The sequence below is a fragment of the Mastigoproctus giganteus genome, chromosome 1 (assembly GCF_048544385.1).
Source record: "Mastigoproctus giganteus isolate SK-2022 chromosome 1, ASM4854438v1, whole genome shotgun sequence".
Classification (NCBI taxonomy): Eukaryota; Metazoa; Arthropoda; class Arachnida; order Uropygi; family Thelyphonidae; genus Mastigoproctus; species Mastigoproctus giganteus.
In genome coordinates, this window is record NC_143575.1 from 224,734,513 (window position 1) to 224,878,691 (window position 144,179).

General features: G+C 36.2%; 1 protein-coding gene across 2 annotated transcripts; it reads right to left on the bottom strand.

Annotated features, from left to right (window-relative positions):
* Positions 1 to 5,372: 5,372 nt before the first annotated feature.
* Positions 5,373 to 110,291, bottom strand: LOC150091553 (cyclic AMP-responsive element-binding protein 3-like protein 2). Of its 2 annotated transcripts, XM_090384544.1 has the most exons (12): positions 110,055 to 110,291; positions 101,705 to 101,990; positions 71,636 to 71,957; positions 64,588 to 64,667; positions 57,466 to 57,549; positions 57,264 to 57,353; positions 51,520 to 51,567; positions 41,509 to 41,567; positions 34,861 to 34,929; positions 25,658 to 25,742; positions 9,489 to 9,597; positions 5,373 to 5,851 (listed from the first exon to the last, which is right to left on the bottom strand). In XM_090384544.1, the coding sequence occupies exons 2-12, from the start codon at positions 101,840 to 101,842 to the stop codon at positions 5,562 to 5,564; spliced, it is 1,374 nt and encodes a 457-aa protein (XP_090240670.1). In that variant the 5' UTR covers positions 101,843 to 101,990; positions 110,055 to 110,291; the 3' UTR covers positions 5,373 to 5,561. The 2 variants fall into 2 exon arrangements, with proteins under 2 accessions (XP_090240670.1, XP_090240676.1); XM_090384550.1 differs by lacking the exon at positions 34,861 to 34,929.
* Between the last annotated feature and the right edge of the window lie 33,888 nt (positions 110,292 to 144,179).

Here is a 144,179-nt window from a genome sequence, read left to right on the forward strand (position 1 = left end):
TTTTTATCAAACCAATTTTTTTGAGAAATTCCATGAATTATGCTACAGTTTCTCAACTAGAGTATACCAAACACTAATTGGGAAATGGCAGCTTGAAACCTGGAGAATGAACTACTTGGCTGTACTGAATCACTTACACTGAAAGGACAGAATTCATGGGATACCTGGTTCCTGGGCAACGCGATACTGTCATCCTTCTTGCTAGTAAACGAACCCCACTGCTTGGCAGATATATAGGTACACTGCCAGAAACTTTTGCTTTTCATCCAGCAAACCAACTGAAGAATACACACAATTACAGACAATACACTAATTCCTCATAGCCTTAGTTGCTTAACATAAAAAAGGTAAAGTGCAGCCATTATCAGCCCACTGCAGGATGGAAGCCTCCTCAACAATTCATGCTGAGGGAAATGGACCATAATCTGCCATGCTGGTCCAGTGCGGGTTGACAGATCGACCGTATTCAGCAGTCAGAGGCTTGAACCTGGTCTACTCAAAGAGCATGTGCTACTGCACTCCTGCTCCTGACCACTCAGCTACGGATGCAATCTAACCACATGATACTGTAATATACAGTAGCTGTTTATGTGTAATTGTTATATGTAATGTGAATATGTAACTATAGTGTTCCACACAGTGAGCTATAGTGTTGTAAATTCCTAACACTTAATCATTATGGGTAAGATTGTATGAAGATTCCCTTCAGATGATTCATTTACTAACAAAAAGGGATCCCCCCCATAAATATATACTATGCCTCCTTTATGATGTGTTCTACTTTTGGAGAACATTTAACCATCATTAATAGAATTAGTATCATTATTATAATGTTAGACTTTTTTCAAAGCAGCAAGAGATTTTAAAAATTGTAAGAGCTTCAAGTTCAGCAACCATATTCATCAAGCTATTACGAGCATAAAATTATGTGATGTCCTCTTCAATCTTACATATTTGTTGTTGTTGGCATTAATACTGTAATCATTTTCACTAATCAGTGCTCTTTATTCACTGATATTTTTGAAATAGGAAATATGCATTCCTGTGGAGTACTAGGAAGGAGTAGTTTTTAATAGTGATGGTGTGCTACCACAGCAAATAAGGCATTAATATATCATTTCTGTAATAGAATGTAATCTTTGATCACCTTGTCTGCTGGATGAAAAACCTGTATTTAGGAATTCAAACCAAGCAACTCTCACCCACACTGGTTATGTATGAATTTTTTTATCAGGGTGTGTTCACAGGCCAGTTTGTTACATGCTGAAAAGCCATACTCCCTCATCCTGAAATATTGCTGTTCTCCCCACCAACAACTGAAGAGATTTAAGAATTCCTCCAGTTTCTAATGGGATTTGAACAGAGAACTCTTCAAATGAGTGACAAGCAGTGAGCCTCTATACTGTTATGGGGGACCTAGAGGCAGAAAAGAAAATCGAATACAAATTGAATTTTTTTCATGTTTATTTCTGATACTTAAATAAGCATTAGGGCAGCTAAGGATAAGTATATATGGTAAAAAAAAAAAAGTTTTCTTTTTTATGAATATGAAATGGTAGACAGAATATATACATTTGCACTGGATAGTGCAAACTTCCTAAATACTTCTTTAGGAAGGTAATGCAGTTTAGCAAGAAAGAACTTTTGTGACAATCATGATACAATCCTGTAGAAATTGAATGCCACAAAAGCTTAGGACTGTAGTCTTCTTCCAAGGTGTCCATATGCCAGTTTAAGTGAAATGGGTGCATATAGGAAGACCAAATTTTCAAATCCCAAAGGCTGGTGGAATAAGTGTTTATTAATTAAGGATTTACTGCCTGACAAATTTATGTTGTCTCATGTAGCAAAAATTTGTCAGGCAATAAATTTAGCCTGGCTAAACATGGGGACAGACATCTTTGCACATATATAAAAGTAAATAATTTGCAAGTTCAATTTTTAATTTGCTTATAAAATTACCTCAAAGGAAATATCAAAAGTTTATACATAGTGAAGAATTGCCTCATGATCTGCATGGTTTAATTTTGGATCACAGAATAACTTACCATTTGGGTAGCACCAAACTCAAGATAGTTGCTAATAAAAAAAGACCTTGGGGTAATTGTACAGTGCAAACAGACTGCTAGAATGTCATGATAGAGGCATCTGTCAATGATATAATACACAGTGACTTTGCAGTAAAGACAAAGATTATCCCATTGTATAAGGTAACAGTACAGCAACATCTCAAATGCTGCATATAGGTTTGAAAATCTCATTTTAGGAAGGACACAGTTCCTTGGAAAGGATGCAGAGAAGAGCAACAAGATTATTTGGAGGACATAAAAGGTAGGGTTCTGTAAATTGCAGTCTGGAAACTAAGCATCTGCACGGTGACTTGAAGTTCATAACACTTTAAAAGGGTTAAGTAAACTAAATGCTGATGACATCTTTATTCCTTCTCAGACAACACACATAATGAGATATAAATTTAACTTTAAAAATGATGGTTGCAGAATAGATGAGCACAAATTTTCAATTAGCCAAAGAGTAACTGATTACTGGAATAAACTTCCACCTTTGAATAAATTTAAAGGTTTGACTATTTCTTTTTTGGCTCATGCTGTATGTGCTTTACTTTCTTTCATTATGTTGATAGTACAAATCCTAACCTGAAGAATTATATGAAATCAAAATTGAAAATAAAACTTTAGGATGAGTAAGCACTTTTTGGCACCAGTTCATGAACATCGTTGAAATTAAGTTAGTGAGTGGGTTAAAACCAAGAAAGAGCCTGTTCAGCTGACTTTTGGATATGTCTTCAAAAACTGTTATGTAATCATCATATAATAGATGACAACATGAAAACAGATTTTAAAATCAGAGGAGACTGCACTTGTCACCTTTGACTTACAGAAGCCAAAATCTCTGGAATTCAGATCCACAAATTTATGAAACTGAATAAGTGATACATACACAGATATAGAAGATGATATTACACCAAAAAATAAGTGATGCCGAGTTTTTTTTTATGAAATTTTCATGATTTTCTTTTTCAAAATTCTTATGATTTTTGTTTTCAAAAATTTTATGAGTTTTCAATAATTAAAAAAAAAAAAGTATTACTGACTTCATTATTGAAACAATTTCTCTAATATTAGGTGACTAAGTCAAAACAAGAGCAGATTAACATTTAAAAGCATTTATGGACAAGGTTTTCATTTTTACAAATTTTCAAAATTTCACAAAGAAACACTCCACAGAGCCCATCACTTGCAGCTAATACTTCAAGCCTTGTGATGAATAATTAAATGGTAAAGCATGTACATTTTGAGACTCTATATATGATTTAATGAACTTGAAGAATATCAGCTACAAATTTAATGAACTTGAAGAATATCAGCTACCGATACATATTTTTTACCTTATGTATAAAGTCATTCCTAGAACTTTCTAGCCATACCTTGCACATCATATAAAGGTAGAAGTTAAATATTTACTTTCAGTGACCAACAAAAAACTAATGTTCACCTCCTTCATTCATTAATACCAACTGCATCATATCTTTTAAGGCAGTGATGAGTAAAATGTGGCATGGGCCACATGCAGCTTGCTATCTTAATGCAATTCACAATCTAATATTAGAAACAAGAAACAAAAAATATTAAAGTAGACGAATAATAATTATATTCCTATAAAAATATTATTAAATAATTATGTCGTATTACTGATAATACAACTAATACAAAAATATAAATTACTCAAAAGTTTCATCTCTGATAAAAAACTAAATAAAAAATATCGTTTATAATGTGTCCTGCAAATATTTTTTTCCTTCCTGATTTAGCCCTCATGCTCACCACTGTTTTAAGGAGTTAATTTTACCAAATAGACTATATGGAACTTATTTAAGCATAATTAAATAACTTATTCAAAAGAAGAAAGATTTATTTGTAGTCAAAAAACAATATGCACGCACGCAAATTTTAAATAATCTAAGAGCAGGGTAATATAATTTTTGTTGCTTTTAAAGTTTAAGATAAAAATAAAATCTTTGCTGAATAATCAGAAAGTTGTTATATTCATCATAAGAAGAATTTGAAAGAAGTAATTTTTAGAAACAATGCATTCACATGCTTAGGCAGTTTTTTATTTATATATTATCTGTGTGTATATATATCATGAAACAGTGCAATGTACTCCACTAAGTTTCCAGTATGCCTTTGGGTAAACAAAACCCACAACATTATAGAAACATTGTATACATTAGTGATAAGGTTGCCTTGATAACAATGACACTTGAAATAAAACGGAATAGCTATTTATGAAATGAACAGGTGAAAAAGTAAACCACTATCAATTTTTAAGATGTGACAATCATGTAAATAAGTTTACAAATTCTAGAATTTAAGTTCAATTTACATTCAAAAAATAAATTCTGCATATACAACATATAAAAATGCATATAATTCAACTCTGTAAATGTGGGAAAATAAGGCTAGAACACAGCAATATTTAAGAGTTGCAATATAATCAATCTAACAACCCCTAAATAACCATTCTTCTTTTCTGTAACAATTTATGAAAACAGCATTGAATACTTACTTTTATATTAACAGTATTTAAAGATAATTTTAAAACTTAACAATTACATGGATCTGATCAAATTGGTAGGAATTTAAATCTGATAACCTTTGTCAAATTTCTCTTTTACAAAAGTAAACTTTTTAAATTTTAGAGTTTTAAAAGCTTTTAAAAAATAAATACATCAATAAAGATCTCATAATATTTGAAACACACAAACAAAAAAATAAAATAAAAATGTGGCTTTATAATAATTTGCTGATTTTGCATTATGAGATTACTTGTATACAGATTTTTAAAAACATATTTAATTCTATATCTTCAGCACTTACAAATATCTTGTAATTGTACACGATTTAAAATCTTTCCAAGAAAAACTTCAGTGTTTACTCAAAAATAGCGTTTCACAAGAATTATAGTTTTCCATTGAACTGATATCTTTAATGCTCATTTTTTGAGTAAAGGTCATAACTTAATTTTACTGAGGTCATAACTCAGTTTTAATCTTGCAGTTTCTACTACTGAATTTGGGGTCATTAACATCTTATCAGTATGTGAAATTGATTAAATAATTTTCTTTGTGAAAAAAATTCAATATGGAGATGAATTTTGATGGTAGGCCAATGAGATTGATTTTCAGGCTAAATTCTACAGTAATATCAAAAATAAATAAAATAAATATATAGCCCACCATCTCTTTGCAATATGAGATATCATGAGGAGCACTCTTGATTCGGTTTCATCAACCACTCCAGTGAAATCCATTTGGAAAAAAAAAAAAAAAAAAAAAAAAAAAAAATGCTCCTTTAACCTGCATGGAAACCCATTGAGATTTATGTTTAAAAGTTCTCATAAACTAACAATTGGAAATTTTGTGAAAGCTATTACATTCTTAATGAGAAAAATTAACAATGGAAAAATATTGCAATTTAATAGCCCATTCTGTTATGCTTAATACTTGCTTTGCACATAAAACAGAGAGAGAGAGAAATGTGTCATATGTCTTGAGGCAACTTAATCACAACTTCCTGCTGATTAACATAATTAGATCCATTATGGCCTCTTTTAAGGGTTTCATGATAGTTAAAACCTTTAATGGTTGCTTCCTTCTTGTACACAGAATAATCAGGAATATCTAGAAGAGGCTTCTTTGGTGGTAGATGAGAGTCTAAATCATCTAGATCAAGTGAAATCCTCTCACTAGATTTTGTTTTCAGGGCTTTGGAATGCTGGGACACTTTCACTCCTTCCATTTCTTTGGAATACAGAAGATTGCGAGAACGACCTAACAAAGATTTCAAAGAAAGTAAATCAATATTCGTGTATAATTACAGAACTGATCACAAAATAAAATTTTCTTGATATGTCATCCCAATATTTAGATATTACTAACATATTAATCTAGTCACAAAAAAAATAAATAAAAGAAGTCTGATAATCAAACTTAGTGAAAAGCCATTCTATATCCAAGGAAAGAAATGTCTTTTTGATAAAATTAATGCACATACACCAAAAGTATCTGCTGAAGCCAAATTTCTGCACGTCTATTTGAAAACTGTCTTTCCTCAAACTGAAATTGAGAAAAGACAGTTGTTGAATAGAGATGTGTGGAAATTTTCCTTTAGCCAGCAGGCAGCTGATTGCTGGAACAAACTTACATCTGTCATTGTGGAAGTTTAAATAAATTCAAGGAAGATGACAAACTTTTGGAGTGAATGGATGGGTGAAATGGGAAGGGTTTTTTTTTGATGCTAAATAAGCTTGCTTTCTTGAATCATTTGTCTCTACTAATGCTAATGCCAAAAAGTAAGCTTAAAAATTCTATATCATATCAGGAGTGATATATATTTTTTTTAATACAGTCTATAAGTATTGTGATCTAGGTCAGATTTGGAATACCTTCAAAGATGCTTAAAAGATTAAAAAGATAATATTTACTTCCATTTGACTGCTTATCACCTCCCCTTAAATGCAGCAGGCTTTTAAGAGGGGGTGATAAGCTTTTGTATTCCTGTAGTATGATGTGAGCCAACAAATCATTACAACAATTGCAGCTTCTGTATTTTTTTTTTTTTTATGAAAACCCCAAACACGAAAGATATCAACCTATAGTACTTAGTACCGTGCATGGGTTGAAGGAAAAGTAGTGGGGGGGGGATGCCGGAAACTTTGCTCTAGAGACTAAACATGGGTTTCACCACTTCAAGCCTCCAATAAGCAAAGTGGTGGTATTTCATCAACCGGTGAAATACCACCCCTTCATCAGGTATGATGAAAATGTTTCAATTTAAAGCATAGTTCTGAGTACACTGATGTTTCATATATGTTAAAACCTGTACTGTATAGAGAAGAAATGCCAATTCCCACTCCATCATGTCTTCCTAAAAACAAAGTGCCATACTTGATAGAATAAGGTGGCCTCAATAACTTGATATTATTGTACTAGTAATGTACTTGTCAAAGTATGCAAACTTTTAGTGTAGCACTTGCAACATGTTGGCTAAAGGAAAAAAAAAAAGAGTAATCTGATTTAGAAACTGCAAACAATTTCCACAATTTTTTCCGTTTGAGAATCAGTGTGTGTGTGTGTGTGTGTGTGTGTGTGTGTGTGTGTGTGCGCGCGCGCGCGAGTGCATGCGTGAGTGCACGCACTTTGAAGTAATTTTCTACATGTATTAGCATTAGTAGAGGCATAAGATGCAAGAAAGTATGCATATATAGCATCAGCCAATAAAAAAAACCTGTCATTTTGTATTGTTTAATGAAGCCTTCCATTTTGCATGGCAACTCCTTTAACAGCTTGTGAGCCCTGAATTTCTCTGCAGATTAAATATGCTGTTTCAACTATGCAGTGAAATTTCTCCTTAATATTATGTTTTGATTTACATTATTCTGTTTAGAGATTTTATTAGTAATTCACTCTTTACATTTTTAAACAACCAGTTTTACACAGGTAACCTTTAAACAGCTGATCTTAGATGAACCAAGAAATAGAAAGAGAGTCAATGCTTATTTCTTGAACTACAGTACATTATTTAGAATAAACAGAACAAAGATAACTACTAATAACTATTCAGCAATAGCACAGAAATGATAACAAAAGGTTACAGTTCCTTCCTTATCAGATATGCAGATCAACCTTGTCATAACTACTGTTTCAATAATATACAAGTTTGATCTTCATTTGGGCACCATGATTGATATTATCAACCAATAGCAGGAAGTTTTTGTGAATTCTGCGCAGCTCTTCAAAAAAAAAATTTTATATATTAAAGTACTCTTCATGTATGGTAAAAAGCACCCCAATTCATCATTAATGATATTTTCATTGGAGATATATAGTCATAAAAATTTCATTAAGGTTCCAATTTGAATTTTAAAAAATGCCTGCTATGTCAATTTTCCATAGAGTTTCGTTTTGCTTTCATTTTCATATGCTGCTTAACTAAAAGTTTACCTTTAAGGCAGTCAGGGAAATAATTTTTGATCTTGTTATCTAATATAGTGCTAGAATTAAGAATAAATTTTTAATATTTCCCATTTTTAAATATTTTTTGCCTTTTTTTCCAAAAAACTTGATTGGAAAAAAATCTGTATACCAATACACTTGCAGGTGCCCACTAGAAGGTTAAATAATACTGGGTCTATTCTTTCTATACATACTTGGATATTTTATTTTGACATAAAATTATAAAAAATGCATCCTTTTCAAGCAGTTTTAATTTTAAGAAATGATGTACTTTTCTCACTTATAAGAAATCTCACATAAAAAACTAAGGTAAACAAAGCCATTTAAAATTTGAGTACATAGTCAAATTGAAGATGACACCAACAAACATGACAAAAAAATAAGACGGCCTTAAATTCAAATAAAATAATCATGCAATCTTTCAAATTAATTTTTTGCTAAAGAACAGATCATCTACTTTAACCTTAATTTCTTTATTCTGTTAGTTTATAGTTTAATTCAAATTAACTACTAATGTTGTATAACATACTTTATACAACACAGTAGTAATAGCCATAGGCTTTTGCTGCAATGAAAAAAAAAAAAAAAAAAAAAAAATAGTAGATAAGAAAATACATTATTTGCTCCTCTCCTCACATAAGTAACTATCAAGTTGACTTTTGAATTTATTCAAACTGTCAGCCTCAACTACCTGTGAAAGAAACCCGTTCCAGCAATAAACAACTTGCTGGCTAAAAGAAAACTGCCTACACCTAGTCTAAACCTCATCCCCTGTAATTTGAATTTATGTCCCCTCTATGGTGCTTGGTTGCCAAGCTCTGTAGCCCACATAATCGGAGTCTTTCCTCTTATGGTCGCTCTTTTGCTGATCACACCATGTGAGTTGCCTGACTTTGGCCCCTTTCGAGAAACTCTTTTTTCAGATGAGGTTTCCATGCCTGAACACAGTATTCCAAATGTGGTCTTACAATTGCCTTAGACAATAGGACTGTGACCTCCATATCTTTACAGAATAATAATGTTCGATAAGTCATCAATAGGATGCTATGGGCTTTCCTCACTGCCTGTTTACACTGTTCAGAAAAAAAACCTTCATATCTGCTCATTGTAACTCCCAGATCACTTTTTTCCTTTACCTTTAATTAAACCCCACAAAGTATATAATTATTTTGGGGTTGCTATTCTTCAAAGGCCTTGCATTTTGCTGAATTAAAACACAGCTGTCACTTTTTAACCATTCTTGCAGCCTGTTCAGGTCATCCTGAAGGAATGCTGCTTGGGATGATCATTAACTACCCTACCAATCTTTGTCATCTGCAAATTTTGATACCATGCCTTCTATCCCTTTGTCAATATATATAAAGTTAACAGTTAAAAACTATTCAAAGCATTAATTTTATTGCCAAAAAAAAAAAATCTATTAAAACTTATTTACTGGAAATATATTTCTTACCTGCTACTGGAGGCATTTTGTTAATGGAAGGTAATGAAAGGTCATTTGATTCTAAAGAATCTGGCCTAAAGCTGGGAATCAGCAAAAGGGCAAAAGACAAAAGAAGTACCTGAAAGAAAATGGAAATGTTTTAAATGCACTTGTAATGCTTCAATTTATTTTTCCAAAAAATCTGACATTTTCATATATTCTAATATTAGTATTAGTAACGGCCGTATGGTGCAAGAAAGCCTATGGCTTATGCTGCACCAGCCAAAAAAAAAAAAAAAAATCCGAACAAAACAATGATAAAAACAAAAATTAAATAAATAAATAATAATAATTAATAAAGAAATAAAAATAATAAAATGAAATTAAAAATTAAATAAAAAGGAAATTAATCCTATCATCCTATGCGCTTCCCTTACCTGAAAGTACTATCCAGATGACCTTTGAATTTCCCCAAACTGTCGGCCTCTACCACCCATGAAGGCAACTTATTCCAGTAATTTATAACTCGCTGGCTAAAATAAAACTTCCTGCAGTCCAATCTAAACATTTCCCCGCGTAACTTGAATTTATGTCCCCTAGTTCTAGCATCATTTATAATCTTGAAAATTTTGTCCTCATTCAGTTTACTGATCCCGCGTAACTTGAATTTATGTCCCCTAGTTCTAGCATCATTTATAATCTTGAAAATTTTGTCCTCATTCAGTTTACTGATGCCTCTCAGAGCCTTAAACACCTCAATCAAATCTCCTCTAAGGTGTCTAGTTTCCAAACTCTGCAACCCACATATTCGAAGTCTTTCTTCATAAGGACGCCCTTTTGCCGATCTCACCAGGCGAGTTACCCTTCTTTGCACCCTTTCAAGAAGCTCGATGTCTTTCTTTAGGTGCGGTCTCCATACTTGAACACAGTATTCCAAGTGTGGTCTAACATAGGCCTTATATAATGGGATTATCACGTCCCTATCTCTACTTTCAAAAGTTCGATAGATCATCGATAGGACACCATGGGCCTTCCTTGCAACCTGTTTACAATGCTCAGAGAATTTCATGTCTGACCGTATCGTAACACCCAAGTCCCTTTCCTCCAGTACTGGGTTTAGTTGAACTCCACCAAGTGAATAAGTTATTTTGGGATTACTGTTTCCCAGGTGTAATACCGTACACTTTGTTGGATTAAAGCACAGCTGCCATTTTTCTGACCATTCTTGAAGTCTATCTAGGTCTCTCTGAAGAAGCTCAGCTTGACAGTGATCATTAACTACTCTACCAATTTTAACATCATCTGCAAATTTAGACATCACGCCCTCTATCCCTTCATCAATGTCGTTTATGAAAATTAAAAACAACAGTGGTCCTAATACTGATCCTTGGGGAACCCCACTTCTTACATCAACCCAATCTGAGGAATAGCCATTTATCACAACCCTCTGCCTCCTGCCCTGAAGCCATCCTTCTATCCATCTAAGGATTTTCCCAGTGATTCCAACCTGTTCCAGCTTATAAAGCAACCGCTCATGTGGGACTGAGTCAAAAGCTTTGCTGAAATCTAAATAAACAATGTCGAAATTATTCCCTAAATCCAGCTCGTGAGTGACCCTTTCGAAATAGCGAACCAGATTTGTTAAACATGATTTTCCCTTTACAAAACCATGCTGAGTATCCTTGAGAATTTCAATTCTATCCAAATGATCCTGAATTCCACCCTTGATCAATGCCTCCATGATTTTCCCTACTACTGAAGTCAGACTGACAGGTCGATAATTTCCCACTTCACTTTTAGAGCCACCCTTATGTATGGGAGATACATTTGCACTTTTCCAATCCAAGGGAATCTCCCCAGAGTCTAGTGATGCTCGCATAACCAGCCTCAGTGGTTCAATGCACTCGCTTGCCGCCTCTCTCAAGATTATAGGGTATATTCCATCAACTCCAGGAGCCTTACTAGTCTGTAGGCTTGAAAGTTTTTTCATTAAATAATCTTGCGAAATTTCAATATCATTAATTACATATTTTTTAACTCTGCTCCCACAATTTCCCATTGCCACAAAAGGCTTTTCATTTGTAAATATCGATGCAAAATAACTGTTGAGTTCATCTGCAACGGCAGCTGGTGTATTTATTACTATCCCCTTTCCCTTACGTAAAGGTCCGATCTGGTTTGTCCTGCTCTTCTTGGCATTTATATATGTGAAGAATTCTTTATCCCCCCTCTTTGCTCTGTTTGCTAGTGATTTCTCATAAACTGCCTTTGCCTGTCGAACCTTTTCTGTGGCTCTATTACACACCACCTTGTAGCTGTTATAGGCTTCAGTACTTTTTATTGCTCTGTAACGTTTCCATGCCACCTTTTTCTGCTCAAGTAATGTGGCAACTTCACTATTCATCCAACTTGGAACCCTTCTCGTGGAGTATTTTTTTAATGGTATATACGCATTCAAGGCATCTGTGATTAATGTTTTAAAAGCGTACCACAGTTCAATTGTATTCATTCTCTGCGCGATATCTACCCAGTTAATAGAGGCCATGTAGTACCTTAAGGCATCGTAATTTCCTTTTCTGAAATTAAAACCCAACAATATGGTTGTGTGTGTGCAAGCACATGCCTAACACATGACATACTGGAAGCAATTTTCATAGTCATACACTTGATCAATTCCTTTATTTCTCATCTCACCCAGCTCCAGCTTAAAGGGGGCTTAAAAGCCATGTTATAAATGTTTCTCTTTTGCTCTAAATGAAACTGTGTAAATGGAATTTTACACTTCCTGCTTTACTTTTTTCAAAATCTACTGTTTATTTCCATGTCTAATCTGCCATCTTCAATAAAGACTTCCTAATTCACAAAATCACAAACTTGTCCTAATTTTGGGTAATTTAGTCTAAACTTAAAATTTTTTTTGTCTCTCCCAATTTTTGTAAATTTTGTTTGTGGACACTAATTTTCACACCAACTTGTTTAAAAGGTTTTATTTAATTTATTCAGAGATAGCTGAAGAATAATGGCAATACTTGAAGAATATTTTCATGAACCATTTAATAAAAGAATGAAAGTTACTTTTACATCACCTACACAGTTTAGTATAGGTGATATAAAAATCTCCCACACTGAACTTTGTAAGCAAATTTATTTATTTTTTTTTATTAAAATATTTTGTGAAAATTACCAAAAAGTAATAACATTAAAGTTCAGCTTTGCCTCATTCCATGTTTAACCCTAAACAATTTTCCAATTCTTCCTTCAATGCTCATTGTAGACCAGACATTTTATATAAACTTTTTATTTCCCTTAAAACATTAACCTTGATGCTATATTTTACTGAAATTTGAAAGAGCAGACATCTAAGTTCTTTGTAGTATGCTTTTTCGTGATAATAAATACTAGCAACAAGGTTAGCTAAAGCTATACATATATATGAAACTTACCTCCTTTACTAACAATATAGAAGCTTTAGCTAATCTTCCTATTAATAGAATTTCTTGAGACTTAAAGCCTTGTCATGCATTAGCTCAATTAGCATTAGCAGAGGCATATGATGCAAGAAAGCAAGCTTATACAGCATCAGCCTAAAAAAACCTCTTCCCATTTCACCCATCCAGTCACACCAAATATTTGTCTAGTTCAGCCTTAAATTTATTTAAGCTATCGACTTCCACAACTAAAGATGGAAGTCTGTTCCAGCAATCAACTACCCACCGGCTAAAGGCAAACCTCCGTGCATCTATTCTATAACTATCTTTTCTCAATCTATGCCCACTCAGGTTCTTAATCTGAGCAAGCAGAAGTATCCCATCAGCATTGAGTCTGCACAACCCATTCAAGGCCTTATACACCTCAATCAGATCACCTTGCGGGTGCCTAGGCTCCAGATGCTGCAACTTGCAGAACTTAAACCTTTCTTTGTAAGCACACCCCCTTTGTTTCTCTCACCAATCTTGTTGCACTTCTCTGTACTCTTTCTAGCGACTCTAGAACTGAATGAACAAATCCTAAATATATTTTTTTGTTAGTTCCCATTACTTTTCTATAATCTGTCTTTGTGTGATTATCTAATCCATGCATCTCCTGTTCAGCATAAAATCCAAATGTTCATCCCCATGGTTACATTCAACAATACCCTCTTCTCTAAAGTACTTGCAGAGATTTTACTTGGAACACTAAGAAGAAAAATTCCTCTGTTTCCACATGCAGCTTTATTTCCCTTCTTATATATTAGTACAATTAATGCTTATTCCAATCTTCTGAAAGTTGGTCACATCATTAAGTTATCCAGTGGTTGCAGCCATTCAAGAAAAATGAACTCTGGTGTTGATGTGATTAACACTTCTTTTAACATTTCTTTTCTAATCTTTAGCAACTACCTTTCCTTTCCCACACTTGATATTTTCTATGACAGAGATAGGTACTTTTTTCCTTCTTTAGCTCCTTTGTTTAACCAATCAGTAATGTATTTACTCCATATATTTCTAGTTATGGTTTTTTTCCCTCTGTTCTAAGAGTTTTAACTGAACACCGAAACATTTTTCCTTTCTTCTTGATACTATTTTTCCATATCTTTCCCAAAATATTGCTTTAGCTTCTTTCACAAATATACTCCCACCTAAAGTTTGGAAAAACATTTCGTTTTTCTTAATTTTCAAAGTGTTTATTAAAATAGGACCAATTTGTTTACCAATTTTTTTATTAAAATATTTTAAGTATAAAAATCAAAACATTTAAATAATATTTAAGAACTTTCTAGAATATTCCAGAAATTGGGAGTATTATTTCAATATTATAGAAGGTGTAAATGATTCTAGAGTGTTTTGCAATAATATAGATTGAGAAGTACGAGCTGTAACTTATAAAATCGAACATTCATCATTCAGAAAGGGCGTTTGGTGTAAGTTTTCTGTGTTTCATGATAAATATGGCAAGAGATAAGAAACTGGGTATTGAAAAAAAAAAAAAGTGCAATTATAATTCTGTATAAAGAAAGTTATTCCGTGAAAAGTGTTGGCAAAAAACTAGGTGTTTCATTTAAAGGAATACAAACTACAATCAGGAAGACTGCATGTAACAACAGAAGCACAAGACCACAACTAAATCCAATTAACAACTTACTGCACCTGAAATCTGAGCTGAGTTCAATAGGAGCAGAGAAACTCCAGTGTCTCCACTGTAAAGCTTTGTCTTAAACAAGCAGGATTTCATGGTTGTGTAGCAGTGCAAAAACCTTTATTTGAGAAATCTTTTTTTATTGCAATAATAATAATAGGAATTAATACATTGCAATATTGCCCTTCAAGGCTACCAGGCCAGAGGTTAACAGCGATAATACAATATCATAATAACTAGAGAACATTGATAAATGAAACGTAAGGAAATACATATGTGGACGCATAAACGGAAGTATACAAAGTATTGATACAAAGGTTGGCAGGGTTGTTAATGACAGTGAAGATAGCACACTACTGCAACAGGATCTAGAAACGTTACATAGATGGGCTGAGAAGTGGCAACTGAAGTTTAATATTGACAAATGCAAAGTACTGCATATGGGTAGCAGTAACCCAAGGGAAACATACCAACTGTGTGGTACTACTCATGGAGGTGGAGAATGAAAAAGACCTACGGATAAATGTACAGTCAGACATGAAGTTCCCTGAGCAGTGCAGACAGGCTGCCAGAGCAAGTCATGGAGTTTTGTCAATGATATATAGGAATTTTGCTAGCAGAAACAAGGAGGTGATTATCAATCTTGAGTACTGCGTACAGGTCTGTAGGCCTCATTTTAGGAAAGATGTAGAGCTGCTAGAATGAGTACAGAGAAGGGCAACAAGATTGGTGAGAGGAACAAAGAGGTTCTCTTACTAGGAGAGGCTTAAATTCTGTAAGTTGCAGCATCTGGAGACTAGGCACCTGCAATGTGATCTGATTGAGGTGTACAAGGCCTTGAATGGTTTGAGCAGGCTCAAGGCTTATTGGGTACTTCCACTTGCTCAGATTAAGAACCTGAGAGGACACAGATTCAAATTGAGAAAAGACGGTTGTAGAATAGATGTGCGGAAGTTTGCCTTTAGCCAGTGGGTAGTTGATTGCTGGAACAAACTTCCATCTGTTAAGGCTGAACTAGACAAACATTTGGAGTGACCGGATGAGTGAAATGGGAAGATTTTTTTTTTTTCTTTTGGCTGATGCTCTATAAGCTTGCTTTCTTGCATCATATGCCTCAACTAATGCTAAAGTACAGCTCAAAACTCAAAGTATAATACAGTTATATACATCACAATATACAAAGAAAATATAGGTAGAAACAAATAATTTTATACAGTAATAAAACAGGCAATGTTCTTTGCACTGAACAGAAGTAGTTAGTTCATTATTACTCACTGTAATACTAACAAGGGAGCAAGCCATCTTTTTCAGAGTGTTGACATTCGAGGTGAGCGGACACGCTTAGTCAGGGCTTCTCAGTTAAGTGGTTTACTTTTGGATAGTGCTTTTAAATATTTGATTTATTTAGATATTGTTGGATTATTTTGTTATAGGTTTTTCTGTAACAGTTTGATTTTAATAATATTATAGATATAATTTTTTAAAGTTAACTTTCATTGATATTTATTTAATTTTATAATGGTAGTTACGAGATCTGCCTTAAACACGTCACAGGGTATCGTGACTCACACGGAAATAGCCGATGGCGATTTACGGGTGAGTAATGATTTAATCAGTTGTGGAACCTGTGGAATGTTTTCCAAGGTCGACCTGGTGACTAACCCTATCTCACCTGGGGATTCTTTTCTTTGTGATCGATGTAAGGAGTGCACCGATCTTAAATTACAATTTGGTGCACTGATGGAACAATTTGAGTCCCTAAAAAAACGGGTGCTTGCCCTCGAGAATAACGCATCTGGGAGCTCGTCAGGGACTCGAGACTCCAGCAATCTACCAAGTGATGCACACCCGATTCGAGCCTCAAAACAGAAAAACCAAGTGCAAACTACTCTGGTTAAAAAGGACATTGTTTTATTAGGAGACTCCATTGTCGGGGAAACGGGGAATATTTTTTGTAATAAGGATAGGTAGAGTAGAACCAGGGTATGTCTGCTGGGAGCAACTATTGATGATGTCACCAACAGATTGTCTGATTTTAAAGGGGGTAAAGAGAATATTATTATTCATGTGGGGACTAAGGATATTAAATGTACACGATCTGACGATTTGTTGGAAAAATACAGGACCATGTTGAGGAAATGTCGCGAGCTAGGCCATAATGTCTACGTGTCTGCAATTCTGCCCAGACACGATAGGAGGGATTATATGTTAAGAGCTTTGTGGATTAACTCAAGACTTGAAGGAATCTGCAAGGCTTTAAGGGGGAAATTTCTATCAGCATGGCCCACACTTGTAGGTAGAAGGAATTTGTTTTGTAGAGACGGGATACACTTAAACAAAGGTGGTGCAAAAGTTTTTGCCAGTATTATTGAGGATACCTTAAAGGTTCAGGGAAACTGCTAGTTAGGGGGGGGGAAGTGGGTAATACTGACACGCGTTTATCTGATAATATTGGTCAAAGTAACTCTTGCACATACCTTAATAGTTCTTATCTGTTACCCCAACTGGACATATTATCTAGATGTTCTGGGGGCAGAAACGTTTCACGTGAGCGGGTAGCTAATATCAGGGAAGAGAGCCTAAAAAACTTCAAGGGTTGTGTTAGGGTTGTTAAATATACAAGAACAGTAAATCTTAATTGTTTATACAGTAATGTTAGAAATGTCGTCAATAAAATGAGCAAATTCGAACTGCTGCTTAAAACAAGTAACGCAGACATAATAGGACTTACAGAGACGTGGTGCCACCCGGAAATTGGGGATGATGAGTATAAGTATGGCTTGTATTTAGGAAGGATAGGGTAGATAGAAGGGGGTGGTGGGGTAATGCTTCTTATCAGAAGCAGCCTGAGTGCGACGATAGTTTTCCCGGATTCAGACATTTCACATGCTAGTATAGAGTCTGTATGGTGTGAGATAGTTGGAAACAAAGGTATAATGCGAGGAGTAATCTAAAGACCAGGTGATTGTGAAGATTATGACAAAAGCCTCTACATGCAAATGGAATGGGCAAGTAAGCGTCAATGCCTTATTATGGGTGATTTCAATTTGCCTCTAATTGATTGGAGTAAATGGGAAGGAAACTCGACATTGAGAACAAAATTTTAAAATCAACTAGATGGCTGTTATTTGTATCAACATGTCAGGGAAAGTACTAGAGAAAAGAATATCCTAGACCTCATCATCATACATGAATCAGATGACATAACAGAGCTGACAGTAGAGGAACCAGTAGCAGGAAGTGATCACGGAGTTCTACGGTGGATGATGACGAGAGAGGTAGCAGAAGTAAAAGGCAAAGGAATGGGTTTTAATTTCAGAAAAGGAAATTACGATGCCTTAAGGTACTACATGGCCTCTATTAACTGGGTAGTTATCGTGCAGAAAATGAATACATTTGAACTGTGGTACGCTTTTAAAAAGTACTGAAGCCTTGACTGCGTATATACCATTAAAAAAATACTCCACGAGAAGGGTTCCAAGTTGGATGAATAGTGAAGTTGCCACATTACTTGAGCAGAAAAAGGTGGCATGGAAACGTTACAGAGCAATAAAAAGTACTGAAGCCTATAACAGCTACAAGGTGATGTGTAATAGATCCACAGAAAAGGTTCGACAGGCAAAGGCAGTTTATGAGAAATCACTAGCAAACAGAGCAAAGAGGGGGAATAAAGAATTCTTCACATATATAAATGCCAAGAAGAGCAGGACAAACCAGATCAGACCTTTACGTAAGGGAAAGGGGATAGTATTAAATACACCAGCTGCCGTTGCAGCAAATATTGCAAGAATATTTGCTGTTGCTATCGAGGCAGCGTTAGGTGGGTCGGAAAACTGCTAGCTTGGGGGGAGACAAAGACATAGATTAACAGTAGCCACTGGCAGAGGTGAAAGAGATTCTTGCACTGCTTCTATTGGAATGAGCAGAAGCCTGAAAAACAAGATGCAGGATATTTCAGAGACTGCTGGAAGTCATTGCGGTACAAGTAAACACATGAGTTGTGTTAGGGTAGCTAAGAATAGAAACAGGTGCATGTATACTTGCGTGTACACCAATGTTAGGAGTTTAGTAAATAAATTTGATGAATTTGAGGTATTGCTCAAAACATCAAAGGCAGATATTGTTGGGATATCAGAGACGTGGTGTCACACAGATATAAGGAATGCAGAACTGGAATTTGGGGAGTACAACGTCTACAGAAAGGATAGACAGGATAGGAAGGGAGGAGGGGTTATGCTATTAGTTAAGAAACACAAAATCCAAGGAAGTGAAGCCAGTCAACATCGATGGACAGGGCAGGGTCGAGTCAGTTTGGTGTGACATAAGCATAGGTAAATCAAAACTGAGAGTAGGAGTGTGCTATAGGCCTAATGACTCTGATGAGTATAATAAGATACTGTACAGGGAAATAGAGTGGGCCAGTAAATCAGAGTGTCTTATAATGGGGGATTTTAATTTCCCAGATATTGACTGGAATTTGTGGGTTGGTCACTCACACACTAGCAAGGCTTTTGTGGATTTATTGGATGATTGTTTTCTACACCAGCATGTTCGAGAGGCAACTAGAGGGAGTAATACTCTTGATCTGATTATCAGTAGTGATTCTTCATGCATTAAGAATCTGCAGATAAAGGAACCACTAGGTGGCAGTGATCACAGTGTGCTGAAGTGGGATTTACTCAAGGAGGTAACTACCCTCAGAGGTAAAGGGAAGGGTTTTTGCTTTCGTAAAGGCGACTATGATGGTCTGAGACAGTATTTCAATTCTATACAGTGGGACCAACTGATGATGTTACCAACAGCAAATTCAAAATGGGAAGCATTCAAGGAACTAATCTTGGAAGCTACCAGGCTTTACATACCAACCAAGAAATATTGTTCAAGGTTCAGGCCTAAATGGTTGTCAGATGAACTAATGAGACATATGGCAGAGAAGAAAAATGCATGGGATACATACAAATTAATGGGTGACATGGAAGCCTATGATAGATATAAGTTGGTCTGTAACCAAGTCACAAAGGAGATTAGGCAGGCAAAGGCAAATTATGAGAAATCCTTGGCAAAGGATGCAAAGAAAAACAGAAAAGAGTTCTTTACCTATTTAAACTCAAGAAGGAAAGGGATGAATCAGATTGGTCCACTGGATGTTGATGGTTCAACAGTTGAGGATCCTGCTCAGGTGGCTAACAATCTAAACAAGTATTTTGCATCTACATTCACACATGAGGAGTTATTCAGGAAGGGGAATGTCGTAGGTGAAGTAAACATTGGCAGTGAGCTAGATGATTTTCTAATAACTGAGAGGAAAGTGGAGGAGATATTGTTGAGGATAAACATAAAAAGGCACCCGGGGTGGATGGGATCTATCCAGTTATATTAAAGTAGGCAGCAAAGGAAGTAAGCAAACCCCTAGCTATAATTATGAGAGCTTCTTTGGACTCAGGGGAGGTACCCATAGACTGGAGATGTGCAAATGTAACCCCAATTCACAAAGGAGGATTAAAGGCTGACACAAGTAATTATAGACCTGTTAGTTTAACTTCGGTTCCAGGAAAATTAATGGAGGCACTGGTTAAAGAAGCACTGCAGGACCATCTAGACAAGAATTCAGTTATAGCTCAGACGCAGCATGGTTTTGTTAAGGGCAGGTCTTGTCTGACCAATTTGATTGGATACTATGATGTAGTCACAAAAGAACTGGATGCAGGGAATAACTTTGATATTATATATTTGGATCTTAGAAAGGCTTTTGATACTGTTGCACATGGAAGACTGCTGCACAAATTGGAGCAGTGTGGCATTGGAGGCAAATTGCTGCTATGGATAAAGGGATGGTTGAGTGGCAGAAGACAGAGAGTGGTAATCAATGGACACTGCTCAACGTGGACTAATGTTATTAGTGGAGTTCCTCAGGGTTCAGTGTTGGGTCCATTGTTGTTTTCTGTATTTATAAATGATATTGATGATCAAGCTTAATGTCCAAGTTTGCAGACGATACAAAGGTTGGCAGGGTTGTTAAGGACACTACTGATGCTATGCTGCTGCAACAGGATCTGGAAAGGTTGAGCAGATGGGCTGAGAGGTGGCGAATGAAGTTTAACATTGACAAATGTAAAGTACTACATATGGGAAACAGTAACCCCAGATCAACGTATCAACTCTGTGGTACTACGATGACAGTGGTAGAGAATGAAAAGGACCTGGGGGTAATTGTGCAGGCAGATATGAAGTTCTCTGAGCAATGCAGACGAGCTGCAAGAGTAGCTCATGGTGTCTTGTCAATGATATACAGGAATTTTTCTAGCAGGGATAGGGATGTGATTATTCCCTTGTATAAGGCATTGGTCAGGCCACACCTTGAGTACTGTATACAGGTCTGGAGGCCTCATTTCAAGAAGGATGTAGAGCTGCTGGAACGAGTACAGAGAAGGGCAACAAGATCAGTGAATGGAACAAAGGGTTGCTCTTACGAAGAAAGGCTTAAGTTTTGCAAATTAGAGTCTGGAGACTAGGCATCGGCGAGGTGATCTGATAGAGGTGTACAAGGCTTTGAATGGCTTGAGCATGCTCAATGACGATGGGATCCTTCCTCTTGCTCAGAATAATCACCTGAGAGGGCATAAATTCAAATTGAGGAAGGACGGATGTCGGATAGATGTGCGGAAATTTGCCTTTAGCCAGCGGGCAGTTGGTTTGTGGAATAGAGTTCCATCACTTGTTGTTGAAGTTGATAGCCTAAACAAATTTAAGGCTCAGCTGGACAGGTATTTCGAACGAACAGAGGGGTGAAATGGGAGTAGTGGTTGTGTTTTTTTTTTTGGCTGATACTGAATAAGCTTGCTTTCTTGCATCATATGCCTCTACTAATGCTAATGCTAACTCAACAGTTATTTTGCATCGATATTTACAAATGAAAAACCTTTTGTGGCAATGGGAAATTGTGGGAGCGGAGTTAAAAAATATGTAATTAATGATATTGAAATTTTGCAAGATTATTTAATGAAAAAACTTTCGAGCCTACAGACCAGTAAGGCTCCTGGAGTTGATGTAATATACCCGATAATCTTAAGGGAGGTGGCAAGCGAGTGCATTGAACCACTGAGGCTAATTATGCGAGCATCACTAGACTCTGGGGAGATTCCCTTGGATTGGAAAAGTGCAAATGTATCTCCCATACATAAGAGTGGCTCTAAAAGTGAAGTTGGAAATTATCGACCTGTCAGTCTGACTTCAGTAGTAGGGAAAATCATGGAGGCAATGATCAAGGGTGGAATTCAGGATCATTTGGATTGAATTGAAATTCTCAAGGATACTCAGCATAGTTTTGTTAAGGGAAAATTATGTTTAACAAATCTGGTTCACTATTTTGAAAGGGTCACTCATGAGCTGGATTTAGGGAATAATTTCGACATTGTTTATTTAGATTTCAGCAAAGCTTTTGACTCAGTCCCACATGAGTGGTTGCTTTATAAGCTGGAACAAGTTGGAATCACTGGGAAAATCCTTAGATGGATAGAAGGATGGCTTCAGGGCAGGAGGTAGAGGGTTGTGATAAATGGCTATTCCTCAGATTGGGTTGATGTAAGAAGTGGGGTTCCCCAAGGATCAGTTTTAGGACCACTGTTGTTTTTAATTTTCATAAACAACATTGATGAAGGGATAGAGGGCGTGATGTCTAAATTTGCAGATGATGTTAAAATTGGTAGAGTAGTTAATGATCACTGTCAAGCTGAGCTTCTTCAGAGAGACCTAGATAGACTTCAGAAATGGTCAGAAAAATGGCAGTTATGCTTTAATCCAACAAAGTGTAAGGTATTACACCTGGGAAACAGTAATCCCAAAATAACTTATTCACTTGGTGGAGTTCAACTAAACCCAGTACTGGAGGAAAGGGACTTGGGTGTTACGATACGGTCAGACATGAAATTCTCTGAGCATTGTAAACAGGTTGCAAGGAAGGCCCATGGTGTCCTATCGATGATCTATCGAACTTTTGCAAGTAGAGAAAGGGACGTGATAATCCCATTATATAAGGCTTATGTTAGACCACACTTGGAATACTGTGTTCAAGTATGGAGACCGCACCTAAAGAAAGACATCGAGCTTTTTGAAAGGGTGCAAAGACGGGTAACTCGCCTGATGAGATCGGCAAAAAGGCGTCCTTATGAAGAAAGACTTCGAATATGTGGGTTGCAGAGTTTGGAAACTAGACACCTTAGAGGAGATTTGATTGAGGTGTTTAAGGCTCTGAGAGGCATCAGTAAAATGAACGAGGATGAAATTTTCAAGATTATAAATGATGCTAGAACTAGGGGACATAAATTCAAGTTACGGGGGGCAAATATTTAGATTGGACTGCAGGCCGTTTCATTTTAGCTAGTGAGTTGTAAATTACTGGAATAAGTTGCCTTCATGGGTGGTAGAGGCCGACAGTTTGGGTAAATTCAAAGTTCAACTGGATAGTACTTTGGGGTAAGGGAAGCGCATAGGATGATAGGTTTAATTTCCTTTTTTTTTTATTAATTATTATTATTTATTTTTTTTTTGTTTTTATCATTGTTTTGTTCGGATTTTTTTTTTTGGCTGGTGCAGCATAAGCCATAGGCTTTCTTGCACCATGCGGCCATTACTAATATTAATCTTCATAGCAGATGGTATTGTTGGCTTGCAGCATTAGGATAAGCTTCAAGGAGAAGGATCAGGGAGAGGGAAGAACAATTCAAGGATGCAGAGTCCATATCCCCTGTCATAAGCAAACATTAAGGTCAGGATCCAAAGACTGGGCACATGAAAGTAGCTGAAAAGGCAGAAACCTATTGGATAGGTGGATACGGCTGAGATGTGGGCACAGAGTTGGAGTAGCTCTGAGGGAAGGCCGAGGGACTCACCAAGAGCACAAGTCCCAGAATGATGGTGCCGAAATCTAGCCAACAATCATTTTAACAGTCATAGTAAGGCATTTTACCCAAATCAGCATGGGGAGCCTGTGAATTTGTATCAAACTGGCCAAACCAAAAGAAATAGTTTGCTTAGGCTAAGAGCCACCAACATTGGACAATTCAAGATTGGAAAAATATACTGGATGGATGAATCCAATTTCAAATTTTTGGATCCCAGCATTGAGAGTGCATATGGACTTATTGCTCAGGGGGCACACTATAAGGTGAGGCAAAGGGTTTATGTGAAATTATCAAGTGAAGGAAAAAATGATGCCACATTGTTGAGTGCCTATAGTCAAGTATACCAATGGTTTTATCATGATCTGGAGTTGCTTCTGTTTTTCTGGAGTGGGTGACATCGTCAGAATTGAAGGAATTTGAAGAAAAGAAGGCTACAAAATCATTCTTGAACATGATGCAATATCCTCTGGACTTCAACTTTGTGGAAGAAATTTTATATTACAACAAGGCAATGACCCAAAGCACAGCTCTAAGCTGTGCAGGGACTTTATAGCAACTGAACAACAGGAGGGTGTATTGCAAATTATGGTGTGACCACCCAATCATCAGACTTAAAACCCAATAGAGCTTTTATGGGATCATCTAGACCAGTTTTATTCAACTGGGGGTATACGTACCCCTGGGGGTACACAGAAGCTTCCCAGGAGGTATGCAAGAGATTAACAAGAAACAAAAATATTTTGGAACAATTGAAACATATTTTTTACTTAACCATATTCTGTAGTAATTACACTATTGCCATTATTAAGCTAAGTGATGATTTGTCAGAATTGATGATTTATCCTATTTTTTAATTAAGCATGTTTTATATTGTAGTAAAATATAGTAGACATACATATATTGGGGTCAAAAATAAAAACGTGGTTCTTCGGGGGTACGCGAACAAAAAAGGTTGAGAAACACTGATCTAGACTGTCAAAGTCTATGAAGTCTGCCCATCTTCACAAAATTTATGGGTGACCTTATAGATCGCTTGGTATAATGTTAGTCAAGATTAAAATGAAAATTAATATTGTTGCTGATGAGTTCATGCAAGCTGCAGTTCCTTATGTGTTGCAACAAGCATGGGTACCTGTGACAGTCATCAATTGCCATACATAGCTTATACAAACCAATGTCTGGTGCACAATCCATGCAGATATGTCTTGCTATTCCTACATTATACTGGGTGGTTAGCTTGGTCACTGCTATGTTATGAGACACATGACACTCAACCATGAGCATTGACCACATGTGGCTGTCCCAAGTGTGATCTTTAATGGGTTGTTTAATTGCTGCTGAGCAAGTATAGTAGGCTCATGACACCACAGAACAGGAGCACTTAACCATGCGGGATGTTGTCGAGATACAGGCACATCTTGTCTCAACTATCATTCCACATTCTAAGTCAGAAAGATCTCGATGCCAATCCATTCTTTTTCGAAGACATTCAAAAACTGATTGCCACACATGTGAACTACACTCTTATATCAACTGTTCCCAACTTCGAGCCTTCACTAGCATCACAGACCAGTCCATTCCTGAACAAGGGGTGCTGCTAATGCAAAACCAACTCAGTGGCAACTAGTGGACATGAGTCTCTTGCTTAAGGACATGATCACACAGAATGGGTATATGAAGAAAGCCTTGACTGACCAGTCTGGTTAATTACTATGATAAGGTCATAAAACAATTAGATACAAGAAACAATATGATGCATGGTTCTGAAGAAGGTTTTTGAAGACCAACAGAAAAATTTGGATTAAGTAAATTTCATAAAATGGGAACTACTTTGAAAAGGACCATCAAAATATGGAGGATTAATAAAAATATGTTGTGAAAAAATAAATTATGATCATTCTTTATTGAACAGCCTGAATGGTTTTTTTTTTTTTTTAGCAGCAATCCCAGTTTTTTGGTAAAAGAAACTGAATATCCCTGCTCTAAATGCCATCAATTAGGAAAGCCTGCAACTGTGAATTGCATTAAAAATGACACCTGATAATGTATTAGTTAATTTGTTATATACTTATATAAGCAGATTAAAAAAAAATATATGTAATTAATCAGCACTTGCTGTAGCTGTCCTATTCAAGAAGATACAATATTTATAAAACTAACAAATACAAAAATATTTATGCTTACCATTGCACATGTACTAGTCTGAACTGACTTGACTGTGGAATTTGTCACTATACTCTGTAATCGCTTTAACTGATCCAACAAAGATCTAAAAAGAAAATAAGCTATTTAAAAAAAAAAATTCAGTATCTATATGTTGCCATTAGTTATCAGATCAGAGAAATCTCAGTTCACTATGTAATATTTTTGTTAATGTCAGTGTCTGAATTATAATTCTTTTCCTTTTATTCCTATCTTCATAATTGAAAAAGCACAAGTCAAACAAGTTGATTTACTCTAAATAAAATTAGTTATGCTTTTATTTCAAACACATATATATATATAAAAAATTATTTCATTAAACTCTAACTTAGCAGTAAATAGGTTCCACTTTGTAATATAAGTAACCACACAGATATAGGCAATGGAGCACCATTATGCACCTACAGCCTAACTCTGTAACACTGTCATTTATTAATATTTTTTGTCAATATTGCTGTTCAGATGAGTACTTTTCTAAGCACTGTAAAAATATATTTATTGAATAAAGTATTATTCGTGGGATGTTATGTAGTCCTTAGCTATTTCTTAAAAACTAAAAACTAAAACAAAACTTCAAATGGTCTTTGCTAATAGGCCAATTCCTTTACTAGCCAACTTATCCACAGTATACTTAAAATATACTGAGGGTTGGCATTATCAGTAAGTCTGATTCTGTGCAAGAAATGTTTTTATTTCAATGGGATGCCACTAGCACCATATGAACCTACTATCAGATCAGTTGAAATGAAGAGTGGTCCTACCTAGGGGGACTTTTTTTGATTTTTGATATTAAAAATAAAAAGCAGGACAACTGCTGAAAAGGTAACATGACAGGTAAGACACCTGGAAGCATATAAAAATCATGAACACATAACTGCCATGTAAACTATTTTAGAAAGTTGTGTTTATCACAGCTGAATCTGTGCAGTGACTTATGTTGCTGTTGTGTTATAAATTCATATCCAATTAAATAATTTTTATAAAATAAAAAAAAAGTACCACTTTCAAAATGTGTAACAAGATATTCTTGAATATTCTATATAAAATGGCACTGTTGGAAAAAAGAGGACTGTTTGGCATCTTGTTTAATCTTTGTTGAGAAAATGGGATGTCTGGTCAATCCCCCCCCCCGACCTTTGTCTCCTGCCTCTGCTAAAGTATAAAAAAAAACAAAAAACTGTGACAATGATATCTAGGATGATTTTTTTGATAGTCATATGCTTCCTCAGAGGATGCTACAATGTAATTTTCATTCCTTTACATCAACTCAGCTTATTAAAAAATCTCTTAACCAAAGTGCACCTCTGCTTTTCTTCTGATATTAATTCTTCCCACACCTTGTGTTTCATTAAGTGAATCTATTCTTGTGAATCTCATCTCTCTACATCACAAACAGGCAGAAAATTGAGAACAAGTTTTTTTGTTTTTTTTATAATTTAAAAATGCACTAAAAATTTTAGTACACTTAAATCATTTAGGAAATGATTGGGGGGGTTTGCAATGTCTCTACAATTTAATTTATTTCACTATTCAGAAAGAATGTGGTTCAAATGTAGTTACATGAAGCTACCCAATCTCTCATACAGCTGATCAAAAACAACAAGAAAAGGTTATTTTTCATCCAGAACAGCATACGCTTAAGGTCTTTTGAGGGATACATCTAAGAATTTTTTCCATTATATGTAATAATGGTTACATGTTGGGCAGACACGTGTATAACCAAGACCCATTAATATCCATAAAAAAATGGACAAATGCTAACTTATTGTCATTTTCTCTTGTAGAGGATCTGTGTCCTCATTTTGAATTAATTTTTAAATCAAAAGATTTGATTTTAATCAAATAAAAATAATATATGAAATAAAATTATGTAAGATATTAAGAAATATTTTAGAAACATTATAGATATTTTAAGTCAGGCATCCTCTTACCTGAGATTTTTTTAAGTTTTTGAGGAATAACTGCATCCAGGTAAAGTATAATTAGAATAGATGGAAATAGTATTGAAAGACCTGCCTAGAGATAGTTGAACCTTGTAAGAGGACAAAGGAATGAAAGCAAGCTTTGACCCTAAATCCATGCATAGCAAATAATTGGATATAAAGGGAGACATATCTGAAGCTTGATGGGGAACTTTTCACTTATACCATCTTCGAAGGGGAAGCGACACATGTCGAAAGCCGTATTTATATGACCCAGGCATGTCTCATTGTAATAATTCAAAAGCTCAGGTTGGGAGGTGTTTAAGTAGGCAAAAGTAGCCTCTTCCCTTCGTCTACTTAATCCCTCCCACTGCTTTTGAAATACTACAATGGACCATGCCTGGGCCATATAAATACGGACTTCAACATGTGTTTGCTTCCCCTTTGAAAATGGTATAAATGAAAAGCCCCATCAAGCTTTGGGTATTTATCTCCCTTTATACCTCCAATTATTCTTCATGCATGAATATAAGGTCAAAGCTTGCTTTCATTCCTTTGTCCTGTTACAAGGTTCACCTTTCTTTAGGCAGGTCTTTCAATACTATTTCCAGCTATTCTAATTATAACCTTACCTGGATGCAGTTATTCCTCAAAAACTTGAAAAAAATCTCAGGTAAGAGACTTTCTGACTTAATTTCTAAAATATATTTCAATAATATTTCTTAATATCCTATATATTTTATTTCATATTTTATTTTTAATTTGATCTAAAATCAAATTTTTTGATTTAAAAATTAAATTCAAAATGAGGACACAGATCCTCTACAAGAGAAAATCACAATAAGTTAGCATTGTCCGTTTTTACGAATATTAGTGATTCTCAATTACACAAGTTGTCTGTCCAACATGTCATAGCATCAAGTTTTGAGACAATAGGTTTCCCATAATGTTTTTTATGCAATGTTATATATAATAAATGAAAAATGTTTTAAATCTGATATCTTATCTTGAATGGGTAGTGAAAAAGCAGGAAAAAATAAATAAAACTTCAAATAATAGATAAATATTATCTGAAATTTACATATTTAAGTATAATCCAGATGAGACATTTCACCTTATCCAAGTGGACTGGATAACAAATTCAATTCAGCCAAAAATGAATAGGGAAGATATTTCCTTGAATAAAAGTTCTAGCCCAATCAACTGTTGAAACTTTACAGAACACTAACAATTTTATTCTCAAGTATTTTTTTAAAGATCTGTCTGCTTATCTTTCATCATAAATTACATACTCCTATAATCAGTTCTAATTGCAAGTAAAGCATTTCCATATGATCAAGAGACAGTGGATACCATGAAGCAGATATTTGCAGATATTTGAAAGAAAAGACTCAAGTCTTTTCTTTCTAGCAGTTATCTATCATTTTACGATAAGGTATGCTTTCCTGATGTTAATTACAGATAACTGCTGTATCACTCATCGGTGAAGACAGGATATTAGAGCTGGAAAAGGAATTAGAAAATGTGAATTGGAATATCATCGGTTTGGCTGAAACAAGAAGAAGAAATGAATCACTTATAAGTTTATCAAGTGGAAATCTGCTGTACACCAATGGAAACAGTGAAAGGAGTGAAGGTGGAGTTGGGTTCCTGGTCTGTAAAGATTTTAAAAACGACATTTTGGAATTCAAAAGTACATCACCAAGGGTGTCAAGGCTAATACTTAAGATTTCTAAGAGGTACAAGCTAAAGATTATAATGATTTATGCACCAACATCGAGCCATGGTGATGAAGAGGTTGAAGAAATGTACACCGAAATTGAGTCTTCTAGATGAGCAGAAAACCCACTACACTATTATTATGGGAGACTTCAATGTTAAGGTTGGAAAAAGGCAAAACAGCGCAGAAAGAGGAACTATAGGAAATTTTGGAATTGGTGAAAGAAATAAAAGAGGTGAAAGACTTGTGGAATTTGCAGAATCTCAAGGACTGTCAGTAATGAACACTTTTTTCAAGAAAAGGGTGAACAGAAAGTGGACATGGAAGAGTCCAAATGGATTAACAACTAATGAAATCGACTTCATCCTCACTAACAGAAGATATATTGTGAATGATGTTACCATCCTGAATAAGGTAAATGTTGGAAGTGATCACAGAATGGTAAAATGTACACTTGATATAGATGTAGGGAAGGAAAGGAAAAAACTGACTCTAGTAAATAATACAAAGGTCTTTGAGATAACAGAGGAGGAGAAAAAGCAGTATGTACTGGAACTTAAAAACAAGTTTGAGCTTCTGCAGACTGCTCAGGACCAAGATATCGAAGAGGAATATTACAACTTTCTGAAAGTGATAAAACCCGAGAAACCTATAGGGAAACAGAAATCCAAAGAAGAAAAAAAATCAGTCTAGAAACACTTGTCATGATGAACCAAAGACGACAAATGAAGAGCAAGAAAAACACTGACAGGGAGAAAATTGAGTATACAGGTGACCCCCGCTTAACGCTGATCATTCGTTCTGGAAAAACAGAGCGCTAAGTGAATCCGCGCTAAGCGAGCGCCGCTTTCCATAAGGTCACATATGTATTTGTGAGTTGCGGTTGGTGCCATAGGATATTTCCTAATCAATAATAAGCAGTAGTGAAAAGATGCACAAATGTCGGTCAAAATATTTAATATTCAAATATTTGTACATATAAAATATTCTGCATTACATACGTATAATTATGTGGTAACTACTTGTGTATCAAAAGTAAACTTAAAATTCCAATTAAAATAATGAATTTAATTGATCTAAATTGATTTTAATTGATTTAATTTAATGGATGAATTTAATCATGAAAAATGTTTGGATTTTGAGTTGAACTTTGGTTCTCTTCCAAATAAACTAAAAGGGGTATTAATTTTAAATGCCCCGCAGCGTTACCACCCAACAATAAAGTCAACTGATCCTTCGCCGCTTTGAAACTTGGCATGTTTTTTCTTCTTTCAATATGAAACTTCTTTTAGGCATTCGTTTCCACAAAAGTCCCGCTTCATCTATGTTAAAAACTTGCTGAGAAGTATAGCACATAATATCCCTCTTCAATAATTTTAACAAGTTCTTTTTTGAAAGTTTCGGCTCCTTGATCTGCACTTGCGGCTTCTCCCTAGATTTTAAATCTATCCTACCAGCCCTTACCAGTTTTAAATGGTTCCACATTTTTTTTTTTTTTTTTTTTCAATATTTAACTTAACTGAATTCCGCACTGGAATATTATCTTCAATAAAATTAGTCTTTTCATTTCAATCCTAATAGCTGGCCTAGTCCTAGTTGCTTGCAGTGGAACAGCTATCTTTCCCGCTGCTAAAATTAATTCTTTATTTTTTTTATAATTGTTCTTAGAGTTAAAGTTGCAAGTCCGAAATTATAGCATACATCCGCTTGTCGTTGACCGGAATCGATTCGCTTCAAAACGTCTAATTTAATTTTCAAATTCAGTATTTTTCTTACATTTATAGTCTTCGTACTGTGCTCAGACGTTGTTGCTTTTTCATTCTTATCGGCCATTATTAACTCTTTGAAAATGTAACTGCGTTGGTTGCATTAATTACGATACAATGTTCAAGTAAACTGTCCGTTACGCACAATGTCTAATACTGTACTGAGTGATGACTAGACTTCGGATAAATGCATATAATGCAAATATTACAAGCAATATATTTGATCATTTTTTAAATGTTGATCTCGCAACTACGTAACAAGTTACTGTACTGCAATTAAATTAGCATGTGAGAAAATTTCACCGAGCAATGGGAATATTTCGCAAATCAGCGTGGGAAACGTTTTAATGCTGTTTTGCTATTCATTTTCAAGCTATCGACTCCATCAAATGAAACGATTTCGCTAAATATACTAAAAATGTAATCTGTAAAAGAGCGTTATAGTGATCTGTGACAGCGTTATAGTCAGATACGGGTTATAATATAAGAACAGCGTTATAGCGAATCAGCGTTAAAGCGAACCGTGTTATAATGGAGGCCTGCTGTACTGAGTTATGCAAAGCCATTAGAAAGAGACTCAGAGAGGACATAAGAAGATTTAACACAAGAAAAGTAGAACAAGCATTAAGGGAAAACAAAGGATTTAAATCAGCAGCCATGAGCAGTAATACAGAAAGACAAATGATACTGAAACTGAAGAATAGCGATGGTGTACTTATAAACAGCAGAGAAAGCATAATTCAAATAGCAGAAGACTACTATAGAGAATTATACAAGGAGCGAGGGAATGATACCAGCAGTGGGGAAGATGGAGGCAATGGAGGCAGTAAGGCAATGTTTCGGGCACTGGAAAGACAAGGCATAGATACTCCATATATTATGATTTTGAAGAAAATATATGAGAGTGCCACCTCCTTTATTAGACTAGACAAAGATAGTAGCAAATTTAAAATCGAGAAAAGAGTTCGACAAGGAGACACAATATCTCCAAAGCTGTTTACTGCTGCCCTTGAGGAAGCTTTCAGAAGATTAGACTGGTCGCAGAAAGGAGTCAATGTGAACAGAGAGTACCTAAACCATTTATGATTTGCAGATGACATTGTGGTTATAAGCCACGATCCCAAAGAATTAGAGGAAAATCTTAATCAGTTATGCACAGTTAGTAAGGGTTTTGGACTAAAGATGAATATGGCTAAAACAAAAGTAATGATGAACAAGTATGCCACAGAAAGGGAAATAATGATTGAAGGAGCAGTAATTGAAAAGTCATATACTTATCTGGGACAAGTTATTAGCTGTAATAATGATAAATGGCTGGAAGTCAAGAGAAGAATAAATTTTGGATGGATAGCATTCAGGAAATATAGTCACATACTGAAGAGCAATATCCCAGTTTGTCTGAAACGTAAAATAATGAATCGATGTATACTCCCCACCATGATTTATGGAAGTGAAACTTGGGCACTCACCAAAAGAATGGAAGAGAAGCTGAGAACTACACAGCGAAGAATGGAACGAATTATATTGGGAATCAGACTGTTAGATAAGAAGAGAAACACATGGATTAGGCAGCAAACTCAAGTAAAGGACATTCTTATCAAAACTAAAGAACTAAAATGGTCTTGGGCAGGACACATAGCTCGAAGACATGATGACAGATGGACTAAGAAAATAACAGAATGGTAACCCAAGAGGAGCTAGAAAAAAACCTGGAAGACAAAGGCGGAGATGGATAGATGAAATTCATGAGTTTTTGGGTAGTAAATGGATGGCCAGTGCTCAAAACAGAAGGAACTGGAAAGTTGCTGGAGAGGCCTTCATCCTGCAGTGGATTGAAAATGGCTGATGATGATGATGCTGTAAATTATTATAATCAGTCACTGTACATGCTAAGTATAAAATATTACCTGAAAATGTGTACAAGGGTTGTTTTTTCTGTTTTATAATGCAAAGTATCATAACCATGGTAGATCCAGAAAAAAAATGACAGGAGGTGCACCATTTGTGACAGGGGAGGTACCATTTTGTGCATTAGAATTGCGATCACTTTAGCATCAGTGTTGCCAACTGTAGTCAGTTGAAAATAGCTGAAACACAATGCAAAAATAGATAAAATCCTATGTTAACAATGAAAAAAAAAATTTTTTTTTTGTAGCTAAAGGGAATTGAAACGACTGGTGTATATTTTCCGTCTGAGTGGTCATACACAAGGGTGCATGACTACTCAGAGTGACAGCTGAGCATCTTCAACTCTAAACTTGGGGTAAGAGTATTGAAAATTATTAAAAAAACTTTTCTATAGATCTCATATGCTGATGTTATTTGCTACTGGCTTTCACTTATCATGACTGACAGCTGGGTATCACCAATTTTAAATTCTGAGCCACAGTGACAATGGAAAGTCAAATATTTGGACCTTTGCCAAGAGCTATAGGAGGGGACACCAATATAAAAAAAAAAAAAAAAAAGCAGTATTCCATGTGAACACCAGGTCTCATATATTAACTTTAATGACCAAAAAAAGTGTAATCAGAATGAGGATAATAGGATTATGATAATACTTTTCTAAGAATTGATAATTTCTGATAAATTTTAATATCAACATATTTCTTAAATATTTTAATACAGTTCTGTGTCAATGTAACAGTTTAAGATTCGAGTTTACAGAAGGGGCTGGCTTCAAACATGTTTATGTACACGTGCCAGAGTGCAAATATGTTGTTTGGCTTCCAGTTCTCTCCATTTCTTACTTTTTCTAACCTAACTTATCCTAACAAAACTGATGCATCTGGTTAGTATAGGAAAATAGAGATAAGTTAATAAAATTATCCCAATTAATTTAATTAGAAATATTATTTATAATTTACAATTAAAATGTAATGTTTAATGAAACTATCAAGTGCTGTTGATTGCAGTTTGCTTTGTGTGGGCAGTCAGCTCTGTCATGCTGCTGATGGAACTGACTGCACACATAAAATGCTGGAAAGGAACATCTGAGCATAGGCCTCAAAAAACCTTCCTATATTAGCTGACTAGCAATTGTATGCACTGAAGAAACAGGTCTAAATAATTGGTTTGAAATAGGCTACAATAAATAAAAATATTTTTTAATATTTTTTTTCAAAGTAGTCTGAAATTCTTATGACTATTTTGGAAATATCAGCTGGTGATATTAAAACCATCATCAGGGAATAACTCTCTCTCTGAGGAATGTAAATGAGAAAAAAATTAAGAAATGAGAATGTAAATAAAAAAATTTAAGACTAACAAATTCCTTGTTAACTTTTGACAAATATTTGGAATGATATCTAAAATGAAGGGTGGAAATCCCTCGCACAAATATTTTCAATCTGAATTTGGCATACTGAAATGCATATGAATCACTATATATGTATTTCAATATGAATATTAATATTCAATTAACACATTCATATATATTAATATGGATGTAATGTGTTAATATTAATTCCTCCAAAGAATTTAAATAAGTAAAAATTTTGCCAACGTTTAACAAAATGCAGTTGAATCTTCTGAATGAGCCAATTTATTTCATTCAACCAGGTGGAGCTAGTTAAAATTCTAAATTCAGTTACTAAGATCCAGAGAATGCTCATTTAAAAAGGCAGAAAACATTAAAATTTTATGATACCAAACTTTTAAAAAGTTTAGTATCAAACTTTTTTTACGTATCATAAACATGTAAATTTTAAATTTCCTTAAGTAAAAATCACATCAATAAAGTTCAATATATTAAAAAAAAAAAAAAAAAATACACACATATTTTGTTTTTCCAGTAGTTTTACTTTCTTCTGTAACTCAATATTTTGTACAGTACATACTTTAACTCTAAAAATAAGAAAGAAAAAAAAACATTACAAATTATTAAAAAATAGAATCTATATATTTAGAATTTAAAATCTCAAAGATATGAAATATATTCAACATTACTAGACCAAGGGCAATAGTTTCAGCTTTTGTAAACACACACACACACACACACACACACACACACACACACACACACACACACACACACACACACACACACACACACACACACACACACACAACAAAAACAAACAATTCTATCAAGAATACATTCATTTAAATCATAAAAGGGTTTTAAATTTATGAAAAAAAAGTCAACTTCTAAAGTGTGGATCCCACTGCCTGGAGCATTTTTTAAGATTTTTTCGTGCAAAAAATTCTATGGTTCCAACTATTAAGCTATGTTTCATCCTAAAAGGCAGATAAACTTAACTTTAGAACATGCACAACACAAAATAATACTGAAAGCATGTTTTCCACACATAGCATAGTCAAAGGTTTGGAAGATATCATGCAGTTTCAAAGTAATGCTGTGTAAAATCTAGAGATTTGTGCAACATGAATGACAACACAGATTTCTTCTCACCTGTCAAAAAACTACTGATGAATAAAACTTCTGATATTGTTCTGTTTAAAGGTGTAAATAATAAATGAACTCTGGTCTCTGATGCCTCATATATCTTCTTTATGTAATTATGATGAGCAGGGAGGCCGAAATAATTTGAGCCCCATACGTTCTTGTTTCAAACTATCAATGAACCCTCTTTCTCTCAGTGGATGCAGGTGAAACATTTTATCATGAATGAATCGGTTAGGTTATGTTTCCTCATGATAAAGAACTGTAAAGTTTCAATACAGCTTATACACTATACATTTACGGCATATCATTTAAGTATGCTATTAAAAATAATACAGGTTAATTAATTATTTACGCAGGATGCATAAATAATTCTACATGCAAAAATAAAATCCCTGTACCCTGCATTATATATATACAGGGTGTCTCAAAAATATTGGTACAAATGTTTAGGGGAGGTAGGTAACATCTAAAGGAATGTGAATCGCATAGGAACCCATAACTGGAAACATCATGGAAAGTAGTAGCAGAGGCACAAGAAGCAGAAATGACACAAGACGGTAATTAGTGGAAAACATTTATTTGACATAATATTAACAATGGAGTATGAGATGGATGCATTTCATGATATTACAACAGATGCTCGAAGGTTCCACCATGAAACACGATGCATGCGTGACACCGACGCATCACGGATTGGCGGACATGGTCGAACACACCTGGAGTTTCTTTGACAGTAGCAGCAGCGCAGACGAGTCTCGCCACGAGATCCATTTCCGTCTCCACAGGCGATTCATACACGATAGATTTGAGGGACCCCCACAGAAAGAAATCAAGGCTCGATTAAATCAGGTGAGCGTGGGGGCCAGGCAACGGTCCACCACGGCCAATCCATCGACACCCAAAACACCTGTTCAAATGGTCACGAACACACCTTTCATAATGGGCAGGCACCCCATCAAGTTGAAACCAAATGTTGCATCTCACATTTGCTGGAACATCGTCAAGTAACCCTGGCAGAACTTGTTCAAGAAAGATCCGATATTTAGTGGAGTTCATGTGGGATGGTAACAGGTATGGGCCGACTAAGCAGTTACCAACCATACTTGCCCACACATTTATTGCGAAGCAATGTTGTGCCGCATGGGGACACACACCATGGGGGTTGTCGTGAGCCTACACATGAATTGTGCTGATTGAATAAGCCTTCCCGAGTGAAATAAGCCTCATCTGTGAACAAAACATAGGCTGAAAAATTCAAGTCTTGAACACTTTCTTGGAGAAACCACTGCGCAAAAGCCACACGTGCAGGATGATCTTGGGGGAGCAGTAACTGAACCCTTTGGAGATGAAAGGAGTGTAAGGAATCGTCATGCCAGACACACTGTACACTGCAATGAGACACTCCTAAGGCAGAGGCAACGGCGCGTGTGCTGGTAGTAGGATTATTCTGGCCGGCATTCAACACACTTTCTTCCATGGCGGGAGTTCGCGTCGAACGTGGTCTGCCCGCACTACTCCTGTTACCTCTAAATGACCCATAATTGCACAAATTTTGATGCACACGAGCAAACAAACGGTGGTCCGGTACATGTCTGTCTGGGAAGCGTTCTCCATAAATTCGTCGAGCGGCTCGTCCATTGCCCTCTGCTAATCCATACACTAGGTGCATGTTTGCCAGCTCACAGTTCGTATATCGATGCATGCTCATTGTGCGGTGATTTCCGCGCCATCTACCAACTTACGGTGACGTTTCCGGTTATGGGTTCCTCTGCGATTCACATTCCTTTAGATGTTACCTACCTCCCCTAAACGTTTGTACCAATATTTTTGAGACACCTTGTATATATGTACACAATATAACCCTTACATTGTGTTGAACAAATCAATAATTCAAGTTTCATTATTGAACACATTCACTAATTCCTAATGTAAATATGTGGAATCAGGTTCAGTCCACTTGGAGGGAAAAACCACCCTAATTTTAGAACTTTTTCTTTCAATTTGATAAAAGAAAAACCAGATATTTTTGTCAACCAACCTTCACAGGAAGTTTGCTAATTTGGTTATGGTGAGAAGAAAGCACAAAAATGTTTCTGCCTTCTACAATCCAGATTGACTCAACAGATTGAAACAATCCTGAGTTAAAAAAGTCATTGGGAAAGCCAGCAGCAAAAGTATTAAAGGAAATTTTTGTTTAATTAAACAATGAATGTTTTGGACTTATTTATATTTTAAAAATAATTCTACTGCATTAAAGCATTATTTACAAATACAAAAATTACCAATAATATATACACTCAGTGATCACCGAATTGTGACCATGCCATCCAGGGCCTAACTTGAGGATATGCGGAACATAAACAAAAGTTTTTTTTGGAGCCTGTAAAAATGTTTATTATGAAATGCCCTACTTTAATAGTAAAAAAATAGGGAATAGGGGCCCTTGGAAAATTAGGATTACACAATCAATATAAAAATGTAAAGCAAATAAATCTGCATATATTTCTAAGGAAATATATACAAATCTGAACATATCGGTGGCACACATATTTTGACTAGAAGATACATTACAATCTGAAAGTATACTTTATTTGTAAATTTTATAAGGAACACGAGCAATCATGCTTGTCATTACACTATTGGATATCACCGATATGGGTTGTGTCCATTGCCATTTACAGGCCCCGCCAAAGCCTTAGGCACATGCTAGTTTGCCTAGGCCTAAGATAGGCCCTGATGTCATCCGTAATGGAATATGTTATAGCTCACAGTATAAAAGCCAAACCACTTTGTATGCTAGAGCAGTAGTAATTTGCATCTCGTTAAGCAAGTAAAAGTGATAAAGTAGCAGTTAGGGATGTAGTAAAAGATATCATGGAGCTTCAAAAGGGTACAATAGTGGTAGCTTGTGCATTGGGCACTTCCATAATGAAAACAGCATGTCTTTTTGGTTGCTCACAGCCCAAGATGTAATTAAGGTATACAAAGAATGGTGTCAAATCATCTCCAGCCAACAGAACTGGAAAGGATTATGCAAGATAGATGTTTGTGGTAAGTGAAGAATGCAGTGCATTATATGGGCTCAACAGCAACTTACTGTGCAACATCTGACTTTGCAATACAATATGAAGAATGCAAGAACAATATCCCGAATGAAAACATGCAACACACTCAGACATATGGAGCCCCACAGCAGCTGATCCAAGAAACACTCTCTCCCCCCTCACCACTGATCATCATGGATGGCAAATGCTATGGTGTCAACAACATGCTGATTGGACATTGGAGGACTGGCAACAAGTGTGCTGGTCAGATGAGTCCAAATACTTGGTACACCATGCAGATGGATTTCATGTGTGACACAAACTACATGAGTCCTTGGACACATCATACACTAGTCCATGCTTAATATGGGGCACTATCCAGGCAGGTGGTAGACTGCTTAACATGGGACATGTTTTTCTGGCAACAATTAGGACTTCTGGTGTGTATGAACCAATGTTTCACTGGTGAGATCTGCCAGTATCTCTTAGGAGACATGTGCACCCTGCCATGTTGCAGTTTTTCCTGAACGGAAATGAGATATTCCAAGATTATAATGCACCGTGTCACGGTCATTATCAGGTCTGCACTATGCCCAAATAGGTCGAGAAACACAGTGAAGATATTACCCGTCTTGATTGGCCCCCAAATTCGCCTGACCTCAATCCAATTGAACACCTGTGGAATATTTTGGAATGAAAGTGAGGTGTGTGTGGACATACACCCTCATCTATTCTGATACTGTGGAAAGCCTTGCAAGCAGTATGGTTTGCAAATCCCTATGGATGTCTTCTGACATCTAGTGGATGTCAATGCCTAGATGAATAGCAGTTGCTATCCATGAGAATGGTGGCACAACACAGTATTAGATAGGTGGTCACAGTTCAGTGATCACTGACTGTACACAGAGCAGTTATACTTGGTTTTGCACTAATTTTCATTAATAGTAGGGATTTTTATTCATCAATATTATATAATAAAAATGCCTCTCAGTTTGATCTTGGACTGCAAACGCCCACCTCAGGAGCATGTATTTGACTGAAGAGTTTCTTCAATGGGCCGATGGCTGGTTGGTTTATTTTGTGCCAAGGCATCAGTGTTCTATATTTGTAAATAGCAAGTATTCTATGGCTGATTTGCCTGTTTTACAGATGAAATACCTAAGTTGTTTGAGAGGATAAAACCTAGCAAGCCTTGTTCAAGAAACTGGGACATGGTATGAAAAAAAAATCCATAAAAGTTTTTCCTATTTAGATAGGACTCAAACCAAGACATTTTTCACACTGAGCAGACAAATAATAATTACAGCCATTGTGCTGTGAAAGCTTCAAGGAAACAACATAGACTCCCATAGAAACACTCGAAAATCGAAATTATCTATATCTGCTTTCAGTCCCTGAGAAGCATCCAACTGTCAATCTCAATATGTCAACTCAGTAGACAGACTGAGAAATTCTCCTGTTATTATTATAAAAATTATTTTGCACAATATTCTCAAACAAACATGCAATCAGAAATTCTCAGTATATTTATACAAAAAAACAGAGACAAAGGCAATGAATGCAAGAATTACATATATATTTTTCACTGAGCTGTGTTGATTAAAGACTAAGTAATCATACAGAATACATTGATACTGGGTTTAAATACCAAATTTCAATGTTCTCACTCTTCACCAAGATCAAGATGATACAGCACCACTTTTCTAAGTCTGCAATCTCACTTATTAATAATCATGAAATGGGCATCATACTCTATAGACTCAAATTATATGAAAAAAAAAAAAAAAAAAAATTAGGACATTCTTAAGAATTTATAAAATAAACTTCCATTTAATCTGGACAGCCATGGCTAGAAGTATTTATAATTTCACTGTAACTATTTTGTTGCAGCCAATTTACCTCTTATTATTAAGATAACTAAATTTCTCTAACTTTTTAATTAACCTATTAATTACTAAATTATTAGGTGTACTATTACAATCAAATCTGTCACAATACCATCACTGTACTTGAATAAAGTATTCATTTGATAAAAAGTTCTAGACCATGTATCATTTTCTCTCCTACTTTACTCCTATACCTTGGGGAATTCTGTGTTGCCAGTTTTATCATAATAACAATACTAATTTAAAAAGGATAGAGCATGTACCATCTATACTCTGTATATGTGTGATGCATGCATATGTATAAATAAAAAAAGAGCCCGATTCAAAAATGTCTTTCAGTAAGCTGTACTGGTGGGCCAAATGATGAGGAAATCAACTAGTTACTCTGTAAAGGTAAGGCAAACCAGATACTCATCCTTCCACAAAAGAGAAACTATTTTGTGTATCATTTAAAATTCTTCACCCATTTTTACTGTAGTCTGAAGGCCAAAAAACTAGCCTGATGTTTTAAATAATTATAATCTAAATTATTATTATATAATTTCTTGAAATAATTTTGTCCATATGTTTGACGTTTTTTTATTTTTTTTATTTTTTTTAAACAGTAAGCATAAACAAATCTTTTCCCACTGTCAATCGTGTCCTTCATGCACGTCCTTTAAAAGAGCCATTTTAAACGTACAGTTCAAACTTATATACGCAAATGGTAATACAAATAGAATATTCAAAAAACTATATAAATGTATAGTGAGTACCATCCACAGAAAGACTCTGGCAGCTGAAGCAGCAGTTCTACAAACCACTGATATGCCTCGACCCAATTAGAATTGTCCAAAATAACTTGAAATAAGCACACTAATCAACATTGTATATTACAACGAATTTGAATCTTTTCCTATACTTTATACTTCTCCAGAATAAAAACAACTGAAACGGATCACTGATCGTAAATTTACAAAATGTTTCCTGTTTGTAAATTCATATAAAAATTCTGAGAATATCTACTACTCGGCAATAATTATGCATCATTTACTTAAGTAAATGATGCACATATATTTTTATGTGTAAAAACAAATATTCAAATTACCTGTTTTCTAGACCTTCAACATATTCCTTTTTTCGTTTCCGACTGTCCTGAGCAGATTGCTGAAAATAAAAAATTACTAATTGCAACTCATAAAATATAAAATACAATTCAATCTGTAAAAGAATTCAAGAACCATGATAATTAAATTTATAAGAATGGAATAAAAACTGAATTATTAACTCAGTTTGACATAGTATTCAACCATGGAAGCTGAAAATGAAAACAAGAGGTTTGTAATTTTCAAACTAAAGTTTTTTGTTTTTAAATAAATTTTTAGCTTTCCTTAATTTCTTATTATTATTAGCCATATGGTGCAAGGAAGTCTGAGGCTTATGCTGCACCAGCCAAAAAAATAATAAATTTTGAATTACCCCGAGAGAGCGAGAGAGAGAGTCAGAAGTAGAAGAGAATCACCAAGAAAGAGAAGAATGATAAATGATGATATCCAGCTCAGGACCCTGTGTGTGCCAAGCCCATACACACCAGATGTGATATTTCGATCAATAAAAATGCTTCATAATATTAAATGAATTAAAAACATATATATAAAATAGTTTTTATCTGTTTTTTAAATACAGTGGATTCTGGTTATTTGGGCCACCGGTTAATCGGGGCAGCCGTTTATTTGGGGCAAATCTTAAAAAACAGAACCCAATCGAGAAAATAGCCAGGGTTTACTTCGCTTAATTGGGACAATATGCCATTTAATCGGAGCAGGAGACCGCAGCACTGCAGATTACCCTATGATTGTCTCCGACCGCACCACGTGGTTCGGTCGAATTTCTGGAAGTCACAACCACAATACAATAAAAACAATTAGCAGTCACCTGTTTATAGGGCTTTTCTGTTAGTTTACTGTTAGTTTTCTATCATAAACAGATAGTAAACTCGACCTTATTGAATTTGCAATAATACTGACAGCTGGAATTCTGTGGGTTATTATGGTGAAATGTGTTTACACTTTCATGGAATCTTCAATCATATAAAAAAATAAATTTTCAGAATCTGCTCATCATTTCTGTTTTTAAAGCTTTGTAAGTTGTTACTCCATTCTCACTTGCGCGTATCGTGTTACTTGCAATTTGTGTGCCGTGCTCTTTGTTATTAATTGCTTATCTTTTTACGGTTTTAAATTTTAACTCCCACCCACAAATCAGTGAACAGAAATGTCAACTAGTTAGTATGTACATATTACAGTACGTATTAATTATTCCGATTATCACATATCATTTAATTTTTTAATTGGTAAGGTAATAAAGGGTAAATCTGTGCTTAATATATCTTTACTTTTATAGCCTGTGGATAATATTCCTCCTATTTTCGCTAATTAGAATTGCTGCTTAATAGAATTAAAATTCAATTCACAAACGTGATCATAATGACTGGCGCTTACTACACATCGTATAGTGAATGGTACTTTACTATGGTGAGTCCATCGTACAGTGAACCAATTGTAAAGCAAGGGTCCATTGTATTTTTAACTATTTATGTGAAACTTCGGATAATTGGGGCAGCCACTTAATCGGGCCAAAATGCACTAGTCCCGATGTGTCCCAAATAACCTGAATCGACTGTATTACATTTGCAATTTTGGCCTCCAAGTGACCATATGAAGTGGCTGTGACATTCAACCAGAGAGAATAATCAATGTTTTAACGCCTTGTTTCCTGAAGGTCTGCATCCCTTCGTGTGTCCAGAATGTAACTAGCACTGCAGGTGTACAATCTATTGAACACGACAGACACACATACTTCTGGAGTTTGCTTATGCATAGGGCAGTCAGACAGGTGCAAGCTGAAGGAAGTACTGTATAATCCACATTACTGACCTCTTATCCACGTAATTAACAAATTACGTTTCTACTGTTGGTCTATAACACACAGAAGAGTCAAAAAATTAAAGTAGGTTAAGATGCATATCAAGAAAGATTATTTTGGCTATTCAAAAATAGGCTCTCCAAAGGCATTAATAGATTTATTTTACTATTTAACTAGCATGTTCTTTGCTACAACTATATATTCAGACCATTTAATTAACAGAGCTGACTCCTACAAGAAGGAATATTACTTCATTATACAATTAACATTATTAACAATAGATAATTCTTGAGAATAATTTTTGAAGAATATACTGAGGATACTTTCATTTCAGAGTAGTTTTTGGGAGGATTTTAAAATATTCTATATTTCAATCACTTAACATTATGTACATTAAAATATTTCAGTTCTGAAAAGTTGCAGGATATTTTATCTTTTGACCACAAACAGTTACAAGTTATTACTGGGAATTATCCCCAGAAAATTGTGACACCAGAAATAAAGGTAGCCCAAAGGAGAAAGACTATGTGAAGATGTTATTAATTTAATTAGTGTACCTGCTTCAAGCTTAAATCCCACAAACATTTACCAAAGTATAACCTAGTGGTCTCACCTAGCCAGTTTGCACTGTTTGGTAGAGATCTAGTAGAACCAGTTGTTAAATTTTTTTTAAAATGCTATTGCCATCATACTTTACTGCCTCTAAAAGGATAATTGAATCAAATTGGTTGTGAAAAAACTAGGGTGATACTGCCGAGTACAGTCTTTATTTTTTGCATAAGCAGAAGAGCAAGTTTTCAAGGAAACACATTTCATAGTTCATAATTTGGGTACAAATCAGTTGCAGGACAGTTTGGTGCACAAAAATTTGCTATATGCAACAATTCCTTGCATGACAGTTTGCTGTATGTGACAATCCAGTGCATGACAGTTTGCTGAAAGACAATTGTTGTCTACAATTTAGTGAGTACAAAAATTTGCTATATGCACAACAATTTGATGTATCACACAGAGATCAGAAATTAACAAAATCAATGAAGTAAAAGGTTTAGGAAACAAGAGATTTTGGCAACTTAGAAAAGATGAATGCAGAAATTTAGAAAAAAGAAAATAATATATTTTTTATCCATTTATTTTGTATAAAAGGATTCATATCAATTCTTTTCAGACGCAGGTTAGAAAGTAGTATGTGCCTATTTCAGCATGACTCTGTTCTATTGTAACACCAGATAAGATTATTAATTTTTTTTTTAGGAGGCCTTACCCTTTTTTTTAGGTAGGCTTATCTGCCTACCCTTAGCCCATCCATGGTACTAGTCTACTACTAACTTCTTTCAAATGTCAGAAGATGCAAATTACCCAGCTAGCATCCATTAACGATCTTTTGGTCACTAGAACAACTTCTCCCACCCCAATGTGTATTTCCTAAAATGTGCAACTTACAGAACTGGAAGTAAAGTGCAAACAAGGTTCTCTTGTATCCCAATCTTTAACCTGTCCATGGCACTTTTTTAATATGATTTCCTAAAAAAAAAAAAAGTAGAATGAGCATTAAAAAAAAAAAAGGTGCATAGCGCACTTCGTCAAAAATATAAAATATAAGGAACTGTATAGTGAGCAATATACAAAATTCGTCATTTACAGCACGGCATATTAAAAGTTTGCATTTTCTATCTTGCTTTGCCCTACACCGGATTCTCCCAAAAAATTTAACAAATCGTTGTAGCTGCCAATTGCTTTTCACCAAATTTTCACATACAGTGAAATGTCATTCACCAAACTGACATATACACCAAACCATCATACACCAAATTGTGACATACAGTGAAGTTTCACATAAATTTTCTTGCAATGACTTGACATGATCCCTATAATATAATTGTTTTTCTGTGTTGGCTGATATGCAAAATAGCCAGTTAAGAAATGACAACTATAGAATATAACAAGAAGCTTTCATTGAAAAAATACAACACATAAAATTCAGGAAACTGGAATATATTTTATAATTGTGAATAACAGAGGATTATATATTTAGAGTGGGCTAGGCATGACCTAAATATCCATAAAATACTAATTTTTAATTGTTTGTTTGTTAATTGAATGATTTGTAGAATTTCTTTTTTAATCATTTGTTTGTTTTAAAATTATGAACTAAAGTATGATGCTTCATATGTATAAATATGCCATAAATCTCATGAGTTGTTATGCACTGAGGAGAGTAGATGATTAAGACTCAGTCATGAGCAAAATTGTTTGCACACTTACATGCAAAATACAAACAAAATACTGCATCAATATTACACTGGCTTAAATACAATATTTATACCTTGCCAGATGTGTAAAAAGTTAGCAGTCTATTACCTGTCATAACTATGGTTTTAATTTGCTTTGTGTTTTGCACAGTTTGTATTTATTTTTTACTATTGATTTCAGTACTTTCTTAAACCTTTGTCCTTTCTTTTACAATGAAAACTAGTGTTAAATAATTTTTATACTATTTATATGATTGAAACTAATGAGTAAAAATTTATAAAAGTAACAATTTCACTCTCCCATCTCCTTTAAGAATAGCAGAGGAAAACATCTCTGCTATTCATAAAAAGCACATATTTTAATACTCAAATTATGTCACTAATTGACAGATATACTTGTATTGTATGTCTATTCCTGTTAGAAAGCCAAAACTTTACAATTTAATAAAAACTGTTTTATCCAGTAGAATCATTGGGTACTAGGTTGTTTTATGTGATTATTATTATTAGCACAGTTATACCAGGGGAGGGGGGCTGGATCAAAAATTCTTACCAAGAAAAACAAATAGAATGCATAGGAGGTCAGAGTGTAATACTGAAAATCACACCGGCCTCTGGCCCACTGGGGTTTCACCAGTAAGTCTTATGGCCAATCCACCCCTGAGTTATACCCAGCCATTTGTTTATAAATATGCAACAGCTTTTAGCAATGAATGCATAATTTCCAATTTTATTCCATGCACAAGGTAGAATCAAAAAACTTCTGGGCTGAATTAAAAAAAAAAAAAAGTCAAATGCTAGGTATTCCATGCTGTCACTCCTGAAGCAATTCCCTTAAGACTTGAGATAGTGAATCCAAAAATTCTGCCACTGCTGCAACCACTTCTGGAGCCTCTGCTTTTTAAACCCCCTTTCACATATTCTGTAATTTTTCATGAGTCTTCAAAACATTATAATTTTTGCTCTTTCTGTGAAGATTTTAGTTTCAAGAGCAAGAATAAATTGCAGAGAGCTAGATCCTAAGAAAATGGAGGATGAGAGGACCACAGGCAAGTTACTCTTGGCCAGAAATTGCTACATATTCAGACTGACGTGAGCAGGTCTATTTGAATGTCAAAGTCAAGATGTGCAAATAGCATACTAAAGATAAGATACATCACAACAATGTTCCTGTGTCAGTAGTAGTAGTAATAGAGGCATGTGATGCAAGAAAGCAAGTGTATATGAGCTTATTTAGCGTCAGTCAAAAAAAAATTTTCACACAACCATTTCCTCTAAAAGTTTGTCCAGTTCCTCCTTGAATTTATTTAAACTATCAACTTCCACAACGACAGATGGAAGTTTATTCCAGCAATTAACACCTGCTAGCTAAAGGAAATTTTAGCACATCTACTCTACAACTGTCTTTCCTCCATTTGAATTTATGCCCCCTCAGGTTTGTAATCTGAGCAAGCGGAAGAATCCCATCACAATTCAGCGTGCTCAACCCATTCAAGGCTTTATACACCTCAATCAGATTACCTTGCAGGTGTCTAGTCTCCAGCTGATGCAATTGCAGCACTTGAGCCTTTCTTGGTAAGAGGACCCCATCATCCCCCTCACCAATCTTGTTGCCCTTCTCTGTACACACTCAAGCAGCTTTACATCCTTCCTAAAATGAGGCCTCCAGACCTGTATGCAGTACTCTAGGCGTGACCTGACCATTGCCTTATACAAAGGGATAATCCCCTCCTTTTCCCTGCTAGCAAAATTCCTGTATATCATTGACAATACCCCATGACCTGCTCTGGCAGCCTATCTGCATTGCTCAGAAAACTTCATATCTGACAGGTCTTTTTCATTTTCTACCACCCTAAGTGTAGTAACACACAGTTGGTATGTTCCTCTGGGGTTATTTCTACCCATATGCAGTACTTTGCATTTGTCAATGTTAAAATTCAGTTGCCACTTCTCAGCCCATCTGCCCAAATTGTCTAGATCCTGTTACAGTAGCACACTGTCATTAGCAACCCTGCCAACCTTTGTATCATCTGCAAACTTCGACACTAAGCCTGATATACCTTCATCAATATCATTGATAAATATAAAAAACAACAGAGGACCCAACACCGAACCCTGTGGGACTCCACTAATAACATTAGTCCACGAAGAGCAGCACCCATTAATTACCACTCTGTCTTCTCTCACTCAACCACTCTTTTATCCATTGTAGCAACTTACCCTTCATACCATACTGCTCCAATTTGTACAGCAATCTTCCATGCACAACAGTGTCAAAAGCTTTCCTGAAATCCAAGTATATGATATCAAAATTATTTTTTACACCTAGTTCCTTTGTAACCACATCACTGAATCCTATCAAATTTGTCAGACAAGACTTTCTCTTAACAAACCCATGCTGTGTCTGAATTATTGCTGCAAGTCTTGTCTAGATGATCCCACAATGCATCTTTAACCAGACTTTATTCTTTTACCCGGAACAGAAGTTAAACTAACTAGTCTGTAATTACTCGTGTCAACCTTAGATCCCCTTTGTGAATTGAGGATAGATTTGCACATCTCCAGTCAGGGGGGAATTCCCCTGAGTCCAAGGATGCTCTCATAATTATGGCTAAGGGTTTGCTTACTTCCTTTGCTGCCTCCTTCAATATAACTGGATAGATCCCATATATGACTATTTCTAGCCAAAAATTATGCAGCTGTATTCACTAAATCTAGCAAATATGTCCTCTATACTTTTGTCTTATTACCAAAATTAAAATTTTGCACTCAAAGAATAGAGACAAAGATTCGTGACCAGAAGAGTCAGAGACTGACAGCCTCCGCGAATACTGTGTACTGTGCCAGAAATCTCCTGAATGTGCATATCCACTCAGCCATGCCAATATAAATCTCACAGCTCTACCACCTGTATAGCAACAGTGTGTTATGATATGAGTAACTAGCATAGGTCATGACCTATGCTTGTAGTAACTAGAATAGGTCATGGATTAGAACTTACACTTTGAACATGGACTGGTGTTCAGATAGCACATCAATAACCTTTCTATGCATGCAAGTGTGACTTGTCTGAACTTCTGAAAATCCACAGTGGTGGATATTATTCAAAAATTGGAGATCATGGGTGATACCTCAAACCAAAAAAAGGAGTCTGAATGGTCTCAAACTCACACAGCATGTTTGATGAACCATAAAGTTCATGACTCATACAGATCACCAGCAGAAAACATCAGAGAGAAAGGCCAAGAGTCCAAAGAACACCCACAGGTCACCTTCCATAGGAAGCTGCATAGCCCTAGATTCAATGGTAGAGCAGCTGCATATAAAACAATATCAGAGTTCACCAAAGTAAAATGGCTGTCTGGAGTAATGAATCCTGCTACACAATGTTTCAATCCCAATGGATGAGATTGAGTGTATGGATTGCTGGAGAGCATTCCTGTTGGAGTGTATCACCTTAACTATAAAGTAAAGCAGAGGTGATCCAAAGGTATGAAGCTGTGTCTGTTGGTTTGGACTTGGACTGTTGGTTGTAATGCCTGAAACCATGTCCATGATGAATGTTACACTGTGACACTACTATAGAAACTACACTATTGTCACAGTGTCAGTATTAACATAAAAAAAAAAAAAGCTTCACAACATACAGAGAGAGTAATACAAGACTAGTTCGTGGACAACAATGTCAAAAAGCTGCTGGTCTGGTTTGCTCAGAGCCCAGATCCCAACCTCACTAAATGCCTGTGCTAAACTAGAATGTCAAAACAGACAAAACTGTCATGCTTTCTTCTGAACTCCATAAGCTGCTTTGCAGGATGAATGGAGGCGATACCTACCAGAAGTAGGTAGAAAATATGCTGAGGGTTAAAGTCATCGTACAGGAAACAAGACGGTCTTATTATTTATTAGGTTTTCTGAATTAAAAGCTTTTTCCAACTATAAGAATAGAAAATGTCTAAGTTTACATGCCACTTTTGCTATGTGTATTCAAATACTTTTGGTCATATATATATGTGCACGCTATACATAACCTATCTATATATTAAAAAAGTTTTCCTCCTAGTGATATTTATTCGAGTCAATGGGAGAAGAAGGCGAGGCAATTACGCCACACAAATTCAATTAATTATTGACAACTGCCTCCATAACATTCACCAACGTTAGATAGTGAATCACCAGTGTGATTCACTGGTGATTCACTAACGTTTAAAAATTCAGTTGCCACTTCTCAGCCCATCTGCCCAAATTGTCTAGATCCTGTTACAGTAGCACACTGTCATTAGCAACCGTTTGATGTTCCATTGTAATGTTTTTTGTATATTAATGAATATTCTATATTTGTAAATTCTATATTTGTAAATACTATAGTTTAGTATTTTGTAAATATTTTAAATATTTGTATACTTTGTAAATATTTTAGTCCTGCTGTTTTAGATGCAACAATATTCTTCATGTATTATAGAACCCGAAGCAAAAGGCCTTTTCCTAAATGACCTATGTAAACTCAGGTAAATAATTACATAGTCATATTGGCTGAAGTGCAGCAGCTACTTCGATGAAAGCAAGGAAGATGGCAATAACTGACAGGTGAAGGCACCTGTCAGTTATCACCTCCCTTTTCTGATTGTTTTGTGTCGCAAGGAGGAGAGGCTCAGCTCAAGTAGGGTGTTTATCCCTCCATCCCACTGTTTTAAAATGGGAAAACGAGTTCCCAATTAAAAACAGTGGAAAATGTGAGATAAAACACACTAGGTATATCAATCTAGGAGGACAGTGGGCGGGGAAAGTAGTGGCATCTGCCAATCACTGCTTTGTTCCTGTCCGTTTGTCGAAATATGGGAGTCAACTTGTCAATCACTACTTTCCCACTGTTTTGCTTGCCGCCATGCTGGAGTGTGTACACCCTTCTCTTTTACCATGATATTTATTCGACTTTGAGAATATCGCGCACTACAAATGCACAGGTAAAAAATTACATAGGTCATTTCCTGATTAGATATCGATCAGTGCATTTCGGCAGGTGTGTCTTCTTTTACGTAGAAAAGATTTGACCTACTCCATATGCCTCTACATTTTACGTAGAAAATGCGTGCGCAGGGGTGGGCGAGCAGGGGCAAAGCCCCCTAGTAAAACTATTAAAAGAAATTGAAGTAAGAAGTATGTGTGAATAATGTGGGGAAAATATAAACCTAATATGTATGTATAGAAATTCGTGTTACACTGAAGATATTGGCAACAGATCCAAATATGTGAAATATCACAAGCAACAATGGTAAACTATATAACGAACTGAGCAGAAATCAGAAGCAAGAAGAAGAGACATAACAAATGCAAATAGAATTCAAAAAGACCATGGATAATATAATTAATATAATAATTATCATTAGACCTAATAAGGCTGAATATCCTGAAATAATGAATTTTTTAGCCATCCACAACAATGTAGGAATCACAAAATGATGAAATAAGCTGTAGTATGAAGAGTCAAATATCATTTTAATAGCCAAATAGTTAAAAATGAAAAACAAAAAAGGAAGAATGTCACACAAATTTGTTATACTGAGAAACCCTATGTATTGAAATAGATACAATATCAAAAACCAAGGTAAAAACTTGAGAAATTATGATCATAATGAACAAAACTATGCTTTGGTTAAGTGATATGTGCAAAACAGGCAAAATAAAATGGCAATACATTTAAAAGTTTTAATTAGTTAATTTAGGCTTTTACCAATTTATATTTACTTTTATCAAAATATTTTTATTTTTCCTTTTTGCAGTTATTGGGACTTCCTTTATTTCTTTAAAACAAACACGTGCACACAGAGAGAGAGAGAGAGAGAGAGAGAGAGAGAGAGAGAGAGAGACTTTAAATACACTTCTAATACTTTTGTCACACCTTGTATGTGTTTACAAACATAAGATAAATCTGAATTGCATACCTTATTTCTTATTTTCCTTCTAATTCTTTTTAAATCCCTCTCTTCTGCCTACAAAATTAAAAATAGTCTTCATATAAAAATAATTACTTTAGGTAATAGTCAGTTCAACATAGCATTTATCATCAGATGACAATGAATAATAATATAATCAGTGTGTCAACCAAAGAAAATTCCTTGTTTTACAAAAATTTTGAACTATAAGTTAGAAAATGTCTAAGTTTACACACCACTTTTCCTATATTTTTTAACATTTTAAGTTTTTCGTTATTGTTTTAGTACATATTGAGTCTAAACAATGTGAGAAAATTTGCAAGTTTTCACAACTGCATAATTTAAGGCAACCACTGAGTGAACTTTGCAAGCAATGAACTGGAATCCAACATTGTTGGCAAAATATTTAGCATATATGTTAACATAAAATATTTTCCCAATCATTTTTAATTATGCACATTTCTCTCTGTGTGAAATATAAAAAGAAAAGTAAGAAAAAGAATGATTATTTGCTTATTATCAAAAGAATCCCACTTTGGAACAATATTAAAAGACAATTAAAGTAAGCAAAAGACAAAAGAAACCAACCATTTCCTTTAATTGTCTATTATACAAAATGCTATCCAAAAGTTATGAGAATGGTCACATAAAAAGCTACTGAATAGAAGAAGAAATTCTTCCAGTTAGGTGGTAATGGAGTATACTTTTGGAGTAGTCATGTGTGAAGCTGCATAGCAAAGGTTGCAATGTATTCTGAAGTTTTTTTGAAATGAACAATTCAAAAAAAAAAAAAAAAAAAAAAAGTTATGCTCTGTTTTAAGTTTGGTAAACCAGCTTTAGAAATACATTACATTATAAATAGACTTTGGAGAAGGTGTTTATCAAAAGTGCAGACATTCAGCTGGTTTTTAAGATTCAGATCTTCCTCATACTACCCAGTCAGTCACACAGTTTATAGCCAACAACTAATTGCTTGTGATCCCTCCATTTGACTCCCCCATACTTTCTGGACTTGCTTCCCCGATGACTTCTCATTTCTAGACATTTCTGGTAAAGACCTTTCACACCAACATTACACCTAATTCTAATTGTTCTGCTTGTACTGCATGGTTTCAGCCTGTTTTCTTTAAGCTCACTTCCCACAGGTGACTTTCACAAATGTATTCCGTGGCCTCAAATTTTGAATCAGCTTTTGCATATTTGACTTAGCAAAATAATGGGTATATGCAACTTTGCGTTAGAAAGCTGCATGTAAATCTAATTCGCAAACATTTCTGTTATACACAGGGTCATTAAGAAATGTGACAGTTTTGAATGTCTATATTTTTTTAATGTAATGCATTGGTACTCATGAGTTAGGTGCCATTAAAGTTATTATTAAAACAAAAACATATTCAATATGTGATCATTGCACATCCAAGGCTTTTGTATGGATGTCAATTGAAGCTTGCCATAACTGCAGCCAGTGTTTCTTCAGAGATGTCCTCCACAGCATGGTTCAGTGTGGTTTCACTATTCAATTCTTCAGAGGTGTGTGTATTATTCCTGTAGACACTGCCTTTCAGTAATTCCAACAGAAAATCATTATAACAATCATTTCACAGATTTACTTGGGCTACAAATTATTGTTTCCTGTATGTGTGCAATAATTTAAAGAATCCTCTAAAACTTCTTTTTGTCAACAATGCGCAGAACCAGATTATTCAAACTTCTTTAATAACTTCAAAATTGTTAATTTTTCTGGACCTTATCTGTAACCAAATCCACTTGAAAGGTATGCTGTAGCGAAACTGCCAGTTTCACAAAATCTTTCTACACAACATTAATTAGTAGTAAAAGCAAAGTGTGTTTAGGGTCTAACGGCACCAGGGGTTCCCCCCCCCCATCTCCGTGTAGTCTACATTGTCGTGTGTTACAGAACACTGTAAAGGCCAGAGATTTAAAAGTGTATGGATATTGTTGGATGTAGTGTCGTGTACCGTAGTATGCTCCATCTTGCTTATATCTTCAGATTACCTATCTTCTACTACTCCTTAGGACTACACCAGAATTCAAACATGCATTATACAGGCCAAGTAAAACTTGAGGTTTCAAAAACAAAAAACACCATATCATCCCTGGCTCTATTCAATCAACTCTAGGGGCCCTTTTAAGTCTGGTATTCTCTATAGTTGCTCTAAGATTATTCAGAGTGAAAGCTGCTTCATAGCCATGTATATATCTGTAAGCTGCCTTCCCACAGCAGATTAGAGAATTTTTCTGTTGGGAATATCTTATGTGTTTAATGATGCCAAACTTGCCAATGTTAGACACATACATTCAAAAAATAAACATTAAAACTGTTGCATTTTTATTGATAACGCTGTACATTCAAACACACACATATACACCAAAATAGAAAAATATACTTACAGGTCTGCATTATTTCAATGCACCTGCATTTGCCTTTCCATTATTGCTTTAATAAGTCACAACCTTACACAGAACGGTGATGGTGGGGAGCACTGTTTAATTCCCTTCCCTCCAAATCTGCCATCAGATGCACCACAATGAGAAACCACCTGATGATATCACAGGAAGACATTGCACTTTACACCAGCCATGATATCACAAGCAGACACTGTACCTTACACCAACTGTGATGATGACATCACAGGCAGATATTGCACCTTACACCAACTGTGATGATATCACTACCCTTTGAGAAAGTCAGTCAGGTTACTGACCCAATCAGTTTTCAGAAACAGCAACATGTCCAAAGTTGGCAGGAACTCCTGCCAACTCTGGAATTCTAGACCTTCCTAAATGCAACTTTTTATTTTAGTATCTCTTTGGGTCCCCAGTTTCACAACTCTTTATTCTCATTTCAGAAAGGTAGGTGATAGATTCTAGTGAAATGCCATGATCCTGAAATTTGCATATTTAAGTATACATTGTCTACAATGATAACAGCCTAAAGTTAAATTTAGGCGATTATTGTTGTTAATGCAGTAATAATTAAGTCACAAAAAACAAAGATTTATTTATAAGTGCTCAATTATTTCCTTGGCAAACTACCAAAAAATCTCTGATGATAAAGTTGATTGTAATATACTGAAAAGGATTTTAAAGGCTGTTAACTTGGGAATTACTTATCCTTTCACACAAATTTTGTTTTTCACACTAATTTACTTTTCATATCTCCAATATTTCTAAACATCATGATTAAACTGGGATTAATTAAATAATTCTTTAGAACGTTGATAATGTATCATTTATGATTCAAATATTTAAAATGATATTCATTCTAAGTGTATATGCAAGTCAAATTTAATCCCCACATCATTTATTTCAGAATAGAAAAATTTCCTTTTCCTAATCCAAAATAAATGATGTAGGGATCAAATTTGACTTACATATTCTATAGTGTTTTCACTTTAGTGTTCCAATACATTTTGGATGATAGTGTCCATTACAAACAAAGAAACCATTAACTATAACATATTATGATGGTGTTGTAATTTCAAACTCATACTGCTAAAAAATTGATGATTAATGTTAATCTTCCTTTAAAAAAATTGATTATATGCATCAATCATGCTAACTTGCTGTGTTGCATTAATCCCCCTCTTCCCCAGCTTAGAACCTTTATCAGTTTTTCAATGGAACTTGCAAGTTCTTTAATACTATTCAAGTGCAGAACCAATTAATACTACACTTTGGTGTAAGAACCAATCTCCACAAATGAGTATTTAAAAACAAGATTAAAACATCCTATGAAAAAGAATTAAATGATCCTACTCTTATGTTACATATCGTAAACTTTTTTGATTTAATTTACTTTATGTAATATGCACTAATGTTTAATGTGTACTGGAACACTAAATGAAAACTGATGATTAATGTTAATTAAATTTATATTAATGTTAATATTAATGTTAGTTAAAAAATGAAATTTTTAATATCCAGTATGATTCCCACAAGTTATATCCTCTAGAAGCACTCACTACAAAATTTTAACATGTAGAGACCACAAATTTCACTCCACTATTCCTGTAAGGAGTGGAACAAGCTCACTGCTTGAACTAGAAAGTCTTGCTCTGGCTCTCAGTTGTTGTTCGAAACATTCTAAAGGCATTAAATGGGGTTCAAATCTGAGCTGTAAGGTGGAAGTGACAAGTTCATCTCAAACCACTGTTGTACTGATCATGCTTCATGACATGAAACATTGTCATGTTTCTACAAATATAGTCCCTTTCCAAAGAACTGTCACAATTCAGGTAAAACTGAATTGTTCAGAATGTTGGGACAGATAGTGCATACATGATTTCCATCAATGATAACCAGTGGAACAAGTCCAAACAATGTAAAACAGGCCCACATACCATTATATTACCACTACCAAGTTTAATTTTTTCTGCAATGCAATCTGGGTGAAATTAATCTTCAGGAAAATCCGCACCTAGGTATATCCACCTGATCCCTGGACTATGTACTGTGCTTTATCATTCCGCTGCTGTATTCTGGTGCAGAAAATGTTTCCATTTTCTGCTCCAGGATAAGTAGTGGCATGCACTGCTCAGCTTTGTGCCACTGCTTATCCTTTGACTTATGAGCAACTGTGGTCGCATAGCTGTTCATAAGTCAAAGCTGATTCCTAATTCAATTCTCTCAATTCAGCTCATCTTAATAAGGGCGAGCTTTGTGATTTATTCTCCCTATCTGTTTCAATTATTGAGCACTTTGTGAGTCATTAATGGTGGCCTAACTTGTTTGCAATAAATGATTTCATTATCTTCTGTCTTCCATTTGTTTACCATATTTCCATCAGCTCATTTTGGGTATCTAGTATTCTGCTCTTTCTGCTATGTGGTGAATGGATATACCTGCTATATGACAATATGACAACCAATTATCATACCTCTTAGAAGAGAAGGGATCTAAGTTCCATTCTAGTCCTATCTGTTCCAACTACCTGTCAACAAGGCTTCTAGAATTAACTGTCACTACTCAAGGATGAAGCCTCCCAATAAATGTTGGAGAATAATGTATATCTATATATTATGATTAGCAATCAATCCATTTCAATCTACCTATCTTTACTGGTACTGACTTGTGGTCTAGATACATTAAACACCACTTACTTGATAATTTATAATGCAAAATTTTGTATCTTTCATTTTGCCTATGCTGATTATTCTATATCATATCTTACAGTCTGCATCGGTCCATTTTGACTTGAATACATATTTTGTCAAAGATCAGTAATATATATGTAGATCATTAAATTATATGTATGAATTGCATTCATACATATAATAAATAATTCAACATAATCTGAATGTTAATAAATAATTCAACATAATCTGAATGTTAATAAATAATTCAACATAAACTAAATGTCATTAATGATATGTCCAACTTCATCTTATACTTAAAAATAACACCTGATTCTATTTTGCACAATAAAATTAAACATTAAAATATCAAAGGCATGTATTTCGGAATATTATTCTAGAACTTAAACATGATCCATATATGATACAATGCTAATATCATTACTTTTTAAATCCAAATAAAAAAAAGATTTAAATCCAAATTCAAAAACAAAAAAAAAAAAAAAAAAAAACACAGTAAATTTTCCATTAAACTATTTATATAAAAAAAAGCTACTTTATATAGATATTGTAAAATCACCAATAACACATCTTAAAATAAATTATATGAATGATAAAAACATTGAAAAAAATGCAGATTTAAAAAAATATAATTACCTTTGTTAATGGGAGATGTGTAGGAATAGCTATACCTTCTTTTTTCAACAATTTTTTTTCTTCTTCACCTAATTTTAACAGTTCTGGACCCTTATACAAAAAATAAAAGTAATGAAATGACAGTTGTGAAATTACTAAGTTTAAAGATCAAGTTAACTGACAGTATATAAAAATGAATATGACAAGCAGAATACGGTTTTACCTGTGCTATTACTGAATTCAATTTACAATCAAGGATACTTTCAGGAGAAGATGGCATTTCAGCAGGTGAGGATACAGAAATTTCCTAAGGTAAAAAAAAAAGTTACAGGAGTAGTTATAAAATATCTTAAGTCTAAAATTAAATTTTATCAGTTTAAAAATGCATAAAAATTATTTAGAAAGTTAATTATTGCCACAGAACATAGTAAAATTTGCACAACAAAGTTAATTCAACATCTGAAATCTAATGTAATGTAACTAAACAAAAAGTATGCATTTTTCATCTCATACTTAAAAATATGTTTTATGTTAAAGCTATGTTTTAATATATGAAAAACTGATATGTGCAAAACATAAGTTTCACACATATCAGCTTTTTCAAAAAGCTGATATGTGTGAATTCAAGGAATTCAAGCTCACTACACAGCAATATACATAATTAAATTACAATGGAAATTTAATTCAAATACTGCTAACAAAGTCAAACTGACTTTTCTTTTCTGATTCCTTCCTATAAGCTTCTTTGAAAAAGAAGTTTTTTTTTTTTTTGTCTCCACAAAGTTTACATACCTGTATTTTTAATTTAAGAAAATGTGAGTACCACTAGCAGAACAAGCATCAGCCAAAAAAAAAAAAAAAAAAACATGCATACACATCACCTGTTTATCATTCTATAATAATGTCCAATTCGTCCACCTAGAATTTCATTCCGACAACTGATTATTCCTGACTGAAGGCAAATTAAGGATATCTATTTGCAAGCATTCTTTCTCACTTTACCGTATTTCCTCATGTATAAGACGCACCCTTTTTCAAAAAATTTGGGGTCTAAAAACTGGGTGCGTCTTATACAGTGGTTGTAGATTTCTTTTCTTGCATTTCCTACTTTTTTGCACTTGTTGTCTTTGCGCTCATTGTTTCACACTTGTTACCGGTATATTAGGTTATGTTTTGCCACATTCTGCCCAGAAATAACTCAGAAAATATTTTCGTACAGTGCTGAATTCAAGTTAAGTGATCCAGTTTGCAAAAGTGAATGGAAATCATGCTGCTGAACGTAAGTTTGGTCCTCCTCCAACTGAGAAAACAATCCAAGACCGGCTACGGGAAGAAGAAACCCTACTGAAAACGCCACAGCAGAAGAAGGCCATGAGAGGCAAGTCAGCAAAATGGCCTGATTTAGAGAGGGAATTGAAGATATCGATTGAAGAGCAAAGGGCAATTGGAATTCCTGTGTCTACAAAGATGGTTCAGCATGAGGCAAGAAGAATTGCTGATGAAAAAGAAGTTACTGATTTCAAAGGAGGACACAATTGGTGCTCCAGGTTCATGAAACGGAATGGACTAAGCATGCATACACGCACCAGACTTGCCCGAAAGATGCCTGAAATCTATGAGCAGAAGGTCCTTGAATTTCATTGTTTTGTCATTCAATGTCGGAAGACACATCAGTTTGAGTTGGGACAGATTTCAATTTGATGTCCCAAGTAACAGAACTGTTGATAAGAAGGGGGTAAAAACTGTAACTGTGAAGACAAGTGGACATGAAAAGAGCCATTATACAGTCGTTCTAGCTTATTGTGCCGACGGAACCAAGCTACCTCCTATGCTGATTTTCAAACGCAAAACAATGCCAAAAGACATTCCTCGAGGAGTGAATGTCCACGTTCATGACAAGGGTTGGATGGATCAGGATGGGATGAAGATCTGGTTTGAGAAAGTTTGGAGCAGGAGACCAGGTGGGCTCTTACGCAAACTTGCCCTATTGGTGCTTGATCAGTTCAGGGCACACATAACAAAAAACACAAAGAAGATTGCTGCAGAGCAAAAAACAAAACTTGCCGTCATACCTGGAGGCTTGACATCCCAGCTCCAACCACTTGATGTCAGCATTAACAAACGCTTCAAAGCTGCCATGAGAGACGAATGGAACCAATGGTTGAAGTCTTCTGGGGACAATTTGACACCAGCAGGAAGAGTGAAGAAACCAACTATAGGAGAAGTTTGTACCTGGGTGAAAAGATCCTGGGATAATATCAAGATTGAGATCATTGTCAAGTCATTTAAGAAGTGTGGCATTTCAAATGCCATAGATGGAACTGAGGACGAGGCAATATATGAAGACAGTGATTCGTCATCAGACACAGATGAGGACAAGCTAATGGATGGGAGTTTTGACAGTGATGAGGAGTTGTATGAATTTTATGATGAATAAAATTTGAGTTCAATAACTTTATGTAATGACTTTTTTTTTCAAATTTCAGGCCCCAAAATTAAGGTGCATCTTATACATGGGAGAGTCTTATACATGGGGAAATATGGTAAATTTGTGCTTACTTCTGTGGTTCAACCGGAAAAAAAGAATTAAAGATGCTATCTGCATTTAGTTTACTACTGAATCTGTTTAAACTCTTTATACACTTCAATCAGATCCCTTGCAGATTCCTAGTTTCCAGATATTATAATTTACAAAATAAGTCTTTCTTGATAAAAAAATTAACCTTTTGTGCCCTTGAGTAATCTTGTTGTTCTTCTCTGCATCCATTCCAACAGCTCTTAAAAGTCCTTCCTAAAATGAAGCTCCCGACCTGTATGCATTACTCAAGGTGCAGTCTAACCATTGCCTTACACAGCTGCATAATCATCTTGTCCCTGCTGGAAAAATTCCTGTCTATCATTGATAGAACCCCATGAGCTGTTCCATCCAATTGGTATGTTAATATGGGATTACTGTTAACCATATGCAGCACTTTGCATTTATTAATGTTAAACCTCAATCATCACTTCTTGCTCCACTGCCTAATTTTTCTAGTTACAGAATTGATTGATTCCTAGCATTAACAACCCTGCTAACCTTTGTATTATCTGCAAACTTAGACAATAAACTTCATATGCCTTCATCAATATCACTAATAAATACTGAAAAGTAAGAGGTACAGCATTAAACCGAGGAACTCCTCTATTAACTTTAGTCCATGAACAGCAGTGTTCATTAATAACCACTCTCTTTTTTCTCTTGCTCAACCATCCCTTTATTCATAGCAGAAAATTACCCCTAATGCCACACTGTTCCAATTCATGCAGCCTTCGTGTACTACGGTATCAAAATCTTTACTGAAATCTAAGTATATGATGTTAAAATTATTTTATTGCATTCAATTCCTTTGTGGCTATGTCATAGTAGCTAATCACGAGTGGTCAGACAAATCTCTGCTGTGATTGAAGTATAACTATATTATGTAAGGGCTGTATTTTGATGTTCATAGGCCCTAGGCACTTTTATTCTGAAATGTGCTAAAAAAAGGGGGGGGGGATAAAATGTTTCTTCTATTTTAACACTGACTGCGAATTATGTCAATTAACATGATTCAAGTTTCAACTATAATAAATAATAAACCACCTCAATTGCTCATTGACGGAGTGACCAGCACTTTGATTCTTCTAGTTTTGAGAACAGTCACTAGATAGCATATGCGTATTGAATTGAAGCTCCTAGAGTCAATTGCACATGTTTTCTCAGCTCATTTTTCGCTAGTTACAGTGAAAAGAGTAAAGCATTGTTTTTTTTTTTTTTCCCTCCTTTGTAGGCTCTAGGCACTGTGCCTACAATGCCTAATGGAAAATCTGGCCAAGATTATTCTGTATTATTTCTTTAACAAAAAACTTCATTACTTTGCCTAGAACAGAAGTCAGGTTTAAGGTCTATAACTACTAACTTTGCCTTTCAATTTCCCTGTGTAAATAGGGAAGATATTTGCAAATCTCCAATTTGTAGGAACATCCTGAGCTTAGGGATGCATACATGGCTAAAGATCTGCTTACTTCTTTTAATATAACAGAACAGATTCTGTCAGCTCTGCATGTAATAACTTGGCTCCTAATGGATGAATATTCATAAAATTTTATATTTTGAACTTTTAGAAAAACTTGTCTAGCCATCCTAAATTTCATTAACATTAGACCAAAAGAAATTCTGCAATTATTATTTCTTTGACTGAACAGCTGGACATACAGTTGAACAACTGCATGTAATAACTCAACTTTTATTGGATAGATGAAACTTCTGGCTCTTTTATAATGATTTGTCATGCATTTCCAAATTTTATTAAAATCAGACCAATGGAAATCTGGCAATTAGTATTTCTTAATCGAACATCCACATGTAATTATCTGACTCTCAGTGGTTTGATTTTCATGAAATTTTATGTCTCTTTTAGAACAATTTGTTGAGCTTCCCAAATTTCATTATGATAGGACCAATAGAAATATGGGAATTATTATTTCTTTTTTTTATACATATCACATAGACTATACATATATCATATTGTAGCTGAAGCACTAATATGTTTGTTGCCATGCTCTGATTGGAGGAATGAATGGGCAATAAGGTGGATGTGCCAAAACGAAATGCCCTTGGTTCATTGCATGAAAGTTGCTTTTTTGCTATTTTTTAATAATCGTGAATTATTATTATTTGCTAATGCACCTGAAATGTATCACACTACATACATTAGCTTTCATTACAGGGACACATTTTTTCAGTTATCACAAAATCATTTAGCTCCCAGTTACAAATTTGTATGCTTCTGATATCCCCATCCCTAAACACCTCTTCACACTTGAATCTAAATGGAAAATATTTATTCAGTTTTTCAGCAACTTCAATAGGATTATTGATAGTTGTGCCATTGCTATCTAGAAGACCAATGTTGTTCATCCCTTTCCTTATACTAACATATGCAAAGAATTCTTTGCTACTTTTCTTCAAATTCTTAGCCAAGACCTCATAATCTGCTTTTAGTGTGCCTAACCCTCTTAGTAACTTGACTGCAAGCTAGTTTGTATTTACTGTAGTTTTCTACATCCCCTAATAATTTAAAATCATACTATGTATTTTCTTCTCTGTTCCTAGTTTCATTAGTTCATCTGACATTCATTCAGGTCTAAACCTTGAATAATATCTCTTAATTAGTATAAAAATCCTAATAACTTCTATAATTAATTAACTATAGAAGTTATTAATTAATTAATGAAAATAGAAACTTTTATTACACTTGAGAAATACTCAAATTTTCACATTTGTTTAAAAATTCATAGAGGGTTAGTTGATGGTGTATGCATAAATGCTCAATTGAAGGTTAATTTTATGTATTTTTTCCTACATATGTCCCACCTAACTCAATAGATTTTCCAGCATTTAAGTTTCTGTTATGCTGTTGAAGTAAAATTCTTTCGGTAAAGAAGCCAACCATCTCTTTGCAGCTGCTTTAACTTCTTCATTGAAGTCATAACTGTCGCCTTTGAGATGCTCTTTAGTTTCGGGGGTTAATGTTACTTGAGGCAACTCAAGTAACTTTATTCCCAAAAGCTACAGGGAGGATGCAAAACAACTTCACATTCCAGTGAAGAAATTCTTGCCAGTGTTATGCAGATGCAGTGAGGTTGCACATAGCCACATTAAAGCAATATTGCTACATCAATATCTTGATTTACCAGAATGACCTGACTGCAATCTCTTTTTCCAAAATTCAGTACATACAATGCTCAGTGTCCTAGAAACGGTCTACATTATCTTTCAAAGATGTGTTCAAAAATGCTTCCAATTAAAAATAATGTAACTTGTAAATAAACACCCACACAGAAATGTTAATGTGCAAATAACTATAAAATATTAGTTAGATGAAGAAACTAGTCTAAACTTGTTATACCACTTAACAATGAGGTTATGAACTAAGAGACATTACTTTTTGGTCCACCCCAACATGGTTTTATTATTCAGGGACACAAAATGAATACACTTAGCAAGAAAAATTTCAGTTCTGCAATTGCAGTGTGTGGATACCAGGCACCTGAGAGAATTGAGGCCTGATTGAAGTGTTTAAATGGGTTATGCTAAACGCTGTTGGAATCCTTACTCTTTATCAGAGAACATATATTAAGGGGACATTAAATTTAAATTGAAAAAGGATGGTAGCAGGATAGTTGTGTGAAAATTGATTCTAAGAGTGATTGATTCTTAGATATATTATTCATATATCTAAGAGTAACTGATTCCCTGAACAAAAAGTTCTGCTTAACAGAACTTTTTGTTCAGAGAATCAGTTACTCTTAGATATGTTTTGATTTTGTTTATACTCTAGCACAACCACTAGGTCAGAGGGTTTATAATTAATTGTAATGAATACAACCACTAACTATATTTAACAGTCACACAGGCTGAAACCACAACCCACTTAAATGCATTTGCTTCTGAACTCTTGTGTTGACCACTCAGATATGTTAGGCCATATTTTCATCTGGTGTTGTGGAAGTGGACAGTTGGAAATAAAATTAAAGGATTAGATCAATTAATTGTTAGAAGAGATGCACAGAGGAAGTGAGTAGGTTTTTTTTAATTTTTTGCTGATACTCTATAAGCTTGCTTCCTTGCATCATTTGCCACTACTAATACTATTACTCATACTATTTAGGGAAGTCTTTTCACAAACTGGTAAGATATTATGAGAGTGAGAGAGCCACAAAGGAACTGGATGCCTGATCAAACTTCGGTTTGGTCAAATGGCAAATGAGTACTTTCAGACCTTGCATTCAATGCATATATATATATTTCATGCTGAAAACAAGCATGAAAGTTATATGCAAAGAAGTCAAGCTTTTTCTGCATTAGCAAAAAAAAGTCTACACAATCTATATTCACTTATCACACCCTTCCTATCACCAGAAGTATCAATCCAAGCCCTTAAACTTGCCAGCCTGTCATCCTCAGCCGGCGGGGAAGGAAGTTTATTACAGTGGTCAACAATCCTACCAGCAGATTTCATGGGATTCACACTATTAGTATTTCCCAAAAATTAGTATTTATATCCCCTTAGTTTTGTGTCCCTTTGTAATGTGAATATTCCAACCAACATCAATCATTTAACAGCCCCCCCCCACCTCAATCAAATAGTCCCCAAGATGTTTAGTTTCCTTCCAAGTTCTACAACTCACATCTCAGGTCTCTTCATATTATACTACTAAATGACATAGAAAAATTTGTACTATCACATTCGAAAAATAAAATTATCTGCTAAAACAAATTATACATTAATAAACAAAAAAAAAAAAAAAATCACATTTTTACCTGAACAATAACATTTGGGAGGTCTTTCAAATGTACAACTTCTTCAGTTGATTCTGTTGTTGTAACAACAACATCTGCTCCTATATTAAAAATAAATTACATAAATTAAAATGAATGAAAGAACTAATATTGCCCGATATATAATTTCTATGTATAAGAAATCAAATAATTATGAAATATGGAAGAAAACTACTAGTTAGGACTATGATGACGCTACAATTAGCATTCAATTTAACTATCATGTTCTAGCCTCACTTAGTACCTTCATTTCATGTTCTAGTCTAGGTATTATAAATTTTGGCTGCATATCTGAGGTAGCATTTTTCTTCTGGGATGAAGTGGAGGTTCATTTAGAATTAGCATTAGTAGAGGCATTTGATGCAAGAAAGCAAGCTTATGCAGCATCAGCCAAAAAAAAAAAAAAAAATAAATAAATAAAAAATAACCACTTCCACTTCACCCCTCTGTTCGTTCGAAATACCTGTCCAGCTGAGCCTTAAACTTATTTAGGCTATCAACTTCCACGACAAGGGATGGAAGTCTATTCCACCAACCAACCACCCGCTGGCTAAAGGCAAATTTCCTCACGTCTATCCTACATCTGTCTTTTCTCAATTTGAATTTATGCCCTCTCAGGTGATTATTCTGAGCAAGAGGAAGAATCCCATCAGCATTGAGCAGGCTCAAACCATTCAAGGCTTTATACACCTCTATCAGATCACCTCGCCGGTGCCTAGTCTCTGTAATTTGCAAAACTTAAGCCTTTCTTCGTAAGAGCACCCCTTTGTTCTATTCACTAATCTTGTTGCCCTTCTCTGTACTCGTTCCAGAATCTCTACATCCTTCTTGAAATGAGGCCTCCAGACCTGTATACAGCACTCTAGGTGTGGTCTGACCATTGCCTTATACAAGGGAATAATCACCTCCTTATCCCTGCTAGAAAAATTCCTATATATCATCGACAATACACCATGAGCTACTCTTGCAGCCCATCTGCACTGCTCAGAAAACTTCATATCTGCCTGCACAACCACCCCCAGGTCCCTTTCATTCTCTACCACTGTCAGTGTAGTACCACAGAGTTGATACATTGCTCTGGGGTTGCTGTTTCCCATATGTAGTACTTTACATTTGTCAATGTTAAACTTCATTTGCCACCTCTCAGCCCATCTGCTCAACCTTTCCAGATCCTGTTGCAGTAGCATAGTGTCAGTAGTGTCCTTGACAACCCTGCCAACCTTCGTATCGTCTGCAAACTTGGACATTAAGCTTGATATACCATCATCAATATCATTTATAAATACAGAAAACAATAATGGACCCAATACTGAACCCTGAGGGACTCCACTAATAACATTAGTCCACGATGAGCAGTGTCCATTGATTACCACTCTCTGTCTTCTCCCCCTCAACCACCCCTTTATCCATAGCAGCAATTTGCCTCCAATGCCACACTGCTCCAATTTGTGCAGCAGTCTTCCATGTGCAACAGTATTAAAAGCCTTTCTAAGATCCAAGTATATAATATCAAAGTTATTCCCTGCATTCAGTTCTTTTGTGACTGCATCATAGTATCCAATCAAATTGGTCAGGCAAGACTTCCCCTTAACAAAACCATGCTTTGTCTGAGCTATGACTGAAGTCTTGTCTAGATGATCCTGCAGTGCTTCTTTAACCAGTGCCTCCATTAATTTTCCAGGAACAGAAGTTAAACTAACAGGTCTATAATTATTTGTGTCGCCCTTTGATCCTCCTTTGTGAATTGGGGTCACATTTGCACATCTCCAGTCCATGGGTACTTCCCCTGAGTCCAAGGAAGCTCTCATAATTATATAATTTCATAATTTCATAATAAATATATCTCATAATTTGTCTTTATATAGAGGATTTGAATAGATGAGCAGGACTATAGGGTAGTGCAAAGGGCACGTGCTGAATCCAAACTAAGTCTTGGGAGTAATCACTCTTCCTACTAGAATCATATACAACAGCACCATAATCTAGAAAGGATCTGATAAGGGCATGATACAAGAGCAACAGAGTGAATCTATCAGTACCCCATGTCGTGGCAGAGATAGTCTTGAGTATGTTGTTTTGTTAAGCACACAGTTCTTAAATATATTATATGTGCAGAAAAACTGAGTTTGGCATCTAGTATCAGGCCTAAGAAATTAATATCTGCAAGTGGGATCAGATGATCTTTAGTCTGAGTTTGGGTTCGGTATGTAGTTGTGCTTTTTTAAAGAAATGAACTGAGATAATCTTATGCACTCATAGATGATATCCATTCTGCAAAGTTTCTAACTTATTTATGGAAATTTGAAAACTGCCTCTCAATGGTATAGATGTTTTTTAAATGACATGACTGCCTGATGTCAACAACATACAAATATAATTCAGTAATATATAGAATATTCCATTGTTTTATTGCAAACAGAGTGGCTCTAAGTACTGAATAAGTACTCTTATGGGACATCTTCTTCCTGTTTATAATATCAAGAAAGTGCATTCTAATGTGGACTCAAAAGGTTCTTTTCTGATGAAAATTTTTAATGAATTGTGGCAGATTTCTGTGAAGCTCCAAGGAGTATAGTTCTTGAATGATGCCAAACTTGCACATGGTATCAGATGCTTTTTCTATATCGAGGCTTACAAGATGTTCAATTTTTACATATGCATTATGAATACTGATCTCTGTCTCGATCATTAGGTCTAAGGTTTGATTTGATTTGATTTTTTATGGCGCATTGGCAGCTAAGGCCATAATGCGCCAAGTAAATTAGGTCTAAGGAAGGTATGTTTTGTAGGAATCAAAACTGATTATTGTTCAACAGTTTTTTGTTGGTTTCAAGAATCCATTTAAGTCATCTATGTATCTGAAACATCTGGTGATTGAGATTGGACAATAATTTTGCGGGAGTGGTTGATCCTTTCCTGGTTTAGGAAAGGATGAAACATGAAAAGAGTGTGTTAAATCACTCATGAAAACAAACAACATACCATTAATGATGTAGCCTATCACATGAAACTTGGTACATTTTAGCCTTTCCCATTTTAGTGGGAAAATGGCTCTGAGAGGGTAGGTAATGTCACTTATGTTAATTACTCTACTGTGTCTGACCAAGTATGGCATTTTGTGTAGCAAAACACTACTTTTCATTACAAAGGCATATTTTTCACTATCCAAAAGCTTTCCTATGTGAGAATTATCACAGAAAATTAGTAATCTATTAAAACCATCGCATAAGATGCTCCAAACACTGATTAGGTTTTAAATGGTGTTTGGAGTGTTTTGCTACTGCGATACACTATGTATGCAAATATTTTTATTTGATTTTGTGTATTGTATTACTAATGTAATGCAGATATTAAATCAAAATTACAGAGCAGCTGACACTTAATTCCACCCAAGATTTTAGTTTAATGTTAGATTTATATACACTGAGTGATCACTGAATTATGACCACCTACCTAATACTTCGTAGGTCTTCCTTTTGCCCTCAGTACAGCAGCTGTCCGATGTGGCATTGATTCAACAAGATGTCGGAAGCATTCAGGAGGTATGGCCAACGAAGCTGTGTGTAACGCAGTCAGCAATGCAGGTGGTTGGAGTATCCAGAGGCCCGACGTGCCTTTCCATAGTGTCCCACAAGTGCTCTATGGGATTGATATCGGTGGAGTTCGGAGGCCAATCAATATGCTGGAAGTCAGAACTGTGTTCCTCAAACACATTCTTGCACATCAAGTGCCGACTGGCTCAAGGTACTGTCATCTTGGAAGACACCATCGCCATTCGGAAAAAAGTGTAACATAGCAGTGTGTACACAGTCAGCAAGCAGTTGACAATAGCAGAGACCACTGATATGTTGTTCCACATGCATCAGGGGTCCAAGTTCCTGCCAGTGAAACATACCCACCATACAACTGTCTCCACCGCCCTGCACTTTTGATACCATGCATGATGGATCAAGAGCCTCATGTTGTTGAGAAATGACACAAGACAGTAATTAGTGGCAAACATTTATTTGACATAATATTAACAATAGAGTATGAGATGGATGCATTTCATGATGTTACAACAGATGCTCGAAGGTTCCACCATGGGACGCGATGCATGCGTGACACCGACGCATGCATGAATTGGTGGACACGGTCGAACACACCTGGAGTTTCTTTGACAGTAGCAGCAGCGTAGACGAGATCCATTTCCGTCTCCACAGGCGATTCATACACGATAGATTTGAGGGCTCCCTACAGAAAGAAATCAAGGCTCGATAAATCAGGTGAGCGTGGGGGCAAGGTCAGGCAATGGGTCCACCACGGCCAATCCATCGACGCCCAAAACGCTTGTTCAAATGGTCACGAACACATCTTCCATAATGGGCAGGCCAGGTGCCCTGTCATGTTGAAACCAAATGTTGCGTCTCACATTTGCTGGAACATCATCAAGTAACCCTGGTAGAACTTTTTCAAGAAAGATTCGATATTTAGTAGAGTTCGTGCGGGATGGTAACAGGTATGGGCTGACTAAGCAGTCACCGACCATACCTCCCCATACATTTATTGCAAAGCGATGTTGTGCCACATGGGAGTGCACACCGTGTGGGTTGCCGTGCCTCCACACATGAGCATTGTGCTGATTGAATAAGCCTTCACAAGTGAAATAAGCCTCATCCGTGAACAAAACATAGGCTGGAAAATTCAAGTAGAACACTTTTTTGGAGAAACAACTGCGCAAAAGCCACACGTGCAGGATGGTCTTGGGGGGAGCAGTAACTGAACCCTTTGGAGATGAAAGGGGTGTAAGGAATCGTCGTGCCAGACACGTTGTACACTGCAATGAGACACTCCTAAGGCAGAGGCAACGGCACTTGTGCTGGTAGTAGGATTATTCTGGACGGCATTCAACACACTTTCTTCCATGACGGGAGTTTGCGTTGAACGTGGTCTGACCGCACTACTTCTGTTACCTCTAAATGGCCCATAATCGCACAAATTTTGATGCACACGTGCAAACAAATGGTGTTCCACTACATGTCTGTCTAGGAAGCGTTCCCCATAAGTTCGTTGAGCGGCTCGTCCATTGCCCTCTGCTAATCCATACACTAGGTGAATGTCTGACAGCTCACAGTTCGTATATCGATGCATGGTCTTCATGCAGCGACTACCGCGCTGTCTACCGACTTACGGTGACGTTTCCTGTTATCGGTTCCTATGCAATTCACATTCCTTTAGATGTTACCTACCTCCCCTAAACGTTTCTTCCAATATTTTTGAGACACCCTGTGTATATATATACAAGGTGTCTCAAAAATATTGGTACAAACGTTTAGGGGAGGTAGATAACATCTAAAGATCTGTGAATCGCATAGGAACCCATAACCGGAAACATCACTGTAAGTTGGTACACAGCGCTGTTCATCAGTTCACGAGAGAGAAAATTTCTGGTTTACTCATTCAAGCAGTAGTCGCCGCATGAAGAGCATGCATCGATATACGAACTATGAGCTGGCAGACATGCATCTAGTGTATGGATTAGCAGAGGGCCTACACGGTGTGCACTGCCATGCGACACAACATCGCTTCGCAATAAATGTGTGGGCAGGTATGATCGGTGACTGCTTAGTCGGCCCATACCTGTTACCATCCCGCATGAACTCTGCTAAATATCGGATCCTTCTTGAACAAGTTCCACCAGTGTTACTTGCCGATGTTCCAGCAAATGTGAGACACAACATTTGGTTTCAACATGACAGGGCGCTTGCCCATTATGGAAGGTGTGTTTGTGACCATTTGACCAGGCGTTTTGGGCATTGATGGATTGGCCGTGGTGGACCGTTGCCTGGCCCCCACGCTCGCCTGATTTATCGAGCCTTGATTTCTTTCTGTGGGTGCCCTCAAATCTTTCATGTATGAATCGCCTGTGGAGACGGAACTGGATCTCGTGGCAAGACTCGTCTCCGCTGCTGCTACTGTCAAAGAAACTCCAGGTGTGTTCGACCGTGTCCGCCAATCCATGCTGCGTCGGTGTCATGCATGCATCGCATCTCATGGTGGAACTTTCGAGCATCTGTTTTAACATCATGAAATGCATCCATCTCGTACTCCATTGTTAATATTATGTCAAATAAATGTTTGCCACTAATTACTGTCTTGTGTCATTTCTGCTTCTTGTGCCTCTGCTACTACTTTCCCGTGATGTTTCCGGTTATGGGTTCCTATGCGATTCACATTCCTTTAGATGTTACCTACCTCCCCTAAACGTTTGTACCAATATTTTTGAGACACCCTGTATATATATATATGTTGCACTAAGGCCAGCTTGAATATCAATTCATCAGCCTATTATGTTCATGAATTGTGTGTGTGTTTTCTGGTTGATTTGTCTGTTTTAATGGGTGAAAAACCTTGCTATCTAGGCCTGAGACCAACTAACTCAGCCACAATTTGAACCCAGGCATTTTCCACCCAGTGCAAGAAGGATGGCAATGCCACTGTGCTACTCGTGCAGACTGGCGAGGTCTACCAGCAGCTCTTAGGAGATATGCACACCCTGGAAAGCTGCATTTTTTTCCAGACAGAAACGGGATGTTCCAAGTTGATAATGTGCCACATCATTGGGCCTGCACTGTGCATAAGTGGTGTGACAAACAAAGTGAAGATATCACTCACCTAATTAGCCTCCAAATTCACCTGACCTCAATCTAATTGAACATCTGTGGGAAGTTTTGACACAGGAAGTGAGGTAGGCATATGGACACTCAGCCATCATATTTCTGACACCGTGGAAAGCCTCACAGGCAACATATCTCTGATGTGTTTAAACATCTAATGGAGTCAATGAATAGGAAAATAGCAGTGTAAATGGTGGCTCAATACAGTATTAGGTACGTGGTTAAAATCAGTGGTGTGTGTATCAAATTTAGGAACTAATAGTTATTTCCAGAACTGTAATCAAAAAATATATATATACTGATAAGTTATACACAGCATGTGTATAAAAGAAGTTTAACCTGCCAAGAGAAAAAACAAAAGTAAACAAACATACCAATTTCGATGGAGGCACATGGGGACTCTACATCTTCTGCATTACAAATATCTACTCCTTCAGATTTAAAAACACTAAAATTGATAGTTTCCATCTCAAATCCACTGGAAATTGGAGAGTCACTTTCTGATTGATCACTAGTTGATGTGGTAACACTGTGAGGTGACATACTGTCACTTTGAGTATGTGAATGAGAATCATTAAATAGTGCACTATCCAACATTTTTGAAGGTGAAGTTTCATTTATGTACACTAAGGATTGACCACTGTGTTCCCTTTGAAAAAATGAATTCCAAAAGTTTTCATCCAGGTTACAATCATTCTGAAATGAAAGGAGAAAATTAAATTTAGAATGTCTTCAAATAAGAAAAAGAAGAAAGAAAAAAGAAAAAGAGTACTTACATGGTATATTTTAACCAAACAAATCAACATTTAATTGAATTAGCTATTCTTAAACCATTTGAAAGTATTAATGCCAAAACTACAGCATATCACATATTTAAATAACTACTGCTGTTACCATTTGAGGTTGGACTTAAGGAACCAACCAAATTAATTAAACAAAGAGAATCTGTTTTCACCTCGGGAAGAGCGCTCAGCCCTTTGCAGGATTGGCATAATGCTGCTGCTTCTGCTGCCTATGTTATGTTATGTAAAGAAATCCAGCCTAAAGACAAAAGCAAATTCTCAAATAATTTACCTACACCCAAAAGATAGTATTTCCATAGTGAACTACTGAAAAACAGCCAAGCATTCACTGAAGCCCATATATAACCTAAGGTAGACCAAATTTAGGCCTAAATGGAGGTCAGATGAATTAATGAGGCTCGTGGTAGAGAAGAAGAATGTATGGGATGCATATAAAGTATCAGGTGACACAGAAGCCTATGGCAGGTATAAACTAGTCCGTAATCAAGTCACAAAGGAGGTTAGGCAGGCGAAGAGAGATTACAACAAATCTTTGGCAAAGGATGCAGAGAAAAACAGCAAAGACTTCTTTACTTATGTAAACTCTAGAAGGAAAGGAATAAATCAAATTGGACCACTTAACACAGATGTGTTGACTATTGATGATCATGCTCAGGTAGCTGATAAACTGAATGAGTATTTTGCATCTACATTCACACATGAGGAGTCATTCAATGAGAGGAGTGCCAGAAGTTTATCAAATGCTAACAGGGAGCTAAGTGATTTTGTAATAAATGAGAGCAAAGTGGAGGAGAAATTGTTGAAGTTAAACATAAGGAATGCACCTGGGGTGGATAGGATCTACCCAGTTATATTAAAGGAGGCAGCAAAGGAAGTATGCACACCCTTAGCCATAATTATGAGAGCTTCCTTGGACTCAGGGGAGATAGCCATGGACTGGAGGTGTGCAAATGTATCAGCAATTCACAAAGGGGGTTCAAAAGGTGAAACAAGTAACTACAGACCTGTTAGTTTAATTTGTATTCCGGATAAAATAATGGAATTACTGGTTAAAGAAGCATTGCAAGATCATCTAGACAAGACTGCAGTAATAATTAAGACACAGCATGGGTTTGTTAAAGGGAGGTCTTGTCTGACCAATTTGAATGGATACTATGATGTGGTCACAAAGAAACTGAATGCCAAAAATAATTTTGATATCATATACTTGGATTTCAGGAAAGCATTTGATACTGTTGCACATGGAAGACTGTTATACAAGTTGGAGAGGTATGGCATTAAGGGTAAGTTGCTACAATGGATAAAGGGATGGTTGAGTGGGAGACGACAGAGAGTGGTAATCAATGAACACTGCTCTTTGTGGACAATGTTATTAGTGGAGTTCCCAAGGGTTCGGTGTTGGGCCCATTGTTGTTTTGTATATTTATCAATGATACGGATGAAGGTATATCAGGTTTAATGTCCAAGTTTGCAAATGATACAAAGGTTGGCAGGGTTGTTAATGACAGTAAAGACAGTATGCTACTCCAACTGGATAAGTTGGGAAAATGGGCTGAGAAGCAGCAACTGAAGTTTAACATTGACAAATGCAAAGTATTGCATATGGGTAACAATAACCAAAGAGAAATGTATCGACTGTGTGGTACACTCAGGGAAGTGGAAAGTGAAAAAGACTTTGGGGTAATTGTGCAGTCAAATATGAAGTTCACTGAGCAATACAGATGGGCTGCCAGGGCAGGTCATGGAGTCTTGTCAATGATATACAGGAATTTTGCTAGCAGGGACAGGGAGGTGATTATCCCATTATACAAGGCAATGGTTAGGATACACCTAGAGAACTGTGTACAGGTCTGGAGGCCTCATTTTAGGAAGGATGAGGAGTTGTTAGAATGAGTACAAAGAAGGGTAACAAGATTGGTGAGGGGAACAAAGGGATGACGTTACCAACATCAAATTCAAAATGGGAAGCATTCAAAGAATTAATCTTGGAAGCTACTAGGCTTTACATACGAACTAAGAAATATTGTTCAAGGTTTAGGCCTAAATGGATGTCAGATGACCTAATGAGACATGTGGCAGAGAAGAAAAATGCATGGGATACATATAAATTAATGGGTGACATGGAAGCCTATGACAGATATAAGCTGGTTTGTAACCAAGCCACAAAGGAGATTAGGCAGGCAAAGGCAGATTATGAGAAATCTTTGGCAAAGGATGCAAAGAAAAATAAAGATTTCTTTACCTATGTAAACTCTAGAAGGGAAGGGATGAATCAGATTGGTCCACTGGATATTGATGGTTCAACTGTTGATGATCCTGCTCAAGTGGCTAACAAACTAAATGACTACTTTGCATCAACATTCACACAGGAGTTATTCAGGGAGGGGAATGCCAGAGGTGAATTAAATTAAACTTTGGCAGTGAGCTAGATGATTTTGTAATAACCGAGAGGAAAGTGGAGGAGAAATTGTTGAAGATAAACATAAAAAAGGTACTCGGGATGGATGGGATCTATCCAGTTTATTAAAGGAGGCAGCAAAGGAAGTAAGCAAATCCTTAGCCATAATTATGAGAGCTTCGAGTCGGGGAGGTACTCACGGACTGGAGATGTGCAGATGTGACCCCAATTCACAAAGGAGGATCAAACGGTGGCACAAGTAATTATAGACCTGTTGTTGAGGGTTGTTAAGGACACTAGTGACAGTATGCTGCTGCAACAGGATCTAGAAAAGTTGAGCATATGGGTTGAGAGGTGGCAAATGAAGTTTAACATTGACAAATGCAAAGTACTACATATGGGAAGCAGTAACCCCAGAGTAACGTATCAACTCTGTGGTACTACACTTACAGTGGTAGAGAATGAAAAGGACCTGGGGGTAATTGTGTAGGCAGATATGAAGTTTTCTGGACAGTGCAGACGGTTTGCAAGAGTAGCTCATGGTGTCTTGTCAATGATATACAGGAATTTTTCTAGCAGGGATAAGGATTTGATTATCCCCTTGTATAAGGCAATGGTCAGGCCACACCTTGAGTACGGTATACAGGTCTGGAGGCCTCATTTTAAGAAGGATGTAGAGCTGTTGGAACGAGTACAGAGAAGGGCAACAAGACTACTGAATAGAATGAAGGGTTGCTCTTACGAAGAAAGGCTTAAGTTTCGCAGATTACAGTGTTTGGAGAGTAGGCACCTGCGATGTGATCTGATTGAGGTGTACAAAGCCTTGAATGGTTTGAGTATGCTCAATGCTGATGGGATTCTTCCTCTTGCTCAGAATAATCACCTGAGAGGGCATAAATTCAATTTGAGGAAAGACAGGTGTAGGATAGATGTGCAGAAGTTTGCCTTTAGCCAGCGGGTAGTTGATTGATGGAACAGACTTCCGTCTTTTGTTGTGGAAGTTGATAGCCTAAATAAATTTAAGTCTGATCTGGACAGGTATTTGGAACAAATGGAGGGGTGAAATCGGAGCTTTTTTTTTTTTTTTTTTGGCTGATGCTGTATAAGCTTGCTTTTTTGCATCATATACCTCTACTAATGCTAAAAAGTCTGTTCGTTGTTGCTGATCATAAGACTAGTTCTTGCACTACGTCAATCTTGTATGGGAACCAGCATAAAATTATTTGAAGCACTTTATGTACAGTAGACCAAGTCTCTTGACACACCTCTGGCAAGTACTACTGACTGGTAGTGTTTCACGTTCTGACCACTGCAACTGCCACTTCATCCATTACCTCCGTTCTGATACATGGTTGTCCCCTGCCTGGAATTACACCTAACTCCCCACCCAGTCGCTTCAAATTTCTTTATTAGTTTTCGAAGCCCCACTGACGTCAAAAGGTCCTTTATATAAACCTTTAAGTTTTCAATATTCACGTGGTGCTGCATTAGTGTTACTGTTATTCTGGTAGAACAGTTTTAAAACAGCAAGTTCCTATTTTTGTAAGAGCCATAATGGTTATTGACGGTGGCATTGGCCCTTCTGCTTTTATCTAACAGGATGTCATTTGCATAAGCAGCATGTCTTGAAGTAAATGACAACTTTTACACATGTGCAGCGCCGTTTTCCCCCTGCTGGCGGAGATTTGAACTATTTTTTTTCTTCTACAAATTGCTTCCCTATACCCTAAATGACATACACACCAATTTTCACAGCACTAACTCTAACCGTTTTGACACTAGGGTCTCCTGCATAGGGAAATTTATTTTATAACCACCCAGTACTTTATATATAATGTATATTGTAGATATTACGTTTATTGTAATTTAATTATATAAATGTTTAATGCTATTAAACAACAATTTTTAGTGAATATATCGAGAATACCAATCATAGTTTTGTTCAGAATTATTTCAAACTAAGAATTTTTTTTTAGATTGTCTCAGGCTTATGTATTATTATTATTATCATCATTAGCTATATAGTGCAAGGAAGCAGAGGCTTTTGCTGCACCAGCTGCAAAAAAAAAAAAAAAAAAAATCCTGAGTTAACCAGAGAGAGAGAGAGAGAGAGAGAGAGAGAGAGAGAGAGAGAGAGAGAAGGGAATTACCAAGAAAGAGAAGAATTATGATATCCAGCTCAGGACTCTGGGTGTGCCAAGACATACTCACCAGATATGAGCCCCTGTGTTACACTTAATTAGTAACATTCCTCACCACTTCCCATTTGTTTCGTTATTTAGCATTCTAAATTTAAAGAATTAAATAAACAGTTTAATTGAATTAATCAATCTTAAACCATGTTAAAGTAATAATGCTGAAACTATAATGGTTTTGCATATTTAGGTAAGTACTGCTTTGGGGGCGAGGGAAACCGTAATTATTAACGAACCAACCAAATTAAATAAACAATGAAACTTTCTTTTTTTCTTTTTTTAAGATATTTGGTACAGAGAATTCACTGGTAATCTTTTTCTTTAATCTTTATGCCTTCCCACCTTTTGGATTTTTGGTGCTGTTCAGCTGCTCATTTATGTTTTCTTTCATTACCATCTTTTAATATTAGCTGTCACCTTTTTAACCAATATTGACTGATATCGCTTAGTTTATTTTATTTAATTGTTTTATTATTTTTGTTAGTAGTATGACTTGGTAATTTTATTTTGTATATTTGCATTGGGTTTGGCTCTGTCGATTTGCCATCACTCGACTGAAAATTTATATTTTGTATGTTCAGTTTTTTAAGTTAGCCTGAAGAGGGCTGGCCATATTTGAGTTGTTTTCTGCAGATTTGTTTGTCATCTTGGATTAGTATTAGTAGAGGCATACGATGCAAGAAAGCAAACTTATGCAGCATCAGCCAAAAAAAACCTCCCATTTCACCCCTCCATTCGTTCCAAATGCCTGTCCAGTTCAGCCTTAAATTTATTTAGGCTTTAGCTTCCACAACAAAAGATGGAAGCCTGTTCCACCAATCAACTACCTGCTGGCCAAAGGCAAACTTCCGCACATCTATTCTACAACTATCTTTCCTCAATTTGAAACTGTGCCCCCCTCAGGTTCTTAGTCCAAGCAAGAGGAAGAATCCCATCAGAATTCAGCTTGCTCAACCCATTCAAGGCATTATACACCGCAATCGGATCACCTCGCAGGTACCTACTCTCCAAACACTGTAATCTGCAAAACTTAAGCCTTTCTTCGTAAGAGCAACCCTTCGTTCCATTCAGTAATCTTGTTGCCCTTCTCTGTACTCATTCCAACAGCTCTACATCCTTCTTAAAATGAGGCCTCCAGACCTGTATACAGTACTCAAGGTGTGGCCTGATCATTGCTTTATACAAGGGGCTAATCACCTCCTTATCCCTGCTAGAAAAATTCCTGTATATCATTGACAAGACACCATGAGCTACTCTTGCAGACCTTCTGCACTGCCCAGAAAACTTCATATCTGCTTGCACAATTACCTCCAGGTCCTTTTCACTCTCTATCACTGTAGTACCACACAGTTGATACATTACTCTGGAGTTACTGCTTATCATATGCAGGACTTTACATTTGACAATGTTAAATTTCAGTTGCCACCTCTCAGCCCATCTCCTCAACTTTTCTAAATCTTGTTGCACAGCATACCGTCATTACTGTTATTAACAATACTACCTACTTTTGTATTGTCTGCAAACTTGGACATTAAGCCTGATATACCATCATCAATAAATACAGAAAACAACAATGGACCCAACACTGAACCAAAGTGGGACTCCACTATTAACATTAGTCCATGAGGAGCAGTGTCCATTGATTACCACTCTCTGTCTTCTCCCACTCAACCATCCCTTTATCCATAGCAGCAATTTGTCTTCAATGCCACACTGCTCCAATTTGTGCAGAAATCTTTCATGTGCAACAGTATCAAAAGCCTTTCTAAGATCCAAATATATGATATCAAAATTATTCTTTGCATCCAGTTCCTTTGTAACAACATCATGGTATCCAATGTAGTATCTGACAAAATCAAATTGGTCAAACAAGACTTCCCCTTAACAAACCATGCTGTGTCCAAGCTGGAACTGAAGTCTTGTTTAGATGATCTTGCAGTGCTTCTTTAACCAGTGCCTCCAATAATTTCCCTGGAACAGAAGTTAAACTAACAGGTCTGTAATTACTTGTGTTGCCCTTTGATCCTCCTTTGTGAATTTGGGTCACATTTTCACATCTTCAGTCCATGGGTATCTCCCCTGAGTCCAAGGAAGCTCTCATAATTATGGCTAAGGGTTTGCTTACTCCCTTTGCTGCCACCTTTAACATAACTGGATAGATCCCATCCACCCTAGGTGCCTTTCTTATGTTTATATTAAACAATTTCTCCTCCGCTTTGCTCTCAGTTATTACAAATTCATCTAGCTCACTTCAAGAGTTTAATTCACCTCTGGCATTCCCCTCACCGGAATAACTTGTGTGTGAATGTAGATGCAAAATACTCATTCAGATTGTCAGCTATTTGAGCAGAATCTCCAACAGTCGATATCAAGTGGACCAATCTGATTCATCCCCTTCCTTCTAGAGTTTACATAAGTAATCAAATCCTTATCCCTGCTAGAAAAATTCCTGTATATCATTGACAAGACACCATGAGCTACTCTTGCAGACCGTTTGCACTGCTCAGAAAACTTCATATCTGCCTACACAATTACCCCCAGGTCTTTTTCATTCTCTACCACTGTCAATGTAGTACCACAGAGTTGATACGTTACTCTGGGGTTACTGCTTCCCATATGTAGTACTTTACATTTGTCAATGTTAAACTTCATTTGGAACCTCTCAACCCATCTGCTCAACTTTTCTAGATCCTGTTGCAGCAGCGCACTGTCGTTAGTGTCCTTAACAACCCTCAACAACAGGTCTATAATTACTTGTGTCGCCCTTTGATCCTCCTTTGTGAATTGGGGTCACATCTGCACATCTCCAGTCCATGGGTACCTCCCCTGAGTCCAAGCTCTCATAATTATGGCTAAGGGTTTGCTTACTTCCTTTGCTGCCGCCTTTAATATAACTGGATAGATCCCATCCACCCCGAGTGCCTTTTTTATGTTTATCTTCAACAATTCTTCCTCCACTTTCCTCTTGGTTATTACAAAATCATCTAGCTCACTGCCAAAGTTTAATTTAATTCACCTCTGGCATTCCTCTCCCTGAATACCTCCTCATGTGGGAATGTAGATGCAAAATACTCATTTAGTTTGTTAGCCACTTGAGCAGGATCTTCAACAGGAACCATCAATATCCAGTGGACAAATCTGATTCATCACTTCCCTTCTAAAGTTTACATAGGTAAAGAACTATTTTTCTTTGCATCCTTTGTAGGAGTAGGAGACCGGCGGAATTACTTAGCAAGTACAGGTCACTGTTGAAAAAAAGCCGTGAATTAGGGTTGAACTTGAAAGTGTCTGCAATTCTGCCCAGACACGATAGGAGGGAGTATATGATGAGAGCCTTGTCGATCAATTCGGCCCTGGAGGGATTGTGCAAGGCTCAAGGGGTAGAATTTTTTTCAGCCTGGACTGTACTTGTTAACAGGAGAGATTGCTTCTACAGGGATGGGATACACTTAAATAGAAAGGGTGCAAGAATTTTTGCTGATGCTGTCGAGGCAGTGTTAGGTGGGTCGGAAAACTGCTAGTTGGGGGGGATACAAGGACTAATAGATTAACAGTAGCCACTGGCAGAGGTGGAAGTGATTCTTGCACTGCTTCTATTCAAATGAGCAGAAGTCTGAAAAACAAGATGCAGGATATTTCAGAGACTGCTGGTAGTCATTGCGTTACAAGTAAACACATGGGTTGTGTTAGGGTAGCTAAGAATAGAAACAGGTGCATGTATACCTGCGTGTACACCAATGCTAGGAGTTTGGTAAATAAATTTGATGAATTTGAGGTATTGCTCAAAACATCAAAGGCAGATATTGTTGGGATATCAGAGACGTGGTGTCACACAGATATAAGTAATGCGGAACTGGAATTTGGGGAATACAATGTATATAGAAAGGATAGACAGGACAGGAGGGGTTATGCTATTAATTAAGAAACACATAAAGTCAAAGGAAGTGAAGCCAGTTGACATCGATGGACAGGGCAGTGTCGAGTCAGTTTGGTGTGACATAAGCATAGGGAAATCAAAATTGAGAGTAGGAGTGTGCTATAGGCCTAATGACTCTGATGAGTATAATAATATATTGTACAGGGAAATAGAGTGGGCCAGTAAATCAGAGAGTCTTATAATGGGGGATTTTAATTTCCCAGATATTGACTGGAATTTGTGGGTTGGTCACTCGCACACTAGCAAGGCTTTTGTGGATTTATTGGATGATTGTTTTCTACATCAGCATGTTCGTGAGGCAACAAGAGCGAGCAATACTCTTGATCTGATTATCAGTAGTGATTCTTCATGCATTAAGAACTTGCAGATAAATGAACCACTAGGTGGCAGTGATCACAGTGTGTTGAAGTGGGATTTACTCAAGGAGGTAACTACCATCAGAGGTAAAGGGAAGGGTTTTTGTTTTCGTAAAGGCGACTATGATGGTCTGAGACAGTATTTAAATTCTATACAGTGGGACCAACTGATGATGTTACCAACAGCAAACTCAAAATGGGAAGCATTCAAGGAACTAATCTTGGTGGCTACCAGGCTTTACATACCAACTAAGAAATATTGTTCAAGGTATAGGCCTAAATGGTTGTCAGATGGACTAATGAGACATGTGGCAGAGAAGAAAAATGCATGGGATACATACAAATTAATGGGTGACATGGAAGCCTATGATAGATATAAGTTGGTCTGTAACCAAGTCACAAAGGAGATTAGGCAGGCAAAGGCAGACTACGAAAAATCCTTGGCAAAGGATGCAAAGAAAAACAGAAAGGAGTTCTTTACATACTTGAACTCGAGAAGGAAAGGGATGAATCAGATTGGTCCACTGGATATTGATGGTTCAACAGTTGAGGATCCTGCTCAGGTGGCTAACAATCTAAACGAGTATTTTGCATCTACATTCACGCATGAGGAGTTATTCAGGAAGGAGAATGATGTAGGTAAAGTAAACATTGGCAGTGAGCTGGATGATTTTGTAATAACTGAGAGGAAAGTGGAGGAGAGATTGTTGAGGATAAACATAAAAAAGGCACCTGGGGTGGATGGGATCTATCCAGTTATATTAAAGGAGGCAGCAAAGGAAGTATGCAAACCCCTAGCCATAATTATGAGAGCTTCTTTGGACTCAGGGGAGGTACCCATAGACTGGAGATGTGCAAATGTAACCCCAATTCACAAAGGAGGATCAAAGGCTGACACAAGTAATTATAGACCTGTTAGTTTAACTTCTGTTCCAGGTAAATTAATGGAGGCACTGGTTAAAGAAGCACTGCAGAATCATCTAGACAAGAATTCAGTTATAGCTCAGACGCAGCATGGTTTTGTTAAGGGCAGGTCTTGCCTGACCAATTTGATTGGATACTATGATGTAGTCACAAAAGAACTGGATGCAGGGACTAACTTTGATATTATATATTTGGATCTTAGAAAGGCTTTTGATACTGTTGCACATGGAAGACTGCTGCACAAATTGGAGCAGTGTGGCATTGGAGGCAAATTGCTGCTATGGATAAAGGGATGGTTGAGTGGCAGAAGACAGAGAGTGGTAATCAATGGACACTGCTCAACGTGGACTAATGTTATTAGTGGAGTTCCTCAAGGTTCAGTGTTGGGTCCATTGTTGTTTTCGGTGTTTATGAATGATATTGATGATGGGATATCAAGTTTAATGTCTAAGTTTGCAGATGATACAAAGGTTGGCAGGGTCGTTAAGGACACTACTGACGCTATGCTGCTGCAACAGGATCTGGAAAGGTTGAACAGATGGGCTGAGAGGTGGCAAATGAAGTTTAACATTGACAAATGTAAAGTACTACATATGGGTAACAGTAACCACAGAGCAATGTATCAACTCTGCGGTACTACACTGACAGTGGTGAAGAATGAAAAGGACCTGGGGGTAATTGTGCAGGCAGATATGAAGTTCTCTGAGCAGTGCAGACGAGCTGCAAGAGTAGCTCATGGTGTCTTGTCAATGATATACAGGAATTTTTCTAGCAGGGATAAGGAGGTGATTATTCCCTTGTATAAGGCAATGGTTAGGCTACATCTTGAGTACTGTATACAGGTCTGGAGGCCTCATTTCAAGAAGGATGTAGAGCTGCTGGAACGGGTACAGAGAAGGGCAACAAGATTAGTAAATGGAACAAAGGGTTGCTCTTACGAAGAAAGGCTTAAGTTTTGCAAATTACAGAGTCTGGAGACTAGGCACCGGCGAGGTGATCTGATAGAGGTGTATAAGGCTTTGAATGGTTTGAGCATGCTCAATGCCAATGGGATTCTTCATCTTTCTCAGAATAATCACCTCAGAGGGCATAAACTCAAATTGAGGAAGGACGGATGTCGGATAGATGTGCGGAAATTTGCCTTTGGCCAGCGGGTGGTTGGTTGGTGGAACCGACTTCCATCACTTGTTGTTGAAGTTGATAGCCTAAACAAATTTAAAGCTCAACTGGACAGGTATTTCGAACGAATGGAGGGGTGAAATGGGAGAGGGTTTTTTTTTTTTTTTTTTGGCTGATGCTGAATAAGCTTGCTTTCTTGCATCATATGCTAATGCTAATGCTTTGCCAAAGATTTCTCAATCTGTCTTTGCTTGCCTGATCTCCTTTGTGGCTTGGTTACAAACCAGCTTACATCTATCATAGGCTTCCATGTCACCCAATAATTTATGTATCTCATGCATTTTTCTTCTCTGCCACATGTCTCATTAGGCGCCTTCGTAGCCAGGTGGGATGGAGCAGCAGTGCGTAGCACACGCTTCTTGATTAGACCAGGGTTCGAGCCCATCACCACCAAATATGGAGGATGCGGAAAGGTCAGGGAATGACCACCGTATATTCCCGGAGCAATATGGCCTTAGTTGCTAATGCTCCTAAAAACCAAATAACAAAAACAACATGTCTCATTAGTTCATCTGACATCCATTTAGGCCTAAACCTTGAACAATATTTCTTAGTTGGTATGTCAAGCCTAATAGCTTCCAAGGTTAATTCTTTGAATACTTCCCATTTTGAATTTGCTGTTCGTAACATCATCAGTTGGTCCCACCGTATAGAATTTAAATACACTCTTAGACCTCCGTATTCACCTTTACGAAATCAAAAACCCTTCCCTTTACCCCTGATAGTAGTTACCTCTTTGAGTAAAGCTCCCTTGAGCACACTGTAATCGCTGCCACCCAGTGGTTCCTTTATCTGCAGATTCTTAATGCATGAAAAATCACTACCGATAATCAGATCAAGAGTATTACTCCCTCTAGTTGCCTAACAAAAATGGTGCCTCCATAGCCAGGTGGGCAGAAGCAGCAGTGCATAGTACACGCTTCTTGATTAGACCGGGTTCGAGCCCGTGCCTACCAAATACGAAGGATGCGGAAAGGTCAGGGAATGACCACCGCATATCCAAGGAGCAATATGGCCTTAGTTGCTAATGCTCCTAAAAACCAAATAACAACAGCCACCCGAATATGTTGATGTAGAAAACAATCATCCAATAAATGCACAAAAGACTTGCTAGTGTGTGGGTTACCAACCCACAAATTCTATTCAATATATGGGAAATTAAAATCCCCCATTATAAGACTCTCTGATTTACTAGACCACTCTATTTCCCTGTACATACTTTGCGCTACGATTTCTGACTAGTATGGAACTTGACAATACATGGGTTCGAAGAATGATCTTGTGGTCTGATGAGACACATTTCACTCTTTATGGGGCAGTAAAATGCACTAAACTGCCAAATATGAGGAACTTCTCATCCATCTGGTGTGCATGAAAGACCACTACAAGGTCCATACATTACAGTATGGTGTGGATTCACAGCAGAGATTATAATTGGACCATTTTTCTTTGAAGAGTCTACACCTCGTGGCACCAGGTGTACGGTAACTAGTGCACGGTACTGAGCTCTTCTAAGAGATAACATTATTTCTACTCTGCAAGAAAGCCAATGCTTGGAGACCGAATTGTGCATGCAAGTGGTGCCCATCCCCACGTTGGAAATGATTGCATAATTTCTAGAGACTTTCCGCAGTTCTGGCCAGCCCGATCAGCAGATCTCAATCCCTGTGATTTCTGGCTATGGGGATACCTGAAAGACAGAGTTTACTGTGGTGGCATACAGACGCTTGTCAATTTGAAAGCAAGCATTAAACAGCATGTAGCCAACATTCCCAATGAGATGCTATGCAAAACTGTGTCGCATGCAGTCCTCCGTTTTCGGAATGTCATCTCAAGTGAAGGAAAGCACATAGAACGATACCTGTAGATTTCTAAGTTGTGATATTAAATCTAATCCTAAATTAAGTATTCCATCTCATGTTTACAGTGCCAATTTCTCCCCTGGTGGCAGAAATTTGAACAATTTTTTTTTTCTTCTACAAATCGCTTCCCCATATCCCTAATGACATACCCACCGATTTTCACTGTGCTATCTCTAACAGTTTTGAGATAACACTGTGTGTGTGTGTGTGTGTGTGTGTGTGTGTGTGTGTGTGTACACAATTATATATTTTAATTGGCATTCAAAATTCAATTTATTATTATCTTTGCATTTAGATTTTCTAAATTATCTTGGAGAGTTTCTGCTGCAATATTTTTACTCTTGTTATCCTTCTCTTCCCTTTGTTGGTTTGATCGTTATATTTAATTTTGACTATTTTTGCTCTGCTCTCTTGCCATGCTACTGGCATTATTTTTATTTTTTTATTTCAAGCATCATATAGAGGAATATGCTTTTTGCTTCCTCTGATGTTTGCTTTACCTTTTTATTTTTTATTGTGAAAGATTCAGTTTTCAACTGTTTCAAACATTATTCAAATATATATATATATATATATACACAGAGTGATTCACTACCAGTGCGACAAACTTGCAGGAGGTGTAAGGGGCACAAAGGCGAATCGGAATCATATAGCATTGCAGGGTCCGAAATGCCTTCGTCATGCGGTAGAGGATGTTGAATGGGAGGTCGCGTGAACAGCGATCCCGCTGGAAATCAACATTTGCGAACCGGTTCCCGAGGCAGTAGGATGGACGAGTATTCAAACGTTGAACTGGCTGATACGCACCTCGCGTATGGAGCTGCGGACTGTAATGGGCACGCCGCTCTGCGCTTGTACCAAGAACGTTTCCCGCACAGGCGTGCTCCTCATCATACGATTTTAATCATATGATGAGAAGGTTACGTGAGACTGGTTGTTTCATGAGAGGTACCATGAATCGAGAGTGAACGACGAGGACGCCAGACAATGAGGAGAATATCCTAATCTTGCAGAAGGCAATCCGAGTACGAGTACTCGAGCGATACTGCGGATTATCCACTCCGGAGGACTTTTGCTACTTGGTTTCTTCAACAGAAACGGTTCACAAATGCTGACTCCCAGCGTGATCGCTGTTCACACGACCTCCCATTCAACGTCCTCTACCACATGATGAAGGCATTTCGGACCCTGCAATGCTATGTGATTCCGATTCATCTTTGTGCCCCCTACACCTCCTGCAAGTGTGTCGCACTGGTAGTGAATCACTCTGTATATATATAAATTTTTAATTTTTTAGAATTATTTGTACACACAATAACAAGTAATATATGCACATTAAAATTTTGAGAGTTTTAACAGATTTTAAAATGGATAGGTTTAACAGATTCATGTTTATATTTTGTCTAAAATGTTTTTTAAATTTATCAGAATTAATATTTTGGTTTTTTTTTTCTGAAAATATATTTTTAAATAAAAATGATTTTAAATAATGAAAACACATTTTTAAATAATTTTAAATAATGATGATTTTTATTTTTTAATAAAAAAGTTTCATAACATAAGTCTTGCAATTCATTAAGAAAAGATGAAATATTGATAATCTCCAAGCAGAATGAAAAAAACGTTTTCCAGAAATTAAAAAGAAAGTTTTTAACCTGTCAAGTGACCTGCCACCATTTTCGCTACATTTTGGGTGCCACAACTGCCAAGTTAAAATACTGGAAAAAATAACATGCGGTGAAACTTTGTTATTCAAAACAGTTTGGTTTCCCACAGCGCTCTTATCTTAATTCATGCACTCCTCCTGTCACTATAATTTTAAACTCTGAACGATCTTACACATTGCAAGATTTACAACTCTTTTAGTGCTGATGATTAATTTTAATGAGTGCAAATTTGGTTATTTCATTAAAATGTGAGTTTTAATTGTAATATTTATTTGTAACTGTGGATGTAGAAAGCTTATTGAAATTAAAAGAGGAATTAGACAAATACTTATAACAAACAGGTAAACTGAAGGAATTGAATAGATAAAATGAAGTGGGTGATTATGATTGCATTGGTTTACAAATGGTACAAAACAAAGAAATGTGTGTATATGCTGAGTAACCAGTTCAGAAGGTACACCCAACCTAATAGCAAGCAGCACCTCCTTTAGTATTAGTAATGGTAGGAAATAATACAAGAAAGCAAGTTTGTAAAACATCAGCCAAAAAAAAAATAAAACCTGCACACTTCACTCATCCATATTCTACAAGAATTTGTCTAGTTCCTCCTTGAATTTATCCAAACTGCCCACTTCCACAACAGGTGGAAGTTTGTTCCAACAATCAACCATCTGCTGGCTGAAGGCAAACTTCCACACATCTATTCTGCATTCATCCCTCCTCAATTTGAATTTATGTCCCCTTGTATCTTAGTCTCACCACCCTTTAAGAGCACCCATTTGTTCCCTTCACCAATCTGGTTGCTCATCTCTCCATCCAAGCCCTCAGAACAGCCTCAAGTCATCAGAGCATTGATCCATAAGATGCTTGAAGCATTCCACAGGGTTGCTGGCCCATGTAGATGCAACTGCATTCCACAGTTGCCTCAGACTGCACACTGATGGATCCCTGCTGCAAACAGCTCATTCCACCTCCTCCCACAGATGCTCACTAATGACTGAGCAGGCCAATAAATTATGGCAAGGCAATGTCACCCTCAACACTCCTGGAACCATTCCCAAATAATCTGTGCCTTGTGTCATAGCACATTATTCTGCTGAAAGGTAACCAGATTATTATTATTACTAGCCATATAGTGCAGGGAAGCCTGAGGTTTCTGCTGCACCAACTAAAAAAAAAAAAAATTCGAGTTACCCTGAAAGACAGCGAGTCAAAAGTAGAAGGGAATCACCAAGAAAGAAAAGAATGATGATATCCAGCTCAGGACCCTGGGTGTGCAAAGCCTATACTCATCAGATGTGAGCCCCCTCTGGTTAGATGGTTAAACTGCTACCAAATGGATAATCTGTGAACATGAATCTGGTCATGCTTTGCTAGGATTATGTTCACAGTCTATCCAACATTTTAATGTTCATACATGTACTCACAAAGTCATATTTCCAGGTTCAGCTGTGCATGACTGGTCAACTATTATAAGCTGCTTCCACTGAAATATAAATGTCCACATTACATTTGATTTATTCAAATGGTGCCGAGTCACAACATTCTCTTCTCCAGGAATGTTGTACCAAGCTTACAACAGAATACAAGAGCAAATAAGTTGAGTGCATCCACACTTTGGCTAATGCCATGTAAGCTTACTTCCTTACATCATTTTGTCAATGCTAATACAAAATATAGTAATACGAAGAACATATCTCCACACCCTATTACATTATTTCTTTTGGAAAAAATCAATTCACGTAATTTTGTTATAAGTAGCAATGCTATTTTCCAGAACAATCTTGTTGTCATTCAATAGAGTCATGCAATTATTAAATATAATAAATTCAAAAATTTATATTCTAATATTTAAAACAGATCAAATGAAAAATGCAAAAGAGAGAGAGAATCCAGGTTGTACATTTTATATTTTGATTAACCACCAGATGTTTACCTTGATAGCATTCCAAAAGACAATATCACAAGTAAACACTAATATTATAATAACTACTGTTATAAACAGTGAAACTTTCTTATACTACTTCTTAGCCAATTATTTTCTTAACAGAATTTCACATTGTGAGATAAAATAATAGCCAATGTCATGTGAGATATAACATTATATTCATGTACAAAACCTAACAAAATTATACATAATTAAAACTATACTTAACAGTTAATATGTGTATATATAAATTTTGCAGAAAAGGTGCAGATTCTAGAAAACAAAGACAGTGAGAGAAAGCCAAAATAGAAATAATTAAAAATTCTTTTAAAAATAATAAATCTTAAAGGACTTTAGAAATGAAGGAAATTCTGATGGTTTTATTACCTAAGTAAACATAATATTACAGGTTGAGAGCCTCTCTTAGGAAAAGGGTTTTGTTTTAAAGAAAAAAAAAAGGCTATAAAGCCTTTACACAATCTTAAGAAATGACCAAAAAGACATTAAAGATCAAATCAATGGTGCTGCTCAAGGTACTCGACAACAGAAATAAAAATTAAACTAGGAAAAGAATTAATATTACAAAAAACCATTCTTAAAAAGTATAAAAAAGGAGAAATGTGAAAAATCTAAATAAAAAGGCATTTAAGTAAAAAAGGCTTTTTATGTTTTCCTTCTTAAATTTTTATTCCTTAAAAAAAAAAAAAAAAAAAAACCTGTGGATTTGAATGCAACAATGGATCATTTTATTCAGAAATTTGACTACCACATCAACAAACAGACAACTTGAAAACAAGAAACTACACAGAGATGTCACATACATGTCAGAGAAGTATGAATGCAGAAGAGAAATGCTATTTACAAAAGATAATGATGTGGATATAATGATAAAAGATAACACCAAATCATCATTTCAAAAACACTAGTAATCTTATTTTCTATTCTTGCCATTCCATTACCTTCTTTCGATCCTATTTTTGTCTTATTAGTTCCTTAATTTAAAATCTTAACTTCTGTGCTTTCAGCATCCACTAGTTTTCAAATGAAAAATTTTAGTCATTTTCAGTGTTTTTACTTTACTTATATTGAACAAAGGGGTAGCTACAACATATAAAAGCTTGATCACAGTGAGATACAATAATATGAATGTATTCCAACTGATTTAAAAATTATTTAAAACTGTGTAGAAATTTAAAGAAACAGAAGATAAAATAATTATTTAAATTATTAAGTAACTATCTAATTCACAGAAATGAAGGTATGCTGCATTAAGTAACTCAAAGTTTTAGCAATATCAGAGTTTATAGCTTAACTGGAGATTGATTCACAATTTGATCTTTCTAAAAATGCATAATATCACATGCCATTAACATAACCTGTTTGAATCTCATACATGTATACTTACCTGTACTTTTTTCATATGGATATAATGATGTAGAATGCTACATGATTACATGTAATCTTTACACATCAGTACACTCACTAAAAGCTAAACGATAAGTTAAGTCAAGGTTAAAATACATTATTTCATAAAGAAGGAAAAACAACATAAATTGTGTTGCTAACCTTCTTCACAGACTAACTATAGTTTTTTGGTCTTGGCATCCTACCACAATTTCATCAGATTTTTTTATATAAAAAAATTATTCACATTATGTAAAATGATGTAAAATTTAGTTTAAAAATAAAGAAAGAAAAAATACATTGAATATTTACACAGAGAAACCATCTTATCACAGCTAATAAAGTGATTCACATATCAACTGTTAGCATTGCTTTTATATGAAGCAATGGTTAATAATTATTTATACATATATAAATTACATATGAATAGACTTTTTTTTTGTAAATATATCAACCTAATTCTACTTTAAAAAGCTGAACTATTCAAAAAAGTACCTGGAAACATATTTATGTTCATCTAGAAATAAAATCTGTACAAAGTTAAACATGTAGTCAATTTAACCAAGCCAACTATGAAACTTATAAAAGAAAGAAAAACAAATAAACAAGTGTAATTAAATGCAGTTTATTTTCAGGGAAAATTGTTTTTAAGAATCACATCACAAAAACAAAGAGTCAAGTAAACAAGATCAATTTATTTCCAAAACAGGATAATCACCTTACTACCTACATTTAAATTCCACATCATAACATATGAGTTAATTAAAATAAATAACATAATGTATTTTATTATAACATAACATCACCTTTTCAATAGAAATCATTTGATATTTTATTTACCAAATCTCCTTTCTTGACCAACCTAGTACTATCCCTCCTAAGATAACCTGACTTCAATATCTGTATTGAGCATTCTTTAATTAAGTAATAAATATTCCAATTAATCAATATTTCAAAGGTATTCAATATCATCTTTTCTAATAACCACTTTTGGGTTATTTGACAATGAGGAAAAATTTTGTTTTCCATGATAAAAGTTATAATTTTATCAAAACTTCATGCAGAATTCTTAAAAATTCATTTATGTAGAGTAAATTTTAGCTTCCAGTTAAGTAATAAATGCTTAAGAGGCCAATGTGCTTTATGTATATACAAACATGCCTAATAACCAAGAATAAATCATCTAGTAATAAGGCAATCAATAATACAAATAACCCATCAAGAACCTTTATTAACAATGACATCAATTCAATCTGATCTATCACCAAAGTCTTAACTGGTTATTGGTTCTGCTAACACAGAATATTTAAAAATATTCTGATTTTCTTAAAGCATGTTCATGAAAATTTCCTGAGCTAAGAAATATAATTATATTAGAGGACTTTAAATTTGCTTTTGGCCTTCAAGTGCCCAAACCTCAGTCTGGCTAATTCCCAATGCATTCAAAGCAAGTTCACTAAATATAACAGCCTATTATTATTAGCCATATGGTACAAGGAAGCCTGAGGCTTATGCTGCACCAGAAAAAAAAAAAAAAAAAAATTCTGAATTACCCTGTGTGTGTGTGTGTGTGTGTGAGAGAGAGAGAGAGAGAGAGAGAGAGAGAGAGAGAGAGAGAGAGAGAGAGAGAGAGAGAGAGAGAGAGAGAGAGAGAGAGAGAGAGAAGGGAATCACCAAGAAAGAAAAGAATGCTCAGGACCCCAGGTGTGCCAAGCCCATACTGGATAGGAGTTTTGCAGGCTCTCTCTCACATGAAGCTTTTTTAAAAATCACTTGCAGGGATATTTTAGCATGATTGCAAAAAAAGGAGCATATGCAATTAAAATGTTTATAAAGTTAGTTAAAATTATAATTATTTACTTTTTTACTACTGAATGAGCATTTGAATTGTTTATAAGTTTTTCATTTAATTTTTTTATAAAAAAATAAAAGCAATCAGCTATAGGTGATGGGAGCTGAAATTATTTCTTATACACCTAAATGTATATAAGAAATAATTTCAGCCTCATCTCACACACTTCTGAAACAATTTTAGCCTTACTTATAATACCATGTGGTCTGAATAATAACAGTATATTAATTTTATAAGCTGAAAATTCCAATAAAAAAAAAAATCATTGAGAAATATATCATCAAGATAGTTGGCAGTATAGTTAGGATTGTCTGGTATTCCATAGGTAAATGAACAATCTGTGTGAGGTAATCAATAATTACAGAAGCCTCAGCATCGCAAACTGCTGGGTAGTACCATACTTACACTTCTCAGGGCCCGAAGTGCTAAGCTCTTGTCCCCCCCCTTTAAAGATACCACAGTCCAAAAAAAAAAACTCGCATATATAAATATAATCAGAAAAAAAATTATTACTTTACTGATCTGTTTAAACACAAACATTGCAATGCTGTGGATTATAAAGAACAGTACTCGACTTGTTTTCGAATTTGATCTTCTTTTTCTCGTTGCCTCTTTCGTTTAGACGCTTCATATTCATATTTGGTCCTTGAGGTTGTCACAAATATTCTCTCAGATAGGCCAGACAAACTGTACTTGCTACCTGGGAGTCTAAAATGCTGATGGAACTGATATTCGAGTGCATCCAAGTCAAGTGGACCCAATTTCGGCAAAGTCTGGACAGCCTGTGACAGCCAAATCCTCTGCTTGCACCTTCACAATGATGGGACTGTTAGTAATCCTGGGTATAATCTCCAGGAACAAGCACACTATGGGTGACCACCCACGTGTGAACCAACATAAGCAGAGGTCGAGGTGTGGCACCCACACCACATGGAGGAATGCCACCCCTCTGTGTTACAAGGCAATACTAGGTGGAAGATGACTCTCATCAACCAGTGCAATACCACGACTTTGCTTACTGGAGGCTTGAGGTGGTGGAACCCATGTTTCGTTTCCAGAGCTAAGTTCCGGTCAACCCTTCCCCATCTCTTCCATCATGCAGTATGACTGATTACTTTTGAGGTTATGATGAACATCATGGCAAGATCAAATCTTCCGTACATTTCGAGGGTACAGCTCTAAAACAGGGTTTGCAGGCCAGCTGCTAGTAAGTACACCGGACCGAACCTATTGGTAACTCTTTAGGAAGATCAGCTAGTATATAATCTTGCTACCTCTACTCTACTCTGCCAGATAGTGACTGGAGGGAGTCCTAGTAGTGTGTATGCGGAGGGCATTGTCGAGACCACGTTATGTCAAGGATTTGGGAATATTCTTACCATGTGTATGCCATATCCAAAAATTTCATTACTTCATACAGCATGTGCCCCCACTCTTTCTTACTATTGAATACACCATGAATTGTCAAACTAATAGAGTAAGCTTATCTGCAAAAAGATCTAAACCTACGAAACACTTCCTAGTTCATTTCACAAATATATGTGGTCTCAATTCTAACCTCAACAATGTCCATTTCCACTTGCAGTCTGCCAAACCACATGCACTTTTCTGACAGAATCTCAGTTATCGGTTGATTCAACTACTGCTCATCTCAGTTGGCCAAATTATTTGCTGTATGATTCCTTTCGCCTCAAAGGTGGTATTTTCTGCATATGTTCGTTCTGATATTCCCTGTCAGAGACATGGTAATTTGGAATCTCCTCTTTTCGACCTTCTCTGGCTTAAAATCTCTCTACCTACCTCACTGTGTCAAATTCATCTGTTGTCTCTACCGTTCTCCCAACTCCACTAATCACTTGGAGTACTTTGACTTCCTCTCTTTGCAACTTGACTTTCTCCAGTCCAACTTTCCTAACAGTGAGGTAATTTTCATTGGTGATTTTAACGTTCACAACTACAGCTGACTTCCGTTTTCTAGTCACACCAACCCAGCTGGTTGAGATACTGAGGCTTTTGCAATTACTAATGACTTTGCACAGATTGTTCATTTACTTACAAGAATATCAGACAATCCTAACCATACAGAAAACACACTTGATCTTTTTCTCACAAACAACCCTTCTATGTACAGAGTCGAAACGAGTGGTCCTTTAGGCACATCAGATCACAACTTGGTGAGTGTCTCTTCTCCAATGTAGCCTTTATCTCATGGCTATTCCCAACCTCGTATTGTTTATCATTACAAGATTGCAAAATGGTATGACCTGAGAGATTTATTTTCTTCTTTTCCTTGGTCGGATTACTGTTTCAAAACTTCTGATGTCAACGTTTGCTCAGATCATGTCAGTGAAATTATTCTTGTAGGAATGGAATCCTTTATTCCACTCTCCACTTTAAAATCTCATCCTTTATCTAAACCTTGGTTTTCCAATAAATGTGCTAAGGCTGTTCAAGAGACAAACGTTGCATATTGTACTTGGTTTGTTTCCAATTCTTCAGTTTCATTTTCTGCCTACACCAAAGCTCACAACAATTGTAAAGCTGTTAGTAATCAGTCCAAATTAGATTTTAGACAGGCTAAGAGTAGAAAACTTGCTTCTTGCTCTAATGGTAGCCAAGCATTCTGGTCTCTTTCCAAAGCTATTGGCCGCAACTTTTACCCATATCTGCTCCATCCTCTCTTCAAACAGGCCTCTAGGGTTGGGTAAATTCATATTGTGATTTTAAATATTTCTCACCAACCACGTATTAAAATAAGACACGGAAACTGGAATTTTAAAAACTGTGTGTTTACTACTATATATTTACAATTAAAATAACTTTACAACTAAAAAGGATAAAATACATAAAATATATATATACATCAAATAAAATACATTAAAATACCGGGTTAAGAGCGATAAAACCAACCGTAGCTTTTGAAGGCTCCTGCCTTCTTCTTCAGTGGTAGCTTCCTTGTACTGCGGTGCATCTTAAGTACCAGCAGGTTCACGGTCTAAATCACGTGTTTCATCGCCAAGTGTCTATTCTCCTGTGTACTGGGAGAATACCGCTTCCGGTATTCTCCGGAAGCGGCTCGTAGCCTCAAAGAGGGGAGGCATCCGCAAACCTTTGTCTCTATTGTTGTTCTCTGTCAAACTAATCCGCAAACTCTCGAGCCACTTGGGGTCCCAGAACCTATGTGCCCGATCAGTGATGATAGCTTCATCCGGGGAGATCTGGTGTTGTTTCTCCCAAAAATACTCAGCCATGGCAGACTTACCATAATCTGCATTCCTTATTGCCTTAGTATGCCTGGTTGTTGTTATTTGGTTTTTAGGAGCATTAGCAACTAAGGCCATATTGCTCCGGGATATGCGGTGGTCATTTCCTGACCTTTCCGCATCCTCCGTATTTGGTGGTGACGGGCTCGAACCCCGGTCTAATCAAGAAACATGTGCTACGCACTGCTGCTCCTTCCCACCTGGCTACGGAGGCGCCTAGTAGTAGTATGCCTGGATTGTGGGGAATATTATGTAGGGGAAACAAAGCGCCGTCTCAAAGAACGGCTGGGGGAGCACATTAAGGCAATAAGGAATGCAGATTATGGTAAGTCTGCCGTGGCCGAGCATTTTGGGAGAAGCAACACCAGATCTCTCCGGATGAAGCTATCATCACTGATCAGGCGCATAGGTGGGACCGCAAGTGGCTCGAGAGTTTGCGGATTAGTTCGACAGAGAACAACAATAGAGACAAAGGTTTGCGGATGCATCCCCTCTTTGAGGCTACGATCCTCAGAAGGGATAAACGATTTCATGCACTCCTGAGCCGCTTCCGGTCCCAGTACACAGGAGAATAGAACACGTGGCGATGAAACACGTGATTTAGACCGTGAACCTGCTGGTACTTAAGATGCACTGCAGTACAAGGAAGCTACCGGTGAAGAAGAAGGCAGGAGCCTTCGAAAGCTACGGTCGGTTTTATCGCTCTTAACCCGGTATTTTAATGTATTTTATTCGACGTATATATATATATATATATATATATTTTATGTACTTTATCCTTTTTAGTTGTAAAGTTATTTTAATTGTAAATATATAGTAGTAAACACAGTTTTTAAAATTCCAGTTTCCGTGTCTTATTTTAATACGTGGTTGGTGAGAAATATTTAAAATCACAATATGCTCCATACTCTGTCAAAACCAGATGATTCTGTTGGCACTTCAGCCAAGGATAAAGCTGACCTGCTAGCATCCCATTTTTCTTCCAACTCTTAAAATAATGATCTTGGTAAAACACCTCCCACCATTCCCAACATGTTCCATTCAATGCCTCCTGTGGTCTTCCATCAAAATGATGTCAGAAGGATTTTGACGAATCTTGATGCTAAGAAAGTTCCAGGTCCTGATGGTATTTTTCCACTTGTTCTCAAAACCTGTGCTCCTGAACTTACTCCTGTTCTTTGCTGCCTTTTTTCACTTTCTTATTCCAAAGGTGTTTTTCCTTCTGCTTGAAAATTTGCTCATATCCAGCTAGTTCCTAAAAAGGGTGACAAATCCCTTCCCTCCAATTATCGTCCCATTGCAATTATTTCTACTCTTTCTAAGGTAATGGAGAAATCAATTAACCTCTAGCTCTTAAACTACCTAGAAACCTTCTGTCTGATCAACGATCACCAGTATGGCTTCCATCAGTTTCGATCCACTGGTGATTCTGGCTTATGTTACCCATTTAAAGACAAATTCAATGGAAAAGTTTAGTAAAACACAAGCAGTTGCTCGACATCTCAAAGGCTTTCGATCGTGTTTGGCATAAAGGTCTTCTAAACAAGTTTCCATCTTATGGTTTGCCAACTGTTTTTTGTAATTGGCTATCCAGTTTTCTCTCTGATCGCTCACTGAGGGTGATTGTAGATGGCTCTCTGTCTTCTAACTTCTCCACTAATGCTGGTGGCCCTGAAGGTTCAGTTCTTTCCCCTACTCTTTTCCTCTTGTATATTAATGACCTTCTTCCATTGACTGGAAATCCTATCCATAGTTTTGTCGATGATAGCACATTGCATTCCACTTTCCATTTTGAGAAACCTTGCCCTGCTCAATCAGCTTCAGCTTCTCAAATATCTGCTACCAATTCCTTAAATGCCGATCTCCAGGTAATTCTCCAGTGGGGCAAAGACAACTTAGTTGATTTCAATCATTCTAAAACTCAGTCTTGTCTTATATCTCACAAAAAGGATTCTTCTGCTCCTGTGCTTATCTTTGGTGACACTCCAATTTCTAGGCAAAATGATATATCTCTTTTGGAGATTACCCTGACTTCTAATCTCTCTTGGCACATGCATATTTCAAATATTGCTTCCTCTGCATCTAAAAAACTTGGTTTTCTCATTTGCTCTCGGCATTACTTTTCTTCCAAACAGCTGTTCACTTAGTACAAATCACAAATCCACCCTACCATGGAATATTGTTCCCACATCTGGGGCAGTGCCCCCAAGCCTCTCTCAAGCTTCTAGATTCCATTCAGAAGAAGGCAGTTAGGTTAATTAATGACTCCTCTCTAACTCTGTTAGAGAGGAGTCATTAATTAATTAATAGACAGTGAGAGGAGTCATCTCTCCACTCACTGTCTCATAGATGTACTGTTTCTGCTGCATGCCTTTTCTACAGATACTTCCATGGACACTGTTCTTCTGAATTGGCTTCTATAATTCCCGTTCTCTCTTTCAAAACAGTCCAAACACGTGCTGCCACCAGCCAACATCCATTTACTGTTCAACTTCAAACTAACAGAACCAACTTTTCATCTTCCTTGTTTATTCATTCAACTGCCGTTTTCTGGAAAAACCTTCCTTCATACGTATTTCCTGAAAATTATAGTCTACAGAAGTTCAAGTCTATGTCAACAAATATCTTCTTTTGTCTTCTCAACCTCCAACCCAAGCACAGTACTAAGTACTATAAGTTCTAATACCTCTTGTGTTTGGGGTTTTCATAAAAAAAAACCTTTCACTGCATTATTAACTGCTAAATTAAACTAAATTTCACATTTTTCAGATCTGAGCTTATATAGATTCTGAAATTATGAGTGGTCCAATTAAAATAGTTTCCGTAGAATGAATTAAATTTCCACATAACAAACGGATTACAAGAGAGCTGGGTACACATTGTTCGCAGCTCTGATCTTTAGGCAATAGAGCTGCTGCTGTAGAATGCAAGAATTAAGAACTAAAGGGACATTCCACAATTCAGTGGTGTCCGTAAAACATTTACAACTGACTCCCACATACTATACTGAGAAGTTGCGCTGGTCAGCTGCTTTCTTGTGTTCATAGCCAGTGGAAAAGATTAGAGCATATTCCTGATCCTAATAATATGCCGTGGTCATCCTGTGTTCAACTGCTATACCCTATTAGAGAATTAGGAGAGAGTGGTTTTCCTTTATTCTGGAAATTAATCTATTCTTTCACAGAAATGAATCATCCACACTTCCAGTAAATTTCACCTGTCTCTATGTACATGGTAGGTACAAGTGGGCCCTAGTTTAGATCAGGTTATTTAAAAAAAGAAATTGCTTTAAAAATTTGAGATTATAGAGGCCATGCAAGGCCTCCCCTCTATGGTGAGGTCTGAGGCTAGCACCTCATACACCTGTTCATAAGTATGGCCCTGCAGCTGGGTCTATGGAACTAGGAAATGGAAGCCAGCTGGAGTTGTGAACATTAAAATCACCAAGGAAAATTACCCCAATGTTAGAAAAGTTCAACTAAAGAAAGTCAAGTTTCAAAGAAAGGAAGTCAAAAAGTTCCAAGTGATTAGTGGAGTCTGGAGAACAAAGGAAGCAAAATATGAATCTGATAGAATGGGGAAGAGAGATTTTAAGCCACAGAAGACTGAAAAGAGGAGATTTCAAATTACTACATCTCTGACAAGGAATATCAGAGTAGACATAGCACAAGTACCACCTTTGAAGCAAAAGGAATTGTACAACATAATTAGTACAACTAAGATGAGCAGTATTTGACTCAACCTATAATTGGGATTCTGTCAGAAAAAGTTGAGTGGGGCATGGCAATAAGTGGAAATGGACATCACCGAGATTGGACATAAGTGGAAATGGACATCACTGAGATTGGAACTGAGAAGCCCATGTATATTTGTGAAATGAATGAGGAAATGTTTAGGAAGTTTCGATCTTTTCCCAGATAAGTCTGTTCTATTAGTCTGACTATTCATGATATATTCAGTAGGAAGAAAAGATGTGAGAGGACATGATATATGAAGTAATGAAATTTTTGGAAACAGCCAGCTACAAACACCATTTTAGATCCATACCTACCCTTGAAATGTAAGCAAGACTGGATCTCACCATGTTTAGTTTCCAGAGCAAAACTCTGAAGGCTAAATATGGGTTTCAACACTCCAAGCTTCCAATAAGCAAAGTGGTAGTACTGACCAGTTGATGAGAATCATCAACTAACTAATGCAACATGGTCTATGATCATGTTTGTTATTGTTTGTTATTTGGTTTTTAGGAGCATTAGCAACTAAGGCCATATTGCTCCGGGATATGCGGTGGTCATTCCCTGACCTTTCCGCATCCTCCGTATTTGGTGGTGACAGGCTCGAACCCCGGTCTAATCAAGAAGCGTGTGCTACGCACTGCTGCTCCTTCCCACCTGGCTACGGAGGCGCCTGGTCTATGATCAGTATGTCTCACTTGAAGCCACTACTGTAATGAGAGTTTGACTATTAAAATGGTGAAATTTAAGGCTGGTTTACTGTACAGATCTCATTCACAGCTATATCAATTACGATAGGTATTTGTGAAACTATCTGACTAAATACATTGACTAATTTGACTGAACACAGAACTATGTTTACCTTTGAGAGCCTGCTGCTGTGAGAGTGTGCCCTGGCCAAAACTACAAGAGTAGTCAAAACATTGGGATTTTATTTCATTAAATTAGAGACATTTTTAACAAGAAAAATCAGATACCAAGTATTGGATAAATCTAAAGGACTGTTTTAGAGGTTGCGATGGGAAACAGCATATTACTTGTTTGAGTTTCTTAAAAAAATAAAAAATAATGGAATTTGTTTGAACATTATCTGTAAACTTTATCAGCAATCTTTGTTGCTGGTAAGTTTTACAAATAATGTAAAAATAAAATACTAGTTAAAATTTAAAAAAAAACTAAAAATTAAAAATATATTTTAATTGAGTTTCACAATGTATTATGAAACTTGATTAATATAAGGTATTTTTTATTTTAGCAATTCTGGAATAAAATGAGCCTTAGCTTTTTCTTGTTAAGGGCTGTTCAAATGAAACAATAAGTTTTTACTTTTCATACCATTCTGTTATTTGTAATAAAGAAGTAATGGATACAGAAAAAGGTGTATATACCTCTCCCAAAGGTATTAGTCTAAAGCTATTATTTAGACTAATCATGTTATACCTCTGAATACTTTTATAAAAGGATAACAGATATAGTAAACTCACAGAGAAAGATCTGGGATTAAAGAGGATGTTTAGACATCACTCAACATAATCTGTCCTACATAGCTTTTCCTAGACTTGTCAAGTGGGAAAGTATACTGTTGTGATGTAATGAAACGCCAGCACTCAATATGCCTGGACATTTGACCTTTATTGTCCACAGAAAATTTAAAGTTTCACAACAATAACAACAGCATTTATCCTGATACCATTTCTGGCTTGTAATGACCCCAGTTCTTCTCAAGCAATGATTTTCTACAGTTCCTTTTTGGTTGTAATACAAGAGATGTTGCAAGCAGTTCCATGTGCCCCATCTTGGAACTGCTTCAGGCAAGTAAAAGAAAGGAGATGACATTACAAGACAGTGACTGATCCCATCCCCAATTGGCCAATCAGAAAGACCCAGTAACCTATCCTATCCTCTCAAGATCAGCTCTCTTGTAATTGTACACTGATTTTAAACCCTGAGTAAAAAAAAAAATTTAAAAATTATAAATTTTTACATTTGCTGCCAAAGAGATACATTCATAATGCATATATATCCCTCCACATATTTATATTTATTGCATTATCTTAAATGTTTTATACATCTATAAATTTAATTATAGGTGTATAAAATTACTTATTAATTATATATTAATTACTTATTTAATTTTAATTTTATTAATAACTAATCTAATTAATAAATTTATTGCATATAAATGTTTGATATTTGGCAACAGAATATAAATTTATAATACAAAATCTTTTTTGCTCAGTGTTTAAAATTAATATACATAATTACAAGAGAATTGATCTTTAGAGAACAGCTAGGTTACTGCATCTCTCTGATTGACTAATTGGGAGTCAGTCATTCTCTTATGACATCACCTGACATCACCTCCCTTCTCTTACTTGCCAGGACATCCTAACCACAGAAAGGAGTGGTGCATGTGACCAACAGACTGGTACAGGTTCTGGAACATGATGCTATTTATAAAGGTAATTATTGTAGTGTAACAGTGGTCAGCAAGCCATGATGAGGCAGATCATTCACTGTTAACAAATTTAGCATCATGATGGCTGAAGCAGTTGCCCAGATAGTGGCAGGTCCATGGTGGACTGGCAACTATCCTTGTAGTGTTTGCACCACTTATAAGCCAATAAGTATCAGATAATGTTCCACATAAACAACTTGTATGTCACAAAATATTTCACCTAAAGGTACTCTTTCGGCAGTCAGAAACTGTATCACAGCACCTCGAATTAATCTGGTTGAACCCTCACAAGTACTGTTTATGCACACACACAAGCACTTCACATGCTCTTGTTCATATACAGTACTTTTATGATTTATTTAGGTATGCATAATTAGTTGCCAAGCATCTATGTGACCCCTCTATTCAATGTTTCTACATTTTTTTGAACAACCCTTAATGTCTGCTATCTTTTCATTACCAAGCAATTAACTAGGTTACTTACAAGATTCAAATCACATGATGACTCTTTCAATATATCAATATCATTGATATCCATAAGTGGACTAAAGTCATCTTTCAAAACTGGATCCTCTTTGTCAAAGAGGATATCTAAAACCTCAAATGATGATGTCACAGACATAATTATACCAACTGTTCATAAGTCAGCAGCACTAACGATAAGACAACCCTGTTAATATTCCCTTCTGGTAACAAGTAAAGTCAGAACTGGGTGGCACACAGTCATCTTATTTTTTTGTGTTTCTTTCCATTTTCTTTTTCCTATTCATCTGTAATGAAAAACACATTTTTAAATTAAAAAAAAATGATGTTCATAAAATATAAAGAGTATATAATTAATTAAATCATAAACTACTACCAAAATTCTAAAGAGATAGAATTAAACTAGAGGTGAGTCAACCAAAGAAACAAGCAAACACTGACTGATACATATAACACTTATAATAATAGCAAAACAAAGTTTTGTTTTGTTTTTTGAAGGGGCCAAAACCCTAAACACAAAATTGAGAAAATGACAATTTTTTCCAAAAAAGGGGGAAAAAAAACTATAATAAAAACATTTTCTTCTTCTTTTCAGCTTCTTATCTTCCAGTATTCTTAGCTGAAAATGCCACTTTCCTGTATCTTCACTTTGTTTCTCCAGTCCAGGTTTATTCTCATCCTTTTCATTCTTTTGAAGTCATTATAAACATTACTCTATCTTCTCAGTCATTCCCTTGGTCTTATCTCTAATGTTTATTCTCCCAAAGCTCACTATGCTCCCTTCTGTTCATCCATTCTCCAAACAAAAAAACAAAAATACATCATGTCCAAACCATTTAAGTCAGGCACCCTTACTAGTAACAAATGTTGATTTGTAGTCCCTGACAGTTCTTGATTATGATGTTCTCTCTTTCTACAATATCTTGGTCTCTAACTGTTCCAGAAACTTTCCTTAATATTTTGTTCTCGCAGTGCTGATATCACTTCTCAGTATATGACCTTTGGTTTTCTTTAATCCCCTTTACATCTTATCTCACACCCAAAAATATCTATGCTGTCAAAAACTAACTCTAATGTAGGGTTTGTTTGTTATTTGGTTTTTAGGAGCATTAGCAACTAAGGTCATATTGCTCCGGGGATATGCAGTGGTCATTCCCTGACCCTTCCACATCCTCCGTATTTGGTGGTGACGGGCTCGAACCCCAGTCTAATCAAGAAGCCTGTGCTACGCACTGCTACTCCTGCCCACCTGGCTACAGAGGCACCTCTAATGTAGGGAAAAAGCATCATGCTCCTACATAGGTAAAGGTATATATATTTCTATTTGTCCCTTTGACCAACCATTGGTTTCTTCTGATTTCACACAGGACTAGTTTCCTAGAACTATACTGAATTTTTTTATAAATAAAACTCAAGTAATAAATGAACATCAGGCCTTTTAGAAAATAAAACTCTACTATATTTTTCTGCTTAAGGATTTTTGACCAATACATGAAATACAAAACATAAGTGTGGAACCATTGATAAAAATAATTAATTCATATATTTTCATCTCTGCAGCCCCAAAATGTCTTTGTTTGAGTAAGGAAGAACAAATCCAGATAATTCTTTTTGTAGTAAATTGCAGTCAGAGAGGTGCTGCAGAATTAAACAGACCAAACCCAGACTGCGAGCAAACAACAGAGCTGTGTTAGCAAACTTGTTGCAAAGTTTAGGAAAACAGGATCCACAGAGGAACTACACAGTAGACTTTCAAAAAAGATCACCAACAATGAGCAGCCACTGCCATTCTTGCAAATTTATACAATGTCCCAAAAAGCCTCTTCGAAGACTGTCCTGAGACAAGAGTGTCGAAGCAATGTTCACTGCATCCATTTTTTTATTTTTCCCAATCCTTATGATTCCAGACTTATGGAACACCCTGTATATACAAAACACAGTTATAATTGTCTTTCGTTTGAAGCAACAGATTTGAAAAGTTTCTACTTCTCTTAGAATATTAAATTACTAGCTTAGCTGTATATTGCTATGCCTCGCTTCAGAGAAAACGTGCATTCACTTTTAGATGATTTAAAGAATGTAATGACCACAACAAAACTTGGTTCCTTTTATTTTATCTGTGTCCTATGTTTTTCTGATGCTTGTGATATGAAAACAGAAGTCTGTCCTACCTCAATTTCCAAACTGACAGGTAATGCTCTTTTGCTTCATCTTATCCAGAAGAATGAATTTTTATTTATCCCAATATTAAATCCCTTTAAAAAAGAAAACATTCCAAAGTTCATTTATAATGTGCTGACATTTAAATTTGCAAAGTATGATGCATACCTTGTGTTTTCCTCACAACAAAACATTAACTTAAAAACAAATATTTTCACCACTCATTACAGAGAAAATGACATTCCTTTGTTTCTCTTTAAACACACTATTTATAAATAACTTAGAGGGAACAGGTATTCTGTGTTTATCAGACACTCAGTCTAAAACACTGATGGATCCAATATCTTTCTATTACATAAAATTTAGGAGAAGTCCGGTTGGCCTGCCTCCCTAAAATTCACTCGTGCACACCTTCGTGATGGTAAGCCCTGTTACATCACTTAGGTGGCAACAAATGTGTAGAGTGGTTCTCTTCAAGATGCCTGGTCAGTGTGAAGAAGAAAAGACCAAACCCTCGAGCACATGACAGCACAACGAAACAAATGGCCCTCAGTCCCCAGCGGCTCTCACTCCCCCTCTTACGGCAGTAAGAGGTTCGGAGTGGAAGCAGAGGGTGCTAAGAATCTCTGGGTACGACCAGGCTGCCATGCACGGAAACTGAACTTGGCCTGTTACAACGTTAAGATCGCTCATCGGTGAAGACAGGATACTAGAGTTGGAAAAGGAATTAGAAAATGTGAATTGGAATATCATTGGTTTGGCTGAAACAAGAAGAAATTAATCACTTATAAGTTTATCAAGTGGAAATCTACTGTATACCAATGGAAACAGTGAAAGGAGTGAAGGTGGAGTTGGCTTTCTGTTCCATAAAGATATAAAAAACAACATTTTGGAATTCAAAAGTACATCACCAAGAGTGTCAAGACTAATACTCAGGATTTCTAAGAGGTACAAGCTAAAGGTTATAATGATTTATGCACCAACATCGAGCCATAATGATGAAGAGGGTGAAGAAATGTACACCGAAGTTGAGTCTTCTAGATGAGCAGAAAACCCACTACACTACAATTATGGGGGACTTCAATGCTAAGATTGGAAAAAGACAAAACAGTGCGGAAAGGGGAACTATAGCAAATTTTGGAATTGGTGAAAGAAAGAAATGAAAGACTTGTAGAATTTACAGAATCTCGAGGATTGTCATTAATGAACACTTTTTTCAAGAAAAGGGTGAACAGAAAGTGGACATGGAAAAGTCCAAATGGATTAACAACTAATGAAATCGACTTCATCCTCACTAACAGAAGATATATCATGAATGATGTTACCGTCCTGAACAAGGTAAATGTTGGAAGTGATCACAGAATGGTAAGATGCACACTTGATATAGATGTAAGAAAAGAAAGGAAAAAACTGACTTGAGTAAATAATAAAGGTTTTTGAGATAACAGAAGAAGAGAAAAAGCAGTACAATATGTACTGGAACTTAACAAGTTTTAGCTTCTGCAGACTGCTCAGGACCAAGATACTGATGAGGAATATTACAACTTTCTGAAAGTGATAAAGCCCAAGAAACTTATAGGTAAAAAGAAATCCAAAGAAGAAAAAATTAGTCAAGAAAAACTTGTCATGATGAAGGAGACAAATGAAGAGCAAGATAAACACTGACAAGGAGAAAATTGAGTATACTGATTTATGCAAAACCATTAGAAAGAGACTCAGAGGACATAAGAAGATTTAACACAAGAAAAGTAGAACAAGCATTAAGGGAAAACAAAGGACTTAAATGAGCAGTAATACAGAAAGAAAAATGATACTGAAACTGAAGAATAGCGATGGGGTACTTATAAATAGCAGAGAAGGCATAATTCAAATAGCAGAAGACTACTTAGAGAATTATACAAGGAGCGAGGGAACGATGCCAGCAGAGGGGAAGATGGATCACAAATTAGTAACACGTGTGACATACCCAATATTCTTCCTGATGAGGTAGAACATGCATTGAAGAAAATTAAGAACCAGAAAGCCCCCAGGGGAAGATGAAGTTACTGTAGAGTTGTTAAAATTGGGAGGAATAGACACGACACAAAAACTGGAAAGATTCTAAGGAGTGGAATAGTGCAATCATAGTTTTGCTGCACAAAAAAGGAGATAAATCAGAAATTGGAAATGATAGACCAAATAGCTTGTTATCCCACATCTACAAGTTGTTCACAAGGGTCATTACTAACAGATTAGAAAGAATACTTGATGAGAATCAAACGAAAGAGCAAGCTGGCTTTAGGACAGGATTCTTAACTATGGATCACCTTCACATAATATCACAGCTAATGGAGAAAGCAAATTAATAAAAAAACACCATTATGCCTGGCATTTGTGGATTATGAAAAGGCACTTGACTCCATACATCATAAGGCAATGTTTCGGGCACTGAAAAGACAAGGCATGGATACCCCATATATTATGATTTTGAAGAAAATATATTACCATTAGCATTAGTAGAAGCATATGATGCAAGAAAGCAAGCTTATTCAGCATCAGCCAAAAAAAAAATGAGAAAGCCAAATGAGAGAGCCAAATATGAGAAAGCTACCTCATTTATTAAACTAAACAAAGACAGTAGCAAATTTAAAATTGAGAAAGAAGTTCGACAAGGAGACACAATATCTCTGAAGTTGTTTACTGCTGCCCTTGAGGAAGCTTTCAGAAGATTAGGGCACCTCCATAGCCAAGTGGGCAGGAGCAGCAGTGCATAGCACACGCTTCTTGATTAGACAGGGGTTCGAGCCCGTGACCACCAAATACGGAGAATGCGGAAAGGTCAAGAAATGACCATCGCATATCCCCGAAGCAATATGGCCTTAGTTGCTAATGCTCCTAAAAACCAAATAACAAAATAACAGAAGATTAGACGGGTCGCAGAAAGGAGTCAATGTGAATGGAGAGTACCTAAACCATTTATGATTTGCAGTTGACATTGTGGTTATAAGCCACAATCCCAAAGAATTAGCGGAAAATCTTAATCAGTTATGCATAGTTAGTAAGGATTTTGGGCTAAAGATGAATATGGCTAAAACAAAAGTAATGATGAAGAAGTATGCCACAGAAAGGGACATAATGATTGAAGGAGCAGTAATTGAAAAGGTGGAGACTAATTATTAGTCCAGGACTAATTATTAGCTGTAATAATGATAAATGGCTGGAAGTCAAGAGAAGAATAAATTTTGTATGGATAGCAGCATTCAGGAAATATATTCACATACTGAGGAGCAATAGCCCAGTTTGTCTGAAATATAAAATAATGAACCAACGTATACTCCCCACCATGACTTATGGAAGTGAAACTTGGGCACTCACCAAAAGAATGGAAGAGAAGCTAACTACACAGCGAAGAATGGAATGAATTATATTGGAAATCAGACTGTTTAGATAAAAAGAGAAACATGGATTTGGCAGCAAACTCAAGTAAAGGACATTCTTATCAAAACTAAAGAACTAAAATGGTCTTGGGGAGGACACACTGCTCGAAGTCATGATGACAGATGGACTAAGAAAATAACAGAATAGTACCCAAGAGGAGTTGGAAGAAAAACTGGAAAACAATGGCGGAGATGGATAGATGAAATCCATGAGTTTGTGGGTAGTAAATGGATGGCCATTGCACAAAAGAGAAGGAACTGGAAAGTTTCTGGAGAGGCCTTCATCCTGCAGTGGATTGAAAATGGCTGATGATGATGATTATAAATAACATTTGTTTTTTTTTATATCAAACAGTAATTTCTTCTTCCCTATTTCTTTTTGATAACATTAGTACTCTCATGGTCATTTGCAACTCTACTACATGTAGCATGTCCAGTGTACTGGACTTGCCATGGGGTTATACCCAGGGTTACTAAGTCCCACCATCGTGAAGGTGCAAGCAGAGGATTTGGCTGACTGACCAGACTTTGCTGAAATTAAGTCCACTTGCCTTGGGTATCACCTGAATATCACTTCCATCAGCATTTTAGACGTAGCAAGCACAGATTGGCAAGCCTGAGAGAATGTCTGTGACGGCCTCAAGGAACCACTTACAATTTTGTGTCATGTTCAGCTTGAACACCCTTCAATTCCCTACTGTTCCCATCTCCAAATTCCCAGGTTTCTTTTCCCCCCAGTACAATACTTTTTCATTTGGTAGCATTAACTTTAGTTGCCATTTTCAGCCCATACTTGTAATCAGTCCAAATCTTTCTGAAGTAGAATAATTTGGTTCTGACCATTATTCACTCTCCTAAACTTTTAAGTCAGCAGCAAACACTTCAATATGCTTCATCAGTATCATTTACAGAAGGTGGTAGATGACATTCGTCAACCGGTGAAATACCACCACTTTGCTTATTGGAGGCTTGAAGTGGTGAAACCCATGTTTAGTCTCTAGAGCAAAGTTCCCGGCATCCCCCTCCCCCATATTTCTCCTTCAACCCATGCACAGTACTAAGTACTATAGGTTTTGATACCTTTCGTGTTTGGGGTTTTCATAAAAAAAAAAAAAATAAATAAGAAACAAGAGGATCCCCACTTGCTAGTCTAGCCCACTCTATAGACTACCCATTTATTATTTCTCTCTGTCTCCTGCCCTTCAACCAATCTGTAATCCACCAATGAATCTTCCCTGTTCTCAATGTTTCCAAAATCATAACCAAAACCAAATGATCTGAGAGAAAAAATCATGTTTGCTTTTAAAACTACTGATTCTCTGGCTACAAAATATCTTTGACACATCATGGCCATAGTTGACAATACACCAACAACAAAAAACCTTAGCATGAGCCTTATTAGTCTTTTCCATTCCAGTCAGAAGATTGCTAATGTTACTGCATTGTCAACAGGACTGACTATTTTTTCACATCTAAAAGACTAAAAATTATACATTGATATGATTTAGAATTAACTACCCACTGCATCTGTCTATTCCCTCTAATAACTTGTCTAATCTTCCTTAAATTTATTCAAAATACCCACTTCTACAACACCAGGTGACAGTGTTTGTTCCAACAATGTTACTCTCTGGCTGTAAGCAAATTTTCACACATCTATCCTGTAACCAACCTTTTTAAATTTATCTCTCTTTATATGTGTTGTCTGACAAAAGGATGCTATCAGCATTTAATATACTCAATCCATTTAAAGCCTGAAACAATTCAATCAAATCTCCTTGCAGGTGCCTAGTTTGCAACACTGTTAATTGCAGAATTAAAGTTATTCATAATAAGAGTACCTTTTGTGTCCTTAACTAAACTTGTTGCTCTTCTCTGCACCTATTTCTACAGATCAACATTCTTACTAAATGAGTCTTCCAGACCTGTATGTAGTATTCAAGATGTAGCCTAACCACACCATTGCCTTGTACAACAGGACAATCAACCTCAATACTATCTACTACATTCCAAAACAGCCTTGACTAAATTTGGACCTTAGACAAAACATGACTTAACTTTAATAAAATGCCTGCACCACTTCACTGTGCATGATGCCATGCTGCTCTTGTTTGGATAGATACTGAAATCTAATGCAATTTATGACTTTCCACAAGTCATAAATTATATCAGACTATTATGAGATTAAGTATTATAATTATATATGATTGATATATAATTATATTCTACTGATGGATATTTGGCATGATGCAATATTCTCAAATGAAATATTCCAAACAAGTTTCAATTTAATCCTTTGGAAAACTATATAAATGTAAATCTGAAGCTGATATTTGCATAATTAAATTTATGCCACAATTCTTCTTAACACGCATTCAAATTAATTACTTTATTTACCAGGGAAATATCCGTATTACTAATTTTCATATGCATATGATGAATTAACTACCATTAATACTTCTACGATTCATAAAAAGGAAGGAACGGGGGGGGAGGGAAACATAAATACAGTGTTATCCATATTATCGAGGAGTGGGGCCATGGTACGGAATGATAAGATCCACCCCTTTTGGAGATGGTATGTGATTACGGGCATTTCAGAAAATGTTTAACATTGAGGTCCAGTTGGGTATTTAAAAGAGAAATTACAGAACCATAAGTTACGTTCAACAGTGGCCACTGCATATCTTTTCGATAAAAATGTACTGTACTTCAAAAAATATTAATAGGTATAAAAACTGCAACTGTTGCTTTAAACACCGGAAATGTACTCACACTTTTAAGCCGCTATAGGGATTGCACACACCGACCATCACTACCTCTATTAAAACAGCTGTTCTGAAAACCTTTTTCTTCGTTACCGAAGTCAAATATACTTTGTACCCCAATTATAAAATATTAGCTCATACACAGTAGCACTATTTGGTAGATTATATGATTTCATAAATACACAAAACATTTAAACCACCTAATGGAACCTCATCTCACATTTTGCTACAAACAGTGCAATATTTTGTGACTAACGCTTCCAGCAAGTCGAAAATGACGTAACTAAGTGTAAAGTGACTAGGCGCCCTGCTATTGGACGACGGGCAATATAAATTAAATCGTGTTTTCAGCAAAGTTCAAAAATTCCTGCCAGACGAGGTAGGAATAGCAAATCGCTCCGTGAAATATTTTCCCGGAAACTTTTATTATCTGCTATGACATCGGATTTTAACCTGAGTTTCGCGGACAAACTTTGGAATTCACAGGGAAAATCCTTAGATGGATGGCTTCAGGGCAGGAGGCGTTTTGATCAATGATTATTCCTCAGATTGAGTTGATGTAAGAAGAGGGAGTTCTCCAAGGATCAGTATTAGAACTACTTTTGTTTTTTGATTTTCATAAATGACACCAATGAGGGCGTGATGTCTAAATTTGGAGATGATGTAAAGATTGGTAGAGTGGTTAACAATCGCCGCCAAGCAGAGCTTCTTCAGAGTGACCTAGATAGACTTCAGGGATGGTCAGAAAAATGGCAGCTATGTTTTGATTCAGCAAAGTGGAATGTTGCACCTGGAGAACAGTAACTCCAAAATAACTTATACACTTGGAGTTGAACTAAAACCGGTAGTAGAGGGATGGGACTTAGGTATTAAGATACGGTCAGACATGAGGTTCTCCGAGCATTGTAGACTGGTTGCAAGGAGGGGCTCACGGTATCCTCCTATCGATGATTTATCAAACAATTGATAGTAGACATAAGGACGACATAATTCCATTATATAAGGCTATTGTTAGATCCTACTTGGAACACTGTGTTCAAATATGGGGACTACACCTAAAGAAAGACATTATGCTTCTTAAATGATCCAATGACGGACAACTCGCCTGGTGAGATCGGCAAAAGGGCATCCATATGAGGAAAGACTTCGAATAAGTTGGTTGCAGAGCTTGGAAACTAGGCACCTTAGAGGAGACTTGATGTGTTTAAAGCTCATAAGTAAAATGAATGAGGAAAAAATTTTCATGGTTATTAATAATTTTATTATTATTAGCCGTATGGTGCAAAGAAGCCTGAGGTTTATGCTATACCAGCCAAAAAAAAAAAAAAAAAAAAAATTCTGAATTACCCTGAGAGAGAGTCAGAAGTAGAAAGGAATCACCAAGAAAGAGAAGAATGATGATATCCAGCTCAGGACCCTGGATGTGCCAAGGCCATACTCACCATATGTGACCCCCTGGGGTTAAATTCTAGAACTAGGAGCAATAATTTCAAATTACAGGGGAAGATGTTTAGACTGGATTGAAGGAAGTTTTATTTTAGCTAGCAAATTATAAATTACTGGTAGAGGCTGACAGTTTGAGGAAATTCAAAGGTCAGCTGGATGGGAGGAAGAGGGAAACGTATAGGTTATCTATTTCCTTTCCACTTATTTTTTTTCTTCTTTTTTTTTTTTTTTTTTTGCTAGTGCAGCATAAGCCATAGGCTTTCTTGCACTGGCGCCTCCGTAGCCAGGTGGGAAGGAGCAGCAGTGCGTAGCACACGCTTCTTGATTAGACCGGGGTTCGAGCCCGTCACCACCAAATACGGAGGATGCGGAAAGGTCAGGGAATGACCACCGCATATCTCGGAGCAATATGGCCTTAGTTGCTAATGCTCCTAAAAACCAAATAACAAACAAACAAGCTTTCTTGCACCATGTAGCCATTGCTAATACTAATTCACTTTCTTATGTATACAGGGCCGTGCAAATGAGGGGCGCATTAGATGCGCCGCCACAGGGCCCCCGATCTAGGGGGGCCAATCATCATCAAAGTCTCAGCAGAAATAAACGAGGCCTGTTAGCTCCTTTTGCATCCGAGCCTTCAAGTACCTTTGCACGGCCCTGTATGTATATAAATATATTTTTTGTCTGTTTTTAACTGATTTTTAATTTACCACAGATTCAACTTTAACGTCCATTTTAAAGCAAAGCACCCATAGCTTTTTTAAAGATACCGAGAAAATGGCCGAAAATGTTTAAAAGCACTGTGCTAGAGATTTCCCTGCTGTATAATAATGAGTCACTGGGTCAATTTAAAGTTTTTATTTTATTATTATTATTATTATTTTTTTTTTTTTTCAGAAAGGGCGCATTTGCAGATTTCGATCACTTTTTGGAAACTTTTTTTTTAGAAACTCAAAATAGGGCAAGAAAATGATTAAAGCATATTTTATTAATTTACTTTTCTCGCATTGCATAAAAATAAAGTAGTTATATAATTATATAGAAAACACCAGAAAAATCTTGGGTGGTTGATTACCAGAACAAACTTTCATCTGATGTGGAAGTGGATAGCTTGAATAAATTCAATTCTAGAAAGCTATTAAAGCGGATTGGTAGGTGAATAGCGTTGCCATTTTAGCGGAATTGCTTCAGGTTTGGCGGATTAAAATATATAATAGCGGATTTTTTAGCGGAAAGAGTATAAATGTAAAATTTAAAAATATGTTTAGCATTTTATATATTTTGGCAATGTAACATTTAAATTAAGAAATATTTATTTAACAAATATTAAATTAATTGTTCAATTAATTATTTAATTAACAATATAAATATTTCAAAATTGAAATGTTTTATTGATATACATAGTAGGGATGTCTTATTTCATAGTTTTTTTTTTTTTTATAAAGCAAAGAATCGGTTTTATATTATTCTGGAATTTCCCTGAGGAGAACCCCAAAAATTTCAATACGTAGTTACGCTCGCGGTCAAACGACCTGACCGTTGGGTCATAGCTTTAAATTGTTGAATCAAATCTAAAAATGTGGGAAAAATTATAATGACGCCTTTTTTTGAAACCGCGAAGGAATGACATTGGAACTTTTTCTTCGTCGTATTTGATTGGGTTACAAGAAACGCGATCCGATTTACCAACATAACTTCTCTTTCAATGTTTCTAATAACCACAGAGCAATAAGTAATAATTATTTCTAATAACCGCAGAGTAATAATATCTTAGTACTCTGTGCTAATAACTATTCACAGGTGAGTTTAATACTACTCAAAAATATATTCATTAAATTTAAATAATATGATGTTCAAAAACTAAAGTAAGATATTTAAGAATATTATAAAGAATATATAATTTACTGTTTTTATCATATTTTTCAAAGAATTTTGTATATCTAATATGACTTTAAAATAGTAATAATTTTTATCCGGGTTACTATTAAAATATAGATAAAATTTTTTTTCTAGGGATGGCGGACAAAAACAAAACGAAATATACCCAAAATTTTCGGAAGGAATGGTTAGCTTTTTTACAATTCAAAGACTGGTTAGTAGAGATTCCAGGACATCCAACTCGAGCAAGAAGTAAATATTGCAAGTCAGATTTTACTTCTAAAATTTCGGACATTAAGTCATTTAAAAACTTTCAAACATATTAAGTCAGCAGAACTATTTTCACCTAATAGATCAGGCAACCAATCTAAATTAAATTTTCCCACCAAGAATTTACAAACAGTGGAAGCTGAAGCAAAGTAAGTTTGTTTGTTTGTGCTCATCGTCAATACTGGCAATAAAACACCTTGGTGAATTATGTAAGGATACATTCCAAGATCAAAACTTTAAAAATGCAGCGGCATTATAAAATATACCCTACACCCCCCACTTTCAGAAAGATTTATTGAAGTCAGTGCTCAATGGCTTTTCAAATTATAGTTTGTTACTAGATGAATCAAACGATATTAGTGTAACAAAACTATTAGGTATTGCAATTGTGTATTATGATGAGCAATTCGATAAAAGACTTTCTACATTCTTAGCTCTTGTAGAATTAGATCAATGTAACGCTGAAAATATTTCAAATTCAATTAAAATAACGCTGGAAAATTTTAAACTTCCTTTAAATAATCTTGTGGGCATTAGGACAGATAATGCTAGCGTTATGATTGGAGTTAATAAGTGTTTATACACATTTGAAGTCCGATGTACCGAACTTGATATTAATTAAATGCGTATGTCATTCTTTGCAATTGGCAGTATCTCATGCAACCCGCGAAACATTCCCTAGAAGTCTAGAATTCATGATCGCTGAAACTTATAATTGGTTTAGTAAATCGACTAGCCGACAAAATCAATTCAAATATTTATACAGTGCCATAAACGATGGTGCAGATCCGAAAAAGATAGTTAATTCGTGTCAAACAAGGTGGTTATCCATTGACGTTGCTATAACAAGAATTTTAGAACAGTATATTAAATTAAAAGCCCATTTTGAAATAACTCGTTTGACTGACAAATGTTATACTGCCGAACTTCTTTATTCAATGTTCAAAGATGAAGGTAATTTAGCATATCTTTTATTTATTATTTATTTTATTTTATTTATTTATTTTTTTGATTTTTTTTTTTAGGAGCATTAGCAACTAAGGCCATATTGCTCCGGAGATATACGGTGGTCATTCCCTGACCTTTCCGCATCCTCCGTATTTGGTGGGCACGGGCTCGAACCCCGGTCTAATCAAGAAGCGTGTGCTACGCCCTGCTGCCCCTGCCCACCTGGCTCTTTTATTTTTAAAACCTATCTTATCTGAAATACAAAGAGTAAACAAACTTTTTGAATCAAATACTGCTGATCCTACATTACTACATGATTTAAGCATGCTTTTGTCGATGATTGCCAATAAAATTTTTTTACCAAATACACATATTGAAAGGATAGAAGAGGACATTAATAATTACAGTATTTAGACCCTAAGTCATATTTAGGTTACCGATTTGAAAGAAAAATAAATGAATTAATAATGAATAAACTTATCACAACAACAGATGAAATGGTAATAAGAGAGAGATGGCGTAATTTCTTGATTGATTTGTATCAACAATTAAAACAACGCCTTCCGGACAACATAAAAGAATTAGAAAAAATATCATTAATCTCAGTTAACAATATATCAAAGCAATAAAAAGGACCACTAATAAATTTATTACAAAATTTAAAATTGTCTGAAGTAGAAATCGAAAAAATTGAGCAACAGTATATAAACATTACTCTTGTTAAATGGGAAAACATCTACAATACAATGAAGTTTTGGTCAGAAGTTTCGAAATATCGAGATGCAAGCGGTGAAAATCCATTTAAAGAAATTAGCCAATTTGCATTGGGTATTTTAATTTTGCCATTATCCAATGCAGATGTGGAAAGAATATTCAGCAACTTAAATCTAGTAAAAAACAAAACGCGCAACAGAATGAGTGTTGGCATGGTTAATGCAATCTTACAGTACGATACGGGCTCAAAAGAGTTGAAAAGTGTTGTAAAAATTATGTTTTACCTGAAGAAGTGCTTCGCAAAATAGGTACACAAGAAGCATACGATGAGGAGGTATTGAATTTCGAAATTAATTTAGATTTTTAGATATTGATTTTGTATTAAAAACAGAAAATAAATAACTATTTATATATAGTATTTGTTTGTTTTTAATCCCTACAAAGTACAAACAAATGAAAATTTAAAAAATTTGGCGGGTTAAGTGTTAAAAATAGCGGATTTGAGCATGCGGCTAGCGGGAAATATTATTAAGAGTTGGCAACTGGAAAAAAAAAAAAAAAACCTCTTCCCATTTTCTTTAGGTGAAATGGGAAGAGTTTTTTTTTTTTTTTTTTTTACTGATGCTTGCTTTCTTGCATCGCTTTCGACAACTAATACTACTTTTTTTTTTTTTTTAATGGTAAAAATTGTAATAATTCTACATGGACTGTATTTTATTTAAGATATGTAAATCTCGAGACTAATTTACTCAAACTGAAAGCAGATTTCGATTCTCTATGAAATTTACTTTTACTTTCAGCTTGAGAGCAATTGTAATTGGTTGTGAGAAAAACTTTATCTGGTGTCATGGAAGTGGAAAGTTTGAATAAATCTAAGGAAGAATGAGGCAGTTTATTTAAGGGGACAGACAGATGAGGTGTTTTTTTTTTTTTTTTTGTTTCTTTTCTTTTTCGCTGATGACCCCCTAGTCACAGCACCCTGCTTTGATACGATATTGTTTGTATGCAAGTCACGTTATGTACAAAAAGAAAAAAGCGGATAGCACTATTTTCAATTGAGAACTTGGCCACCCACCATAATTCGAAATAAGGGTTTTAATATAAGGGGTGTGTGAGTGACGAGAACATCGAAATGCATATGGAAAATTTATGTATTGCTCATCTATTACTATTTCTCACGCAGTTTCCTTTCATGCATTTGATACATGAAATATTGTGTTTTTTTTAAATAGGGATGTGGGGATTATTTTCGCGGGGAAGGATTGGATTTTTTTTTTTATTGTGTTTTACTGGCACATTAGAAACTGAGGCCATAATGCGCCAGAAACCAGGTCATAAAAGTACACAATTAAAATTTCAGTGACCTAAAGAAGTAGGTCACTATGCATATAACAAAGACACTAAAATGTAACAATAAAGGTATAACAATAAAAAAGGTAAATTTTTAAATACAGTAAAAAGGCCAGTTCATTTCAAATAACTAAAAGTAGAAGACACATTGTCATTATCAGATAAAAGCTGACTGAGTGTATAAGGCCCAGCCAGATGACTAAAAGCAGTAAATTATAAAATACGTTTGTGTGTATAACGTGGACATTCAGTTAAAATATAACGAATGGTTAAAAAGGTGCCACAATTCTTACACATAGGATCACCATCTACCCTCAGCAGGAATGAATGCATAACCCCAGGGGCTCACATTTGGTATGAGCTGGATATCATCATTCTTCTCTTTTTTGGCGATTCCCTCCTACTTCTATCTCAGGATACTCAATTTTTTTTTGGCTGGTGCAGCATGAGCCTCAGGCTTCCTTGCACCATGTGGCTAATAATAATAATGACTGTGTCCTATGTAGAGACGAACTAGAATAACTTCCTCTCTGAGGTTCCTGTGTAGATTAGACTGCCAGTGTCAATGCAGGCCATTAGCATTAGTGCTTTATCTGATAGAGCTTGTTTGTGATCTGCCCATGCCAAGATTGTTGCCATTGGGAGAGTAACCTATTGCATATTACTTGCCTATAGTCTGTATAGGGAAGTAACATGCAATGAATGTTACTTGCCTGTAGTCTGTGTAGGGTAGTAACATGCAATGAATGTTGTGGCGATCTGGCCACAGCATCTGCCAGTTGATTATCCCAATGTCGTTTAGATTCCAGTAGAATCGAATATCGAATGAACGCTCTAAAAGAGAATGTAACTTCTGCAGGATCCAGGTCAGAATTGGATGAGTATTATACCTCATCCCCTATAAAGCCTGCAGTATACTTAAAAAAAAAAAGTCAGTATATACCTTTGGTACTTGTGGGTTTTAATATGGTTCAAGGCTAACTCTGTAGCATATAACTCAGTTGTGTGTATGCTGCATTTGTGGAGAATCTTCCTATATGTAGTATTATTTGGAAAGGCAGCAGTAGATCCCACAGACAACTCTGACTTCGAGTCATCAGTGAAGACAGGCAAGAAGTCAGGGTATTCAGTTTCATGGGCGGCATAGGGTTGCTGGTAGACGGAAGATGGGGTGATGGCCTTAACCCAATTTTCAATGGAGAACTCACATGATGGTATGCAAGCATGCCCACATGAAAGTAGTTGCCTTGGTGACTGAGCAACATTGTCTGATGTGTTGTCAACCTCTCTGAGCAGCTCTTGGACATGGATATCAAAGGGATGATTGGCAGTCTGACAGGTGTTATAGAGTTTCCCGTCATTGCTCGGATACGGAAGCCCACGTAGGGCTTCTGTGTTCAAGCTTAAACTGAAATTCCTGCCAGGAATTTCAGTTTAAAAGTATAATTTAGCGACGATTACTTTCGTCGGAGCAATAAAGTGTTTGATGTCTAACGGCCCCAGGGCTTTTCCCCATCTCTGTGTTGTGTATCACTGAACTCTGTGAAGGTCAGAGGTTTAAAAAGCGTAATGTGTGTGGGCTATGTTATTCTTCTAACCATTTAGCCATTGGGCCCCTACTGGGACTTCCCATTGCCAACACTTAGATCAGAGGAGGCAGGTCAGGCAGTAGAGGGACCGTTTAAGTACTCTGGCAGGCCCTGCCACCTAATTTCCGAAGATTTCAGCGGCAAGGTCCTAAAAAAATAATAAATAAAGTAAAAAATAAAAGTTGCAAGTTAGAGTAGGGATAGTCTGAAGGGGGGGATGATAGGGAAAGCAACCCAAACTGGTCAGTGGGGACAAGCCCCACCAGGAGAAAAGAGGGGAGCAGGGAGGGGAAGGGACAGAAACTGTCTGCTGCCCCCCTGCCCAAGGGATGGGGATTAAAAGCGAACTGGGCTAGAACGCCCCGTTCAGATTGCCAATGTCAACAGTCACTGTCAGGTAATGGATCCATTATTCCAAACAAGAAGTACATTCAGGAGGCTGGCATTTAGTGTTATTTCGCCTCCTCCAGGTGTTTCTTGCCTATGGTTATTGTCGGAGCGATAGTGGTGGTTCACCTACCTCGAAGTAGACATGTACAGTATCTTCTGTACAGCGGCACCAGAAAACATTAGTTCATCTCCGCCATGTTATTCTGTGATGATACAAAACTGTAGAATGGCCAGAAACGTGTAGTGTTATGGTTGTGCATATTATGTGTTGTGTTGTGTTGTTTCTGGCCTCTTTGCCACTGGGCAGGCAATCTCCTGGAAAGCGTGCCCAGTGCCTGTCTACATCATGAGGAGGTGGGCACAACTCCACATGTCCCTAGCCAATTGGAGGTAGACCATTACAATCTTTGTCTGCACTGAAGAAGGCAAAGTCCTGCACCCACTGGAGGTAGTGCTATACCAGTGGGTGCCAGCAAATCCCCCAGCTACCCAAACTTAGGGTACCAGAATAGATAAAAAAATAATAAAATCATAATAAAAAAATTAATTTAAAAAATAAGTTAATTAAAAAAAATGAAAGTAAAATAAAATAAACTAAGATAAAAAAGATAGATAAGAGTAGAAAAAATAAAAATTAAAATAAATAAAACAATATTAAAAAAAGTAAAATAAAATACAACAAAAGAAATATATATATATAATGCTTCAAAGTATAAACTCTGTACAGGGAATGTTCTTAATGCTCCACTAGCATTATGGATGGCTTAGTGGTGAACTGGGTCTACCACCATAGTATGCTGTTTCTAGCCGATGGGACACAGTCTAATCTACTTGGGACACAGTCTAATTTAGATCAGATCAGTGCACGATGAAGGTGGAATAAAGTGCAGCAGTCTGCTTTCCATTTATTGGAGAGCACGCTGGACTTTCAACCCCCCCTCATGCATCGTCTGCAGTTGACAGATATGAGGTAAAAATGTTAACTTCTAATCGAATATGAGCCCCAAGAATTTTGTCTCCGGTGCTACCAGAATGATATTTTGTCCAAGCTTGAGCTCTGGTTCAGGGTGAACCTTCCATTTACAGAAAATTGCATGTAGACAGTCTTCTGAGGTGAGAACCTAAAACCCTTAGTCATTGCCCAAGATTTGACATGATGAACAGCATGCTACATTTGTATTACGATAACTCAAATGTTGCATTGAAGATGGTAAAGTCATCAACAAAGAGGACGCTGTTTACAGTTACAGAAAGTTGTTCAGAAACACAATTAACTTTGATAGCAAAAAGCTTAACACTTAGAACTGACCTAAAGATTGAAAGAGAACGAACTTGGAATGAACGGTTCAATAAAATTTTTTTAATAAAAACGTCCAGATGGCACATAAGAACCAGATCATAGATATCCTTTAAAATTTCAAATCTCTAAGCCGTGTCAATATGCTTTTTACATATCAAAGAAAATTAATACAAGGTGCTCATGTTTGAGAAAAGCATCTTGAATAGATGTTTCCAGTCTTATAAAATGGTGGCGTGTTGACCTCTTCCTTCAGAAAGCACATTATACTTTGGAAAGGAGGTCATTTGCTTCTAAATACCATAACCCCAGGGGTCTCACATCTGGTGAATATAGGCTTGGCACACCCAGGGTCCTGAGCTGGATATCATCATCATTCTTCTCTTTCTTGGTGACTCCTTTCTACCTGTCTCTCTCAGGGTAACTCGGAAATTTTTTTTTGGCTGGTGCAGCATAATCCTCAGGCTTCCTTGCATCATATTGCTAATAACAACAATAACATGAGACAGGCATTTCTTCAGGGAATTTACAGACTAATAGATTAACAGTAGCTGCAGGCAGAGGTGCAAGTGATTCTTGCACTGTTTCTATTGGAATGAGCAGCAGCTTGGAAAGCAAGTTGCTGGGAGTCATGAAACAAGTAAATACATGGGCTGTGTTAGAGTAACTAAGAGTAAGAACAGGTGCATGTACATGAATGCTAGGAGTATAGTAAATAAATTTGATGTGCTGGTCAAGACATCAAAGGCAGATATTGTTGGTATATCAGAGACATGGTGTCACACAGATATAAGGAAGACGGAATCGGAATTTGGGGAATACAATGTGGATAGGAAGGGAGGAGGAGGTGTTATGCTGTTAGTTAAGAAACACAAAATCTAAGGAAGTGCATCCAGTTGACATTGATGGACAGTGCAGTGTTGAGTCAGTTTGGTGTGACATAAGCACTGGGAAAGCAAAAATGAGGGTAGAAGTTTGTTATAATGACTAATGATTACAATGAACAATTATACAGAGAAATAGAGTGGGACAGTAATTTAATTCAGTGTCTTATAATGGGGGATTTTAACTTCCTAGATATTGACTGGAACTTATGGTTGGCTCGCACACTAGCAAGGCTTTTGTGGATTTATTGGATGATTGTTTTCTACAGCAGCATGTTAGAGAGGCAACCAGAGGGAGTAACACTATTGATCTGATTATCAGCAGATGCACTTTTATCCAATGTCTTCATCAATTTTGCAAATAATACCGTTATAAATAGCAATTTTTTTCTCAAGGAAGATTCATCTGGAATGTTTTGATGCACATACACTTTTTCAAAAATCATTTGAAAACTGAATTGCTTTAACTTGTTGAAAGAGATATATGCTACTCACCAAGAGAAATCAGAGATCCTCTCAAAAGTCACTTTTATTTTTCTTTTTGCAGTAAGTGGCTCAATTAAAAATAACACATTTGGAAATTTTTCTTTGATTCTTTTTTTGGTCACAATTTGTGACATTTTTCAGTTTGGTTGATCTGGAATTTTTTCTGCATGGAACATTCTTTTCACAAACACAATGAACAGTACTGCCATCTGCAGTAAAAAAATTTTCACAATTGATGATCCAAGATTCTATAAAGTTTAGTAGTAGATTTGATTTTTGGTATTCTATTAAGGTTTTATAGAAAACTGAACTGTTACATATAAAGAATGTACTTTCATCTGTCACTGATGATGTGAGAATTAAAGCGAAACACAGTTGACATTTTTTCTCATGCTAAGTGAAGTGTTTTCCAATGCTAATGTTATTGTAATATTGTGTTTTCAATGACGAAAATCACATTTCTAAGTTTTGAATATCTGAAAAATTAGTGAAATACACAGTTTTGCCAGTAATACTGAGATAGTATTACTGGCAACATTGTGTATTTCACTGGTGTGTATGGGCTTGGCATACCCAGGGTCTTGACTCTCTCTCTCTCTCAGGGTAACAAAGAATTTTTTTTTTTTTTTTTTTTTTGGCTGGTGTGGCATAGGCCTCAGGCTTCCTTGCACCATATGGCTAATAATAATAATAATATGCATAAACACATATGCAAATGAATATAATCCAATATCCAGCAATGACATTTAAAATCTTTGGATAAGGACAACTTTTGATCTATCATGCTTTAATTGTGGAACATCAATTAAGAGGTTATATAGATACAGTAAGAATAATTACAATGAGAACTGCCACTTTTCTTCTTCTAGAGAGATCTAAGTGAGGATATGTTTAGCTGAAATGTTACTAACAAGAACTGCCATTCCTCTATGGGTTGGGCAAGCTAAGCGCTGATGGCATTCTTCTTCTTGCTCAGACTGCACACGAGAGGGCATAAAATGCAATTGAGGAAGGTTGGTTGCAGGATAGATATGTGGTTTGCCTTCAGCCAGCAGGTGGTTGATTGTTGGAATAAACTTCTATCTATTGTTGTGGAAGTGGGTAGTTTGAATAAATTCAGGGAAGAACTAGACAATTTATTGGAGTCGATGGACTGGTGATGTGAAAATTTTTTTTTTTTTTTTTCCTGATGCTTTATAAGCTTGCTTTTTTCACCATGTACCACTACTAATAGTAAAACTGACAACACCATGTTAATATTAAGTATAATTTTTATACTTAAAAGTATAATTTTTAACTTAAGAGACAATTGTGAAGTTTGTTTCTTATAAGCACATGTCTAGTGGAGTATAGCAATCAGATCACATTTATCATCAGTGGCACTGAATAAGCCTCTATTATTCTGCTTAAGGATACTTTCAATTACATGGTTTTATGAGTAGAGTTGGTTCTGAATATTTTTAAATTAGATTACTCGTGTCAATCTACTTTGGATTTATCTTTTTTGAGTAAAACACGCATTCAAAACATGCGTCCATTCTGTCATTTGCATATAGTTCTAAAATAGCTTCATCTATATGTTGTGTTCCTTAACATACATTCCAGTGAAGGCTGGAAGGTTCTCATCAATTTTGAGTTAGTCATCTCAAGAGGATTATGAGATGGGACTGTAATCAGCAGCATTGGGCTGATCAGTTATCTCTTGTGTATTAGTACTGAGTGGGCCCAACAGATATCTAGATGGACTAGTATACCTGTTTTAGAAGCTACAGAGATTATAAAAGTGCAGCTGGGGCATATGGGCACTTTGACACAATTTGAAAGATTTGTTTTCTTGCCTCTGGATATGTAGCTTTGTTTCTTATTTTATATGTCTGATTTTTTCCCCCTTGTAATATGCTGAATGGTTTACCCTTGCAATTCAGACAGCAAAGGGATGTTGCAGCACAATCAGATTGGACAGGTCCTTAAGATCCAAATGTAGTAACCTGCCTCTAGCATGCCATATATCCTGAACCTCCTCAGGTACTAAAGTGCTAGAAATATGAGGGAGTTTGGGGATGTATGGCTGAATAGAGCAGTTCAATTATCCAGCTCTGATGTAGGCAAGCTTGGGGTAGTAAATGAAAGAATAATTATTTGTGCACGGTTCTCTTATTTATTTTTTTTATCATGCAGTTTTTGGTACATTTTCTCCTCTGGAACAATTAACAGATCCCATTTTGTTATTGCTCCCTTGGGATTATTTAGAGTGGCTTAGGGAGTTATTTTAAATTGTGAGTCAGTCAAAGGTTATTATCATAAAACTCAAACACCAACTGACATTCTCTCAAATTCAACCTCATTAATTCAGTGCCAAAAAGGGTACAAAAAAGAAGGGGCTCGCATCTAGTGAGTATGGGCTTGGCACACCCAGGGTCCTGAGCTGGATATCATCATTCTTCTCTTTCTTGGTGATTCCCTTCTACTTTTCTCTCTCTCTCTCTCTCTCTCTCTCTCAGGGTAACTCGGAAATATTTTGGCTGGTGCAGCATAAGCCTCAGGCTTCCTTGTACCATATGGCTAATAATAATAATAATAACTTTAATAGTTGTTCAGAGTGGTTTGGTTTTCAAATTGAAATCTCTTCACCACTTCAGGTGAACTCACAGCAGTTTCAATATATTTCTGCACAACACAAGAAAGTGAGAGAGGCTATCCAATGTAGGCTTATCCAACAGTGAGTGCTGGATAAGAAATGCTGAAATATCCCAAGTAGAGGAATTTTTCTTAATTTGTGGGGTTGAATTGTCATGTACTGTTTTGTGTACATCTAGTCAGGAACTCTTTGGCTGTAAATGTGAAAATATGTTAAAGTTCATTTTCGTTCCTTTTGGCCTTGAGGACTGACTTGATTACCTATGTTTCCTTCTTCAGCATGTGAAGCCAGGAGCAGTCCCATTTGTTACCAAAAGGAGTTAAAAAATTTATTTTAATAATAGAGAAAAAAATTGGCTTTCTTTTCTGGATTTTTAATTATTGATTTATATCATGATTTCTAAGTAAAGGGTTGCTTAAATGAAAAAAAAGTAGATATGAAGCAAAAAGGAGCTAGAAAAAGAATTTTTAACTTCATTGTTATGGCAACTTGGCAGCTACACATATACAGTGCTCAAGTAATTAGTCATGTCACTTTTACCTTTTCAATGGAGAGGTCTTAAATTTTCAGCCCATTAGAAAACATGTGAAACAGTATATAAAATAAGTACAGTATACAATTTCACAAGTCTCTTTGATTCTATTGAATAGATTTCTAAAATTTGTAATAAACTATGAAAAAAAGGTTAACTTTGAAGGTACTAATTCATTCCTGAGTGAATAGAATGATTTCAAGTGATAAAATAAAAAAAATAAAAAACCATGGATATCAAAATGCCCTTTATGCACCCAACAATAGGTTAATAGTATAAAAGGGCTTAAAAAAACCTCACTCAAGTATCAACAGGTTAAAAACTGGTTGCATTTTGTGAGGCAGCATCTGAATTCACTATTTGCAATGTATTTATTTGCAGTAATAAAGCAATGTATTTATTTACTTACCCACAGTCCATGCTCTGGACTGTGGGTAAGGTGGAAATCTGAAAGTGAGTGTATCTATGTGCCAGCTTTCAGGGTGGGGGAGACAAATGAATAACACTAGTGAGACTTTTTCATGTAATGGGGCAGCAGAAAAAAATAGTATTACCGGGACATTTCCATAAAGTGGGGAAGGGTGCCCCTTTCTTGTTAGCATCTAGATACTTAAAAGGCTTGACATAGTTGGTCCTTTCAAAATTAAGTGCAATATTTATTTATTGTTGTTTTTATTATAAATCATTTTACTGCTTGTGTCATTTCATCCCTAAAATGGATCAGAAGAAAATTTAAAGAAATGCTAGGCTGATCTAACTCATTTCTTCTGAAAACCATTTTTTAATAAGAGTACTAAAAGCTTTATGCTAGATGTACGTCAATATTATATTACTTATGGATAAAAATTCTTAATATTTCAATCAGCTAAATTGAATTTCATTAAAACATGAATGGAAAAATGCAATGAAGGAAAAACCCTAATATCAGCTAAATGTACTATGTTTCAAATATGAGTGACTTGGCTACTTGCACTTCCCAAAGAAAAGGTAGCCTTCACCTTACCTGACATGCTTCAACTTTTCCACTTTCTAGTTTTTCTGATATAAACATAAACCCAACAATACACATATTATACAGTATATATATAATGTATATATATAAAAAAAAAAAAAAAAAGTTCTGCATTACATTTAATCTTCAGTGCATGTTATAAAGGTAAGCAAAATAGGATGAATCCAGGATTCATCTGCAGTCGCAGCAGCAGTTACAAAAAATTCCCAAAATATTTTGATAGGTCTAACATTTTCAGCAGTCAGAAACTGAATAACTACATGTTGTTCGAACTTGCAAATGAACCAGGCATAAACACTATTCCATAGGTATTAACTGGAAACTATTATCTGCATGGAGAACCTAGTTGGAACTTGCTGTGCTACCTAGTGCTGAGGTTATGAACCAAAAGACTACTTTTCAGTCCACCTCTCTCTACCTCATTCTGTCAAATTCATCTGTTGTCTCTACCATTCTCCCAAACCCACTAATCACTTGGAGCTCTTTGACTTCCTCTCTTTACAACTTGATTTTCTCCAGTCCATCTTTCCTAACAGTGAGGTAATTTTTATTGGTGATTTTAATGTTCACAACTCCAGCTGGCTGCTGTTTTCAGGTAACACCAACCCAGCTGGTCGAGATGCTGAGGTTTTTGCAATTACTAATCACTTTGTACAGATTGTTCATTTACCTACAAGAATACCGAACAATCCTAACCATACAGCCAACACGCCTGATCTTTTTCTCACAAAAAACCCTTCTAAGTACATGGTCGAGTGAGTGGTCCTTTAGGCAACTCAGATCACAACTTGGTGATTGTCTCTTCTCCAATGGAGCCTTTATCTCATGGCTATTCCCAACCTAGTGTTGTTTGGCATTACAAGAATGCAAAATGGGATGACCTGCAAGATTTCTTTTCCTCGGTGGAATTCTTTATCCCACACTCCACTTTAAAATCTCGTTCTTTATCTAAACCTTGGTTTTCCAATAAATGTGCTAAGGCTGTTCAAGAGAAGAATGTTGCATATCGTAATTGGCTTCTTTCCAATTCTTCTGTTTCATTTTCTGCCTACACCAAAGCTCGCAACAATTGTAAAGCAGTTTTAATCAGTCCAAACTAGATTTTGAACAGGCTAAGAGTACAAAACTTGCTTCTTGCCCTAATGGTAGTTAGCATTAGCATTAGTAGAGGCATTTGATGTAAGAAAGCAAGCTTATGCAGCATCAGCCAAAAAAAAAAAAAAAACACTTTCACTTCACCCCTCTGTTCGTTCAAAATACCTGTCCAGCTGAGCCTTAAACTTATTTAGGCTATCAACTTCCACGACAAGGGATGGAAGTCTGTTCCTCCAACCAACCACCCGCTGGCTAAAGGCAAATTTCTGCACGTCTATCCTACATCTGTCTTTCCTCAATTTGAATTTATGCCCTCTCAGGTGATTATTCTGAGCGAGAGGAAGAATCCCATCAGCATTGAGCATGCTCAAACCATTCAAGGCTTTATACACCTCTATCAGATCACCTCGCTGGTGCCTAGTCTCCAGACACTGTAATTTGCAAAACTTAAGCCTTTCTTCGTAAGAGTACCCCTTTTTCCATTCACTAATCTTGTTGTCCTTCTCTGTACTCGTTCCAGCAGCTCTACATCCTTCTTGAAATGAGGGCTCCAGACCTGTATACAGTACTCTAGGTGTGGCCTGACCATTGCCTTATACAAGGGAATAATCACCTCTTTATCCCTGCTAGAAAAATTCCTATATATCATTGACAATACACCATGAGCTGCTCTTGCAGCCCATCTGCACTGCTCAGAGAACTTCATATCTGCCTGCACAACCACCCCCAGGTCCCTTTCATTCTCTACCACTGTCAGTGTAGTACCACAGAGTTGATACGTTGCTCTGGGGTTGCTGTTTCCCATGTGTAGTACTTTACATTTGTCAATGTTAAACTTCATTTGCCACCTCTCAGCCCATCTGCTCAACCTTTCCAGATCCTGTTGCAGCAGCATAGTGTCAGTAGTGTCCTTGACAACCCTGCCTACCTTTGTATCGTTTGCAAACTTCAACATTAAGCTTGATATACCCTCATCAATATCATTTATGAATACAGAAAACAATAATGGACCCAACACTGAGCCCTGAGGGACTCCACTAATAACATTAGTCCACGACGAGCAGTGTCCATTGATTACCACTCTCTGTCTTCTCCCCCTCAGCCACCCCTTTATCCACAGCAGCAATTTGCCTCCAATGCCACACTGCTCCAATTTGTGCAGCAGTCTTCCATGTGCAACAGTATCAAAAGCCTTTCTAAGATCCAAGTTAAGCATTCTGGTCTCTTGCCAAAGCTACTGGCCACACCTTTTGCCCATCTCTGCTCCCACCTCTGTCTAAACCAGATGGTTCTGTTGTCACTTCAGCAAAGGGTAAAGCTGACCTGCCAGCATCCCATTTTTATTCCAACTCTTATATTAATGATCTTGGTAAAACACCACCCACCATTCCCAACATGCTCCATTCAATGCCTCCTGTGGTCTTCCGTCAAAAGGATGACAGAGGAAATTTGATGAATCTTGATGCAAAGAAAGCTCCAGGTCCTGATGGTATTTCTCCTCTTGTTCTCAAAACCTGTGCTCCTGAACTTACTCCTGTTCTTTGCCGCATTTTTCACTTTCTCATTCCAAAGGTGTGAAATTTGCTCATATCCAGCCAGTTCCTAAAAAGATTGACAAATCTCTCCCACCAATTATTGTTCCATTTCAATTACTTCTACTCTTTCTAAAGGAATGGAGAAATCAATTAACTGCCAACTCTTAAACTACCTAAAAACCTTCCATCTGATTAATGATTGCCAGTATGGATTCTGTCAGTGTCGATCCACTGGTGATATTCTGGATTATGTTACCCATTTATGGACAAATTCAATGGAAAAGTTTGGTGGAACACAAGCAGTTGCTCTTGACATCACAATGGCTTTCAATTGTGTTTGGCATAAAGGTCTTCTAAAAAAAAAAAAGGTTTCCATGTTATGGTTTGCCAACTGTTTTTTGTAATTGGTTATCCAGTTTTCTCTCTGATTGCTCACTGAGGGTGATGGTAGATGGCTCTCTATCTTCTAACTTCTCCACTAATGCTGCTGTCCCCGAAGGTTGTTCTTTCTCCTACTCGTTTCCTCTTGTATATTAATGACCTTCTTCCATTGACTGGAAATCTTATCCATAGTTTTACTGATGATAGCACATTACATTCCACTTTCCATTTTGAGAAACCTTGCCCTGCTCAATCAGCTTCAACATCTCGAATATCTGCTACCAATTCCTTAAATGCTGATCTCCAGTGGGGCAAAGACAACTCAGTTGATTTCAATCCTTCTAAAACTCTGTCTTGTCTTATATCTTGCAAAAAGGATTCTTCTGCTCCTATGCTTATTTTTGGTGACACTTCGATTTCTAGGCAAGTTGATATATCTCTTTTGGGGATTACCCTGACTTCTAATCTCTGTTGGCACAAGCACGTTACAAAGATTGCTTCCTCTGCATCAAAAAAAACTGTTTTCTCTTTTGCTCTCGGCATTACTTTTCTTCCAAACAGTTGTTCACTCTGTACAAATTGCAAATCAGCCCTACCATGGAATATTGTTCCCACATCTGGGGTGGTGCCCCCAAAACCTCTCTCTCAGGCTTCTAGATTCCATTCAGAAGAGGGACGTTAGGTTAATTTATGACTCCTCTCTAACAGAGTCTCCCCACTTGCTCTCTCATAGACTTACTATTTCTGCTGCATGCCTTTTCTACAGATACTTCCATGGGCACTCTTCTTCTGAATTGGCTTCTATAATTCCTGCTCTCTTTCAAAACAGTCCGAACATGTGCCGCCACCAGCCGACATCCATTTGCTGTCCAACTTCAAACTCACAGAACCAACTTTTCATCATCCTCGTTTATTCATTCAACTGCTGTTTTCTGGAACAACCTTCCTTTGTACATATTTCCTGAAAATTACAGTCTACAGAAGTTCAAGGCTAATGTCAACAAATATCTTTTTTTGTTTTCTCAACCTCTAAGCCAAGCATGGTACTAAGCACTATAGATTCTAATACCTCTCGTGTTTGGGGTTTTCATAAAAAAAAAAAAAAAAAAAAAAACAGTGAAAGCTGCAAATGAAAGTGGGGAAAAAAAGCTGAGTAAATGAAAGTGGAGTAAAAAAAAAAAACTAATTATGTTATCAATAGTAAATCAAATGGAAATCAGTAAGTTTGTGACCTCCTACAACTATTAGATAAGTTTTGGGTACTATTATAGTATGATCCTTTGCTGCTCATTAACTTATGCACTCAATGTTCTTGTCTTTGAAGATGTTGTCAACCAGCCATACCCAATGGGAAAAAAAAGCTTTATTGTCCAAGAAAAAAACAAGTCAGTGATCCACTCTGATGTGGAGGTCCATATAACTTCTGATGCCAGAACTGATAATATTACTGTATAGTGGAAGGACTGACAGTTTCCAAGCTGAATAGGATTTGTCCATCAAGGGAAGACTGCAGTAGACCAAATGCAACGTTCATGAGCCTGGTTTCTCTTTGTGTTCAATGATAACAACCAGTTTGTAAATGGTATAATGCCCTCTGATGAAGATAATATTTACATAGTAAGAGTTGATATACATCTTCCTATGGACACAGAATTCCTGCTCCAATTACAAGAGGATTCACAAAATTCATAGAACTGGATGTATTATTCAGACAATCCTGAAATTTGGTGTGTAGGAACTAATTATTCAAACTGCTGCTATTACAGCCATTTATACTAGAGTGCATTGATGTAATAAAATTTCAAAATTTGAATTTTAGTAAATTCAAAACAATTTCTTAAAATTGTTTTGAATATGCCAAAATAGAGAAATCTGAACTTCTGTAATCAAGTATCAGCATTTGAAAGGGGCATTTGTGAACTATTAAGCACATTATATTGTTCTTCTTCTTTTAGTGCCACTCTCTGAGTTCAGAGGTCGATAATCACTTTTTTTGAACTCTTTTTCTATCTTCAGCCTGCCTGACAAGTTCTTCAAATCCTAGTCCTGCCCATCTCTTGATGTTATCCTCCACGAGGTTTTTCATTGGCCAACTCCTCTCTTTCCTCAATTCTTCCCTCCAGGACCACCTGCAACAACTTGTACTTCCTTCCTCTCATGATGTGTCCCAAGCATTTTACCTTTCGTCTTTTCACGATGTTCATCATTTAACGATTATGTCCTGTTATTTGTAACACTTGTTCATCTGTCATCTGCTTCATCCAGGGGATCCTCTGCATCCTTCTATATACCCACATCTCAAAGGACTCCACCTTCTTCACCGCTGAAGCCCTGAGTGTCCAAGTTTCAACTACATATAGAAGTAGAGGCCACACATAGCACCTTACAAACTTCATGTGTGTTGCCAGTGCAAGGTATTTTCCCCGAAACCAGTGATTTATATCTCATGAATGTGGATCTTGCGATTGTACTGTTATTAACCTTTAAATGTGTATATATATGTATATACATATTTATATATATGTAAATTAATTATGTATAATTTATTATTTATTAATTATGTATAATTTATATAAATGTATATATATATGTTTAATAAGTACATTTCAAATAATGTGCAGATTTACATATGAATTGTCAATCTTTTGAGACATGCTGCCATCTCTTATCTACTTTTGCAAGTACTCTTCAAAGTACAGTCAATTTTGATGGTCCTTTCAGTATCTCATATTACAACTTGATAGTCTCTCCCCCCAGGAGGGGGAGAGAGAGAGAGAGAGAGAGAGAGAGAGAGAGAGAGAGAGAGAGAGAGACTATCAGGGGTCATTCTTAGCCTCATGTCGTTTGGCAATACGAGAATGTGAAATGGCATGAAATGCACAATTTCTATCCTATCCCTTTTCTTGGTGTTGGTATTTTAAATCATTCAATTCTAATGTTTTCTCAGTGTCGGTGAAATTATTCTTCTCCCAGGAAGAAATTCCTTTATTCCACCCTAAAATCTTGTTCTTTTATCTAAATCCTAGTTTTCCAATAAATGTGCTAAAGCTGTATGACATAAGAATACAGCATATCGCAACTGACTTGTATACAAATCTCCAAATTCACTTTCTGCATACTCACAACAATTGTAAAACAATTATTAATCAATCCAAACTTGAGTTTGAACAAGCTAAGTGTAGAAAAGGTGCTTCTTGCACAAATGATAATTGAGCCTTCTGTCTCTTGCCAAAGCTACAGGCTGCAACTCCTGCCAATCGATACTTCTCCACCTCCGTTACAACCTAATGGTTCTCTTGCATCCTCAGCAAAATATAACTCTCACTTATTAGCATCCTACTTTTTATTCTAATTCCTGTATAGGTGATCTGCACAAATCACTTCCTACTATACTAAATGCACTCCACATAATGGACAGAAAGTTATATTAGAAGAATTCTGAACAACCTTGATGATAATAAAGCTTCAGATCTTGATGGTATTTCTCCCTTTGTTCTTAAAACCTGCTCCTGAGTTTGCATGTTTTGTTTTGCCCTTTTTACACTTTCTTATTTCACACAGGTGTTTTTTCTTTTGCATGGAAATTTGTTCACAACCAGCCAGTTCCTCAAGAAAGTAACAAATCTCTCCCTTCTACTTATGTCTACTCTTCCCAAATTAATGGAGAAATCCGTCAACCACCAACTCTTAAACTATCTCGAAACTTTCTGCCTGATTAATGATCATCAACATGAATTCTATCAGTGTCACTCCACTGGTGATATATTGGCTTAACGAAATTAGTAATGGGAACAAAAAAGGTGCTCTTACAAAGAAAGGCTTTGGTTCTGAAAATTGCAGTATTTGGAGAGCATCAGTGAGGTTTTAAAAGCTTTGAATGGATTTAGTAAGCCCAATACTGATGGCATCTTTCCCACTGTTCAGGCTACATGAGGAAGTATAAATTCAAATTGAGGAAGGGTGGTTGCAGGATAAATATGCAGAAATTTGGCTTTAACCACTGGTAGATCAATGGAACAAACTTCTATCTGGTGTTGTAGAGGAGAGTAGTTTGAATAAATTCAAGGAAGGACTAGAAAAACTATTGAGGAGATGGACAGGTGATATGGGAATTTTTTTTTGCTGATGCTATATAAGCTTATATTCTTGCATCAGTTGTCACTACTAATGCTAATCTTTGGACAAATTTGATGGAAAAGTCTGAAACTGATGCAGTTATTCTTGATACAAGGCCTATGATCTTGTTTGGTATGAAGGTCTTCTCAACAAGCTCTCATCATATATGGATTGCCAGTTTTTCTCTAACTGCTTGCTATGAATGATAGTAAATGGCTGTCTTCTAACCTCATCTAACACTTCTGTTGCCAAATTCAGCCCTTCCACTTTTTTCCTGTTGTATATTAATGAACTTCTTCCACTGACTAGAAGTCCTCTTCAGAGTTTTGCTGATGACAACACATTACATTCCACTTTCCAGTTTGAGAAACACTGCACCTGAACAAACTGATTCAACTTCTTAAATATCTGCTACTATTTCCTAAAATCTAATCTCCAGGTAGTTTTCCAATGGGTAAAAAAGAAAACTTAGTTAACTTCAAACCTTGAAGATCACTAATTCTGTTTTATTTCTCACAAAAAAAAAAGTCTACTCTTTACTATGCTCATCTTCAATGACAGTTTTATAGAAAGGATTATATATCTCTGTTGGGATCACCCTGACTTCTAATCTCTCTTGGCATAAACACATGACAAATATTGCTTCCTCTGCATTAAAATTTTTTCTTTATCCCAGTCTTGCCTTTACTTTTCTTCTAAATGGCTAATGAATCTGTACAAATTCACTCTGCCATAGAATATTGTTCCCAGATCTAGGATAGGCCCCAAAACCTCTTTCAAGCTCCTTGACTCTATTCAAAGGGCAGTCAGGTTAATCAATGACTCAGTTATTACAAAGTCTCTTCACTCTGTCTCATAGCCATTGTTTCTGTTGTTTGCTTGTTCTATAGTTACTTCTACAGGAACTGTTCTTCTGAATTGCCATCTGTAATTCCCTTACTCTCTTCCAAACCAGTCCAAGCACATGCCTTAATCAATATCTAGTCACTGTCCAAACTATACTGACAGCACTAACTTTCTTCTACCACATTTATCCCTTCGATATCTGTTCTCTGGAACAACCTTCCTTCACACATAGTTCTCAAAATTTGCAATTTACAGAAATTTAAGTCTAATATCACCAAGTATCTTGGTCTTCTCAAACTTTAACCAATGTCACTGATTTAATATAAAATGAAACCTAAAAAAAATGTGAATTTTAAAAAGCGCCGTGAACATTTTCCGCCATAAAAAACATGGGCGTGGCTAAAATTATCTTTCCCAGTCAAAACAGCGCTCAGTGGATGGAGGGAGAGGGGTGACAAAATCCCGGCGTGGATGTTTCTCGCTAATCCTTGTTCAGTATGTGTTATGCGCTTGTCATGGAAGATTTCGTCGTTTGCTTTTAATTTATATGCTTATAAATTGAATGAACTTATAAATATAATGAGCTAATAATGAACTTATAAATATAATGAGCTTATAATGAACTTATGAGCTTATAAATTGAATAAATTTATCAATTTATAAATTGATATGCTTACAAAAGTGATAAATTTGCCGTTTTGCAGTGTAAAACAGACTTTTTCGAGTGTGTTAACGTTAGGAAGAAAGTGACTTCATTGTGGACAAGTTTTTTCTAACTCGTACAAAAATATGGCTATGAATAACAAGGGAAATGTGAAAAGATCAAAGAAGGTGATGACATTAGCGAATAAAATTTGAGTTATTAGACAAAATTTCTAATGGTGAAAGTGTCTCCTCAGTGGCAAAACATTACAAAATCAATGAGTCAACGGTACGATCAATCTAGAAATCGGAAGAAAAAATCCGCCGTAGTGTCCGTGAAAACGCACTAAATTGCTTCAAAAATTTGCTCTGTAACTCATGATGTTGTTATGTTATGTTATTTTGGTTTTTAGGAGCATTAGCAACTAAGGCCATATTGCTCTGTTCGTGATGTTAAATTAGAAAAAGCGGAAAAAGCTTTAAATATGTAGATAGAAGACCGAACGGAAAAAGCTTTAAATATGTAGATAGAAGACCGAACTCAAAATAAGATTCCGTTAAGTTCACTCATCATTCGTGAAAAGGCAAAACTCCTTTATCAACACTTTAGCGAAACTGGTGATAGCACTGGCAGGATAAGTTTTTTAGCTAGCAAAGGCGCTGGTTTGAAAGATTTGTTTGAAATTTCTAATAAATATTACATTTAATATTAAATTGTTTCTTATTTTCATTTTGATGCCATATGCTTGCATTTCACTATGTACTGCCTATGTACATAGTCATATTATGAAGATACATATAATACATACATAGACAAAATTTTAGATTAGTTTTTCTTATATATTTCATACTTTGGAACGGAACCCCTTTATTACTATGGGAGCCATAACTCAGTATTCGCGGCATTTCTCAGGAACGTAACCCCCACTATTCGCGGGGGTTTACTGTGTGTATATATATATATATATATATATATAGTAAAGATTAATAAGAGGAGGAGGATTATGAAAAAGGAAATTGATTATGGACAAAGGCAACTCATGTACAGAAAGAACCTAATGCCCATAATAGTATAATAATAATAATACAAGATACTGTATTATCATCTTGTTGTGCAGTTCTGGTGGTTGATGCCTGATAACGGCGCCAGGATTATGTGATATATAACATCATTTTGTATCATAATATTGGCTTATTTCTATATATATATGTATTAATTTTAATTTTTATTTTTTTTATATACTTCCTTCTCTTATCTCTTTTATTGACTTATTTACTTACTTATTATATATATATATATATATATATATATACAAATTAAAATGGAATGGTCATTAAGTCAAATGAGTTAAAACAAGGAGACCAGAGGCATGAAAAGTTTCGGAGAAATTACAGGAAACAGGGAAATGTATGTATCACACAGGAAAATTTAGGCTGTTCACTAGATGAAGGTAATTGAAGATGTCCACTGAGCTGCAAGCAGGCTAAATTGCAAAGAATCCACTCAAAGAAAGCAGCAGAAATCTCTCTCTTTCTCTCTCTCTCTCTATCTATCTATCACTGAAACAAATCACTGTGACTAGCAGACGATGGTTCACAGAAGTATCACAACCACATTGTTCTAAATACTCAAAGAATGCAAAATGCTGTTCTTAATGTTAAAAATATTTTTCAACTCCACAAATATTAAATCTATATTAAACTCTTTGAAAATGTTAATTGCATTATTCAACAAGAAAATGCCAAGGTTTTTAATTTGTATTGAGGGTGGCAAGTAAAACTGGTAAAGAGCTTTGAGTCTGACAGGGAATTCTCCAAATATTATAGTCACAAGGATTAATGCTGTTGTAAATGACATTCAGTAATTCAACTAATGTCTTTGCTAATATTACATTCCACAGCTTCTGAAGAGGAGGAACATGAAGTTTCTGGAAAAGTATGGAATGAGACAGCACTGGCTGCTTTAATTTGCCTGTTAACTAATGCAAGACCTAATTATCCAAGCTCACAATTGCTCTTATATTAGAAGAAGTGGGCACTCATACAACAGAAAATATTTCATAATAACCTTGAAATCTGAAACTTCAAGCAAGTCTACTTTAAAATTTCACAAGATTTGAAGATCTTTATTCTTTATGAACTAAAATGACCCTTAAAGGTAAGTTTAGGATCCATAAAAATTCTGAGAATTTTCAAATTAGTACAACTAACAAGATCATTTGTGATTATGCATGCAGCTGCAAATAAAAAGAAAATCAATTCAGAAAAAATCACAGACAAGGGAAGAATTTTTGCTTCAAATTGTGAATTGCTATTTAGATATTGGGAAATATTGAAAGTGTTTGGAAATATGCAAGGCCATGCACAGACAAAAGCGATGGCTATTTTTAACAGTAACAACTAATATGTGACATCCTAGTGAAGTGGCACAGCCAGAATTTTTGGGTACTTATGCAAAGACCCAGCCCCTCTCTCTCCCCCTCTGTTTTTATAAACATGAAATGCCAATGCTGTACTCATAAACTTATTATTTATAATGCACATTATAAATATACATATATATTATTTAAAAATCTAAACTATAAACAAACTGTTCAAAAAAGTTGGTACATCAAAATAAGCAATTTTAATCTATAACAACTTTACATTATAAAATGAATAATTTATAATGTTAATAATAAATAATGTTATAAAGTTAATTTATAAATTTGTTTCTTACTTAAAAATTCATCTTCCATGCCTTTATGTTTGAAAAATTGCTAATTAGGTTTTAAGGTCCATTTTGGCAACATTTTTGTTTTTAAATAACTTAATCTGTTTTGCTCAGTGGCACCTTGAGTAATGAATTCATAGTGCATGTTTCATATTAGTAAAAAAAAAAAAAAAGTCATTTTCCTTTCCAGCCTGTCTTGCCAAAACATTTTTTTGATCATGGGTAAATTAGGCAATATCCTAGTTGATGGTTCACACTTTGTTTCTGAGCCATAGAGAAAACCTCAAGTGTCATCACCAGTGATAATGGATTTCAGAAACAACAAATCTTTATCACATGCAGTTATGAAATTGCTGCAAATTGTCATGTGCTCATTGTACTGATGATCATTATGCATCCGAGGCACCGCAATACATCTTGAAATCATTGCTTAAAATTCTATGACAGCTTGTGTGTGCAATGTTTAAAGCTGCTGCAAGTTTATCAACAGTTACACAGCTGTTCTGATGCATGAGTTGTCCAGTTGTTTCAATTTTTTGGTGACTCATGGTTACAGACAAATAGCTCATTTATTTGTAGTCAGTCTGAATTAACGTGCATTGGACAGGAGTTTTGGGAGTTTCACAGCATTTTAAAATGACTCACCAAATGGTGAATTTGCACCCAAGTTTGTTTCAAATTAGGGAAAGTTCAGCAGAACCACACAAAATGTTAAAAACAGCTTTTGGAGAAGATGCTATATATTGTTCGAAGACTTTTCTGTGGTTTTCAAAGTTTAAGAGGGATGTGCTTGTCCATTAAAGATGATTATCACTCTTCAACTTCTAAACCAAATGATTCAATCATTCATCAGGCATGATCAACATTCAACTATCTATGGAGTTGTTAGAGAAAATTTTACTTCTTATTGGATGTTTATCAATTTTAACACAAAACTGAGTGGGAATGCAACATGTTTCAGGCGTTGGAGAAGACAGTTTTCTCCAGAGCAACAAAAAAAAAAAAAAAAAAAAAGACAATCTTGATTAAATGTGAATATCATGATCACTTTTTTGAATGAACAGGGAATTGTTCATTATAAGTTTTCTTGCATCGTCACACAGTAAACTGAGTATACTAAAAATCTAGTGATCGTGCAATGTTATTTGAAGAAAATGACTGGAAAAGAGAGTACAAGAAATTGGTTCTCGCATCATGACAATGCCCCTGTATACACTTTGCACTTTCCATTCAAGAATTTCTTGCAAAGTACTCCATCACAGTGGTTCCCCCATCTAGATTTAGTTATCCATATTTTTCTTTTTTGTTTCCCAAGCTAAGGGTCCCTTTGGAAGGTCATAGATTTGTAACAATTGAGGAAATTATTCAGAATTCAACAGAGGAACTACTAAGAATTCCAAAAGAAGAGTATCGGGAATACTTCCAGAAACTGTGAAAGAATCAAGATTGGCATATACAGCATCAAGATTGGCATATACAGCATCAAGATTGGCATATACAGCATCAAGACAACTTCAAACGAAATCGATCCAAATACAGTAGATGGTAAGTTTTATCATTTCTCAAATATTAGTTCCTTCCCCTAACTTTCTAATCGGACCTCATACACTGCCATTCAAACATGGTATCACAAGATGGAGAATCATCTCCATAAATCGAACTCATCATTTCCATGTTTCAGAAACAGATTTCGCTAACACTGGAAAAATTTGATATTCCTTGGAAATTGTGATAAAATAGATACACTTCAAATGCATATACAACAAAATATGTACCAAACGACTAACAAACTTCTAAGTATGTGAAGATACTGTTTGAAATTTGCAATACGAAAACAACAAATCGTATACAGGGTGTCTCAAAAATACACGGCATAACTTCAGGAATGAGTTCCTCATATGTATACAATAAAAATATTTTATATCAACATAGTTCCGGAAATGCTTGATTTCCAAGTTTTGAAGGTCTTCCTATGACACTTAACTGTTCACATCACCTTATAGTAATTGTTCAAAATGTTCACCTTCTGCCTGAATATAAGCCTCACATCGACATCTCATGGACTTATGAAGATGATGCCAAATTCCTGGCATGTTTTGTATTGTCTCACAACCTGCCACATTTTGATTGTAGAGAGTTTCCACATCAGCTACCGGAGTCGAATACACCAATGACTTTAAATGGCCCTACAAGAAGAAATCTAGTGAGCGTGGAGGCCAGGTAGTTGGTCCACCTCTACCTATTCACCGACCAGGAAACCTTCGATCCAGGTAATTGTGGGATAGGTGGCTGAAATGTGCGGGAGCGCCATTGTGCACGAAGTGTGCTTGTTGATGAATGATCAGTGACGTGTCGTCCGAGAAATCAGGCATGTTGTTTTCCAGAAAGTTTCTGTACACCTGCCCTGTGAGCTTGTTTGGAAGTACATGGGTCCCAAATAACTTATCACCAAAAACACCCACCCAGATGTTGAGGCTGAACCACTGTTGGTGATGTGATGGAAGAATTGTGTATGGGTTTTTCTCAGCCCATACATGCTGATTATGAAAGTTTTGGATTCCGTCTCGTGTGAACTGTGCTTCATCTGTGAATATTACTAAGGCAGGAAAGTGAGTAGTTGTACCACACTGCTGCAAAAACCACTGGCAAAACATTACTCGCGCAGAGTAATCTGCTGGTGACAAGGCCTGTACCCGTTGCAGATGGTAAGGATACAGTTGGTGTTCTCACAACACTCTCCAAATAGTCGAACGTTGAACAGCCAGTTGCATTGCTATTCTGCATGTGCTGATTCCAAGAGTGGCATGCACAACATCCAAAATCTCCTCCTCTACTTCAGGAGTCGTAGATCTTGATTGTCCTCTGTTGGCAGCACAAAGTGTAAAGGTCCCACGTTCACAAAGGCGGCGAGATGGATACTTTCAAACGTTTTCCTGTCTGGACATCTTCGTTCTGGGAACCTTTTGTGGTACAAACGAGGAGCCTCCAGAGCATTGCCATCCAGCAAACCGTACATAAAGTGCATTTCCACTTGCTCCTGATTTGAGTACATGGTCAGAATGGAAAACCACCAATTTCTGTCAGTAGCTTCTGGCGGTTTTCCATTCCGACCACCTGTGGGAGATAAGACATTCCAGTTAATAACTCAGGAACCAAGCATTTCTGGACCTATGTTGATATAAAATATTTTTGTCTACATATGAGAAACTCATTCCTGAAGTTATGCCGTGTATTTTTGAGACACCCTGTATACTCACTGACTCCAGCAATGTGGAGTCAGTTTGGGAACCACCTACTTACTGTACTATATAAATCATTTAAGATTAGCATAGTTTAGCTAGCAATGTAAGCATTTATAAGCATATGTAACACTAGCAAAACGGGACTTGAACCCCATTCAGTCTTTGAGCTTTACATTGCATTCAGATAGCTTTGCATTAAGAACACCTAAACCATGATTTTTAGTGTGGCATCTACAAAGGGTACTAGGAAAGTTTAGCAATATGACGCAACAATGAATCACAGGAAGCTGCTTGTTGCTGCATATTGAGACATGTTCATACGTGTATAGTAGCCGCCGCGCCAAGTCGATGGGCTCAGTTATTCATTAGTAGTGAGAGTGTAAAGTGCTTGCGATGGCATCGTGGTCACGAAATGAGATAAGGACAGTTTTGCGGTATAATTTCGTGCGTGGTTTAACCATAGACCAGTGCTTAGAAGAAATGACTCTTGCACTAGATGATGATTGTCCACATCGTACAACGATATTCAGGTGGTATAGAGAATTCCAAAGGGGAAATTTCACTCTGGAGGATTCTGAGAGGCCGGGAAGGCCACGAACGTCAGTTACGGAGGAAAACGTTACTGCTGTGAGGAAAATGCTTGACGAAAACAGGCGAGTGACCTATCAACAGATAGAGGATACTTTGGGCCTAAATGCACCAGCAATTCGTTCGATTCTGCAAGATCTTTGCACGTGAAGAAACTTTGTTCTCTCTGGGTGCCGCATCAACTGACTGAAGAGCAGATGACACGACGTGTGACTTGGTGCCGGGAGATGTTAAAAAAGTTTGATAAGGGACAATCTCGGTATGTGAACAACATCATGACAGGTGACGAGACTTGGCTGTACTATTACGATCTGCCGACCAAGGCTCAAAACAAAGTTTGGGTCTTTGATGATGACGACACACCCGTAATTGTCAGAAAATCCCGATCTGTAAAGAAGAAAATGATAGCTGTATTTTTCAAATCGAGTGGAATTGTGGAACGTGTCGTTTTGGACACGCAGAAGATAGTCACAGCTAAGTGGTATACTGAACAATGCCTGCCTAAAGTCATTGGATCTATGAAGAACCTGCGGCCAAAGTCAAGAATGGACACCTGGTACCTCCATCACGATAATGCTCCAGCTCACCGCGCCAAAGCCTGCACCGAATATTTGACCACGACAGGACTGAAACTTCTCGAGCACCCTTCCTACAGTCCAGACCTTGCTCCCTGCGACTTTGCACTGTTCCCGCATGTGAAAATGAAGCTAAAAGGGAGGCGGTTTTCCAGTGATGAGGACCTTCTACGGGCTTGGGACAACGAGTGTGCTTTACTCCCTAGTGAAACTTGGCAGAACTGGTTTAAAGATTGGTTTCGGAGGATGGAGAGGTGTATTGAATGTAGAGGAAATTACTTTGAAAAAATTAAATAAACAAAGCTGTATTGCAAAACTTTCCTAGTACCCTTTGTATTGCAATATCAGCTTGGCTGGAACAAGAAGAAATGAACCACATATGTTTATCAAATAGGTATCTACTGTACACAATGGAATCAGTGAAAAGAGCGAAGGTGGAGTGGCTTTCTGGTCCATAAAGATATAAAAAACATTTTGGAATTCAAAAGTACTACTCAGGATTTCTAAAAGGTACAAACTAAAGGTTATAATGATATATGCACCAACATCAAGCCATGATGATGAAGAGGTTGAAGAAATGTACACCAAAATTGAGAGACTTCTAGATGAACAGAAAACTCACTACATCATTATTACAGGGGGACTTCAATGCTAAGGTTGGAAAGAGACAAAACAGCACAGAAAGGGAAACTATATGAAATTTTGGAATTGGTGAAAGAAATGAAAAGACTTGTGGAATTTGCAGAATCTCTAGGAATGTCAGTAATGAATCAAAATCATTTTTTTCAAGAAAAGGGTGGACATGGAAGAGCCCTAAATGGATTAACTATATAAATCATTTAAGGTTAGCATAGTTTAAGAAGAACTCTTTATTGCATACAAAACGCACATGCTGTACACAATACCCTTCATGGCTACAAGCCAGGGGTCAGCTAGCAATGTAAGCTAGCCAGGGGTTTAGCTAGCAATTTAAGCATTTATAAGCATATGTAGCACTAGCAAAACGGGACTTGAACCCCATTCAGTCTTTGAGCTTTAATGAAAGTGACTATATCATTACTAATAGAAGGTATATTGTGAATGATGTTACTGTCCCAAACAAGGTAAATGTTGGAAGTGATCACAGAATGGTAAAATGCACACTTAATATAGATGCAAGAAAAGAAAGGAAAGAAAAAATTTACTTGAGTAAATGATATGAAGGTCTTTGAGATAACAAAAGAGGAGAAAAAGCAGTATGTACTGGAACTTAAGAACAAGCTTGAGCTTCTGCAGACCTTTCATGACCAAGATATCAATGAGGAAGGCAACAACTTTCTGAAAGTGATAAGGCCCGGGAAACTTGTAGGTAAAAAGAAATCCAAAGAAACAAAAATTAGTAAAGAAACACTTATCATGATTAACCGAAGACGACAAATGAAGAGCAGGATAAACACTGACAAGAACAAAATTGAATTTATTGAGTTATGCAAAGCCATTAGAAAGAGACTCAGAGAGCACATAAACAAGAAGTCATGAGCAATAATAAAGAAAGACAAATGACACTGAAACTGAACAACAGTGATAGTGTACTTATAAATAGCAGAGAAGGCATAATTCAAATAGCAGAAGACTACTATAAAGAATTATATAAGGAGCGAAGGAATGATGCAAGCAGTGTGGAAGATAGATCACAAATTAGCAACACATACAGCATACTCAATATCCTTCCTGATGAGGCAGAACATGCATTGAAGAAAATGAAGAATCAGAAAGCCCTGGGTGAAGATGAAGTTAGTTGTTAACTCTATAACTTCATCTGATACTGTAGAGTTAACATCTCTACAGTAACAGATGTTTCTTCCTCCTACACTAACTGTAGGAGGAAGAAACTGGCAAGACTCTTCACAATATACATTAGGAAAGGTGTGACGACTAAGGAGTGGAATAATGCAATCATAATTTTGCTGCATAAGAAAGAAGTTAAATCAGAAATTGGAAATTATAGACCAATTTGCTTATTGATGAGAATCAACCGAAAGAGCAAGCTAGCTTCAGGACAGGATTCTAAACTATGGATCACTTTACAAAACATTGCAGCTTATGGAGAAAGCAAATGAATATAAAACACCATTATGCTTAGCATTTGTGGATTATGAAAAGGCATTTGACTCCATACAGCATAAGGCAATGTTTCGAGCATTGGAAAGACAAGGCATAGATATCCCATATATTATGATTTTGAAGAAAATATATGAGAATGCTACCTCTTTTATTAGACTAGACAAAGACAGTAGCAAATTTAAAATTGAGAAAGGAGTTCAACAAGGAGACACAATTTTCTTCGAAGTTGTTTACTGCTGCCCTAGAGGAAGCTTTCAGAAGACTGGACTGGTGGCAGAAAGGAGTCAATGTGAGTACCTAAACCATTTACGATTTGCAGATGACATTGTGATCATAAGCCACGATCCCAAAGAATTAGAGGAAAATCTTAATCAGTTATGCAGAGTTAGTAAGGATTTTGGACTAAAGATGAATATGGCTAAAACAAAAGTAGAACAAGTATGCCACAGAAAGGGATATAATCATTGAAGGAGCAGTAATTGAAAAGATGGATTCATATACTTACATGGGACAAGTCATTAGCAGTAATAATGATAAATGGCTAGAAATCAAGAAAATAATAAATTTTGGATGGATAGCATTCAGAAAATAGTCACATACCGAGGAGCAATATCCCAATTTGTCTGAAACATAAAATAATGAACCAATGTATACTCCCCACCATGATTTATAGAAGTGAAATTGGGCACTCACCAAAAGAATGGAAGAGAAGCTGAAAACTACACAGCAAAGAATGGAACAAATTATATTAGGAATCAGACTGTTAGATAAGAAGAAAAACACATGGAAGCATACAAATAAAGGACATTCTTATCAAAACTAAAGAACTGGAATGGACTTGAGCAGGACACATGGCTCGAAG

Coding starts and splice junctions, on each gene's coding strand:
- LOC150091553 (XM_090384544.1), bottom strand. CDS start 101,842: ATGTCTGTGACATCATCATTTGAGGTTTTAGATATCCTCTTTGACAAA. Junction 51,568..57,263: donor CACATCTCCCATTAACAAAG/GTAATTATATTT, acceptor TTAATTTTGTAG/GCAGAAGAGAGGGATTTAAA. Junction 5,852..9,488: donor CAAAATGCCTCCAGTAGCAG/GTAAGAAATATA, acceptor AATCTTTGTTAG/GTCGTTCTCGCAATCTTCTG.